The 119,606-nt window shown below is 35.2% G+C and overlaps 15 protein-coding genes across 15 annotated transcripts; 7 read left to right on the top strand and 8 right to left on the bottom strand.

Annotated features, from left to right (window-relative positions):
• Window positions 1-5,436: 5,436 nt before the first annotated feature.
• LOC145633172 (putative mitochondrial protein AtMg00310) lies at window positions 5,437-5,904 on the top strand. Its single transcript, XM_081685450.1, has one exon. It carries the CDS (start codon window positions 5,437-5,439, stop codon window positions 5,902-5,904), a length of 468 nt encoding a protein of 155 aa, XP_081541576.1.
• A 198-nt stretch (window positions 5,905-6,102) lies between these two features.
• Window positions 6,103-6,933, top strand: LOC145633171 (uncharacterized). Its single transcript, XM_081685449.1, has one exon. The coding sequence runs from the start codon at window positions 6,103-6,105 to the stop codon at window positions 6,931-6,933; it is 831 nt and encodes a 276-aa protein (XP_081541575.1).
• Window positions 6,934-11,608: 4,675 nt separating this feature from the next.
• LOC145631078 (uncharacterized) lies at window positions 11,609-15,056 on the bottom strand. The gene is made up of 5 exons (XM_081683178.1): window positions 14,652-15,056; window positions 14,392-14,515; window positions 14,001-14,300; window positions 13,780-13,896; window positions 11,609-12,364 (listed from the first exon to the last, which is right to left on the bottom strand). The coding sequence occupies exons 1-5, from the start codon at window positions 14,885-14,887 to the stop codon at window positions 11,948-11,950; spliced, it is 1,194 nt and encodes a 397-aa protein (XP_081539304.1). The 5' UTR covers window positions 14,888-15,056; the 3' UTR covers window positions 11,609-11,947.
• An 11,324-nt stretch (window positions 15,057-26,380) lies between these two features.
• Window positions 26,381-31,082, top strand: LOC145631077 (wall-associated receptor kinase 2-like). Its single transcript, XM_081683177.1, has 3 exons — window positions 26,381-27,416; window positions 28,562-28,732; window positions 29,767-31,082. Exons 1-3 carry the CDS (start codon window positions 26,489-26,491, stop codon window positions 30,960-30,962), a joined length of 2,295 nt encoding a protein of 764 aa, XP_081539303.1. The 5' UTR covers window positions 26,381-26,488; the 3' UTR covers window positions 30,963-31,082.
• A 14,176-nt stretch (window positions 31,083-45,258) lies between these two features.
• Window positions 45,259-48,702, bottom strand: LOC145633169 (putative disease resistance protein RGA1). The gene has a single exon (XM_081685448.1). The coding sequence runs from the start codon at window positions 48,700-48,702 to the stop codon at window positions 45,259-45,261; it is 3,444 nt and encodes a 1,147-aa protein (XP_081541574.1).
• A 5,000-nt stretch (window positions 48,703-53,702) lies between these two features.
• On the bottom strand, window positions 53,703-57,146 carry LOC145633168 (putative disease resistance protein RGA1). The gene has a single exon (XM_081685447.1). It carries the CDS (start codon window positions 57,144-57,146, stop codon window positions 53,703-53,705), a length of 3,444 nt encoding a protein of 1,147 aa, XP_081541573.1.
• Window positions 57,147-62,147: 5,001 nt separating this feature from the next.
• On the bottom strand, window positions 62,148-65,591 carry LOC145633167 (putative disease resistance protein RGA1). The gene has a single exon (XM_081685446.1). It carries the CDS (start codon window positions 65,589-65,591, stop codon window positions 62,148-62,150), a length of 3,444 nt encoding a protein of 1,147 aa, XP_081541572.1.
• A 5,003-nt stretch (window positions 65,592-70,594) lies between these two features.
• LOC145633166 (putative disease resistance protein RGA1) lies at window positions 70,595-74,038 on the bottom strand. The gene has a single exon (XM_081685445.1). The coding sequence runs from the start codon at window positions 74,036-74,038 to the stop codon at window positions 70,595-70,597; it is 3,444 nt and encodes a 1,147-aa protein (XP_081541571.1).
• Window positions 74,039-81,054: 7,016 nt separating this feature from the next.
• Window positions 81,055-84,378, top strand: LOC145631076 (acetylajmalan esterase 1-like). The gene is made up of 5 exons (XM_081683176.1): window positions 81,055-81,310; window positions 81,668-81,880; window positions 83,553-83,698; window positions 83,788-84,061; window positions 84,158-84,378. The coding sequence occupies exons 1-5, from the start codon at window positions 81,055-81,057 to the stop codon at window positions 84,376-84,378; spliced, it is 1,110 nt and encodes a 369-aa protein (XP_081539302.1).
• A 551-nt stretch (window positions 84,379-84,929) lies between these two features.
• LOC145631075 (mitochondrial fission 1 protein A-like) lies at window positions 84,930-87,813 on the bottom strand. Its single transcript, XM_081683175.1, has 5 exons — window positions 87,633-87,813; window positions 86,497-86,632; window positions 85,844-85,968; window positions 85,360-85,423; window positions 84,930-85,248 (listed from the first exon to the last, which is right to left on the bottom strand). Exons 1-5 carry the CDS (start codon window positions 87,723-87,725, stop codon window positions 85,163-85,165), a joined length of 504 nt encoding a protein of 167 aa, XP_081539301.1. The 5' UTR covers window positions 87,726-87,813; the 3' UTR covers window positions 84,930-85,162.
• A 1,525-nt stretch (window positions 87,814-89,338) lies between these two features.
• On the bottom strand, window positions 89,339-91,041 carry LOC145632306 (uncharacterized). The gene is made up of 2 exons (XM_081684645.1): window positions 90,797-91,041; window positions 89,339-90,205 (listed from the first exon to the last, which is right to left on the bottom strand). Exons 1-2 carry the CDS (start codon window positions 90,959-90,961, stop codon window positions 89,561-89,563), a joined length of 810 nt encoding a protein of 269 aa, XP_081540771.1. The 5' UTR covers window positions 90,962-91,041; the 3' UTR covers window positions 89,339-89,560.
• Window positions 91,042-95,162: 4,121 nt separating this feature from the next.
• On the top strand, window positions 95,163-97,099 carry LOC145632305 (sorbitol dehydrogenase-like). The gene is made up of 6 exons (XM_081684644.1): window positions 95,163-95,309; window positions 95,400-95,467; window positions 95,584-95,820; window positions 95,936-96,226; window positions 96,354-96,541; window positions 96,667-97,099. The coding sequence occupies exons 1-6, from the start codon at window positions 95,198-95,200 to the stop codon at window positions 96,857-96,859; spliced, it is 1,089 nt and encodes a 362-aa protein (XP_081540770.1). The 5' UTR covers window positions 95,163-95,197; the 3' UTR covers window positions 96,860-97,099.
• Window positions 97,100-97,264: 165 nt separating this feature from the next.
• LOC145632304 (uncharacterized) lies at window positions 97,265-98,756 on the bottom strand. Its single transcript, XM_081684643.1, has 2 exons — window positions 98,579-98,756; window positions 97,265-98,113 (listed from the first exon to the last, which is right to left on the bottom strand). The coding sequence occupies exons 1-2, from the start codon at window positions 98,726-98,728 to the stop codon at window positions 97,463-97,465; spliced, it is 801 nt and encodes a 266-aa protein (XP_081540769.1). The 5' UTR covers window positions 98,729-98,756; the 3' UTR covers window positions 97,265-97,462.
• A 2,797-nt stretch (window positions 98,757-101,553) lies between these two features.
• LOC145632303 (pyrroline-5-carboxylate reductase-like) lies at window positions 101,554-106,576 on the top strand. Its single transcript, XM_081684642.1, has 7 exons — window positions 101,554-101,926; window positions 102,293-102,341; window positions 102,702-102,793; window positions 103,090-103,162; window positions 104,924-105,044; window positions 105,201-105,306; window positions 106,173-106,576. The coding sequence occupies exons 1-7, from the start codon at window positions 101,729-101,731 to the stop codon at window positions 106,359-106,361; spliced, it is 828 nt and encodes a 275-aa protein (XP_081540768.1). The 5' UTR covers window positions 101,554-101,728; the 3' UTR covers window positions 106,362-106,576.
• A 3,529-nt stretch (window positions 106,577-110,105) lies between these two features.
• Window positions 110,106-112,129, top strand: LOC145632302 (lycopene beta cyclase, chloroplastic-like). The gene has a single exon (XM_081684641.1). The coding sequence runs from the start codon at window positions 110,454-110,456 to the stop codon at window positions 111,957-111,959; it is 1,506 nt and encodes a 501-aa protein (XP_081540767.1). The 5' UTR covers window positions 110,106-110,453; the 3' UTR covers window positions 111,960-112,129.
• Window positions 112,130-119,606: the final 7,477 nt, after the last annotated feature.

Below are 119,606 nucleotides of genomic sequence, written 5' to 3'. Positions count from 1 at the left end.
TTTCTCGCAAATTCTGGACTGTAATAATAGGTAATTTTTCACAAAATTTTCTAAAAAGCACAACCTTTAAATAAAAAAAGACATTGTATTTTAATTTACCCAAAAAAGATAAAAATAGTTATATTATGAGGGAAAAGGAGTACAATGCTATCCAAAAACATTAAAGAGTTTGTATTGTGAAAGCAATCTCTTCTCCAAAAATATTGCAGATTTTATAGTAAAAGTAATTTCACTTTCAAAAATATTAAAGATAATTGACTTTCTCAACTTTTCAAAAATAATTGATGTTACTTTAATCCTTTATCCCAAACCAGGCCACTATCTTTTTCTTTCTCATTTCCCCATGTTACGATTTCCCCATGCATGTTACGAACATCCGACCTTGAGGATTCGTATTCGATCCCCCGCAACAATAATCGGGAGGGGACTGAAACCTAACCACTCAAAACTGATCCCCGAATCCGGATTAGCCTAAAGGGTGAACCGGGTGGAACACCGAAAAAAACATCCCACCTTCATCTTTTCCTGATATAACTTTTGTATACATATGGAGTATAGTAATTTATTATACATCGAGGGTCACTTTAATTTTTATTAAATTTAGAGTCACTTTTATAATTTTTTGGTTACCTTTTATCAATAAAGTATAAATACTTTGTAACTTTTATTTATGTCAGGGTACCTTTCATTCATATCAGGTTAGTTTTTGCTCATTTTAGGTGTAACTTTATAACGGATGTACAATACTCCCTCCGTGTTTTTTTTTAAGTGTTACACTTTGACCGGAACATAGTTTTAGGCAATTTAATTGACTTCAATAAAATAAGAGGTAAGTGGGGTAGTTGGAGTATTAAAAAATGAAAATTGTATAGTACAACAGGGTGTACCATGCTCATGGGTCACCTAGTGTTAAATGATGCATTTTTAACATTTTATTTGCAAGCTGTCAGTTTGTTATTTAAAATAAAAAATAAAAAAAATTTAATCTCTTCCACAATTCATGGGATTCAACGTGATATTCTCCATTTTTATATAACTTTCAAAATTAAAATTTATTGAACTCCCTCGAAAGATAGGGTTTCCTCCTTCGAAAGAAAAGCCGACCTCCGTCTCGAACGACCTTGCTCCGGCCATGGCCGAAGATCTGGCAGAGAAGTGCTCTGCGCTTCGATTGGAAGATGATGAGAACGATGTGGTGGATTTAGGAGGACAGGACAACTCTGTTTCTGATGAAAAATTGGCGTTGATGCTGGTGGGAAAACTTTTGACAAAAAGACCATACAACATTGAAGCCTTTAAAAGAACAATGCTCAAGGTTTGGGCGCCTGCAAATAATATGCTAATTAGATCGATCGGACCTAATCTTTTCGCTTTCCAATTTTTCCACTGGAAGGATAAAGAGAAGGTTTTGAAGGGGAGGCCTTGGTGTTGGGAGAATAATCTCTTATTGCTGAAAGAGGTGTCGGGGGATGAACAAACTGATCAAATTCAACTTGACCACTCACCTTTCTGGGTGAGGGTTTGCAAATTACCTTTCAATTGTAGGTCGAATGAGGATGTTATTTCCCTCACTTCCAATTTGGGCAAATTTCTGGAATTGGAGGAGGATGTTTTGGGATTGGATAGATACTGTCGTGTGAGGGTTATGGTTGATGTTAGGAAACCTATTCGACGTTATCAATGGATGCGAGACAAGAGTGGCAACAAAGTGAAGGTAGAGTTCAAATACGAGCGTCTTCCATATTTTTGTTTTGCTTGTGGGGTTATGGGGCACTCCGAGAAGGATTGTGATGTTGTGCCGGAGGAAGAAAAACAGAGAAATTTGGGTTGGGGGATGTTTCTTCGAGCATCTCCTAGGAGGGGTTTTGCAAAGGAAGTAGAGGAAGTGGCAAACATTACCTCTGCTCGAAAACAACTATTTGTGACGAAGGAGAAGGACTATCTGACTGAGAATAAGAGGTCCGAATGCACTCGTGTTGAAGGAGATGAAACTGAAATTCCCCTGCTTTTGTGTGGTAATGAGATAGAAGATGAGCAGGTAAGTAACAGCACAGCTGCGGCTGGAACTTTAACAAAGAACACAGATGTTTGTGCGCCTGTCCAATCAGGGAGTTGTGAGGAGTTAGGGGGAAAAGTTAATCACGCTGAATTTTTTGTATTTGGGGCAGAACTCAACCGAACCAACAACAAGACCTGGAAGAGATTAATTAGACAAGATAAGGAGAAGGGGATGGACATTGACGATGATTTGGGTGAAGGGAGAATAGAAGGAAAAAAGAGAGGGATGGATTATGGTGAAATAAAACAGGATATGTCTGACTCGAGTTTTGCTAAGAAGCATAAGCTTACTTTGAATGTTCATAATGTAACTCCTTTTGAGACGGAGGTTGGCTCGACCCAACCCCGTCGATCATCATGAGCCTCTTGTGTTGGAACTGTCGGGGGTTGGGCAACCTCGAGACAGTTCGCAGGCTTCGTAAATGGAGCTCTCGTATTGCCCCTGATCTAGCCTTTATCTCGGAGACTATGATCAGTAAGAAAGCGGCGGAAAATATAAAAGATAGAGTGGGTTACACAAATGCTTTTGGGGTGGCAAGCCGGGGTAAATCGGGTGGTTTGTGTGTTTACTGGAATGAGGAGGAGATTTCGTTTTCGTTAATATCTTTTTCTCAACATCATATTTGTGGGGATGTGAAGAAGGGGGAAGAGGAGTGGCGGTTTGTGGGGATTTATGGGTGGCCGGAAGCGGGAAACAAACATCTTACTTGGAAGCTCATTGAAAATCTTTGTGTGGAAGCTACGGGACCAATTTTTTTTGGTGGAGACTTTAATGAGCTTCTTTCTTATGAAGAGAGGGAAGGAAGATCAGATAGGGAAATGAGCGAGATAGCAAAATTTAGAGAAATAGTGGATACTTGTGAGCTTCGGGATCTTGGGTTTGAAGGGAATTGGTGGACTTGGGAGAGGGGGAGGACCCTCCAAACTCGAGTAAGGGAGAGGTTGGACCGTTTTTTAGCCTCACCAACTTGGCTAAATATGTATCCTGATGCGTCTGTTGAGCACTTACTGAAATTTAGATCTGACCATTGCCCAATTGTTGTTCGAACCAAGAAGGAGAGAGCCATGAAGAAGCACAAACAGAAGAAGAGGTTCATGTTCGAGACCGCTTGGCTCCTAGATAGTTCCTGTGAGGAGAAGGTGCGCAATTCATGGAAGGCTGCTGAGATGTTTGACATGGTTGGGAGGCTTCGGGTACTGGGTAAGGATTTGATGGAGTGGAGTAAGAATGCTTTTGATGATTTGGGATGGAAAATTAAGGAGGCCGAGAGCAAACTTAAGGTTGTACAACAGCTAGGTGTGTCGAGTGTAAATTGCGAGAAGAGTTTGGAGTTAGAGAAACAGCTTGATGATTTACACTCAAAGCATGAGGCCTATTGGTTTTTGCGTTCAAGAGTGATAGAGGTCAGAGACGGAGATCGTAATACTTCTTATTTCCACCATAAAGCTTCCCAGAGGAAGAAGAAAAATAGGATTGAAGGCCTATTCGATGATGATGGAAATTGGCAGAAAAGTGAGCGCAAGTTAGAGAAAATTGTGTGTGATTTTTACTCTAACCTTTTCACCTCGACAGAGCCGAATGAGATGAGTATTCATGATGTGCTTAGGCATGTGAAACCGGTAATCACTGATGATGATAAAGCTGAGTTGTTGCGACCGTACTCCAAAGATGAAATTTTCTCGGCATTGCAACAAATGCACCCTTCTAAGGCTCAGGCCCCGATGGTATGCATGCGATCTTTTATCAAAAATTTTGGCATATAGTAGGTGACGATGTGACTAAATTTGTTAGTAGTATTTTGCATGGTTTAATTTCCCCGAACCCTGTGAATAATACTAATATTGCCCTGATTCCGAAAGTAAATAAGCCTACTTTGATGTCAGAATTTTAGACCAATAAGCCTCTGCAATGTATTGTATAAACTTGTTTCGAAGGCCATTGTGCTTAGATTAAAAAGAATTCTCCCTTCTGTTGTTACGGAGAGTCAAAGTGCCTTTGTCCCGGGACGATTGATAACTGACAATGCTCTTATTGCTCTTGAGTTGTTTCATACTATGAAAAATAGAAATCGGGGTACTATTGCGCTAAAATTGGATATGAGTAAAGCTTACGACCGGGTTGAGTGGGGTTTTCTAAAAAAACTCCTTCTTATTATGGGTTTTGATGGCCGATGGGTGAACTTAATTATGGACTGTGTGATGACGGTTTCATACTCTTTCATTGTCAATGGTAAGGTATGTGGGGATGTGACTCCTTCCCGGGGTCTTCGGCAGGGGGATCCACTTTCCCCCTACCTGTTTATTTTAGTCGCGGATGCTTTCTCTCATATGCTTCATAATAAAGTGCAGGGAAAAGAGCTTCATGGGGCTAAAGCGAGCAGAAGGGGTCCTGTTATTTCACATCTTTTGTTTGCCGATGACAGTTTGTTGTTTGCTAGAGCCAACCGACGAGGATGCGAAGTTATAGTTGATATACTCAACACTTATGAAGTAGCATCAGGGCAAAAAATTAATTATGAGAAATCGGAGGTATCTTTTAGCAAAGGTGTGAGCATCGAGCTGAGCAAAAGGGTGAGTTAATGGGCGTTTTGAATATGAGACAGGTGGACAGACATGAGAAGTACTTAGGGATTCCGACAGTTGCAGGAAGGTCCAAAAAAGCAATTTTCACAGCTGACACAGATAGAATTCGGAAGAAATTGCAGGGTTGGAAAGAGAAGTTGTTATCTAGAGCCGGGAAAGAAATTCTGTTGAAATCAGTGATTCAGGCAATTCCGATTTACCTAATGGGAGTGTATAAATTCCCTCTTTCTGTCATTCAGAGCATACGGTCAGTGATGGCAAGGTTCTTTTAGGGTCAAAAAGGAGCTCGTCGGAATATGCATCGGAAATCATGGGATAGTATGTGCAATCCGAAGTGCCTTGGAGGAATGGAGTTTAAGGACCTCGAAATCTTTAACGATGCTTTACTTGGAAAGCAAGCGTGGAGACTTGTTCACATGGATGGCTCTCTTTTGAGTCGGGTAATGAAAGAAAAATATTATCCAAATTCCTCTTTTCTTGATTCTTACTTGGGAGTTGGTGGAAGCTATCCATGGAGGAGTGTGTGGAGTAGCAAATCCCTAGTTAAAGAAGGAATTATATGGCGTGTTGGGAACGGTTCAAATGTGAATGTTTGGAGCGATCCTTGGCTCGCGGACTCTGAGGGGCGCTTTGTGACTAGTCCGGCAGTAGATGGCATATATATCTGTAATGATTTAGGAAGAAAATTTCGTGAAAAACTCTTATTTAAAAAAAATGTTGTAATTTACTACCTTACACCGGAATATGCATCGGAAATCATGGGATAGTATGTGCAATCCGAAGTGCCTTGGAGGAATGGAGTTTAAGGACCTCGAAATCTTTAACGATGCTTTACTTGGAAAGCAAGCGTGGAGACTTGTTCACATGGATGGCTCTCTTTTGAGTCGGGTAATGAAAGAAAAATATTATCCAAATTCCTCTTTTCTTGATTCTTACTTGGGAGTTGGTGGAAGCTATCCATGGAGGAGTGTGTGGAGTAGCAAATCCCTAGTTAAAGAAGGAATTATATGGCGTGTTGGGAACGGTTCAAATGTGAATGTTTGGAGCGATCCTTGGCTCGCGGACTCTGAGGGGCGCTTTGTGACTAGTCCGGCAGTAGATGGCATATCACTCGTGAGTGACTTGATTGATTTGGAGATCATGGAGTGGAATTATGAGACCTTAGCTACTGTTTTTAACGAGCGGGATCAACGATGTATACTATCAATTCCTCTGAGTTCTAGAGCTCCAAGAGACATCATTACCTGGGCTTTTTTCGAATGATGGCTGCTATTCTACTAAGACTGCCTATTTGTTGGGGAAGGGATGCAATCTAGACGAGTTTCATCAAGCTTGGGTTACAATCTGGGGTATGGAAGTTTCTCCTAAGGTCCGCCATTTCTTTTGGCGCCTTTGCTCAAACACTTTGCCTACGTAGGCCCTGCTTAAGCAAAGGAACCTGCTGGACGACGCTTCATGCCCATGGTGTGGGGGGAGGATGAAACAGCCTGCCACGCCATCTTTGATTGCGTAAGAGTGGAGGAATTATGGGAAGAGAATGGTTGTGAAAATATTGCTCAAGACAAAAGTGGTAGCTTTTGTGATATGGTGGTCAGGTGGTCTAAATCGGATGCGAAGAAAATGCAAACCGCAGCCTTCCTTGCGTGGATGATCTGGTCTGAGCGTAATAATAGAGTGTTTTCTGGTAGTGTAACCCCCAACAATGTTCTTTTGGGAAGATTGAAGAGGCTAGTAGAGGAGCATGGAGATTATGCTAAGAAGATATATGGGGTTGTAAGGCCTGCTAGCAGACGTAGCCCCTCGAAATGGGTGGCTCCTTCTAGGTTTGCAATTGAATTGAATGCTGATGCTAGCTTTGTGGAAGAAGGTTGGGTGGGAATGGGGGTCGTTGCCAGGAATAACAAGGGAGAGGTTTTGTTTTCGGCTGTCAGAAGAGTGCGTGCTCGGTGGCCAGTCGAAGTAGCAGAAGCAAAGGCATTGCTCACGGCTGTAAAACTTGCTAGGAAGTATGAGCTGAGTGATGTTGTGCTAGAATCGGATTGTGAGTCATTGATGAAGCGCCTTTCGAGAGCAGCGATCTACTTCTCTGATTTGGATGGAGTAATTGAAGACATTTTGTCTTTGAGTTGTAACTTTAATTCCTTTACTTGGTCACATGTTAGAAGTGGAGGGAATTGGGTTGCTCACCATCTTGCTAGGGTGAGACCTTTTGGGGTAGAACAAGTATGGATCAATCATTGTCCGTCGGAAATTACTCCCTATGTACTCTCGGACACTTTGTCCCTAGATTAATAAATTTCGCTCGATGTGTTTCCCTCAAAAAAAAAAAAATATAACTTTCAAAATTAAATTTCACCATATTTCAATTTCGAATTAAGAGAGAATAAAGTTTATAAAAAATTTTGTAGAGAGAAAAATACAGAGCAAATTATGATAACATTGTAATCGATGGATCGGAGAAGGTAATTTGATTTTATTTGTTATGATTTTAATTTCAGGATTTTGCTTATTAGGTTGATTATATTTCGTTATTATTTTGCACGATTATTGTAAAATATCGTTTTTTTTTTCCAATTTTGATATTTATGAATTTGAAATCCATATGACAAAGGTTGAAGATGATGTTCTTTTATTTTGTCAAAGGTTGAAGATGATGTTCTTTATATTTTGTCAAATGTTGAAGATGTATATTGTTCTTTATAAATTGTACTTATGTTTGTCATTATATTTATAGAACAATTATATGAATGCTCTTTATTTTTATCCTTTATGTTCTTTGCTTCGATGTTCTTTGATTTATTTTGTATTTTAAAATAATATATCATTTATTAATTCTATTTTTTAAAAATATTAATAATCACTAACTACGTATATATTATTTAAAAATCAGGATCGTGAAGGCTGATGACGATATTCTTTTGAGATCTCCTCTATTGATGATTGTTTTTCAAATCTAAAGAACATCCGTAATATTATTAAAGAACATGATAATATTATGTAATGAACATAACTTATATATATACCTACCTACCACAATCCAAAGACAAAATTCAAAGAACATTTCACAATAAGCAATGAACATTATGTGACGATAAAAGTACACTGCAATTACAATAAAAAACATGGACAATTAAAATACACTATCAAAAAATCTAATAAAAATCATTATATGATATAATTATGGACTTATGGAAAAAGATATAGTTTTAAAGAGTAATTGTACATTACAAACAACTATAAAGTACATCATGTTTTCTAATAGAGAACATTATTAAATCACATATAGAACATCACAAAAAATTTATATATATCATCCCTAAAATGAATATTGTAACTATATATATTAAAGGTGAAAAATATGAACGAAATAAAAAAAAATTGAAAACTAAAATTTTGAAAACGAAATTTATAAATTTAAAAACGAAATCTTAAGTTATTTTTAGGTGAAATAATTTTAGAGAATACGGAGTACAAATTATTTTTTTTATAAAGAACATTATATAGTCATATAAAGAGCCTCATAAAAAGTACACTAAACAATCATTAAAATACATATTATAATTAAATTTTTTTTAAAAAATTGGTGAAAAAATATGATTTTTTTTTTAAAAAAAGAAAGAGAACTAAATATAGTATTTTGGATAATAACATTTTGAAAATGAAATTAAAATTTTAAAATTTAAAATAAATTCAAAATTCAGGTGTACCATGTGCATGGTACACCTGGGTGAAGGAACCACACATTATAAAAAAAATTGTAAAAGAAAGATAGTGGACTTAATAGTTTATTGAAAAGTAATAAATGCGAGAGGAAATATATAATCAAAAAGTAGTAGTGGGCTTGGCCACTTGGGTGGGGACCATGAGAGGAGAGAGATATAATATTTTAATGTAGTTTGCCAAAAAAGGAAGTGTAATACTTAAAAAAAACGGCCGAAAATGAAAAGTGTAACACTTAAAAAACATAGAGGGAGTATTTAGTTTATGTAAATCCGATTTAATTAAAAGTTTGTCCTTTCCCTCGATCTCAAATCTTTACTCACACTGAAGAAAATGAAAACAACCTACTTGGGCACGTGTATGTGGTCCCCACATACATGATATGTCCATTTTATACAGTAATTTACCCCCGTCCCTTGGTCATAATTAGTAGTGTTTTTGGCTCTTTTGAGCCACTTTTATTACTAATTTGTGTTTTATAGTGTTTTCGTAGTTTTAGTTGTATTTTACAGGAAATTGCACTTTTGGAGCATTTTCCCGGGCTTTATGGATCAACTACGGAAGCTAGAAGGACACGACCACTTTTGAAGCCCAGGATCGGTGAGAGCCGATGATTAAGGGCTCGGTATGAGATACCGAGGCTATTGGATCGTTTAATCAAGACCCGATGAGGAAACTTAGATTGGGCCGAGGAATTGAGCCCAATCGGAATCCGAGCCTCGAAGAAGAAGACCGGGCCCGATCGGGCAAGCTTGCGCCCGATCGGGCGGGCGCGCATAAGAGAGCACCAGCAAGAAGGCGCGCCCGATCGGGTGAGCGTTAGCTCGATCGGGCGCGGCTGCCCAGATGGATCGTGAAGAAAAAGGCGGGCCCGATCGGGGGGCCCTTCGCCCGATCGGGCGCGTGTTTTCTCAAGACCTGATTAGTTAATTTTAATTTTTGTTTAATTTTAGGGAATGTTTAAGTACGAGATTTGTACGTAAATTTTGATTACCTTCTTTCTTAGACTTTCTCTCTCTACTTAGAATATTTTTCTCTCTTAAATTCTCTCTCAACTTTTGTTCTTAATTACTTCCATTAATCCAGATTTCTTTTGGTAACAATTTCTTCTCTTTTAATTTCAGCTATTTTACCTACTTCTTTGATTATGCTTTGCTTTATTTATTTGATTAGTTTAGTTATGATGATGCTTGAGTAGTTTTATTTCTAGGGTTTATGGGGATCTAATAAATGATATGAAGGGGTAAATTTGTGATTGTTAATTATCCATGCTTGGTTAATTTCCTATTGATTGATTTAATGCTATGCAATTAGGTTTGGCCAGATTTAATTGTATGAGTCTAGCAATATTAATTCGAGATTCGACAGATGAGAATTGATGTTTAGGCTTAGTTTCAATAGGCGGACTAATTTATAAATGGTTAAGTCGAGATTCGACAGATGAGATTTAATACCGGTAAATTAACTCTGTGATTATAATACGTAGCGAAAGCCCTTTGTAATCTGATTAACCAATGCTTGATGATTGCTTATTATGATTTGCCCTGGAATCTTGTTTATTAGTGAACATATGCCCTAGGTATTTTAATATTTGATTTTTCCCTACTTTATTTCTTTCGACCTTTTTCTCCGTAGTATAGATTTTATTCACAAAAATATTGGTTACTTAGATAATTTAGACTATAATAATTAATTAGGAGTAAAAAGACTTGTTTTCCTGTGGAGTTCGACCCTACTTCCCTATCTACTTTAGTTAGAGGACTTAGGTAATTATTTTTGATTAGGGGATACGACTTTACCTTGTCAAAATTTGGCGCCGTTGCCGGGGAAACGGTTTTATTTTTGTTTTCTGATTTTTTTTTGTAGTCTAGATTATCCCCTTTTGTCTCAGAGAACGTTAGTTCTTTGAGGCAATTCTCATATTTGTCTTTTAGTTCCTTGTTTATGCCCAGGTGTTCCAGATCAGGTTACATTCCATTCGATCCTGAGATCGAGCGCTCTTTTCATAGGCAAAGGAAAATCTATAGACAAATTCTGGCGGGTTCTGAGGAGGACAACAATCGAAGATATCCTCCCTCTGATTCTAGTGACACAGATATTCCTTCAGATTCAGAATCAGAGATGACGGCCCAGAAGAAACTCAGTGACTACTCGCAACCGAAGCTCACAGACTTCCCGCACCTTACTCCCACTCCGGCTCTAGATGGAGTTCAATTTGAGATCAAGCCTCAATTTATCACTATGATAGAGAGGAAGCAATTCAATGGAGCTAAGGGTGAAGATCCTAATCTTCACATCGCAGATTTCTGCCAATATTGTAACACCATTAGACAAGCCGGGGTCACGCAAGACCAAATCAGGGAGATTCTTTTTCCTTTTTCATTATGTGGCAAAGCTAAATTATGGTTTAATGGTTTGAATAGAACTGCACTTGGTATTACTAACTGGGAAACTCTTGCTTTGAACTTCTATAATAAATACTATCCTGCAGAGAGAACAGCAGTGCTAAGGAGTGCTATTCAGAACTTTGCTCAAGAGGCCGGCGAAACGCTATATGAGGCTTGGGAGAGGTTCAAGTATCTATAGAGAGAGTGCCCCCACCACAATCTAGCACAATGGCAATTGATCCAAGCATTCTATAATGGACTTGGAAATTCTTCTAGATCAGTGCTAGATTCTGCAGCTAGTGGGAGGTTCATGAATTTAAATGTGGACGATGCAGGACAGGTTATCGAAGACATGGCGATACACAATTCCCAATATGGGAACCCGAGAGGGTTCACTACTAGAAAACACCTTAATTGCGACGGAAAAATTTCGTCGTAAACTATGTAAATTCCGTCGTAAAGTTGGTTTACGACGGAATTCCGTCGTAAATGGTTGTCGGAAAACCCTTTGTAGGAAAATGGCCATTTTACGACGAAAATTCCGTCGTAAACCAAATTTACTTCGGAAATAATATCGTCGGACTTGGAATTGGCCTTTGATGAAGTTCCGTCGCAAATTTGCGACGGAAAAAGTTCCGTCGCACAGCTACATTACGACGGAATTTTCCCTCGCAAAATATAATTTGCGACGGAATTTTCCCTCGCAAAACACAATTTACGACGGAAAATTCCCTCGCAAAATATAATTTACGACGGAAAATTCCGTCGCAATGTATATTTGTATGATGGAAAATTCCGTCGCAATGTATATTTGTAAGATGGAAAATTCCGTTGTAAATCATATTTTGCGAGGGAAAATTCCGTCGCAAATTATATTTTGCGAGGGAAAATTCCGTCGCAAATATGTAAATTACGACGAAATATTCCGTCGCAAATTGTATTTCCAGCCCAAAACAAATTTTTGTAATTTTCTGCATTTTCAAACCTGAATTTTTTTAATGATAAATCGGCAAAAAAAAAAACTAAATATTGAGTCCTAAAATTGTTGTTTTAAAAAAATTAATTACCGACCAACGAAATTAGGGTTATGTACATATATATATAATAATTATGTCCTAGTACAAAAGATAGTTCACATTTTGGTATCTATACCAAACAAAAGCTAGGTTAGAGTGATTCTATGCTAGACTAAAGCTAAGCTACGCAATCGCCTGGAAACCCTGGCCTGCTCCACCACCACCCGGGTCGTTCCTAGGGTCTCGATGCTGAGGATGAATGGTGGAACATGAGTCGTTGTTGTTGAGACGACTCATCATCTCATCGAAACTCTCCTTGTATCTCCTCTCCATTTCAGCCATTCGGGCTTCCATTTGAGTTTGGAGAGTTTGCACCCTGTGTTCCATCTGGTCTTGCATTTGAGAAATGACAGACGGCGTGTATTGCTGTGAAGAATGGGAACCTCGACCCTGTTTTCCATAGTAGAGCTCTGCACTTTGGCCAAGTCCCTTCACACGCCCCTTCTTATTGCGCCCACCCACCGACTCCCAGTACAACTCATTGGGACTCTTCTGAATCCCCTGACTCATTGTTTCTTCGAGCTTCTTCTGGTAGGTGTCCTACAAAATATTGAAGATAAAATAAAATATTGTTAAAAAAAACAACCAACAATATGGAGTTATATCGCATACTTTTAGGTGCCTAAGGATAGAAATTAAGAAAATTAAGCACATAAGTAAATTTTCAACCCTCACTCATCCAAAATCATCCAAATTTGGGCTATATCGCTAAAACCATGCCTATTTTCTAAGTTTTCAAGCAAATGGACTCGTTCTTTCTTCTAACATTCCAATATCAATTGTTTTTAAGTGCCTAGGATAGAAATTAAGAGAAATAAGCACATATGTCAATTTTCAACCCTCACTCATCCAAAATCATCCAAATTTGGCCTATATGGCTAAAACCATGCTTATTTTCTAAGTTTTCAAGCAAATGTAAGGTTTATTTCTTCTAACATTCCAATATCAATTGCTTTTAAGTTCCTAAGGATAGAAATTAAGAGAAATAAGCACATATGTCAATTTTCAACCCTCACTCCTCCAAATTCATCCAAATTTGGCCTATATGGCTAAAACCATGCCTATTTTCTAAGTTTTCAAGCAAATGGACTCGTTCTTTCTTCTAACATTCCAATATCAATTGCTTTTAAGTGCCTAAGGATAGAAATTAAGAGAAATAAGCACATATGTCAATTTTCAACCCTCACTCCTCCAAAATCATCCAAATTTGGCCTATATGGCTAAAACCATGCCTATTTTCTAAGTTTTCAAGCAAATGGACTCGTTATTTCTTCTAACATTCCAATATCAATTGATTTTAAGTGCCTAAGGATAGAAATTAAGATAAATAAGCACATATGTCAATTTTCAACCCTCACTCCTCCAAAATCATCCAAATTTGGCCTATATGGCTAAAACCATGCCTATTTTCTAAGTTTTCAAGCAAATGTAAGGTTTGTTTCTTCTAACATTCCAATATCAATTGCTTTTAAGTGCCTAAGGATAGAAATTAAGAGAAATAAGCACATAAGTCAATTTTCAACCCTCACTCATCCAAAATCATCAAAATTTGGCCTATATGGCTAAAACCATGCCTATTTTCTAAGTTTTCAAGCAAATGGACTCGTTCTTTCTTATAACATTCCAATATCACATACTTTTAAGTTACTAAGGATAGAAATTAAGAGAAATAAGCACATATGTCAATTTTCAACCCCAACTCATCGAAAATTATCAAAATTTGGCCTATATGGCTAAAACCATGCCTATTTTCTAAGTTTTCAAGCAAATGGACTCATTCTTTCTTATAGCATTCCAATATCACATAATTTTAAGTGCCTAAGGATAGAAATTAAGAGAAATAAGCACATATGTCAATGTTCGACCCTAACTCATCCAAATTCATCCAAAATAAGCATATATTGAGTTCTACTTTGCTAATTTGCCATATTTCAACTCATATAATAAGTGTTTACCGCAATCCTTTTTGCTTTGTTTTTGGCAGCCACTTGGCCTTTACCAGGCACTTCCTTGAAGTGTGTCTTCAAGAAAAGATCATGGGCATTTGGTAATTGGCCTTGGTTTTTTGCAGCCTTTATATGTACATGCAGAAAATCAATGAAAACATGTTAGCCCACCAAAATTCATTAATAGACAAATGACATAATTGTTACTGGACATATTGTAGGAACCTTACCATCTTTTTAGCATGTTGTACAGATGACATTGAACCTTGAAAGTGGGTCGGTTCAACGACATTTTCCATGGATCCGCCTCTTCGGTTCTTCTTGTTTTGTTCCGACCGCTTCTGATATTTTGGATCGGTGGCAACAATTTTCATCATGCCTTCGTGGAAATCCTTATTAAGCCATCTTGGTTTGCGACCATTCAGCCTGTGTGTGATGTTGTAGAATGTGTCACGTAGGCGATTTGCAAACTTTTCTTCGAAAGTGTCCTTCACTTGGTTGTTTAACTCAGGTGCCCACTTGAATTTTTTCTGCAAATCAAGAAAATGTCTTTATTACAAAATTCAAATCCATCAATATAATTTATAAAACATGTATTATGTTAGGTTAAATTTATCATACGTTGAACAAGTTCCAAAAGTGCTCTCTCGAATCTTCATCAACCTCTCCATAATTCCTCCAAGGCTGAACATAGTAGCCGGTTAGCGAGTCGGAGAGCACATTCTTCACCGGCCTATCATCAAACCTATAATAAAGGATAGACATTCATGTAAGTAGATAATCAACAAAAAGTGAACAAAACATGGTTAAAGTAATACAAATTCACTTTATCAAAGTAAATACGAATTTAAGGATATTTCATTATACAAATACATACGCACCAAAGTGTGGAAGGGTCCAACTCTAGCAAGTCATTAGGATGCGGGTCCTGTAGCTCCTGTTCCTGAAGCTGCTGTTGCTCCTGTTGCCCTTGTACATTTCTGACGATTTCTTGAGAGGCCCTTAAATCATGTGCCTTCGCTTCCTCCATTGACTCATCCTCGTCAACACGTACAACCGGAGATTTCCCCTTAGACTTTCTCCTCTTGGACGTTTCTCCTTTATTTCCTCCTCCCATGATGACCACCTGAAAAAGTTATTAGTACCATAATCGCACATTGTAAATTCATAAATTAGATCCATAAGACATTAAAATAATAAAATGAGACCAAAAATGTAATGCAATATTACAAATCCGAGTAGTCATTAAAAACTAAACATTCGAAGACAATAGTAAAAGGAGTAACTACATATTCTCCTCTTCATTACTCTTATCACTACTACCACTATCATTATTACTATCACTAGTGTCATCTAAAAATACATCGATGTCCTCTTCTTCGTCACTGTCACTGGAGCCAATGCTTTCTTCTTCTTCTTTATCGCTTGAGATAATAAAGACATCGTCATCATCATCATCACTATCAAGTTCATAGTCTGGAATGTCATTTGGTGGACAAAGCGTTGCATGTACTTGTGGGGAAGGACCCTGCAAAAACTCTAAATCCACCGGAGCATCAATCACCAACCTTGCTTGAGTTCTAAATACAGCCCACCATTGAACCCGATCACGTTTAAGGCTAGGGTAAGATGCATAATACACTTGAGACACTTGGTAAGATAAGACAAATGGATCATACTTGGGATACTTCTTAGTATGATTTACTTTGACAAGCTTGTATTGTTCATGAATGTTCATTCCTTTACCACAATCCATCCAACTACAACTAAACAAAATAGTCTTGTACTCTTTTTCGGGACCGGTGTAGACAAGTTCAATTATGTCGTTTAAAATGCCAAAGTACTCTCCACCGTCCTCACTTGAGACACACACCCCGTAATTCATCGTAGATTTGTGTTTGCCATAGGACTGTGTGTGGAAATTAAAGCCACCGACAAATATCTGGTTCCAAGTTCGAACACGCTTGAAAGGCCTCATAGACAATGCTCGCAACACATCGGAACTTGGTTTTTGTTATCTCACCTATAACCGTTACGAATACAAGCGTCACACTAATTGAAATGAAATATATTATATTATATTATCACAAATTAATCGAGATGCAATGTTCGAAAGGTATTATCACCTTGTGATGAAACCAATCAGGGAATTCACTTTCGCATTTCTCCATGACATCTTCTCGATGCAAATAAGTTCGAGTACTAAGAATGTAGTCCTCAAACTGCCTAATAGATTAATGACACATGGTTAATCATTGCAGCAATTATATTAAATTTAAGGGATTTTCAAAAGTTTATCATAAACATATATACCTTTCGTATTCACCAAGAATGCCGGTATTTCTTAAAACGAACAAATGAGCACGTTCGAGTTCCTTGTCATCTAAATACCGAGTTTTACCCAAATTTGACACACGACCCTTATCCACCGTGAACAACTCTGGGATTTCATCGTTGTCAGCCGGGGATTCCACATCAGCATTCACATTTCGACCTAGATCTCGTGTTTTTGTGTCAATTGAGGGCTGAAAGTAATTGGAGCAGAAGTTTGATATCTCTTCAGTGAGATAAGCGTTGCATATGGAACCTTCAACACGAGCCTTATTACCAATTTTTTGTTTCAGGTGATTGAGGAACCTGTAATTATGTTTATGTAGCCGTAGAAGTATAAGTAACGGAAATCAATGAAAGAGATGAAAGTAAGAGTTGAGAAAGGACCTTTGATTTAACTTTCGAAAGGATACATCCACCGATATTGAACAGGTCCACATAACTTGCCCTCGTATGGAAAATGAATTGGTAAATGCTCCATGGAGTTGAAGAAAGATGGGGGGAAAACCTTCTCAAGCTTGCATAGGATCTCAGCTATGTTTTTTTCCAATCGCTCCATGTCGCTAACTGTAATTGTGTAGCAACATAAATCGCGAAAGAATTGGCTTATCTCTGTAATTGCATTCCATATATGGGTAGGGAGCAATTCTCTCAAAGCAGTGGGCAACAACCTCTCCATGAACACGTGACAATCATGACTTTTCATTCCATGTAACTTACCTGATTGCAAATCAACGCATCGGCTCAAATTGGAAGCGTAACCATCAGGAAACCGCAGCTGTTTGACCCACTCACACAAAACCTTTCTCTGAGCCTTGTCAAGAGCAAATGGAGCCTTTGACATGAATTCTTTTCCTCTATAATCCTCTTGAAGATGTAGCTGGGGCCGTTTACAGTATTTAGCAATGTCATTCCGAGCTGATGGGGTGTCACAAGATTGCTTTTTCACGTCCATTATAGTGTGAATCAACTGATCAAAAAAGTTTTTTTCAACGTGCATGACATCTAAGTTGTGACGAACAAGCAGATGTTTCCAATATGGAAGGTCCCATAGAGTGCTTTGCTTGAACCACCCTTTTTTTGCATTCTTGACACGTTTCAGTGCCTCGGGGCCATCTGTTGCTTTCGGGAGGTTTTTCACACATTCCCAAAGTTCCTCTCCTGACATGATGTGAGGTGGTGAACCTTTTTCGACTTTGTTTTTACAAAATGCATTTTTACTATTTCGAAAAGGATGATTTTTCGGAAGGAATTGACGATGGCAGTCAAACCAAGAAACCTTACCACAATTTTCGAGCCAAAATGCTTTGCTTTTCTCCATGCAATATGGAAAAGCCTTCTTACCGGCTGTGGTCCAACCAGATAACATACCATAAGCCGGGAAGTCACTAACGGTCCATAGGATGGCTGCTCGAAGATTGAAATTTTGTTTTCTCGAAATATCGTAAGTATTTGCCCCAACTTCCCACAACTGTTTCAACTCGTGTATGAGCGGCTGCATGTAAACATCCAAGTTGCCCTTAGGGTTTTTAGGACCAGGAACGAGTAACGAAAGAAACATGAACTGTCTTTTCATACACATTAACGGAGGCAAGTTATAAGGGGTCAAAATGACAGGCCAACATGAATACTGTCCCCCAAACTGACCATGTGGAGAAAATCCATCCGTACATAGGCCAAGTCGAACATTACGAGGTTCAGAGGCAAACTCAGGAAAGCAACTATCTAGGTGTTTCCACGCTTCACTATCGCTAGGGTGTGCCATTGTGCCTTGAACTCGAGGATTTTTAGCATGCCATGTCATTTCCTCAGAAATGTTTTTAGTTGCAAAAAGCCTTTGCAACCTAGGTGTGATAGGGAAATAAAATAGAACATTCAAAGGCACTAAGCTACCTTTAGAAGTCTTCTTGTATCGGTCGCTGCCACACACCCTACATGTAGATAATTGAGCATCATCTTTCCAAAACAACATACATCCTTTCGGGCATGCATGAATATTTTCATGGGGCAGCTCTAACCCCTTAACAATTTTCTTGACCTCATAGAATGTCTCGGCCATGTGGTTGTTGTTAGGAATCGCTTCATTAACCAAAGAAGCAAATCCATCAACACATCTGTGCGGCAAATTATACTCACACTTTAGGTTAGTGATTCTAGAAGCCATCTCTAACACAGACAATGAACTCCCTTCGTACAACGGTTGTTCAGAAGCCCTTAACAAATCAAAAAATGGCTTGGCTTGTGCATTAGGATCCTCCTCTAATGAAACAGGTGGCTCTTCGGAATGGCCTTGATCTTGAGACTGACCAAAGGCATCCAAAACCATTTCACGATATTCATTTGACTCCCTTCTACGAGTTCCTGGAAACCCTTCCCCATGACACATCCACTCGTAGTAATTAGGTAAAAAACCGCAGCGATACAGATGAAGTTTGACCGTATCTGGATCCCAGAGACGTTTGTTTTTGCATTTAAAACATGGACACCTAACTTCATTCGGGTTGCTACTCTCGGGATGATCTTCCACATATTTAAGGAATTCATCTACCCCCTTCAAGAACTCAGGATTAATAGAATTCCCAACCTTCCTTTCGTACATCCAGCTACGTTCTTTTCGTTTCATGATTACAAGTTCTACACAACTAACACATATGCCATTAATCACATTAGTCATAAAGCACAATATATATTCATTGTAGATCAAACTGTTATGGAAATGCAAATGAGAAGAGAAATGATTTCCAAGGGTCCTTATCACTCCAACCTAACCCATCCTTGTACGTTCAATCTCACTAGTGAATGTATGCCAGAATTTCAATTCTATGGAAAATCCGGCAGCATCTCCCTACAGTTCCCCGAGTACACAATATAGGCGATTAGAAACACCTATATATGTACCTAGAGAACATTGTAGAGAAATGACAAGCAAGGATCTTTCTTAGAATTAAAACAAAGGAATACATTCACCACCTAAGTGAGAATAAACGTACAAGGACAGTCCCAACCGGGGACTATTCAAGACATACCCCTAATGTGTATGCCTTGAACGGGTATCTAGGCATATGATTATGCAAATGATTTTTTTAAAAAATATATATACTTAACTAACATACATATTATTAAACAAATATATCAAGATTAAACTAAACAAGAGAAACAAATCAAACCAAACCAAAGTAAACTAATATATCATATTAAACTAAACCAAACCAAACTACCGTTTTTATATATTAAATTAAACTAACATATTTCTAAAAAAACTAAACTAAATTAAGATACTTTATATTAAAATAAATTAAACTACAACACATTATATTAACATAATATTATCTAAACTACATTATGTTAAACTAAACTAAACCAAACTAACATTGTTTATTTTAAAGATCAAGGGAGCAATTAATTAATTATAAGATTTATTTAAAAATATATATACTTAACTAACATACATAATATTAAACAAATATATCAAGATTAAACTAAACAAGAGAAACATATCATAACACCATACTATTAATATAAACAAAACTAATGTCTATTTTTAACCAAATAACCTAACATACATAATTAAAATAAACTAAACTAAACTAACAAAAATGTTAACATTATAAATTAACATGTATAATTAAACTTGATTTAACTAAGTTAATATTTTTATTCAAAATAAACAAAACTAATGCCTATTTTTAACCAAATAAACTAAACTAACATATTTCTATATACAATTAAATTTATATATTTCACTAACATGTCATTCATCAGCTAAACTAACAATTTTAAGTTTTATAATGTCATTAAACTCTAGATCTACCCTTTATATTGACAATTACACCAAAAAAATCCACACTTATAACAAATAAATTTAATTGACATATAATTTAGAGTGTGTAATGTGAGATTCAATTAATTAAAGTGTTTTACAAAATAAAAAAAATAATAAAAAAAAAAAACTGAAAACAACCACAAAACTTACCACCTACGCACAGTGGCCGGAGGTTGTGGTGGTGGTTGTGGTCGTCGACCCAAAGGTGGCGCCTGTCAACCCAAAACAGGTAAGGGTTAGTGTTTAAAAAAAAAAAATTTTATAAAAACCACAATTCACTTACCGTCGGCAGGCAAGCGGTGGTGGTAGAAGGGAAAGGGGCGGTGGCGGTGGCAGAGAAACCACAGGGGTCGGTGGCGGTGGCGGTGGCTGGACATAGTTAGGGTTAGGTTCTTCGAAAATTAAAAAAAAATAAAATAAAAAAAACAAAGTGCGGCACTTACCTCAGGGCGCACCGACGGTGGATGAAGGGGAGAAATTCCAGCGCCTCAGGGCGGTGGCGGTGGCTGGACATAGTTAGGGTTAGGAACCTTAGGGTTCTTCGAAAATTAAAAAAAAAAAAAAAAACCAAGGCACTTACCTGAGGTGCGCACCGACGGCGGACGAACGGGAGAAAGTCCGGCGGTGGCGCGGCGGTCTTCCTCTTTATCCCTTCTCTTCCCCTTTCTTTCTCTCTCTTCTCTTCCCCTTTCTTTCTCTCCCTTCTCTTCTGTTCTGTTGCTAAGGCACGAGTTTTGGTGCTTTGTGTTAAATATTTTCCGACGGAATTTAATTTCCACGGAAAATTTAAATTGCGACGGAAATTTCCGTCGGAAACCAATTTTCGACGGAAAATTCCGTCGCAATTTAATTTTTGCGAGGAAATTTTATTCCCTCGGAAAATTTGCGAGGGAGTTTCCGTCGGAAGATCTGTTTTCCGACGAAATAATACGAGGCACACATTTCCGTCGTAAATTTCAAACTTTCCGACGGAAATTAAGGTCCGTCGGAAGGAATCCGTCGGAAATAAGGTGTTTTCTAGTAGTGGTTTGCAAATAAAGGAAAACATAATGTCGATTCCGTATCCTTTTTGCAAGCTCAATTAATGTCTATTTGTCAAAAATTAGATAATCTTACTGTTGCTCCTAACTCTGTAGCTAATGTTTCTGTTGTTGCTAATAATGAAGCTTTTTGTGAAAATTGTGGAATTGTAGGTCATTGGGAGCAAGATTGTAGGAGCTCTATGGAACAAGTTAATGCCTTTCAAACCTATAGGCAGAATAACCCATATTCCAATTCCTACAATGGCGGTTATAAGAACCATCCATATCTTTCGTACCGGAGCACCAATGTACAAAACCCTCCACCTCCACAACAACCACAACAGCAAACCCCACCACAGCAAAAATATTATCATCCTAATTCCGGCCAGAAAAAGCCAAGCATCACCCTCATCATCTTCCGACCCTGCCATGACAGAAATTAGAGCAATACTTGCCAATATGCAAAAGCATATGGAGAGTAGGGATGCGCAAATTTATTCTATCCTAGCCCATAATAAAATCATGGACAATCAAATTGCACAACTTTCATCTACCCTACAATCCCGTCAGCAGGGAGCTCTACCAGCGCAACCTATCCATCCTACAGATCACGCCAATACAATCACTCTAAGGAGTGGTTCACATTATGATGGACCTCCTATGCCAAAGGAAGATAGACCAGTTCCTGATCTAGATTCCTCTATAACAAACGCTAATCCTGCTAGCCCTGCAGGGCTACAAATAGATACTAACTCTACTAATGTTTCTGTGCAGGGTAAATCGCAGGATAAGGGAGGAGATGTGCAGAGCCCGGTTATCAAACTTCCATTCCCTAATAGACAACTGAAGAGTAAGTTTGATAAACAATTCGGTAAGTTTTTAGAGGTTGTGAAAAACCTGCAGGTAACAGTTCCTTTTACTGACTTAATCACTCAAGTTCCTGCTTATGCTAAATTTATGAAAGACATTCTGACTAGGAAAAGGGCCTTTGATGAAGTAGAAACTGTATCTTTCACAGAGGAGTGTAGCGCTGTATTGCAAAACAAATCCCCTCCTAAATTAAAGGACCCCGGTAAATTAACTCTGTGATTATAATATGTAGCGAAAGCCCTTTGTAATATGATTAACCAATGCTTCATGATTGCTTATTATGATTTGCCCTGGAATATTGTTTATTAGTGAACCTATGCCCTAGGTCTTTTAATATTTGATTTTTCCCTACTTTATTTATTTCGACCTTTTTCTCCGTAGTATAGATTTTATTCACAAAAATATTGGTTACTTAGATAATTTAGACTATAATAATTAATTAGGAGTAAAAAGACTTGTTTCCCTATGGAGTTCGACCCTAATTCCCTATCTACTTTAGTTAGAGGACTTAGGTAATTATTTTTTATTAGGGGATACGACTTTACCCTGTCAATACAACCTTACTTTGTCATGTTTTTATTGGCTACAATAATGGACCCATGTTCCATTAGAATTCAATTTATATTTGACTCCTAATTTTCTCCCCTTTTTGACGATGTGTAAAATTTCTAGTGGTGTTGTATGTAAAGACAACATACAATGATTGTATGTGTATCAGCTCTCGACACTTTCCTCTCTTCAAAAAAAGCCCCTACTCCTCGCTACTCCTCGTTCTCACACACCCACATCAAGGTTTTTGACTTCCAAAATATTATTCCATCTAGTTATTTTGAAATGTTTGTCCCATTTAATATCTACACGTTTTTCAATACAATAAATTAAATATCTCAAACTATGTAATTGATAGGCCGTCGTCGAGCCTACCAAAGATAAAAACCTAACTTGGTCTCTCCAATGGGTAGAAAGGGAAATTAAGGGTCGATCCCACAAGGACTAAGGGGAGCACTAACAAGTATCGATTTGTGATAAGCTAAGTAAAGTCTTTTTGGGTTTTGAATTATAAAGAAAAACTACAAACATTAATAAAAATGATCTTGGGAAGGTATCCACCAATTAAGTCATTCACAAACTACAATTTAACATACAAAACATAGCAATTTGGGGATAAATTAGGGGAAGTCATCTAAGGCACCCAACTACTCTCTCAAGCTATAGGGATTACTTGAATCATGAATACAACCTACTCTCATGGTTACAAAGCATGAAGCAAGTGTTAAATCATAATCACGATGACATAAACATTCCCTTGACTGGAAATTCCTATTCTCATGGCATTTCAAGTCAATTAAGCATAAGGGAGCTAACTCAAGTTCATCTCTCGATCCTTCGTTGAGAAAGCTTAGATAAATAGTTCTAGCAATGGCTACTTACAATAACTAACAATGAAACCACTTAAGCTCAACTAATTAACTTCCCATATTAGCTAAATCAACACATGCAAACAAGTATTTGTGAATTCATCAATGGTTTTAACCATCCCAAGTAAAAAAACTACTCACAAATCATTATAAATTGCAAAACTAAAGTAGTTAGCTACTAAGAACATGAATCCAAACACTAATTTAACATAAAAAAGTAATAAAACTAGAAAAGATACAAAAATAAGTAATTAAAGCAATAAAATAAGAGAGAGAGTAAGAAATTCTCATTGATAATGCAAGAAATAATCAAATCTTCAAGTCTCCTTCCTTCAATTCTTCATATTCCAAGCTTTCAACAAGTTTTTCACACTTTCTCTCTCTAGAAAATGAGAGTTTCTCTCTCTAAAAATCCTAACCTAAGCTAAAACTACTGTAAGAAGATCCCCCTTTGAAAATGAAGCCAAAGAGGTATTATATAACCCATAAGTAAAAGGACGGAGATCACGAGGAAACGACCCGTCTACAGGTCGGCACGGACGTGCCAAAGGTTGCACGGACGTGCAGACCTGTTAAAATATGACCATTAGCTACTTCTTGACCTTGCACAGACGTGCTTCATTTGGCACGGACGTGCAGTAACTTGCACGGACGTGCCACTTATTGGCACGGACGTGCAGCTCTTTTCAGGCGAAACAACTTATTTTCAGAAGGTCATAACTTGTTCGTTACCCATTAGAATAAGGCATGTGACCAGTCGTTGGAAAGATCTTGAGATGAAATTTAATCTCCAATTTGAATCACTTCAAAATGTTCAGTGAAACAAAAGTTATGGTCAGTTGAATTTGACCTTAGTGCAAAAATCCTCCCAAAACTTTCCAAAAGCTTTTCATTTCTCTTTAAGGCACTCATCATTCTTCCTTAATTGCTCTATCAACCAAGCTTTCCCTTCTCCTTGTTCACTCATGATTGATCACGTCCATATATAGTGCTAAAAATAGCTACATTACATAAAAAACACAAACAACCCGTGAAGCATGGATGGTACAAAATTTGTATAAAAATAGGATAAGTAATGAACTTTGATGTCGAATAGTCACGAAAACAAGGTTCAAAAGTACCCTAAAATCATATCAAATAACAAGTTATCAGTAATACTCCGTACAAAATATTCTAACAGTTGCATAATATTTGAAAATTAAACTTGAAGACTAATCTAACAAGATCTCAAATAGCTATATTTTGAATTATGTAAAACCGTTAAAAGTACAATATTCTATTTTCATTTGGAATTCCCTTATAAATTTCACATAGGACAAACGAAATAAGATAGAGGATAGAAGTTGTATAATAATAAAGATTAATAAAGATTTTTTTATATATATATACAAGCTAATAGACGCACACGATGCGTGCGTGTGCAAAATATTACAAAATTGTTGAAAAAAAAAATGTTAATGAAAAAAAAATAATTGTAGTTTTTTTTTAAAAAAAAAAAAAATAGGATTGTAGTTTTTTTTTTTTTTGAAGGATGGTAGTTTTTTTTAAAAAAGATGGTAAATTTAAAAAAAAATTGAAATAGTGAATTTGGAAATGGAGAAGGGCATTTTGGGAAAAGTCAAATTTATCAACCAAGATGCCCTTTCTCTTTATATAGTACTATAGATATAAATATTCATAACTATTGATTATTCTTGAATAATCATCCCAACTTAAGTAGGTATCATCCTAAAAAAAAAGGTAGGTATCATCCTAAAATAATCCAAAGTGTTATTTTTTTTGCTTTTGTTGATCTTGTTTGAGACTATTAATTATATATAATAAAAGGCAAAAGTTAACGAACGTCCCGAGGGCGTTGGATAAGATAACTAAAATAGAGATAATAAATTAAAATGAACAATTTATTGCACCGATCGACATGTAAGTTTGGCATACATTCCTAAATTAATACCATTTTAAGAATTATTTTACAAGTAAATGTTTATCTAACACCCGAAGGGCGTTCGTAAACAAGATCCATAATAAAAATAGAAATTTGAGTTTTATTAAGAAAATACCTATATAAGTTGAGATTATATTATTACATATAATTTAAAAAAAAAAAAAAAAAAAAGGAGCTACGGAGTAGATTATTATTTTGTGTTCACTAAAAGTAGGGACAATTTATGTCAAATTTTCCTAATAATAATTGAATAAATGGTGCCTTTTCTTTTTTGAATTCCATTATTGTACTGTCTGTCTTTCGCACAACCCAACATTTTAAAGAAAATGAAACATTGGTCAAAGTTGCCCTATGGATATTGTAGGGAGCGAGCTTGAATACCACCTTCAATTTATACTCCCTGTGTCCCTAATTGTTTGCCCCACTTTGCTTTTAAGGTGTCCCCAAAAGATTGCCCCATACTACCTTTGGCATGTTTTCCCACTTGCACTATCTCTATCTCTCTCTTCATTGATATTTGTGTCAACCCATGTGCACCATTTTTTGCCCAAAGCCTTAATAAAGTAGATTTATAGTTTGGGGCAAACAATTGGGGAAAGAGGGAGTATTGGAAACTAATGATATACAATGGGCTCTACTAGCTTTACAATTTTTTTTTTTTTTTTTTTTTTTTTTTTTTTTTTTTTTTTTTTTTTTTGTTGACACCAGCTTTACAAATTTTAAAGTAAAGTAAATTACTTTAATTCACTGGTGTAAATTTAATTCGTACATTTTATCAAAGTTGGAAATGCTATACCCCGCACAAAACACGTTTTTGTTAGAGGATCAATTCAACCAAAAGTTTAGTCTGATGGTTGAGGCCCAAAAATATGTTTTAATACTGTATCACGCGTCTTCATATGAGGACCTTTAGGCTTAAATGTGGATGCTGGCGGTGGAAGAGATTCGAACCTGTGATCTTTGTGTCACGCTGGCTCTGATATAATATTAGAGGACCAACTCAACTAAAAACTTAAGCTGATGATTGAAACTTAGGAATATATATATTTTAATACTCTTATCATTTTTTTTTCTAAAGTGCCCTCTCCTCTTTAAATATCATAGTGGCTCTTTTGATATTTTGCGCTCAATGCAATTCTCTGCCCTTTAAATTGTTAAACTAGCTCCTATAATATTCTAATACCTTTACAAAAAAAACATTCCCTCTTTTCTACCCTTTAAATTGATTAAACTAGCTCCTCTAATATTTTGAAAACCTTTACAAAAAAAAACTCTTTTCTACCTTTTAAATTGATAAAACTAGCTCCTTTACATGATAATACCCTTATATGTAGGCATGGCTTATTCAAGTTATGCTCTTCTACTAACAGTTTGGGTGTTGGTGACATTGACACCAGTGATCAGCGGAGACAAAGTAGTGTCAACCCTCGTAATCGCCCCAAAATGTTCAGAGAAATGTGGAAATATGAGCATTCCTTACCCCTTCGGTATTGAAGATGGTTGTTACTATAAACCACCAAATAACGATACATCCTTCCGAATTACATGTAATAATACTAAGATCCCCCCTACACCAATTTTAGGTATCAACTTTGAGGTACTTAACATTTCAGTAATAGAGGGAGAACTCCGCACTCAACTTCATCATGTTTCTTACGATTGTTACAACCATACCGACAGGCTTCAACACCATCAAGTCGGGTTCCACTTGTCAACAACATTTACACTGTCAAGCAACAAAAACATGTTAGTTGCTATAGGCTGTGACACCTCTGCCTGGTTTACGGGAGATCGAGGTGGTAAGAAATATGAAACGGGATGTATGACTAAATGTGTGGAGCTAGAAGATGCGATCGGTGATGAATGTTCTGGCATCGGGTGCTGTCAAGCCTCCATACCCAGTGGAATAAGAAACACTCAAGTTGTATTAATAAGCTTTAACAACCATGTATCTGTTTATACTTTTAACCCATGTAGTGTTGCATTTCCGGTGGCTAAAGATGCTTTTACATTTAACTATCGAAATTTAACTCAAACTGTGGAGTACTACGAAAACTTGCATTTTCCAGTAGTATTCAGTTGGACTATTGGACGAAACAATTGTGCAGCGGCGATAAAAGATGGGAGTTGCCTTTGTAAGGAAAACGCAGTTTGTTATGATCCTGTACATGAAACTGGGTATCGTTGCAACTGCACAGATGGTTATTCAGGCAACCCTTACCTTCCTAATGGATGCACAGGTATAAGATTAACTTATTGTTTACCAAAATTTGTTTTAACTACTATCTCCGTTTCTTATTATTTTACAACAATATAATATTTTATGTCTCACAAATAATAAGAAGCGAAGACAGTGGCTAAGAGCAAGATTAGCCCTGTCTGGTCTTAAGATTTTAATTAATTTCCACATCAGATTTTATATTAAATTTAATTATTTATTTTAATTTTAATTATGTTAAGACTTCTTAAGACTTAATCAGATTTATCTCTTCAATCCTAAGACTAGGTACATACATGATAAATATTGGAAACCAACAAACAATAACAAAAAAAACAAAAAAATAGGATAATTAAAATACAAGATAATTTAAATTGATAATTATTGTTAAATCATGATTGGTATGTTTTTTTTTTGGCAACAAGATAAGTACATACTTTCTCCGTTCTTTTTTACTTGACCCGCTTTGACTTTTACACTATTCACCACCCCTCATTTGACCGTGTTTTGTGAATAATATGTAAGGAAAAACATATTTATGTTGGATCATTTTGAATTCATCTCAATAAGTACTATCATAATATATAACTTTTATATTTTTTAATTATGGAGAATTAAAGTTATTGACCGTTAAATTTTTACATTGGCAAGCGTGATAAAAGAAACAGGTCAAGTAAAAAAGAACAGAGGAAGTAATTAAGATAAAATAAAACAAATAATATTATTTTATATAAAAAATTAAAAACAACGTACATATCTATATTTTTTTTTTGAAACAACATACACACGTTTTTTATTTAAAAAAACAAGGTACATAGATTTTTTTTTATTGTACATAGATTTTAATGTATTTAAGAAATAAAAAAAAGTTTTTTTTTTTTTTTAATCAAAACACTAAGTTTTGATGTATATATAGGGAAAACACTGTGTATAGTGTGTAGAGTTGAGTCTTGAAAACTGAGTCTGAATTTTCAAGACTCCATGGCCACTTCAGATTTTGTTAAGACTTAGCTTCTTTAATGCATTAAAAAAACAAAGTCTTGTCTTAAGATCACAAAATCTAAAAATGATGATGTCACTTAAAGTCTTAAGACTTAGGGCTAATCTTGCTCTAACAACAGTAATGTTACTTAAGATTTTGAGGTTGATTGTTTTTTGTTTTATTAGACATCGACGAGTGCAAGGGAGAGAATGATTGTGAGAAAGCAGAGTATTGTAGCAACACAGTTGGAAGTTATAATTGCAAATGTCCAAGGGATTACCATGGGGATGGAACCAAAACTCATGGTTGCATTTCTAGTATAAAGCCTTGGCTTATACCGGTCTTGACAACTGCTGGTAAGAAACAAATTATATAACTGCTTATACAAATTTATGGCCTAAATTAATTCCGTATTATTATTATTATTATTATTATTATTATTATTATTATTATTATTTACTGCGATTATTTATACTGCCTTTGTCAAGCACATATATATGTGATTGGTTATATTTGTGTGTGTGAGTGTGAAGTATTAGCTTAATACTCTTATTATAGCTTTTTAATTGAGTTTATTACCAGAAAATACCAGTTAATAACAAAATTTGTTTATTAAATGACAAAATTGTAAACAAATTAACAATTTTGTATTAAATTTGGGTCCCATTGTGGTTGATTTATCTACGAAAATGCCACGATGATTGGACATATATGTTGTGTTATTTACCATTTTGCCATTTGATAAACAAATTTTGTTTATCAAATTGATTAACTAATTTTGTTTATCAAATTGATTAAATAAGACTACCTCGTTTATTATTATATTTTACATGAGTATATTAGATCCCATTAGATCTACTATGTTTAATTGGGAGTCTAATAAACTATATCCCTAGCAAATTGAGTAGGCACTATTCTGTAATGTGTATAATCAAACTAAAAGGGTTTTTTTTTTTTTTTTTTTTTTTTTTTTTTTTTTTTTTTTTTTTGGTCAACCAATTAGTTTGTTGCAGTATTATTTTTGATGTTAAATTGCTAATTTTATGAGTTTGATTTTTGTTTTCTGTATGATGCCAAATTAGTAGATTGCAAATTTGTAATTTTAATTAATTTGTTTTTTTAAAAAATATTATGCTATTAAAACTTGAGGGCCTAAATTTTATAATCTGTATAAAACCTCCATATTATTTAAGACGGACATAGAAAGCATAATTATTTAAGGTTTTTGTTATTGGTACAAAGATATAGTGTGGAGTCTGTGGACGTATAGTTGGGTCCTAGCCTTCTAGGATGGCAACAGGCAAGTAGGGGCATATACCCCTGCCCGGCCCCTGTTTCAAGTTTCAAATTACTCTAAATTTGTTGCTACTGACATTTTTTTATCTCCTAGGCATTGGTGGTGGCATAATAATTTTGCTTCTCTTTGGATTTATTTTGCACAATAAACATGGGAAAAGCCGAATTAGAAAAATGCGAGAAAGTTTTTTTCGACAAAATGGTGGCGTGCTTTTACATGAAAAACTCTCTGGACGACATGTTGATACATTAAAAATCTTTACTACGCAAGATCTTGAAACTGCCTCCAACAATTATAGTGACAAAAACATAATTGGAAGAGGGGGTTTCGGAGTTGTTTATAAGGGAATTTTGCCAAATAATAATGTTGTGGCAATAAAAAAATCTCTCAAGGTGGATCCAAACCAAGTAGAACAATTCATCAATGAAATTCTTATTCTATCACAAATCAACAATAGAAATGTGGTGAGGTTACTAGGTTGTTGTCTTGAGACCGAAGTACCACTATTGGTGTACGAGTTCATCAACAATGGGACGTTATATGACCACTTAAATGATGCAACCAAAGCATCCATAATGAAATGGCATATGCGCTTAAATATAGCATCCGATGTTGCCAATGTGCTATCGTATCTACACACCACTATCTCAACACCAATAATTCATAGAGATATCAAATCGATGAACATACTTTTGGATGAAAGTTACACTGCTAAGGTAATTGACTTTGGAGCTTCAAGATTGATTCCATCCGACCAAAATCAATTTGCTACAATGATGATTGGAACACGAGGGTATTTGGATCCCGAATGTATGCAGACAGGTGAGCTAACTGAAAAAAGCGATGTTTATAGTTTTGGCGTCGTCTTGCTGGAGCTATTGACAAGGGAAAAGGTAATTTCTAACATTAGGTCTGAAGATGATAAATGTCTTGCTATTTACTTCCTCCTCAGGATGAAAGAAGGCCGGTTATTGGACATTCTTGATGTAAACATAGTAAGCAAGAATACGCTTGAAGAAATACAACAAATGGCTAATTTAGCTAAATGGTGCTTGATGTTAAAAGGAGATGAAAGGCCTACCATGAAGGAAGTTGCAATGGAATTGGAGACTATAAAAAGAAAGGGATCCCGTGATTCCCATCCATGGAATGATGATGGATCAATCCAAGAAGATAGTGAATCTTTTATTGCTACAGAAATAACATCAAACTACGTTGGTTGTAGCAGTGGCGTTGAATCTATTTTGTGCGATTCATACTTGCCCTCCTCTTTAGAAAGTGGCAGGTAATTAAGTCTTGTGTATACCAATTATAGTCGGATAAGGTGTTGGGGGTTGTGCTAGGGATTGTCGTATGTCTTCCACTCTTCAGGCTAAAATGCAAGCTTATCCGTGGGGTCTTCAAGCTGCACCTCATGTTCTCATTTACACTGATTGTGCTAATGTGGTTTATTTGCTTTCTCGCACCTAGCCGAATGATGTTTCTTGTATTTGGCGTCTTCAATATATCAGGGGTTTGCTTTTGCTATTTTTCGCTTGTCGGATCTGTCGGGTTTCCCGTTCATGGGTCACACCAGCTCACTGGTTGATTATCTAGGCTCGTCAGCACCAGTTTCTTTTTCGGTCTTTTTAAGTTTTCATGTTGCTTATTTTTAGGATTTTCTTGTCAAAAAAATAAAATAAAATAGTGATGGATAGAATAATTCATATATATACTTTTTGTTTATATTTTCGTATTTAATTTTATTATTGTAGCACACTAGTGTTTAATGGACTGTATTGTTTTAATTTGCTAAAGTTAATCGAACCTTCATTTTTTTTTAACTCCGCTCTTAACCACTCTTTTAAAACTTTCTTGTATTTTATTCTAGGTTCTCTTTTAAAACTACCTTAATTTTTTCTTGAATGTTCTACTTTTGTTTTCTTACTATACTCACCTTTTTTAAACTCTTTCAAATGATTATTTTGTTATGTCATATCACGATTCACGATTCCTTATTCATGTTAGCCAACCCCAAATCATTTTGGGACTAAAGCTTTGTTGTTGTTGTATGTATTGAAACATATGTAAGCCCATGCGGTTCAAAACCGCTTACCACTAGGCGTTTTAACTGCTTGTCATTACGTTTTTTCTACTAGTGTGATGTTGAGTGGACCCTTAAAAAGTTGTTCTACTACACGCACCTTTGTCATAGTTGGTGTTGTTGCGGCCAATTTTTCCAATTTATAATTGTGCTAACCATTATACTTGGTTATTTTTGACTTATATAATTCAAATATATAACAACTAACAGTTTTAATCTCATAATATGAACAAGGATATGGTCTAGGCCAAAAGCTAGTTATCTATTACACAGTAGCTTTCTTTTAGGTCTAGTATTGCTTAATTTTTACACTTGCTTTTTTATAATTACAAATAAACATATACTCAGTCTACTCTTTCCTTATCAATCTTCTTTCATTTAGAAGAGAGGGAATAAAAAACTTGACTGAGGGTCTGTTCACATTTACTTAATTTCAGTTCAATTCAGCTCCAATCAGTTCAGGTCAGTTCAATTTAGCTCCTGATTTTCCTCTCTCATAAATTATTCATTTCATCTCACTTCAGTTCAGATCAGCTCCTAATTTCCCTCTCTCATAAAATATTCATTTCAGCTCAGTTCAGTTCTGTTCAGCTTCAATCGGTTCAGTTCAGTTCAATTCAGTAAATGTGAACATACCCTAGTTCCCATTACATTTACTTTTTTTAATTTAATAAAAAATTTATTACTTATAACTATTACTTATTGAAAATTGGATTAGTCGTGGGCTGGTCTCGTTAATTTTGTTTGTTGGCAAACATCAACTAAACAAATGAAGCATTATATAATAAAGATTTTCCTTTTTTCTTTTTCTCTTCTCTCTCTCGTCTCTTCTAGGGTTTTAGTTTTCTTAGCCGTTTAGGCTGGAAATAGTCTAATTTCTTTAGACTATTTTTTTTTTTTACCCTTTTTCTTTAATTCAATCTTTTTTTTTTTTTTTTTTTGCTTTACGATTTTTTTTTTGTTTTGTTTTGTTCTTTCTATCCGTGAGAGTCTATCCTAATTTTTAGGGTTTTTCCCAAATTTCTGGGATTTTGATTCTCTATGGATGGGATTTTTATTTTTAGGGTTCTTATACTTGATTTGGATTCCTATGGGTATAGGATTTGTCATCAACTGGTCAATCAAAACATCAGTGCGGATTGCGGAGGTCTCCATTTGGAAAGATGTAAAGATATCGAAAATCATTGCTCGCGTCAAGCTTGAAGCGGTGGAGTATGAGCTATGCCAAATATGCAAATTAGTTATGATTTTGATTGTAAAAGTTATGATATTTTCTCTAAATCTGTGATTTACATATCTTTATTATTGTAGATGCCGTATGGCTATTATTTAATGATATTATTACTTCTCGTTCAAAAAAAAAAAAAACTATGTGCAACGAACAATGTCCCCGTCAAAAAAAAAACGAACAATATTAGTTTGAACTAATGTGGAATAATGGAACCATGGAGGTAGTTGTACAATTGTTAACTCCCTCCGTGTTTTAATAAGTGTTACAGTTTAACCAAACACGCATATCGAGACACGACTTTGACCATTAATTTATCTAATTATATGTTATAGTAAAGTTATACTACCTCCATTTCATGTTTTTTGCAACTTTGGGGTATTATTTGTGAGACATAAAATATTCGAAAGTTGCAAAAAAATGAAACGGGGGTAGTAGGAAAATTTATATTATGAAAGTATACATTATAAAGAATCCAACAATGTATTGTACAATAACATTTGTTTCTTATAAATTAGTATATTAATCAAGTCAAAACCATTATATTATGTGAATAGTGTAAAAAGTCAAAGTATAACACTTATTAAAACACGAAGAGAGTTGCATTATTCAAGGTTTACCCCTGAATGAAAGGAAGGCAGTGTACGGTTCTTCATTTTTTTTTTTTTTTGAATCATGGTTCTTCATAATGTTCATATAGCATATTACGGAGTAAGTAGTAACATCAATAGTAAAATTTTAAAGTTGATTCTTTCCCATTCATTACTTATACAACGTGTTTCTGGTGCGGCTGGCCACACGGTGCGGCAAGGTGCCATATCAGTAACCCTTCTAATAACCCCTTAAGTAACCCCTGACTGACTTAGTAACCCCTGACCAAGTAACCCTGACTAACCTGGTAACCCCTGACTGACCTGGTATAACCCCTGACTAACCCCTGACTAACCTGGTAACCCTTGACCGACCTAGTAACCCCTAGTAACTCCTGACCGACCTAGTAACCCCTAACCGACCTAGTAACCCCTAGTAACCCTAAGTAACCCCTAACCAACCTAATAACCCCTAACCTAGTAACCCCAAGTAACCCCTAACCGACCTAATAACCCTTAGTAACCCCCTACCTAGTAACCCCTAATCGACCTAGTAACCTCGACCTAGTAACCCCTAGTAGCCCCCGACCTAGTAACCATTAACCCACACCCAAACCCACCGTAACTACCACCAACACCAACCTTTCTCAACCGCCGTCCTCAAAGCCTTAAACTCCACCACACCACCACCAACTCCCGTACCAATAACAACCATTAAAATTGTTAAAAAAAAAATTAATCAAAAATCGCCCAAAAAATCATCAAATTCTTCAAAAATTTTGGAGTATAACTTACCTTTGCATTTGAGAACAAATTTCTGTACGAGTTTATTGTTCTTTACCTCATTCCATTCAAATTTTCTTCAATTTGTTCTTTTGTCATAATAGGGTTTGTAGTTGCAAAAGTTCTAATCAAATTGGTCACTTCAACTTGTTTATATGTAAGTTTGACTAAAATTTGTTGAATTTGAGAAAAAGTAGAACAAAATTGCTTGAATTTTGGAGCAGTTACAATGGATTTTAGAGAAAAATTGATGGTTTTAAGAGAGAGAAGATGATGGGAGTGTGAAAAGTGTTTAAGGAGAGAGAAAATCAAGATGTCTTTTTTTTTTCTTTTTTTCTGAGCTTGGAGAAGAAGAAAAGAGGAGAGAGAAAAAGAATTAAAAAAAATTGTGGCTGACCGCACGGTGTGGCCAGCCACATATGAAACTTTGTGTTACTTATATTGTTTGTTTGTGATTATTAGGATATTCAAACTAAATTACATCATTCAAATTCAACATTTTTACGACAACCCCATGGATTGAAGAAGAAAAAACAAATAAGTAAATAACGCTAGTTTGTGGAACCACTGGGATTAATCTTTTGATTTTCTTACTTTGCAAATAGGATAATGGTGTGAGAGTGAGGGATAGCTCAAGTGTTTAGAGCTTCCCTCTAGATTCCAGAAGATCATGAAATCGATTCTCACCCTGTAGAGAATAATTTCAGATCAAGCCTTTAATCCCACTAGCTTGAACCCCACTGTGATCATACACTAAAGTACGGTGGCGTCCAAAAGGGAAGAAGATAGAGCAAAAGAGTCGCCAACAAGTTTTTTAGGAACTTGTAAACCGTTCACGAGGTGAATGTTACACCCCTTAACGATCCAAGAGATCGTCAACTCCATAAGGTCAAGAACCAAATAAGGGTTCGGGGATGATGGTACAAATCCAACCTAAAAGAGATTGAACCTGCCCTAATAATAGGCCTCTACTTTATTCTGATCGTATTCATGTGCGCTTTCTAATTAACATGCAATCAATAGGTTAACCCTAAACCTGTTTATCTATGTTGGTTGAATATTAATGCACAAATAAACTATTATTGGCGATCACTTGAATTATAATCACATTAACCCTAAACAAGATTATTAATATCTTATTAAGTGTGATTACAAGTACCAATTCCCTTTAAACATGCATAAAGGTGTGATCAAGCAATAAAAATAAATATCAAGCAACATAATGATAATCAACATCACAACAATAAAATTATAATCATCATCAAGATAATAATAATCATAAAAATAATAATCATAATAATAATCATCATAAATAAAATAATGATCATCAAAATAACAATATTCATAATAACAATCATAACCATGTTCATGTTAATATTAAAGCATAAAAAAAATAGCAAGATCCTAGGCATGATACTAACAAGATTAATAACAAACCCTAGCATGTCACTAAGCAATAAAAATCAAATCTTTAACCCTAACATGATACTAACAATCATAAATATTAGGAAGAGAATAAAAGGCATCACAACAATCATATTTAATATTAAAATTACCCTAGACACGATACTAGGAATCAAAATAACAATGTAAACATGATGTCTACATCATAATATCAATTAAAACCATAAAGTACTTACTTTGATGCCTCATACCTCTTTCTAAAAACAAAATACACACGTTAGTAACTTCAAGGAAAATAATAATCAAAACAATTAAATTAAATAATTGAAAGAGAGATTTGGGACCAAACCCTCAGAAATTAAAACCTTTCACGTCTAGGGCGAAGGCAACTTCGAATATGGCTAGGTGTATCTAGATCTTGCGAATGCGGAATTTTGTAGGAGAAAGCAAAGTTTGAGAAGAGAGAATTGAAGAATACTAATTAAAACTGATTGTAGAACTTGTGGATGATGAGAATTGGTGAATGAATGAATGTCGAAGAATTGATGATTGTTGATGAAAACTTGTGAATGAGGAGAATTCGTGAATGATTAGAGAGAATAGGTGATGAATGAAATCAATTGGTGAATCAAAACGGAGTTTTTAATACGATATTTATAAAGAAAATCAGCCAAAAAGATAAATTAAACAAAACAGAGTCTGACGCTCAGAAAACAGGGCTGGCACCAACCCTGGCTAGCTGGCGCCAGGCACCAACACTAGCGCCAGGCGCCAGTGGCTAGCGCCAGGCGCCAAGGCCTGGGGTCAGACGCCAAGCTCAAATTTAACGCGTTTTCGAAAATCCGATAAGTTTACCGTACTGGAGGATAAAATAATATAATTTCTTCGAAAATGCTATTTGATTTTGATTAAAACTCTGAAAAGTCAACAAAGGTCAATTTATCAATGCTAATTGAATTAGGAATGAAAAGAACCTTCTAGAAGAATCTAGAAGACTAAAACCATTCCTAATTGCATTAGGAATGATAAATCATATTAGGCCCTCCCCTAGATCATTGGGCCGTACATAAAGCTCAAACCGGGCCCAGTTTAGTAAATTGGCCATAATTTCCTCAATATTCATCGGAATTGGGCTTATAATATATCGTTGGAAAGGTCTTTGCAAGCCCCATCCAACTACACTACTATTGGACCCATATCATGGACCAACCAAACTGGATTGGCTGTTTTCTTAAAATAAGTTTTCAAAAACAAAGAGAAGAGAAAAGAAAATAAAACTTTCCGCAACACTAGACCTTTCCACACTTTCGTTTCATTCGATTATGATTCGACGTGAAAGGTACTCATCACTGGGTTTGGTTTTGGGGAGACACAAATGGGTGTCTACAGAAGCCCCCACTTTGACTGAGTTTGGAGAAACGCAAGTTTCGAATACAAAAGTCAAAGTATCGATAGGGATGGAGAATGATTCAGAACGTTCTGCGATCCTAAATCAATCTTGCAACGCCGATACCTACAAAACTATCGTTAGTTAAACAGATAAAAGAGTTAAGAAACGCGTATCTTGCACCGTCGAGCACACGTCTCTGAAAGTAACCGATTGTTGATGTATCCTTGTTTTGATGACCTCCTGCAAGCTAGAGAATGCCTTCCCGCTTGAAAACCGCTACGCCTGTAACCGCTTCCAATTTAGAAGATTGCTTCGCCTGAAACGATCCTCCTCCGCATTGATAATATTCCACATCCTAGGGAATACCATCGAAGATTATTTCTCTTGAAACAATCCTCATCCGCATTGATAATATTCCACATCCTAGGGAAAACTATCGAAGATTATTTCTCTAGAAACAATCTCCATCCGCATTATGATCATCTTCCATGCTTAAGGGAATATGATCAGAGACAACTTCGCCCGAAATTACCTCCAGTTGTTTGTGACAACTCTCCGCAAGCTAGGGAATGCACCTTGTTGCTTCGATGTTCACTCGTCTCTGCACAAAGAGCTTCTTTTTCCGCTGTGATAGTCTTCGAAAAGATCACTGCTTTTAAATGTTTTCTATGCCAGTACGTCGGCGCTTTGCTGCTTGTGAACCAGTATGTCGGTGCTTTTGCTGTGATGACAATCCTCTTTTCCTTGGGAATAGTTGCCAACACAACTCTTGTATGATGTATGACAATCCGATTTAGGGAAAGTTGTCAATGCTTCGTAACAATCCATCCCTAGAAATGTTGCCACGATAAAGCGACAATCCGTATCTCAGAAAATTTGTCAAAATCCAATCTTTGGAGAAGTTGCCAATGCTTCGTAACAATCTTTCATAAGAATTTTGCTACGATCGACAATCCACATCTTGGAATATAACTCTTGAAAGCAATCCACCTCGGAAATTTGCCAATGCTATGCGACAATCCTTTTGGGAAAATATTGCCACTATTGACAATCCGCGTCTTGGAACATTTGCAAAAAAGAGTCGATCGACAATCCACTTCGGGAAAATTTGCCATTTGCTGAAGACAATCCACGTTGAGGAACTTTTGCCGAAATTTATGATGAGTAGAGACCTACGACAATCCTTTGGGAAATTTTGCCATAGGGAACTGGGTGTATGACAATCCAATCTCGGAAAACTTGCCAACGAGCCGATGAATGTATGACAATCCGAACTTGGAAAAACTTGCCAAACGAAGAAGGAGCACGACAATCCACGCTTGGAAACTTTGCCAGAGATGACAATCCAATCTTGGAAAAATTGTCGTTGAAGAAGATGCACGAAAATCCATATTTGGAAATATTGTCGTTTAAGTGCTTGCTTTTGAACCGATGCTTTGGTGCTTGTAATGAGCCAATACTTAGGCGCTTAAGCTAAGTGAGACGATCTTTCGTCAGGTCGATCACTTAGACTGTAATCAAATCGACTACTCAATCATGTCAAATTGCTTATAGGGGCTAACTGGCGTACCAAGGAACCCGAAATTGCTGCATGAGGTCGAAATCACCTTTCTGAGAGGCTTCGAGCTCTGTCGTTGCTGAGATATCTCTGGCGCCAGGCGCTGGAGTAGGGTCTTCCCTGTTCTGCTGCACCTGTATTTATTTTTTACTATAGAACTTTGCCAATTTCTTTTTAATCATCTTAGGGTTGACCTAAGGTTTAATGTTGCTTGACTCATCGACTTGACACGACTCAAGGTATAAACTTGACTCTTTGTGATTGATTACTCGAGGTTGACTCGACTCGAAGTGAAACGACACGTGTGACTCGTGACCCGTGTGTGCATCGTATTACGATTTGTGCGACTCGAAAATGCAAAAAGCAAAAATTTCCGTCATTTTTATGGAGGGTACCGACTTTCTCCCGAAAAAGAAAGACGCGAAAAAAGAATCGAAGTGAAGGTGGATGTTGAATGAGCTTAGTCAAATGTCGTTTGATTGATACTATCTCTCAAGGTGCAAGGATTAATCCATCCTAGGCTATCTCAATTGTTGACTCCATGATGAAAGTATTTGGGTAACTTAGGCACGGAGGCTAAGTACTTCATACTTCGATGCAATGATGATTATGATTGATGAGTGATGTTGATATGACAAGGCATGCTTCAATGTTGTGTTAAGATTTCATGACAAAGGGTTCCTAAGGGAAGTATATTTGGTCATGTATCTGTGATGTGTGTGAAAGTGACACTAAAGTTAGGCCGCAAGGGCTAAGTGTGTGGGAAAATATTATTTTTTAAAAGAGTCAAATGGTGGTGACTCTTAGGCTAGGTAAGCTAATGATATAAGGATCAAGCCCCCAAGTCTAGCTCTAAGTAAATAGGGATGAGCGTAGGATTTCCTTTGATATGATCATGGTGCATGTGTGTGAATGTGAATATGAATGCATGTTTATTATGGCCGCACCTCGATGTGAGGTTGCCTATGTATCCGCTAGGAATCAGGCCGAACGTAGCTCTAGCCGAACCTCGCACAAGTGTGTACACCTCAAAAAGGTCTTTTAAGGGTTGTAACGTGGTTAGGCTAAAGGTTTGAAGAAGAAGGGGATAAAGGCTCAAGACCCTAGATAAGCCCCCAAGGTGTGTAACCTTGCTTTTGAATCTTTATATTTTTATGCTCGAGTTTCTACTCTTTTTTTTTTTAGCTCTCTTTTTGCATTAGCATTTATCTTTATTTTCATAAGTGTGGGCAATCTCGATCATGCGGTCTATCACTCACTTGGCATTCATGTTTCTCAGGCACGGTACCGAGCACTCGATAAGAGACGCAATCTGAGACGTGTTCTTATCGAATATACCTTCATATCAAAGACATTGGAACACTTGCCCTTTTGTACACTTTTATTTATATTTTTGCTTTTGCTTATTTTTATTTTGATCTTTTGAATTACTCAAGCTTTTTTTTTAGAATTGCATAAGTTACACACCATCCCATCCCAAGGTTAGGTAGATGTAGGTTGAAAAAAGAAAGGTCTATCGTTAGACGAGGCTCAAAGTGGTTTATGAAGAAAGGATTGTATAATTGAAGGGTGAAATGTGATATGATGCGGATACAAGGGGTGCCTTAAATCATTGTTATATCTTGTGCTTAATTCGACATGGATTTTTTTTTTTTTTTTTTTTTTTTGCAATGCAACGAAATGATCATATAAGGAAATGAATGCTCATTTTTATTAAAAGAAAAGGGGAAAGAAAGAATCTACAAAATTAATCTAAGGGAAAAGAAAGGTGCCTATGCTAGACTTATTGGGGAAAGAAAAAAAAAAGAAAAAGAAATAGAAAATAGAGGTCACGAAATCTTGTCGTTGAAGCTCGCCTCTTGTCTTGTGTTGTTTCATCATCACCCAGTCTTCTCGCTAGCGAGGCAATGGGACCTTGTTTGCTTCTATGAGGTCTTGAATGAGATTTTGAAACCTGTAGCATTCATCAGTGGTATGACCGTTTCCTCGATGGTACTTGCAATAGGAGTTTGGATTCCATCTCGAAGATCGATTTTCTGGTGTTGGATCCTCGGTAGGGCCAATAGGTTTGATTAATCCTCGATCATAGAGACGATCGAAAGCAGCATCGTAGGTCATTCCAATGGGTGTGAACCCTCACCTGGGTTTCCTTTTAGATCCTTGATTGTTTATGGCTAAGACATCATTATGGTCAAAGGTACTAACATTATTACTAGAGTGGGCGTTTTCGGAAGAAGAAGGATTGTCGCTCTTCTTTCCTTTCCAGCCACCGTGGTTACTATTGTTAGTAGCTTTTTGCTTTGCGAGGTCGTCTTCGATTTCAATTCCGATGTCATAAACGGCCTTGAAGGTATTCAAGTTGTGTTGATATTTTAAGTGCTTTGAATACTTTTCTTGGAGATTCTTGACAAACATCCTCACAGACTCCTTTTCGGTGGGGACCTCAATCATCTTAGCGGAAGTTTCCCTCCATTTATTAAAGAAATAAGTAAAACCTTCATTCTCTTTTTTTCTTAGCATCTCAAGTTGTCTATGATCGGTTTCAACTTGAATATTGCACTTGTATCTATCAACGAAAGCGTTTACTATCGATTCCCAGGTAGAGGTTTTCTTCTTGTCAAGGGAGAAGTACCATTGTTGGCAAACGGTTTCAAGAGATAGTGAGAACAGAGAAGGGAAGACCTTCTTATCGATACTCTTAATGTTCATTATAGTTTCGAAAGCTCTTAGATGAAAATAAGGATTATCTGTTGCCTTGAATTTAGGGATGTCAGTGGCGTTGAACTTATGTGGAAGAAGTTCCTTGTCCAGCGAGACCCCTTGTGAACTCATGCCCTGAAATTTATAGTCATTAGATAGCTTCCTCAAACTTTCTTGCATGAGGTTCATTTGTTGTTGCTTCACGGGATCATCAACCTTAAGTGCGAGAAGTTTCAGTGTCTCAGTCACGGTAGCCAATTGGTTCTTAAGATCATTGACTTCTTCTTGAGTTGCCATTATCTTCTTAGCCTTCCTCTTTCGACGAATCGGTTTATCAAAAAGCGAGACCTGAATAAAGAGGTTGTCCTTGATTAATCGCCCTTCTCTCCTCGACCAAGTACTGTGGAAAAGGAATTTGGGGATATTCATTGTTAATTATTTGACTCAAACTTTATTCAACATGCAATGGATGGAGGAAGTGAAGAAAGATGGAATGGAATGTGAAGAAAAATGATGTAGATGGAGGGATATGAAGAATTAGGAATAGAATGTACCCCCCAACTCAAATGACGGAAAGACCGACTCATGCATGGACCTAAGACATGGTCATGGTGACATATAAGCAAAGTGTGTGCTAAGACTAGTGAGTGTAGGTGACATGTTGAAACTCGTGTCATGACCATGTGGCTAGACTATGTGACTGAGACTCGATTGATGACTCGACAAGGTGTTATTGACAGCGAAAATTAACCGAATTAAACAGAGGACTGATTAATTAGACCTTAGGTGATGACTCGACAAATAATCCGAACTGTCGGCCAAGCGACAGGACTAGCGTCACACTGTTGACTTTAGACTTGGACTAATAAAAAAAAAGATAAGTAAAGAAAGATTTAGTCAAAGATAACTAATCAACCCCACCCCCCAAATCACGAAGTACTGATTTATTTATTTATATGTACTAGATGAAAGCCCGTGCGATGCACGGATATTTTATTATTTTTTTATTATTTTTTTTTAGTACTTAAATCTCATAAATAGGTAATATTCTTAATTAAACCATTTAATATTTTGATTAAATTTCTTGTTAGAAAAAGATAAATTTAATTATATAGTTTTTATTATTTATATTATGAAAAGATAATATTCTTAATTATACCATATAATATTTTGATTAATTTTCTTGTTAGAAAAGAATAGTTTATATTAATTCATTGGTGTTTCTTTTTTTAAATTGCTACCCACCTATTGTAAGTGAATTATTATTCATTAGTGTTAATTATGTGAAAATTGTATTTAAATTACTAAATCGATGATAAATATGGTATCTCATTCGTCAAAATATATCACCCATAAATATTCTCTTTTTAAAGAAATAAAAAGATCTGAGTAACTTGAAGGTTATATAACAAAGCTTGAGTTGGCAAATCAAAATAGTTAATCACCATATCATTTGATCCAATCAATATTAAAGATATGCATTTTCTATAGTCCAATTCGTTTTCTCCAGACCCACATTTCTCTCCATTTTTCCTAAAGCCTCTCTAAAGTAACTCACCTGAGCTGTTAGATCAAGGGCATGAGTAATCCCAATCGTTAGATCATCTAAACCGGATTTATATATATATATATATATATATATACATATATATATATATATATATATATATATATATATATATATAAATTATCCTATATGGTTTTTTTTTTCTAATTTATCATGTTTCATTTTGATAATTACACCATAAAAATCTATATAATCATACGTTTTTTTTAAGAAAATTATCATTTTTGTGTGTGTGTGTGTGTGTGTAAGTTATCATATACAATTTTTTTAAAAAAATTCAAATATTATTTTTTTTTATAAATTTTGTAACTTAAATTTTATTTTAATATCTAAATATAATCATAATTCTAAAAAGAGGATAATTTTTAGTTTTTTAAATAATTTAAATCCTAATAAATCACTATTCGTTGTTTTTACGTTTGTGGCAAAATTCTCAAATCTAATTCGTCACTTTTGCTTAGGTGGCGAGTGGATTTTTTAATTCTAAAATAAATTATTAATATAGTTTTTCATTGGTCAAAATAACATCTTTTCTTATGTGGCGCGCCAGATGTTCTCCAAAAATGCCTACTTTATTTATATATATTAGATTTTGACAAGCATTTTTTTTTCAATGAAGGTACAGGGCTAATTAATTTTTTATAAACGAATATTTATTTTCTTTTTTTTTTAAAATAACACCATTTTCTCTTTTTCCTAAATTATGGTTGTATGGTTTTAGCTAAAATATTTAGATTGATTATATAATCTCAAAAAAGATTTTTTTTTCGTATAAAACCTTTTGATATTTTTTCAAAAAAAATATCCTTTCTATACAAAATGCGAAATGCTAAAATCATGGAAGTTTTCAACTTAAAATAAAAAATATAAAATAAAATAAATTCATCTTCAATATAAACAGACACCCATCTTAAACAATGGCATTGTAGATTCAAGCTTTAATAATGGGGTTACTAAAAACTCATATGAAAAATTAAAATTTAACATGAAATCATATGACAAATAAAATTAAACACAATATTATAAAATATTACGCTATTGCTTTAATCAAATTGTGTATACATATACTTACATTGATTTCAATCTTATAAATTAATTTTATATTGACGCATAAATATGATGATTACATTAATCTTATTGATATCATATATACGAATGAATTTTGGATGAAAAATAAGGTTAAAAATTAATGATGAAGTACGCCATTAAAGAAGGTTGAAACTATTAATATGAGTTCTCATCTAAAAATAATTGTTAACTATTTTATAATTGACTTGGATGGTTTTTTATAATATTGTAAATTGGGGAACAAAATTAACCTTCTAAAAGTATGAAAACAAACAACACTTTGCTGATTGGTTGCTGACTGGTCATGACTTAAATGATGTGTAAATTAAATTTTTATTTTTTTTTTGAAAATGTAATATTCAAAGGCTAAGATTAAGCAAAAAAACATAATAAACGGCTCAGATTTAATTTCTTATCATAGTCGTCCATTGAATTATTAATTTTGTCAAAGCTCGTTTTCATAATTTCATTATATTATGTCCATAAATTTATGGGTTTTACCAATTTGTTGAACTTGAATGCAACACTTTGAGCCCCTGGGTATTTTATTGCCTATGTTGGATTTTAGGATATGTTCTGGTATGTTTTCGAAGAGATTTGGGTTGATAGGAATAAGTTAAATTCGATCCATTTTCGTGTTTTTGTTTATGAGACATGTAAGTAGTTTGCACTTTGTAGTTACATTTACTTTGATGTCTAAGGTTGCTATCTTATGCAATTCGATCCATTAGTATTGTAATGTAATTGCTTACATTAATATGTACTTTTTTTAATTCCCTTTTATATTAACTAATTTGCCTTAGCGCATTTTGAACTTAGTGTCATAGTGTACGTTTTCGGTTGTGCTACCCCTCCCCCAAAATCCTGGATCCGCCACTGCATGTTACTACTTATGTTTGCTTTCAACTCTAATTTATTATTGCCCACTTTAACTTATGTAGTTATTATGGTATAACATAACATGATATCCAAATGTTTTATTTCGCTACAAAAGACAAACATTAGAGTATTAGACTTGAATTAAAAAAAAATGTGGTAACTGGAATGGTCAAATTAACTTTTCAATTAATAATACCAAAGTGTTGCTTCTCGTGCAGTAATTCACTTGAAAATGTTTACCAAGTTCAACATGGGCACAAAGAATTCTATAAATAATGTTAAAAGAGCATAATAGAAATTATTCTACAAAAAATTTACATACATAAAAAGGCATCTCATAAATCTAGTGGTAAGAATAAAAAGGAAGCATTATTGGAGGTGATTTCCTTGGAGGAGATGTGTTGAATGTTAAGCCAGTCTTCTCCGGTTGGATTTTGGCATCTTCTCTCTAGCTGTGTGGAGCAATACGAAATCTTAAGGTTCCTGAGAGAAGTGAGTTTTGGCATCCAATTCGGCATTGATTCTAGCTGATTGCAGCTTACTATAGACAAGGTTCGAAGGGCTTTCAAGAACTGCATCCAATTTGGCAACCTTTGTAGTTGTGGGAGATCAATCAGTTGTATGTAGGTTAGCGAATGATAGAGGGATTTCCATGGCGTGCCATCTTCTCCGTCTTCTAAAAGACTCAAATTATGGGTGTAGTATATGTCTAACATCTCCAAAGCAGTGAGATGTTCAATTCCTCCAGAAATACTCCTTAGTTTGGAGCAACCTATAATATACAAGGAACGCAATGAAGATGAGCAACTACGAAACACCTCCTCAACTACTTCCAAAGTCTCTACCTTGCTCTTTTTTATGGTCATAAATTCGAGACACCTAAAAACCTCCATGGGTAGTGAATTTAGCCACGCCACATCGTCAATGTCAACCTCCTTCAATATGGGAATTGAAATACTCCTCGAATTTCTAAGATCACAACAAAATGAACATGATGGAGAATTACAAGCATTCTCGATCTCACCCCTTTCGGTATTCATTATTTGGAGTCTATTGTTGAATGCGACTAAATGCAATCTTTCCAATTTAGGACACCATGGAGTACATGTCAAAAGCGGGCATCGTTCTATTCTTAATGACTTCAATTGAGGAAAAAGTATCCCACTGGTGCTGCTATCAACAAGGAGTTGATCTCCTGCCTCTACCCTTCTCATCCACCCTTTCAACTTTTGCAAATTCTTTAGCTCAAAGCGTTCAAGGGATGGAAAGAGTAGTGTGTTATCTTCTTCAATATTAATGTGCTCCAATTTGTCTAACTTTGAAAGTGTTAGGACTCTTAGATTACTCAAGTTTCCCAAACATGGTAGGTAGTCCAGTTCCCCGCAATTGATAAGACAAAGATTTACAAGATTTGGTAGAAGGGTTACCCAACTAGGCATCCTTGCACCATGATATCCTCGCACAACTAACTCTGTTAGATTAGAATGTGGCTGCAACTCCTCCATCAATCTTCTTTCTACATCGTTATTTATTCTTCCAATACATTCATCGAGTTTGAAATCAACTTTGATGCGATTGAGATGTTCCTTGTGCCTCAAGTATAATCCTCCCCTTATATTGCTCTCTTGAACACTTGTAGCATTATTAGGCCACCTAATGTCGATTTCAAGATGACCCTTCAAATTGTTAAGAGCCGTTAGGTATTCTAGTCTATCAAACCATTGCTTCCAACTTGAACAACTCCCATCTCCACCCACAATAAACTTATTCAAAGTGCGAAGGCAACTCAGCTTATCTATGCCTTTAGGCATAAAAGATAGACTAGAGCAACCATCTAAATCCAACGTCTCAAGCTTAACCAAGCTACTCAAATCTTTTGGCAACTCTTTTAGTTTATTACACCCTTTTAGTAGCAAGGTTTTCAGATTATATAATTTCGCTACAGACTTGGACAGCATTTCCAAATCTTTATTAAATGAGAGATCTACGTACCTCAAATGTAATAGCCCTCCAATAGAGTTTGGTAAACTCTTAATCATAGACCTAGCTAGGTCCAATGTCCTTAAGCATCTGCAGTTTGTAACGATTGCTTCTAGTGTGACTCTGTCCATATCAGCATCTTGACGCCAGTGGCCAGCATAAAAATATGAGCGAATATGAGTCTTACCAAAGGAGTATTTTGCAAATGAGCTTCTAGCGAGAGACAGATGACGAACCTTTTTATCTAGGTTGCCACTAGCCGTTTTCATTGTACAAAGCTCCTTCCCTATGACACTTTGAGCAACATCGTGCATGAGATCATGTATCATAAATGACTCTATTTCTCCATTTCTACTTTTTGATCGTACATTATGGAAAAAACATCTCCGCACCAATATAGATATATATTCCTCGCCTGCATCTTCTATGCTTTGACCTTCGTCTATTGGAACAATATACCCCTGTGCCATCCAAAGGCGTATCAACATCTGCTTGTCTATAATATAATTCTTCGGAAACACTGCACAATAACTAAAGCAACACTTTAACGGAGATTCAAGATGATGGTAGCTAAATTTTAACACCGGCATGATATCATTGTGGCTCTCTCTAATGTTGCCCAATCCGGCGATATCCCGAAACGATAGCCACTTACTCTTGTCTTGACCATACAAAATACCTCCTGCCACTTTTATAGCAAGAGGTATTTGAGCACATTTGTGAACAATCTCGCCCCCAATCTTAACCAAGTCATTATGAGGGTTTGATTGCTCCGATCCAAAGGCCGATCTTTCAAATAAGCGCCATGAATTCTCATGTGACAAGCCCTGGAGGTTGTGCATCGTGCCATTTCCTATGATTCTTGCCGTTGACTCGGAACGTGTAGTTGCCACAATCCAACTTCCCCTCTGATCTCCAATCAAGAACTTTGCTAGCTCATTCCATTGTGTACGATTCTCAGTCCATACATCATCTAACACGAGTAAGAATCTTTTGCCTGCTAGTTTTTCTCGAAGTTTGAGTTGTAGTAGATCCATGGTGGAATCCTCATGATTCTTCTCTCCCAAAATCTTACCAACAATTTCTTTCACGTCTAGTTGATTCTGATCATGATCAGAGACACAAGCCCACAACCTTAACGGAAACACACTTTTGACCCTTTCATCAACATACACAAGTTGGGCAAGAGCAGTTTTGCCCAACCCTCCCATTCCCACAATTGTGAGATACGACACATTTTGTTGAACATTAGAATCAAGCAACATACCAATGATGTTCTCCAAGTCATTTTCCCTCCCTATAATATCTGTTGCATCCACATAAGAACAGGTCTCAGGCCTTCTCTTCCTGATAGGCTCGTGATCAAGCTTAAAGCGAAATTGATCATCGTAAGCAATTGCATCCAACTTTTTCTTGATCTGTTTAACCCCTCGAGACATCTTGAATGCAATTCCACGTGGGTTGAAATTAGAAAAGAAGTGGCACGCCTTTCTGGAAAGACTAACACCATCCTCCTTTAGGAGTTGCTTTTGCTCGGCGAGTGTGACAAACTCATCAACTAGATCATCTGCTTCATAAACAGCATCCTTGAGATCTTGAAGCCAACCTTGTGCTTCATGGGAGAGCTCTTGCTTGGATTCCGCATCGAGCAACACGGCCTTGACAACCTCAACAGTACGTTGAAGATCATCAAGGTGAGATTTGTAGCCAAAGAGTGAGAGGGTCTCATTGACCTCCGAACATTGCAAGGCTGCAAACAAAGTTTGGGCAACAGAGAGCGTTGTGCCTACAATGTCCATTTCTAGGCAAAATAATGATGAGAAAAGATGGTACGAGTTTTGAGTTTGATCAAAAAGATTCATGCTTGGTTCAACATAAATAGAAGTAAAATACTATTAGTCCGTACTACAATATGACCCCTTAATTAATTCAATCATTTCGTTGAAATACTGTAACACTAGCACTTGCTAATATGATTAAAGTATCATCATTATTTAGCCTACTCGTTAACAATAATTATTTAAGAACAATTTGCTATTTAAAGTATCATCAGCATTATTATTAAGCTTACTCATCATTTCACTAACAACAATTATTTAAGACCAATTTGCTTAATTGTAATCGACATTATTATCTTTCTTTTCTTTAATAATCTAGAGCAGTTCGGCCATAGAATACGTATACATATTAGGTGGAGTCATGGTGGGTCCCACTAACTAATTTTCCTTCGAATTTCACCTTTCTTCTTCCTTAATTACCCTAATTAACCAATTATACTTTCGATTTCGCATTATTGTTTAGCTTGAAGAACAAATTAGCGAATAAAAACCCTAAATAACGCCTAATTGATTTGCAAGTTGATATTAAAATTAGACAAAGAGGAAGAGAAGGAAGAACATAGGTGAGAATCAAGGAATTGAAAAGAGAAGAACAATTGGTAGTGGGACCCACTGTGACATTGTATAGGGGAGTCGGGCAAAAATAGTGGTAGTTTTTAGTGTTTTAGATTAAACTAGGTGGTAAAATACAATAAAAAAAAAAAGTAATAATTTACGGTGGTATTGTACAAAATGACAACAATAGCCGGTGGCATTTTTCAAATTTTCCTTAAAAAATTGTATTTTATTCGTTTATTTAATATTGCAAGATTTGCAACCGTTATTAATTTAGAAAGTTGTAGTACAAATATTGCAATATAAAAGTATTTAATTTCACCTTGAATTCAATAATATCCATTATATACATAGCAAGTTGATTAAAGAAGAAAATCATATATAAAAAGAGAAATTTAGGAAGTAGGTGAACATCAATATCAGCTAATTTCAAAGCAAAACAATTAAAAGATTAATCCTAGTGGTTCCGCCTTCCACGAACTTGCGTTATTTGTTTGTTCTTCTTCAATTGATCGGTTGGTTGTAGAAATGTAGAATTTAAAATTTAAAATTAATGATGAAACTTTACTATAGAACCTAATAATCACAAACAAATAGTAATAAAAGTTAAAAGTAATTAATAAATGGGAAAGAATTAACTTTAAATAATAATGTAAAAACTATTCCCTTTATTCCCAAAGAAGGTTGCAATTGGTGATTTTATATAGCTAATAAGGAAATAAGATAGTGAAAAACAATGATTAGATATCATATATATGAAGTATGAAGTTTTGTATGTGGCTAGCCACACGGTGTGACCACATTAATTTATAAGAGTAATCTTCATTTATATGTATGAGTAACTTCAATTTTTCATTAGAGTAACCTCATGTTGTCCATAAAAGTAACCTAAATTTATTATATGAGTGAATTCAAGTAATTTAGAAATAAGTAACTTCATTTGTTCATTCGAGTATTTTCACTTATTTAAGAGAGTAACCCTAGTTCTCATTTAAATAACCTACATACACGTTAAGGTAACCTCATTTGCTTATCAATGTAACCCCCTATTACTTAATTAATTGTCTTGTATGTGATTATGTAAGGTTGACACCATGTGACTAGCCATATATAAGACTTTGTGATCAAGCATTAATATATTAAATTAACTTTAAAATAGAGATATTTGTATCGGGAGTATGCAGATATTTTTGTATATAAGAATAATTACACTGGAAGTATTATATTATAAGTCAAAATAAAATAATAGGTGTTACTCGAATGACCAAATGAGGTTAATTTTCTTTATTTTTTTTTTATTTTTTACTAGGTCGGCTAAAGTGTGTGACAACCATGTCTGAGGTTCTCTTACGGTTTGGCCTTATGTCACAACTTTAGTGGTTGGTAGCATTAATGCGAGGAAATACGTAAACAAATATTTTAAGGGTTATAAATGTCCACACACTATTCTTAAAAGCTAAAAAAAGAGACAATAAACATTAATGAGAGCAAAGAAGTAAATAAACATTTTAAAGGGTATAATCATCTTAACACTATTCATAAGAATTATTTCAAAAAAAATTCAAAGATAGGATAGGTATAAATGTGCACACAATATTCTTAAGAGTTAAAAAATAGAGACAATTAACATTAATAAGAACAAATAAATAAACAAACATTTTAAAGGGTATAATTGTCCAAACACTATTCATAAGAGTTACTTCTTCCATTTTTTTAGTTGACATACTTTAACATTTTTACACAATTAACAAATTTTGATTTGCATTGACTAGCTTTTGTGATTTATATATAGATACAATAAATCATTGTCATGTGGGATCAAGTTTGAATTGTATCAATGTAAATTTTATTAATATCTACTTTTAATAAATTTACAACGATGAATAGTCAGGGAAATAACTGATATTATTCGTATAGTCGATTTAGGTTACATTAATGGACAAATGGGGTTACTCAGATCATAAAATTAAATAAAATGACTCTTATAAATCAACATGGCCCACACGACTTACTGTATTTTTTTTGTTTTTGTTTATCCAAATTCAATTACCCTTATTACTCCGAATTGAAGTCATGTATTCCATGTTGGTGTCCTAGGATGGGAAAATTGTATTTTGTCACAATCAACAAGAGACTCCAAATAATGAATACTTGATCCTGGAATTCTATTTTTTTTTAAGCATAATTTTAGCCATGCTTTGTCTTCCGCGGAATAAACGAGATGCTTGTTCCAGATTTATGATTATGAAACACAATAAAACAGAATAGTCAATGACTTGTTCATGAAATATGAAATCCATTCCCTCGTTATAATCTCTAATCCAAGAATATCTATCATTCTTGTGTACAATTTATAATAGCATATTAATGCCATTAGTCAATGTCTAATTTTAAGGGAATTGATATTTACAGTCTTAAAAATGCGTATGAGAAGCTAAAAGTGATTTGATTCACACATAATTTGTCGTGGTTTGTAATTTACAATTTCAAGCAATTTGTAAAGTATTTTAAAATAACTTTTTTGTACATTTGCTATTGTTATGAATGTATGATACTCCCTGTGTATTTTTTTAAAAAAAAAAATTAAAACGTTTTGACTTTTACACCGCTCACCTAATCCAACTACTTTGATTAATGTTTGTGATTTATGCATAATAAATTATTTAATAAATACTCGTAGTTTATTAGTATTTTAATTGTTATAATTTTAATTAATAAAATTTAAGGATATCATTAGTCAAAGTTTTGTATAAACATAAGTGCAAAACATAAATTAAACATTTCACTTATGAAAATACGAAGAGAATAGATAATCATTACAATTTAAAAGTCAAAATAATTGGGTCTTTTTGCGTCGGTTTAAAAACTTATTCCCACAATATTGTCCACTTAGGTTTGTTTTTTTTTTTTTTTTTTTTTTTTTTTTTTTTTTTTTTTGCAAAGAACCGCTAACGGTGATAGCGGTTCTATACTTATAAAACCGCTAATGTCGTTAGCGGTTCTTGTATTATGTTCTTGTATAAGAAAACTTCACAAGTTAAAACTTAATATAAGAACCGCTAACGGCGTTAGCGGTTTTATAACAAGTATAGAACCGCTATCACCGTTAGCGATTCTTTGTTAAAAATAAAAATAAAAAATAAAAAAACCTTTTTCCAATCCTACGTGGACAATATTGTAGGAATAAGTTTTTAAACCTACGTAAATAGGGAATTAATTTACAATTCAACAATTTTTATGAAAATCGTTCGCATAGTAAATTTAATTGTGTTAATTTTATTGTTTAATGTACATTTTAATTAATTAAGGATGGTTTTAAATTGTTTCAAAAAAAAAAGGCTTTTAATAAATTGTAAAACGTTTATCTAAGGCCCTATTATTTTGACTTTTAAATTGTAATGATTATCTAAGTACATTAGGATATGATTTGAAATTGTTTTTTTTTAAAAAAAAAAAGGTAATATGATTACCATGATTTCAATACATGATTAGAAATCCTAAGAGAAGATCTATAATAAAACAAATATTTTTTTTTAATGAAATTTAATTACTTATAATTTTAGAATTTGGCACAACTCGTTAATTTAGGAAACTTTAATCCTAATGCAATAGCAATAACTTTAATTTCTTTTCTTCTGTTGCAAGTTAGTAAAACCTAATCTTCTAAGACTTACCCTTAACCGAATTAAATAACCGACTAAGACATCGATTTTTCTAACCTTAGATCCTATAAATACATACTCTTCCCCTCACTTTTTTAATCACAACACAACCCAAAAAAAAGTAGCAAGAAAATATGGCTAGCATGAAACTAGTATTCTTTATTGTTGTTGCTCTTTGCTCTTCCTTTCCTCTTCGTGCACTCTCTCAACAAATACCGAAAGTAGATGCGATCTATCAATTTGGCGATTCGATATATTAACTTATGTAATGTAATTGCTTACATTAATATGTACTTTTTTTAATTCCCTTTTATATTAACTAATTTGCCTTAGCGCATTTTGAACTTAGTGTCATAGTGTACGTTTTCGGTTGTGCTACCCCTCCCCCAAAATCCTGGATCCGCCACTGCATGTTACTACTTATGTTTGCTTTCAACTCTAATTTATTATTGCCCACTTTAACTTATGTAGTTATTATGGTATAACATAACATGATATCCAAATGTTTTATTTCGCTACAAAAGACAAACATTAGAGTATTAGACTTGAATTAAAAAAAAATGTGGTAACTGGAATGGTCAAATTAACTTTTCAATTAATAATACCAAAGTGTTGCTTCTCGTGCAGTAATTCACTTGAAAATGTTTACCAAGTTCAACATGGGCACAAAGAATTCTATAAATAATGTTAAAAGAGCATAATAGAAATTATTCTACAAAAAATTTACATACATAAAAAGGCATCTCATAAATCTAGTGGTAAGAATAAAAAGGAAGCATTATTGGAGGTGATTTCCTTGGAGGAGATGTGTTGAATGTTAAGCCAGTCTTCTCCGGTTGGATTTTGGCATCTTCTCTCTAGCTGTGTGGAGCAATACGAAATCTTAAGGTTCCTGAGAGAAGTGAGTTTTGGCATCCAATTCGGCATTGATTCTAGCTGATTGCAGCTTACTATAGACAAGGTTCGAAGGGCTTTCAAGAACTGCATCCAATTTGGCAACCTTTGTAGTTGTGGGAGATCAATCAGTTGTATGTAGGTTAGCGAATGATAGAGGGATTTCCATGGCGTGCCATCTTCTCCGTCTTCTAAAAGACTCAAATTATGGGTGTAGTATATGTCTAACATCTCCAAAGCAGTGAGATGTTCAATTCCTCCAGAAATACTCCTTAGTTTGGAGCAACCTATAATATACAAGGAACGCAATGAAGATGAGCAACTACGAAACACCTCCTCAACTACTTCCAAAGTCTCTACCTTGCTCTTTTTTATGGTCATAAATTCGAGACACCTAAAAACCTCCATGGGTAGTGAATTTAGCCACGCCACATCGTCAATGTCAACCTCCTTCAATATGGGAATTGAAATACTCCTCGAATTTCTAAGATCACAACAAAATGAACATGATGGAGAATTACAAGCATTCTCGATCTCACCCCTTTCGGTATTCATTATTTGGAGTCTATTGTTGAATGCGACTAAATGCAATCTTTCCAATTTAGGACACCATGGAGTACATGTCAAAAGCGGGCATCGTTCTATTCTTAATGACTTCAATTGAGGAAAAAGTATCCCACTGGTGCTGCTATCAACAAGGAGTTGATCTCCTGCCTCTACCCTTCTCATCCACCCTTTCAACTTTTGCAAATTCTTTAGCTCAAAGCGTTCAAGGGATGGAAAGAGTAGTGTGTTATCTTCTTCAATATTAATGTGCTCCAATTTGTCTAACTTTGAAAGTGTTAGGACTCTTAGATTACTCAAGTTTCCCAAACATGGTAGGTAGTCCAGTTCCCCGCAATTGATAAGACAAAGATTTACAAGATTTGGTAGAAGGGTTACCCAACTAGGCATCCTTGCACCATGATATCCTCGCACAACTAACTCTGTTAGATTAGAATGTGGCTGCAACTCCTCCATCAATCTTCTTTCTACATCGTTATTTATTCTTCCAATACATTCATCGAGTTTGAAATCAACTTTGATGCGATTGAGATGTTCCTTGTGCCTCAAGTATAATCCTCCCCTTATATTGCTCTCTTGAACACTTGTAGCATTATTAGGCCACCTAATGTCGATTTCAAGATGACCCTTCAAATTGTTAAGAGCCGTTAGGTATTCTAGTCTATCAAACCATTGCTTCCAACTTGAACAACTCCCATCTCCACCCACAATAAACTTATTCAAAGTGCGAAGGCAACTCAGCTTATCTATGCCTTTAGGCATAAAAGATAGACTAGAGCAACCATCTAAATCCAACGTCTCAAGCTTAACCAAGCTACTCAAATCTTTTGGCAACTCTTTTAGTTTATTACACCCTTTTAGTAGCAAGGTTTTCAGATTATATAATTTCGCTACAGACTTGGACAGCATTTCCAAATCTTTATTAAATGAGAGATCTACGTACCTCAAATGTAATAGCCCTCCAATAGAGTTTGGTAAACTCTTAATCATAGACCTAGCTAGGTCCAATGTCCTTAAGCATCTGCAGTTTGTAACGATTGCTTCTAGTGTGACTCTGTCCATATCAGCATCTTGACGCCAGTGGCCAGCATAAAAATATGAGCGAATATGAGTCTTACCAAAGGAGTATTTTGCAAATGAGCTTCTAGCGAGAGACAGATGACGAACCTTTTTATCTAGGTTGCCACTAGCCGTTTTCATTGTACAAAGCTCCTTCCCTATGACACTTTGAGCAACATCGTGCATGAGATCATGTATCATAAATGACTCTATTTCTCCATTTCTACTTTTTGATCGTACATTATGGAAAAAACATCTCCGCACCAATATAGATATATATTCCTCGCCTGCATCTTCTATGCTTTGACCTTCGTCTATTGGAACAATATACCCCTGTGCCATCCAAAGGCGTATCAACATCTGCTTGTCTATAATATAATTCTTCGGAAACACTGCACAATAACTAAAGCAACACTTTAACGGAGATTCAAGATGATGGTAGCTAAATTTTAACACCGGCATGATATCATTGTGGCTCTCTCTAATGTTGCCCAATCCGGCGATATCCCGAAACGATAGCCACTTACTCTTGTCTTGACCATACAAAATACCTCCTGCCACTTTTATAGCAAGAGGTATTTGAGCACATTTGTGAACAATCTCGCCCCCAATCTTAACCAAGTCATTATGAGGGTTTGATTGCTCCGATCCAAAGGCCGATCTTTCAAATAAGCGCCATGAATTCTCATGTGACAAGCCCTGGAGGTTGTGCATCGTGCCATTTCCTATGATTCTTGCCGTTGACTCGGAACGTGTAGTTGCCACAATCCAACTTCCCCTCTGATCTCCAATCAAGAACTTTGCTAGCTCATTCCATTGTGTACGATTCTCAGTCCATACATCATCTAACACGAGTAAGAATCTTTTGCCTGCTAGTTTTTCTCGAAGTTTGAGTTGTAGTAGATCCATGGTGGAATCCTCATGATTCTTCTCTCCCAAAATCTTACCAACAATTTCTTTCACGTCTAGTTGATTCTGATCATGATCAGAGACACAAGCCCACAACCTTAACGGAAACACACTTTTGACCCTTTCATCAACATACACAAGTTGGGCAAGAGCAGTTTTGCCCAACCCTCCCATTCCCACAATTGTGAGATACGACACATTTTGTTGAACATTAGAATCAAGCAACATACCAATGATGTTCTCCAAGTCATTTTCCCTCCCTATAATATCTGTTGCATCCACATAAGAACAGGTCTCAGGCCTTCTCTTCCTGATAGGCTCGTGATCAAGCTTAAAGCGAAATTGATCATCGTAAGCAATTGCATCCAACTTTTTCTTGATCTGTTTAACCCCTCGAGACATCTTGAATGCAATTCCACGTGGGTTGAAATTAGAAAAGAAGTGGCACGCCTTTCTGGAAAGACTAACACCATCCTCCTTTAGGAGTTGCTTTTGCTCGGCGAGTGTGACAAACTCATCAACTAGATCATCTGCTTCATAAACAGCATCCTTGAGATCTTGAAGCCAACCTTGTGCTTCATGGGAGAGCTCTTGCTTGGATTCCGCATCGAGCAACACGGCCTTGACAACCTCAACAGTACGTTGAAGATCATCAAGGTGAGATTTGTAGCCAAAGAGTGAGAGGGTCTCATTGACCTCCGAACATTGCATGGCTGCAAACAAAGTTTGGGCAACAGAGAGCGTTGTGCCTACAATGTCCATTTCTAGGCAAAATAATGATGAGAAAAGATGGTACGAGTTTTGAGTTTGATCAAAAAGATTCATGCTTGGTTCAACATAAATAGAAGTAAAATACTATTAGTCCGTACTACAATATGACCCCTTAATTAATTCAATCATTTCGTTGAAATACTGTAACACTAGCACTTGCTAATATGATTAAAGTATCATCATTATTTAGCCTACTCGTTAACAATAATTATTTAAGAACAATTTGCTATTTAAAGTATCATCAGCATTATTATTAAGCTTACTCATCATTTCACTAACAACAATTATTTAAGACCAATTTGCTTAATTGTAATCGACATTATTATCTTTCTTTTCTTTAATAATCTAGAGCAGTTCGGCCATAGAATACGTATACATATTAGGTGGAGTCATGGTGGGTCCCACTAACTAATTTTCCTTCGAATTTCACCTTTCTTCTTCCTTAATTACCCTAATTAACCAATTATACTTTCGATTTCGCATTATTGTTTAGCTTGAAGAACAAATTAGCGAATAAAAACCCTAAATAACGCCTAATTGATTTGCAAGTTGATATTAAAATTAGACAAAGAGGAAGAGAAGGAAGAACATAGGTGAGAATCAAGGAATTGAAAAGAGAAGAACAATTGGTAGTGGGACCCACTGTGACATTGTATAGGGGAGTCGGGCAAAAATAGTGGTAGTTTTTAGTGTTTTAGATTAAACTAGGTGGTAAAATACAATAAAAAAAAAAAAGTAATAATTTACGGTGGTATTGTACAAAATGACAACAATAGCCGGTGGCATTTTTCAAATTTTCCTTAAAAAATTGTATTTTATTCGTTTATTTAATATTGCAAGATTTGCAACCGTTATTAATTTAGAAAGTTGTAGTACAAATATTGCAATATAAAAGTATTTAATTTCACCTTGAATTCAATAATATCCATTATATACATAGCAAGTTGATTAAAGAAGAAAATCATATATAAAAAGAGAAATTTAGGAAGTAGGTGAACATCAATATCAGCTAATTTCAAAGCAAAACAATTAAAAGATTAATCCTAGTGGTTCCGCCTTCCACGAACTTGCGTTATTTGTTTGTTCTTCTTCAATTGATCGGTTGGTTGTAGAAATGTAGAATTTAAAATTTAAAATTAATGATGAAACTTTACTATAGAACCTAATAATCACAAACAAATAGTAATAAAAGTTAAAAGTAATTAATAAATGGGAAAGAATTAACTTTAAATAATAATGTAAAAACTATTCCCTTTATTCCCAAAGAAGGTTGCAATTGGTGATTTTATATAGCTAATAAGGAAATAAGATAGTGAAAAACAATGATTAGATATCATATATATGAAGTATGAAGTTTTGTATGTGGCTAGCCACACGGTGTGACCACATTAATTTATAAGAGTAATCTTCATTTATATGTATGAGTAACTTCAATTTTTCATTAGAGTAACCTCATGTTGTCCATAAAAGTAACCTAAATTTATTATATGAGTGAATTCAAGTAATTTAGAAATAAGTAACTTCATTTGTTCATTCGAGTATTTTCACTTATTTAAGAGAGTAACCCTAGTTCTCATTTAAATAACCTACATACACGTTAAGGTAACCTCATTTGCTTATCAATGTAACCCCCTATTACTTAATTAATTGTCTTGTATGTGATTATGTAAGGTTGACACCATGTGACTAGCCATATATAAGACTTTGTGATCAAGCATTAATATATTAAATTAACTTTAAAATAGAGATATTTGTATCGGGAGTATGCAGATATTTTTGTATATAAGAATAATTACACTGGAAGTATTATATTATAAGTCAAAATAAAATAATAGGTGTTACTCGAATGACCAAATGAGGTTAATTTTCTTTATTTTTTTTTTATTTTTTACTAGGTCGGCTAAAGTGTGTGACAACCATGTCTGAGGTTCTCTTACGGTTTGGCCTTATGTCACAACTTTAGTGGTTGGTAGCATTAATGCGAGGAAATACGTAAACAAATATTTTAAGGGTTATAAATGTCCACACACTATTCTTAAAAGCTAAAAAAAGAGACAATAAACATTAATGAGAGCAAAGAAGTAAATAAACATTTTAAAGGGTATAATCATCTTAACACTATTCATAAGAATTATTTCAAAAAAAATTCAAAGATAGGATAGGTATAAATGTGCACACAATATTCTTAAGAGTTAAAAAATAGAGACAATTAACATTAATAAGAACAAATAAATAAACAAACATTTTAAAGGGTATAATTGTCCAAACACTATTCATAAGAGTTACTTCTTCCATTTTTTTAGTTGACATACTTTAACATTTTTACACAATTAACAAATTTTGATTTGCATTGACTAGCTTTTGTGATTTATATATAGATACAATAAATCATTGTCATGTGGGATCAAGTTTGAATTGTATCAATGTAAATTTTATTAATATCTACTTTTAATAAATTTACAACGATGAATAGTCAGGGAAATAACTGATATTATTCGTATAGTCGATTTAGGTTACATTAATGGACAAATGGGGTTACTCAGATCATAAAATTAAATAAAATGACTCTTATAAATCAACATGGCCCACACGACTTACTGTATTTTTTTTGTTTTTGTTTATCCAAATTCAATTACCCTTATTACTCCGAATTGAAGTCATGTATTCCATGTTGGTGTCCTAGGATGGGAAAATTGTATTTTGTCACAATCAACAAGAGACTCCAAATAATGAATACTTGATCCTGGAATTCTATTTTTTTTTAAGCATAATTTTAGCCATGCTTTGTCTTCCGCGGAATAAACGAGATGCTTGTTCCAGATTTATGATTATGAAACACAATAAAACAGAATAGTCAATGACTTGTTCATGAAATATGAAATCCATTCCCTCGTTATAATCTCTAATCCAAGAATATCTATCATTCTTGTGTACAATTTATAATAGCATATTAATGCCATTAGTCAATGTCTAATTTTAAGGGAATTGATATTTACAGTCTTAAAAATGCGTATGAGAAGCTAAAAGTGATTTGATTCACACATAATTTGTCGTGGTTTGTAATTTACAATTTCAAGCAATTTGTAAAGTATTTTAAAATAACTTTTTTGTACATTTGCTATTGTTATGAATGTATGATACTCCCTGTGTATTTTTTTAAAAAAAAAAATTAAAACGTTTTGACTTTTACACCGCTCACCTAATCCAACTACTTTGATTAATGTTTGTGATTTATGCATAATAAATTATTTAATAAATACTCGTAGTTTATTAGTATTTTAATTGTTATAATTTTAATTAATAAAATTTAAGGATATCATTAGTCAAAGTTTTGTATAAACATAAGTGCAAAACATAAATTAAACATTTCACTTATGAAAATACGAAGAGAATAGATAATCATTACAATTTAAAAGTCAAAATAATTGGGTCTTTTTGCGTCGGTTTAAAAACTTATTCCCACAATATTGTCCACTTAGGTTTGTTTTTTTTTTTTTTTTTTTTTTTTTTTTTTTTTTTTTTTGCAAAGAACCGCTAACGGTGATAGCGGTTCTATACTTATAAAACCGCTAATGTCGTTAGCGGTTCTTGTATTATGTTCTTGTATAAGAAAACTTCACAAGTTAAAACTTAATATAAGAACCGCTAACGGCGTTAGCGGTTTTATAACAAGTATAGAACCGCTATCACCGTTAGCGATTCTTTGTTAAAAATAAAAATAAAAAATAAAAAAACCTTTTTCCAATCCTACGTGGACAATATTGTAGGAATAAGTTTTTAAACCTACGTAAATAGGGAATTAATTTACAATTCAACAATTTTTATGAAAATCGTTCGCATAGTAAATTTAATTGTGTTAATTTTATTGTTTAATGTACATTTTAATTAATTAAGGATGGTTTTAAATTGTTTCAAAAAAAAAAGGCTTTTAATAAATTGTAAAACGTTTATCTAAGGCCCTATTATTTTGACTTTTAAATTGTAATGATTATCTAAGTACATTAGGATATGATTTGAAATTGTTTTTTTTTAAAAAAAAAAAGGTAATATGATTACCATGATTTCAATACATGATTAGAAATCCTAAGAGAAGATCTATAATAAAACAAATATTTTTTTTTAATGAAATTTAATTACTTATAATTTTAGAATTTAGCACAACTCGTTAATTTAGGAAACTTTAATCCTAATGCAATAGCAATAACTTTAATTTCTTTTCTTCTGTTGCAAGTTAGTAAAACCTAATCTTCTAAGACTTACCCTTAACCGAATTAAATAACCGACTAAGACATCGATTTTTCTAACCTTAGATCCTATAAATACATACTCTTCCCCTCACTTTTTTAATCACAACACAACCCAAAAAAAAGTAGCAAGAAAATATGGCTAGCATGAAACTAGTATTCTTTATTGTTGTTGCTCTTTGCTCTTCCTTTCCTCTTCGTGCACTCTCTCAACAAATACCGAAAGTAGATGCGATCTATCAATTTGGCGATTCGATATATTAACTTATGTAATGTAATTGCTTACATTAATATGTACTTTTTTTAATTCCCTTTTATATTAACTAATTTGCCTTAGCGCATTTTGAACTTAGTGTCATAGTGTACGTTTTCGGTTGTGCTACCCCTCCCCCAAAATCCTGGATCCGCCACTGCATGTTACTACTTATGTTTGCTTTCAACTCTAATTTATTATTGCCCACTTTAACTTATGTAGTTATTATGGTATAACATAACATGATATCCAAATGTTTTATTTCGCTACAAAAGACAAACATTAGAGTATTAGACTTGAATTAAAAAAAAATGTGGTAACTGGAATGGTCAAATTAACTTTTCAATTAATAATACCAAAGTGTTGCTTCTCGTGCAGTAATTCACTTGAAAATGTTTACCAAGTTCAACATGGGCACAAAGAATTCTATAAATAATGTTAAAAGAGCATAATAGAAATTATTCTACAAAAAATTTACATACATAAAAAGGCATCTCATAAATCTAGTGGTAAGAATAAAAAGGAAGCATTATTGGAGGTGATTTCCTTGGAGGAGATGTGTTGAATGTTAAGCCAGTCTTCTCCGGTTGGATTTTGGCATCTTCTCTCTAGCTGTGTGGAGCAATACGAAATCTTAAGGTTCCTGAGAGAAGTGAGTTTTGGCATCCAATTCGGCATTGATTCTAGCTGATTGCAGCTTACTATAGACAAGGTTCGAAGGGCTTTCAAGAACTGCATCCAATTTGGCAACCTTTGTAGTTGTGGGAGATCAATCAGTTGTATGTAGGTTAGCGAATGATAGAGGGATTTCCATGGCGTGCCATCTTCTCCGTCTTCTAAAAGACTCAAATTATGGGTGTAGTATATGTCTAACATCTCCAAAGCAGTGAGATGTTCAATTCCTCCAGAAATACTCCTTAGTTTGGAGCAACCTATAATATACAAGGAACGCAATGAAGATGAGCAACTACGAAACACCTCCTCAACTACTTCCAAAGTCTCTACCTTGCTCTTTTTTATGGTCATAAATTCGAGACACCTAAAAACCTCCATGGGTAGTGAATTTAGCCACGCCACATCGTCAATGTCAACCTCCTTCAATATGGGAATTGAAATACTCCTCGAATTTCTAAGATCACAACAAAATGAACATGATGGAGAATTACAAGCATTCTCGATCTCACCCCTTTCGGTATTCATTATTTGGAGTCTATTGTTGAATGCGACTAAATGCAATCTTTCCAATTTAGGACACCATGGAGTACATGTCAAAAGCGGGCATCGTTCTATTCTTAATGACTTCAATTGAGGAAAAAGTATCCCACTGGTGCTGCTATCAACAAGGAGTTGATCTCCTGCCTCTACCCTTCTCATCCACCCTTTCAACTTTTGCAAATTCTTTAGCTCAAAGCGTTCAAGGGATGGAAAGAGTAGTGTGTTATCTTCTTCAATATTAATGTGCTCCAATTTGTCTAACTTTGAAAGTGTTAGGACTCTTAGATTACTCAAGTTTCCCAAACATGGTAGGTAGTCCAGTTCCCCGCAATTGATAAGACAAAGATTTACAAGATTTGGTAGAAGGGTTACCCAACTAGGCATCCTTGCACCATGATATCCTCGCACAACTAACTCTGTTAGATTAGAATGTGGCTGCAACTCCTCCATCAATCTTCTTTCTACATCGTTATTTATTCTTCCAATACATTCATCGAGTTTGAAATCAACTTTGATGCGATTGAGATGTTCCTTGTGCCTCAAGTATAATCCTCCCCTTATATTGCTCTCTTGAACACTTGTAGCATTATTAGGCCACCTAATGTCGATTTCAAGATGACCCTTCAAATTGTTAAGAGCCGTTAGGTATTCTAGTCTATCAAACCATTGCTTCCAACTTGAACAACTCCCATCTCCACCCACAATAAACTTATTCAAAGTGCGAAGGCAACTCAGCTTATCTATGCCTTTAGGCATAAAAGATAGACTAGAGCAACCATCTAAATCCAACGTCTCAAGCTTAACCAAGCTACTCAAATCTTTTGGCAACTCTTTTAGTTTATTACACCCTTTTAGTAGCAAGGTTTTCAGATTATATAATTTCGCTACAGACTTGGACAGCATTTCCAAATCTTTATTAAATGAGAGATCTACGTACCTCAAATGTAATAGCCCTCCAATAGAGTTTGGTAAACTCTTAATCATAGACCTAGCTAGGTCCAATGTCCTTAAGCATCTGCAGTTTGTAACGATTGCTTCTAGTGTGACTCTGTCCATATCAGCATCTTGACGCCAGTGGCCAGCATAAAAATATGAGCGAATATGAGTCTTACCAAAGGAGTATTTTGCAAATGAGCTTCTAGCGAGAGACAGATGACGAACCTTTTTATCTAGGTTGCCACTAGCCGTTTTCATTGTACAAAGCTCCTTCCCTATGACACTTTGAGCAACATCGTGCATGAGATCATGTATCATAAATGACTCTATTTCTCCATTTCTACTTTTTGATCGTACATTATGGAAAAAACATCTCCGCACCAATATAGATATATATTCCTCGCCTGCATCTTCTATGCTTTGACCTTCGTCTATTGGAACAATATACCCCTGTGCCATCCAAAGGCGTATCAACATCTGCTTGTCTATAATATAATTCTTCGGAAACACTGCACAATAACTAAAGCAACACTTTAACGGAGATTCAAGATGATGGTAGCTAAATTTTAACACCGGCATGATATCATTGTGGCTCTCTCTAATGTTGCCCAATCCGGCGATATCCCGAAACGATAGCCACTTACTCTTGTCTTGACCATACAAAATACCTCCTGCCACTTTTATAGCAAGAGGTATTTGAGCACATTTGTGAACAATCTCGCCCCCAATCTTAACCAAGTCATTATGAGGGTTTGATTGCTCCGATCCAAAGGCCGATCTTTCAAATAAGCGCCATGAATTCTCATGTGACAAGCCCTGGAGGTTGTGCATCGTGCCATTTCCTATGATTCTTGCCGTTGACTCGGAACGTGTAGTTGCCACAATCCAACTTCCCCTCTGATCTCCAATCAAGAACTTTGCTAGCTCATTCCATTGTGTACGATTCTCAGTCCATACATCATCTAACACGAGTAAGAATCTTTTGCCTGCTAGTTTTTCTCGAAGTTTGAGTTGTAGTAGATCCATGGTGGAATCCTCATGATTCTTCTCTCCCAAAATCTTACCAACAATTTCTTTCACGTCTAGTTGATTCTGATCATGATCAGAGACACAAGCCCACAACCTTAACGGAAACACACTTTTGACCCTTTCATCAACATACACAAGTTGGGCAAGAGCAGTTTTGCCCAACCCTCCCATTCCCACAATTGTGAGATACGACACATTTTGTTGAACATTAGAATCAAGCAACATACCAATGATGTTCTCCAAGTCATTTTCCCTCCCTATAATATCTGTTGCATCCACATAAGAACAGGTCTCAGGCCTTCTCTTCCTGATAGGCTCGTGATCAAGCTTAAAGCGAAATTGATCATCGTAAGCAATTGCATCCAACTTTTTCTTGATCTGTTTAACCCCTCGAGACATCTTGAATGCAATTCCACGTGGGTTGAAATTAGAAAAGAAGTGGCACGCCTTTCTGGAAAGACTAACACCATCCTCCTTTAGGAGTTGCTTTTGCTCGGCGAGTGTGACAAACTCATCAACTAGATCATCTGCTTCATAAACAGCATCCTTGAGATCTTGAAGCCAACCTTGTGCTTCATGGGAGAGCTCTTGCTTGGATTCCGCATCGAGCAACACGGCCTTGACAACCTCAACAGTACGTTGAAGATCATCAAGGTGAGATTTGTAGCCAAAGAGTGAGAGGGTCTCATTGACCTCCGAACATTGCAAGGCTGCAAACAAAGTTTGGGCAACAGAGAGCGTTGTGCCTACAATGTCCATTTCTAGGCAAAATAATGATGAGAAAAGATGGTACGAGTTTTGAGTTTGATCAAAAAGATTCATGCTTGGTTCAACATAAATAGAAGTAAAATACTATTAGTCCGTACTACAATATGACCCCTTAATTAATTCAATCATTTCGTTGAAATACTGTAACACTAGCACTTGCTAATATGATTAAAGTATCATCATTATTTAGCCTACTCGTTAACAATAATTATTTAAGAACAATTTGCTATTTAAAGTATCATCAGCATTATTATTAAGCTTACTCATCATTTCACTAACAACAATTATTTAAGACCAATTTGCTTAATTGTAATCGACATTATTATCTTTCTTTTCTTTAATAATCTAGAGCAGTTCGGCCATAGAATACGTATACATATTAGGTGGAGTCATGGTGGGTCCCACTAACTAATTTTCCTTCGAATTTCACCTTTCTTCTTCCTTAATTACCCTAATTAACCAATTATACTTTCGATTTCGCATTATTGTTTAGCTTGAAGAACAAATTAGCGAATAAAAACCCTAAATAACGCCTAATTGATTTGCAAGTTGATATTAAAATTAGACAAAGAGGAAGAGAAGGAAGAACATAGGTGAGAATCAAGGAATTGAAAAGAGAAGAACAATTGGTAGTGGGACCCACTGTGACATTGTATAGGGGAGTCGGGCAAAAATAGTGGTAGTTTTTAGTGTTTTAGATTAAACTAGGTGGTAAAATACAATAAAAAAAAAAAAGTAATAATTTACGGTGGTATTGTACAAAATGACAACAATAGCCGGTGGCATTTTTCAAATTTTCCTTAAAAAATTGTATTTTATTCGTTTATTTAATATTGCAAGATTTGCAACCGTTATTAATTTAGAAAGTTGTAGTACAAATATTGCAATATAAAAGTATTTAATTTCACCTTGAATTCAATAATATCCATTATATACATAGCAAGTTGATTAAAGAAGAAAATCATATATAAAAAGAGAAATTTAGGAAGTAGGTGAACATCAATATCAGCTAATTTCAAAGCAAAACAATTAAAAGATTAATCCTAGTGGTTCCGCCTTCCACGAACTTGCGTTATTTGTTTGTTCTTCTTCAATTGATCGGTTGGTTGTAGAAATGTAGAATTTAAAATTTAAAATTAATGATGAAACTTTACTATAGAACCTAATAATCACAAACAAATAGTAATAAAAGTTAAAAGTAATTAATAAATGGGAAAGAATTAACTTTAAATAATAATGTAAAAACTATTCCCTTTATTCCCAAAGAAGGTTGCAATTGGTGATTTTATATAGCTAATAAGGAAATAAGATAGTGAAAAACAATGATTAGATATCATATATATGAAGTATGAAGTTTTGTATGTGGCTAGCCACACGGTGTGACCACATTAATTTATAAGAGTAATCTTCATTTATATGTATGAGTAACTTCAATTTTTCATTAGAGTAACCTCATGTTGTCCATAAAAGTAACCTAAATTTATTATATGAGTGAATTCAAGTAATTTAGAAATAAGTAACTTCATTTGTTCATTCGAGTATTTTCACTTATTTAAGAGAGTAACCCTAGTTCTCATTTAAATAACCTACATACACGTTAAGGTAACCTCATTTGCTTATCAATGTAACCCCCTATTACTTAATTAATTGTCTTGTATGTGATTATGTAAGGTTGACACCATGTGACTAGCCATATATAAGACTTTGTGATCAAGCATTAATATATTAAATTAACTTTAAAATAGAGATATTTGTATCGGGAGTATGCAGATATTTTTGTATATAAGAATAATTACACTGGAAGTATTATATTATAAGTCAAAATAAAATAATAGGTGTTACTCGAATGACCAAATGAGGTTAATTTTCTTTATTTTTTTTTTATTTTTTACTAGGTCGGCTAAAGTGTGTGACAACCATGTCTGAGGTTCTCTTACGGTTTGGCCTTATGTCACAACTTTAGTGGTTGGTAGCATTAATGCGAGGAAATACGTAAACAAATATTTTAAGGGTTATAAATGTCCACACACTATTCTTAAAAGCTAAAAAAAGAGACAATAAACATTAATGAGAGCAAAGAAGTAAATAAACATTTTAAAGGGTATAATCATCTTAACACTATTCATAAGAATTATTTCAAAAAAAATTCAAAGATAGGATAGGTATAAATGTGCACACAATATTCTTAAGAGTTAAAAAATAGAGACAATTAACATTAATAAGAACAAATAAATAAACAAACATTTTAAAGGGTATAATTGTCCAAACACTATTCATAAGAGTTACTTCTTCCATTTTTTTAGTTGACATACTTTAACATTTTTACACAATTAACAAATTTTGATTTGCATTGACTAGCTTTTGTGATTTATATATAGATACAATAAATCATTGTCATGTGGGATCAAGTTTGAATTGTATCAATGTAAATTTTATTAATATCTACTTTTAATAAATTTACAACGATGAATAGTCAGGGAAATAACTGATATTATTCGTATAGTCGATTTAGGTTACATTAATGGACAAATGGGGTTACTCAGATCATAAAATTAAATAAAATGACTCTTATAAATCAACATGGCCCACACGACTTACTGTATTTTTTTTGTTTTTGTTTATCCAAATTCAATTACCCTTATTACTCCGAATTGAAGTCATGTATTCCATGTTGGTGTCCTAGGATGGGAAAATTGTATTTTGTCACAATCAACAAGAGACTCCAAATAATGAATACTTGATCCTGGAATTCTATTTTTTTTTAAGCATAATTTTAGCCATGCTTTGTCTTCCGCGGAATAAACGAGATGCTTGTTCCAGATTTATGATTATGAAACACAATAAAACAGAATAGTCAATGACTTGTTCATGAAATATGAAATCCATTCCCTCGTTATAATCTCTAATCCAAGAATATCTATCATTCTTGTGTACAATTTATAATAGCATATTAATGCCATTAGTCAATGTCTAATTTTAAGGGAATTGATATTTACAGTCTTAAAAATGCGTATGAGAAGCTAAAAGTGATTTGATTCACACATAATTTGTCGTGGTTTGTAATTTACAATTTCAAGCAATTTGTAAAGTATTTTAAAATAACTTTTTTGTACATTTGCTATTGTTATGAATGTATGATACTCCCTGTGTATTTTTTTAAAAAAAAAAATTAAAACGTTTTGACTTTTACACCGCTCACCTAATCCAACTACTTTGATTAATGTTTGTGATTTATGCATAATAAATTATTTAATAAATACTCGTAGTTTATTAGTATTTTAATTGTTATAATTTTAATTAATAAAATTTAAGGATATCATTAGTCAAAGTTTTGTATAAACATAAGTGCAAAACATAAATTAAACATTTCACTTATGAAAATACGAAGAGAATAGATAATCATTACAATTTAAAAGTCAAAATAATTGGGTCTTTTTGCGTCGGTTTAAAAACTTATTCCCACAATATTGTCCACTTAGGTTTGTTTTTTTTTTTTTTTTTTTTTTTTTTTTTTTTTTTTTTTTTGCAAAGAACCGCTAACGGTGATAGCGGTTCTATACTTATAAAACCGCTAATGTCGTTAGCGGTTCTTGTATTATGTTCTTGTATAAGAAAACTTCACAAGTTAAAACTTAATATAAGAACCGCTAACGGCGTTAGCGGTTTTATAACAAGTATAGAACCGCTATCACCGTTAGCGATTCTTTGTTAAAAATAAAAATAAAAAATAAAAAAACCTTTTTCCAATCCTACGTGGACAATATTGTAGGAATAAGTTTTTAAACCTACGTAAATAGGGAATTAATTTACAATTCAACAATTTTTATGAAAATCGTTCGCATAGTAAATTTAATTGTGTTAATTTTATTGTTTAATGTACATTTTAATTAATTAAGGATGGTTTTAAATTGTTTCAAAAAAAAAAGGCTTTTAATAAATTGTAAAACGTTTATCTAAGGCCCTATTATTTTGACTTTTAAATTGTAATGATTATCTAAGTACATTAGGATATGATTTGAAATTGTTTTTTTTTAAAAAAAAAAAGGTAATATGATTACCATGATTTCAATACATGATTAGAAATCCTAAGAGAAGATCTATAATAAAACAAATATTTTTTTTTAATGAAATTTAATTACTTATAATTTTAGAATTTAGCACAACTCGTTAATTTAGGAAACTTTAATCCTAATGCAATAGCAATAACTTTAATTTCTTTTCTTCTGTTGCAAGTTAGTAAAACCTAATCTTCTAAGACTTACCCTTAACCGAATTAAATAACCGACTAAGACATCGATTTTTCTAACCTTAGATCCTATAAATACATACTCTTCCCCTCACTTTTTTAATCACAACACAACCCAAAAAAAAGTAGCAAGAAAATATGGCTAGCATGAAACTAGTATTCTTTATTGTTGTTGCTCTTTGCTCTTCCTTTCCTCTTCGTGCACTCTCTCAACAAATACCGAAAGTAGATGCGATCTATCAATTTGGCGATTCGATATATTAACTTATGTAATGTAATTGCTTACATTAATATGTACTTTTTTTAATTCCCTTTTATATTAACTAATTTGCCTTAGCGCATTTTGAACTTAGTGTCATAGTGTACGTTTTCGGTTGTGCTACCCCTCCCCCAAAATCCTGGATCCGCCACTGCATGTTACTACTTATGTTTGCTTTCAACTCTAATTTATTATTGCCCACTTTAACTTATGTAGTTATTATGGTATAACATAACATGATATCCAAATGTTTTATTTCGCTACAAAAGACAAACATTAGAGTATTAGACTTGAATTAAAAAAAAATGTGGTAACTGGAATGGTCAAATTAACTTTTCAATTAATAATACCAAAGTGTTGCTTCTCGTGCAGTAATTCACTTGAAAATGTTTACCAAGTTCAACATGGGCACAAAGAATTCTATAAATAATGTTAAAAGAGCATAATAGAAATTATTCTACAAAAAATTTACATACATAAAAAGGCATCTCATAAATCTAGTGGTAAGAATAAAAAGGAAGCATTATTGGAGGTGATTTCCTTGGAGGAGATGTGTTGAATGTTAAGCCAGTCTTCTCCGGTTGGATTTTGGCATCTTCTCTCTAGCTGTGTGGAGCAATACGAAATCTTAAGGTTCCTGAGAGAAGTGAGTTTTGGCATCCAATTCGGCATTGATTCTAGCTGATTGCAGCTTACTATAGACAAGGTTCGAAGGGCTTTCAAGAACTGCATCCAATTTGGCAACCTTTGTAGTTGTGGGAGATCAATCAGTTGTATGTAGGTTAGCGAATGATAGAGGGATTTCCATGGCGTGCCATCTTCTCCGTCTTCTAAAAGACTCAAATTATGGGTGTAGTATATGTCTAACATCTCCAAAGCAGTGAGATGTTCAATTCCTCCAGAAATACTCCTTAGTTTGGAGCAACCTATAATATACAAGGAACGCAATGAAGATGAGCAACTACGAAACACCTCCTCAACTACTTCCAAAGTCTCTACCTTGCTCTTTTTTATGGTCATAAATTCGAGACACCTAAAAACCTCCATGGGTAGTGAATTTAGCCACGCCACATCGTCAATGTCAACCTCCTTCAATATGGGAATTGAAATACTCCTCGAATTTCTAAGATCACAACAAAATGAACATGATGGAGAATTACAAGCATTCTCGATCTCACCCCTTTCGGTATTCATTATTTGGAGTCTATTGTTGAATGCGACTAAATGCAATCTTTCCAATTTAGGACACCATGGAGTACATGTCAAAAGCGGGCATCGTTCTATTCTTAATGACTTCAATTGAGGAAAAAGTATCCCACTGGTGCTGCTATCAACAAGGAGTTGATCTCCTGCCTCTACCCTTCTCATCCACCCTTTCAACTTTTGCAAATTCTTTAGCTCAAAGCGTTCAAGGGATGGAAAGAGTAGTGTGTTATCTTCTTCAATATTAATGTGCTCCAATTTGTCTAACTTTGAAAGTGTTAGGACTCTTAGATTACTCAAGTTTCCCAAACATGGTAGGTAGTCCAGTTCCCCGCAATTGATAAGACAAAGATTTACAAGATTTGGTAGAAGGGTTACCCAACTAGGCATCCTTGCACCATGATATCCTCGCACAACTAACTCTGTTAGATTAGAATGTGGCTGCAACTCCTCCATCAATCTTCTTTCTACATCGTTATTTATTCTTCCAATACATTCATCGAGTTTGAAATCAACTTTGATGCGATTGAGATGTTCCTTGTGCCTCAAGTATAATCCTCCCCTTATATTGCTCTCTTGAACACTTGTAGCATTATTAGGCCACCTAATGTCGATTTCAAGATGACCCTTCAAATTGTTAAGAGCCGTTAGGTATTCTAGTCTATCAAACCATTGCTTCCAACTTGAACAACTCCCATCTCCACCCACAATAAACTTATTCAAAGTGCGAAGGCAACTCAGCTTATCTATGCCTTTAGGCATAAAAGATAGACTAGAGCAACCATCTAAATCCAACGTCTCAAGCTTAACCAAGCTACTCAAATCTTTTGGCAACTCTTTTAGTTTATTACACCCTTTTAGTAGCAAGGTTTTCAGATTATATAATTTCGCTACAGACTTGGACAGCATTTCCAAATCTTTATTAAATGAGAGATCTACGTACCTCAAATGTAATAGCCCTCCAATAGAGTTTGGTAAACTCTTAATCATAGACCTAGCTAGGTCCAATGTCCTTAAGCATCTGCAGTTTGTAACGATTGCTTCTAGTGTGACTCTGTCCATATCAGCATCTTGACGCCAGTGGCCAGCATAAAAATATGAGCGAATATGAGTCTTACCAAAGGAGTATTTTGCAAATGAGCTTCTAGCGAGAGACAGATGACGAACCTTTTTATCTAGGTTGCCACTAGCCGTTTTCATTGTACAAAGCTCCTTCCCTATGACACTTTGAGCAACATCGTGCATGAGATCATGTATCATAAATGACTCTATTTCTCCATTTCTACTTTTTGATCGTACATTATGGAAAAAACATCTCCGCACCAATATAGATATATATTCCTCGCCTGCATCTTCTATGCTTTGACCTTCGTCTATTGGAACAATATACCCCTGTGCCATCCAAAGGCGTATCAACATCTGCTTGTCTATAATATAATTCTTCGGAAACACTGCACAATAACTAAAGCAACACTTTAACGGAGATTCAAGATGATGGTAGCTAAATTTTAACACCGGCATGATATCATTGTGGCTCTCTCTAATGTTGCCCAATCCGGCGATATCCCGAAACGATAGCCACTTACTCTTGTCTTGACCATACAAAATACCTCCTGCCACTTTTATAGCAAGAGGTATTTGAGCACATTTGTGAACAATCTCGCCCCCAATCTTAACCAAGTCATTATGAGGGTTTGATTGCTCCGATCCAAAGGCCGATCTTTCAAATAAGCGCCATGAATTCTCATGTGACAAGCCCTGGAGGTTGTGCATCGTGCCATTTCCTATGATTCTTGCCGTTGACTCGGAACGTGTAGTTGCCACAATCCAACTTCCCCTCTGATCTCCAATCAAGAACTTTGCTAGCTCATTCCATTGTGTACGATTCTCAGTCCATACATCATCTAACACGAGTAAGAATCTTTTGCCTGCTAGTTTTTCTCGAAGTTTGAGTTGTAGTAGATCCATGGTGGAATCCTCATGATTCTTCTCTCCCAAAATCTTACCAACAATTTCTTTCACGTCTAGTTGATTCTGATCATGATCAGAGACACAAGCCCACAACCTTAACGGAAACACACTTTTGACCCTTTCATCAACATACACAAGTTGGGCAAGAGCAGTTTTGCCCAACCCTCCCATTCCCACAATTGTGAGATACGACACATTTTGTTGAACATTAGAATCAAGCAACATACCAATGATGTTCTCCAAGTCATTTTCCCTCCCTATAATATCTGTTGCATCCACATAAGAACAGGTCTCAGGCCTTCTCTTCCTGATAGGCTCGTGATCAAGCTTAAAGCGAAATTGATCATCGTAAGCAATTGCATCCAACTTTTTCTTGATCTGTTTAACCCCTCGAGACATCTTGAATGCAATTCCACGTGGGTTGAAATTAGAAAAGAAGTGGCACGCCTTTCTGGAAAGACTAACACCATCCTCCTTTAGGAGTTGCTTTTGCTCGGCGAGTGTGACAAACTCATCAACTAGATCATCTGCTTCATAAACAGCATCCTTGAGATCTTGAAGCCAACCTTGTGCTTCATGGGAGAGCTCTTGCTTGGATTCCGCATCGAGCAACACGGCCTTGACAACCTCAACAGTACGTTGAAGATCATCAAGGTGAGATTTGTAGCCAAAGAGTGAGAGGGTCTCATTGACCTCCGAACATTGCAAGGCTGCAAACAAAGTTTGGGCAACAGAGAGCGTTGTGCCTACAATGTCCATTTCTAGGCAAAATAATGATGAGAAAAGATGGTACGAGTTTTGAGTTTGATCAAAAAGATTCATGCTTGGTTCAACATAAATAGAAGTAAAATACTATTAGTCCGTACTACAATATGACCCCTTAATTAATTCAATCATTTCGTTGAAATACTGTAACACTAGCACTTGCTAATATGATTAAAGTATCATCATTATTTAGCCTACTCGTTAACAATAATTATTTAAGAACAATTTGCTATTTAAAGTATCATCAGCATTATTATTAAGCTTACTCATCATTTCACTAACAACAATTATTTAAGACCAATTTGCTTAATTGTAATCGACATTATTATCTTTCTTTTCTTTAATAATCTAGAGCAGTTCGGCCATAGAATACGTATACATATTAGGTGGAGTCATGGTGGGTCCCACTAACTAATTTTCCTTCGAATTTCACCTTTCTTCTTCCTTAATTACCCTAATTAACCAATTATACTTTCGATTTCGCATTATTGTTTAGCTTGAAGAACAAATTAGCGAATAAAAACCCTAAATAACGCCTAATTGATTTGCAAGTTGATATTAAAATTAGACAAAGAGGAAGAGAAGGAAGAACATAGGTGAGAATCAAGGAATTGAAAAGAGAAGAACAATTGGTAGTGGGACCCACTGTGACATTGTATAGGGGAGTCGGGCAAAAATAGTGGTAGTTTTTAGTGTTTTAGATTAAACTAGGTGGTAAAATACAATAAAAAAAAAAAAGTAATAATTTACGGTGGTATTGTACAAAATGACAACAATAGCCGGTGGCATTTTTCAAATTTTCCTTAAAAAATTGTATTTTATTCGTTTATTTAATATTGCAAGATTTGCAACCGTTATTAATTTAGAAAGTTGTAGTACAAATATTGCAATATAAAAGTATTTAATTTCACCTTGAATTCAATAATATCCATTATATACATAGCAAGTTGATTAAAGAAGAAAATCATATATAAAAAGAGAAATTTAGGAAGTAGGTGAACATCAATATCAGCTAATTTCAAAGCAAAACAATTAAAAGATTAATCCTAGTGGTTCCGCCTTCCACGAACTTGCGTTATTTGTTTGTTCTTCTTCAATTGATCGGTTGGTTGTAGAAATGTAGAATTTAAAATTTAAAATTAATGATGAAACTTTACTATAGAACCTAATAATCACAAACAAATAGTAATAAAAGTTAAAAGTAATTAATAAATGGGAAAGAATTAACTTTAAATAATAATGTAAAAACTATTCCCTTTATTCCCAAAGAAGGTTGCAATTGGTGATTTTATATAGCTAATAAGGAAATAAGATAGTGAAAAACAATGATTAGATATCATATATATGAAGTATGAAGTTTTGTATGTGGCTAGCCACACGGTGTGACCACATTAATTTATAAGAGTAATCTTCATTTATATGTATGAGTAACTTCAATTTTTCATTAGAGTAACCTCATGTTGTCCATAAAAGTAACCTAAATTTATTATATGAGTGAATTCAAGTAATTTAGAAATAAGTAACTTCATTTGTTCATTCGAGTATTTTCACTTATTTAAGAGAGTAACCCTAGTTCTCATTTAAATAACCTACATACACGTTAAGGTAACCTCATTTGCTTATCAATGTAACCCCCTATTACTTAATTAATTGTCTTGTATGTGATTATGTAAGGTTGACACCATGTGACTAGCCATATATAAGACTTTGTGATCAAGCATTAATATATTAAATTAACTTTAAAATAGAGATATTTGTATCGGGAGTATGCAGATATTTTTGTATATAAGAATAATTACACTGGAAGTATTATATTATAAGTCAAAATAAAATAATAGGTGTTACTCGAATGACCAAATGAGGTTAATTTTCTTTATTTTTTTTTTATTTTTTACTAGGTCGGCTAAAGTGTGTGACAACCATGTCTGAGGTTCTCTTACGGTTTGGCCTTATGTCACAACTTTAGTGGTTGGTATCATTAATGCGAGGAAATACGTAAACAAATATTTTAAGGGTTATAAATGTCCACACACTATTCTTAAAAGCTAAAAAAAGAGACAATAAACATTAATGAGAGCAAAGAAGTAAATAAACATTTTAAAGGGTATAATCATCTTAACACTATTCATAAGAATTATTTCAAAAAAAATTCAAAGATAGGATAGGTATAAATGTGCACACAATATTCTTAAGAGTTAAAAAATAGAGACAATTAACATTAATAAGAACAAATAAATAAACAAACATTTTAAAGGGTATAATTGTCCAAACACTATTCATAAGAGTTACTTCTTCCATTTTTTTAGTTGACATACTTTAACATTTTTACACAATTAACAAATTTTGATTTGCATTGACTAGCTTTTGTGATTTATATATAGATACAATAAATCATTGTCATGTGGGATCAAGTTTGAATTGTATCAATGTAAATTTTATTAATATCTACTTTTAATAAATTTACAACGATGAATAGTCAGGGAAATAACTGATATTATTCGTATAGTCGATTTAGGTTACATTAATGGACAAATGGGGTTACTCAGATCATAAAATTAAATAAAATGACTCTTATAAATCAACATGGCCCACACGACTTACTGTATTTTTTTTGTTTTTGTTTATCCAAATTCAATTACCCTTATTACTCCGAATTGAAGTCATGTATTCCATGTTGGTGTCCTAGGATGGGAAAATTGTATTTTGTCACAATCAACAAGAGACTCCAAATAATGAATACTTGATCCTGGAATTCTATTTTTTTTTAAGCATAATTTTAGCCATGCTTTGTCTTCCGCGGAATAAACGAGATGCTTGTTCCAGATTTATGATTATGAAACACAATAAAACAGAATAGTCAATGACTTGTTCATGAAATATGAAATCCATTCCCTCGTTATAATCTCTAATCCAAGAATATCTATCATTCTTGTGTACAATTTATAATAGCATATTAATGCCATTAGTCAATGTCTAATTTTAAGGGAATTGATATTTACAGTCTTATGCTCCCCAAGTGGGTTTAGATGCAGAAGAGAAACGACAATTTTGGGAGGACCTAGACGAGGTGGTGCAGGGTGTCCACCACTCAGAGAAGTTATATATTGGAGGGGATCTAAATGGGCACGTTGGGGCGAGCCGAGATGGCTATGAGAGTGTCCATGGAGGCTTTGGGTATGGGCAGAGGGACGCCGGTGGTGAAGCTATTATGGATTTTGCCCAATCATATGATTTAATTTTGGCTAATACTTGGTTTAAGAAGAGGGATTCACACTTGATAACTTTTCGGAATGGAGCAAATGCAACTCAAATAGACTTCCTGCTCACAAGGAGCATAGATAGACAAAGTTGCATAAACTGTAAGGTTATCCCAGGGGAGAGTGTGGTCACCCAACACCGGCTATTGGTAATGACTATTCGTCTGAAAGAGAAGGCGAAGAAAAAAGTTAGACAAGAAGAACCAAGGATAAGATGGTGGACCCTAAGGGATGCAAAAGCTAAGGTTTTTACAGAAAAGGTAATTGAAGAAGCGGATTGGGATGGAGAGGTGGATCCGGACATGACTTGGTTACGAATGAAGAACTGTTTCCTAAGAGTGGCCAAAGAGGTCTTAGGGGAAGTAAGGGGAAGAACTTCGGTACAGAGAGATACTTCGTGGTGGAATGAAGAGGTGAAAGCAGTAATTAAGCAAAAAAGGGAATGCTATCAAGCCTTAGGAAAATGTAGGAGTGATGAAACCTTTGCAGCGTATAAGGAGGCTAAGAGTAAGGCAAAGGCAGCTGTTCGCCAAGCAAAAGAAAAGGCATATCAGGAGGTTTATGAAAAGCTTGATTCCAAGGAGGGAGAAAGGATCATTTATAAGATGGCAAAGAGAAGACAAGAGGCAAGGAAGGATATTGGCATGGTGAAGTGTGTCAAAGATAAGAACCAAATGGTCCTAGTGCAAGAGGAGGGCATCAAGGACAGGTGGAAGGGGTACTTCGATGAATTATTTAATGGAAGTAATGGAGTTGTGATAGGAGATACCTCTATGAGTGATGAAGAAATCAACATGGAGTATGTGCGAAGGATTAGGAGAGTAGAGGTGGAGATTGCACTGAGGAAGATGAAACCTAAGAAGGCGGTTGGCCCTGATGGGGTACCGATAGAGGTGTGGAGGTGTTTGGGTAAGATTGGTATTGATTGGTTAACAAACCTTTTCAACAAGATATGGACGGCTACAAGGATCCCACAAGATTGGAGGAAGAGCACCTTGGTCCCGGTTTATAAAAACAAAGGAGACGCTCAAGATTGTTCTAACTATCGAGGAATTAAGCTTATGAGCCATACTATGAAGTTGTGGGAAAGGGTGATTGAACAAAGGTTGAGGGCATGCACAAGCATTTCAGATAACCAATTTGGTTTTATGCCTGGGAGATCTACTATGGAGGCAATCCATTTGATAAGACAAATGATGGAGTTTTATAGGGTAAAGAAGAAAGATCTTCATATGGTCTTTATTGATTTAGAGAAGGCATATGACAAGGTGCCAAGAGAGATACTTTGGTGGGCAATGTTGAAGAAAGGTATCCCACGAAGGTATGTAGACCTAGTTAAGGATATGTATCGGGATGTGTCAACAAATGTGAGGACATGCGGAGGGTTGACAAAAGATTTCCCTATTACAATCGGATTGCATCAAGGGTCTGCATTAAGCCCTTTTCTTTTTGCAACGGTTCTAGATGAAGTAACTAGACCAATTCAAGATGAGGTTCCATGGTGTATGTTGTTCGCAGATGATATCGTTTTGGTGGATGAGACTAAGGATGGGGTTAATGTCAAGTTGGAGCAATGGAGGCAAAGGTTGGAATCTAGAGGGTTTAAGCTAAGTCGGAGTAAGACTGAATATTTGGTATGTCGTTTTGGCACTCAGAGGGGGACAAGCAATGAAGTGGTGAGTTTGGATGGAAAGGATTTGACCATGAGTGAATGTTTTAAGTACCTAGGGTCGATCATCCAGAAGAATGGTGACATTGATCAAGACGTGACCCACAGGATTAAGTCAGGGTGGCTTAAATGGAGAGCGGCCACGGGAGTGTTATGCGACCGCAGCATTCCCTTAAAGTTGAAGGGAAAATTCTACAGGACTGCCATAAGACCAGTGTTGCTCTATGGTACAGAATGTTGGGCTTCTAAGAAAGAGCATATTAAAAAGATGGAGGTTACGGAAATGCGCATGTTAAGGTGGATGTGTGGAAACACTTTAAGAGATAGAATCAGAAATGAGGTTATTCGCAAGAAAGTAGGTGTGGCGGGCATTGTAGATAAATTAAGGGAAAATCGTCTGCGTTGGTTTGGACATGTAAGACGGAGACCCGAGGGTGCACCGGTGCGAAGAGTGGAAGAGTGGGACCATGGAGGGATTAAACGAGGAAGAGGGAGACCAAAGATGACTTGGTTGGAAGGAGTGAGGAAGGATATGAAGTGCATGGATTTACGTGAGGATGAAGTTTTGGATCGTAAGGGATGGAGGAGAAAGATTTATGTTGATGACTACACGGAATAATCAAATTTGGTTCATGTTAGCCGACCCCACTTTTGGGATTAAGGCTTTGATTGATTGATTGATTGATTGATTGATATTTACAGTCTTAAAAATGCGTATGAGAAGCTAAAAGTGATTTGATTCACACATAATTTGTCGTGGTTTGTAATTTACAATTTCAAGCAATTTGTAAAGTATTTTAAAATAACTTTTTTGTACATTTGCTATTGTTATGAATGTATGATACTCCCTGTGTATTTTTTTAAAAAAAAAAATTAAAACGTTTTGACTTTTACACCGCTCACCTAATCCAACTACTTTGATTAATGTTTGTGATTTATGCATAATAAATTATTTAATAAATACTCGTAGTTTATTAGTATTTTAATTGTTATAATTTTAATTAATAAAATTTAAGGATATCATTAGTCAAAGTTTTGTATAAACATAAGTGCAAAACATAAATTAAACATTTCACTTATGAAAATACGAAGAGAATAGATAATCATTACAATTTAAAAGTCAAAATAATTGGGTCTTTTTGCGTCGGTTTAAAAACTTATTCCCACAATATTGTCCACTTAGGTTTGTTTTTTTTTTTTTTTTTTTTTTTTTTTTTTTTTTTTTGCAAAGAACCGCTAACGGTGATAGCGGTTCTATACTTATAAAACCGCTAATGTCGTTAGCGGTTCTTGTATTATGTTCTTGTATAAGAAAACTTCACAAGTTAAAACTTAATATAAGAACCGCTAACGGCGTTAGCGGTTTTATAACAAGTATAGAACCGCTATCACCGTTAGCGATTCTTTGTTAAAAATAAAAATAAAAAATAAAAAAACCTTTTTCCAATCCTACGTGGACAATATTGTAGGAATAAGTTTTTAAACCTACGTAAATAGGGAATTAATTTACAATTCAACAATTTTTATGAAAATCGTTCGCATAGTAAATTTAATTGTGTTAATTTTATTGTTTAATGTACATTTTAATTAATTAAGGATGGTTTTAAATTGTTTCAAAAAAAAAAGGCTTTTAATAAATTGTAAAACGTTTATCTAAGGCCCTATTATTTTGACTTTTAAATTGTAATGATTATCTAAGTACATTAGGATATGATTTGAAATTGTTTTTTTTTAAAAAAAAAAAGGTAATATGATTACCATGATTTCAATACATGATTAGAAATCCTAAGAGAAGATCTATAATAAAACAAATATTTTTTTTTAATGAAATTTAATTACTTATAATTTTAGAATTTAGCACAACTCGTTAATTTAGGAAACTTTAATCCTAATGCAATAGCAATAACTTTAATTTCTTTTCTTCTGTTGCAAGTTAGTAAAACCTAATCTTCTAAGACTTACCCTTAACCGAATTAAATAACCGACTAAGACATCGATTTTTCTAACCTTAGATCCTATAAATACATACTCTTCCCCTCACTTTTTTAATCACAACACAACCCAAAAAAAAGTAGCAAGAAAATATGGCTAGCATGAAACTAGTATTCTTTATTGTTGTTGCTCTTTGCTCTTCCTTTCCTCTTCGTGCACTCTCTCAACAAATACCGAAAGTAGATGCGATCTATCAATTTGGCGATTCGATATCGGACACCGGTAACTTGATACGTGAATCCCCCATCGGAGAACATACAACCTTTGCAAGACTTCCTTATGGACAAACTTACTTCCATAAGCCTACTGGTCGTTGCTCCAATGGTCTTCTCATGATCGATTTTTTTGGTATGTCACCTTGCATTGTTAATAGAGTCACTAATCACCTTTTATGTTTATTTAGTTTTTTTTTTTTTTTTTTTTTTGGGTCTAATATAATTGCACCAATTTAATTTTTGCATTATTCATATTAATTGACAACATATTTTAAAGAAAATATACAAACAAATCAAATATTATTAAATTTATAAATGGTCAAAATTATGCGTTCATTTAACACGTATACAAATGCAATAGTAGTGTATAATTAAATCGAATTGATTGGAGTGACAAAATATTACAAAGAATCTATTATCTATAAATCACTAAAACCAATTTATAAATATTTGTATGACTAATAAATTTTGTTTATTGTATAAATTGCAGCAAGATACTTGAATTTGCCCTTGCTTGATGCATATCTTAATGAAGCCGGTAACTTCACTCATGGCGTGAACTTTGCTGTCGCGGGATCGACGGCTCTCGACACTTCAACCTTAGCTGCTAAAAACATTACATCGCCGGTTACCAACAGTTCATTATCTGTTCAAATGGCTTGGTTTAAGTCTCACCTTAATTCACTCTGCCCTAATCCTAAAGGTAATTAAACTTCTCGTCCCATCCTAAATATTATTTTTTAATGATATCCCTACTTTTTAAAAAGTTTGAGATAACTCTTTTGTATTAAATAATCTAAATATATATATATACTTTGTATTTAAAAACACAAACCATTATCCCTATATTCCCATATGTAAATTTTATTTTTTCCCAATGCCACATGTCCCCTCATTTAGTCTTTCTTTTTTTTAATCCCCTTTCTCATATTAAAAAAAAAAAAAATAAAAAAAAAAATACATGTATGAATGTTGTTTTGTTCACTTTCCCCCAATTTAATTTCTTTTATAATCAATAATAATCTATTAACCTATACTAAAAGCGAACCTATAATGACACTTGACATAATGTCATTCATTTTTTCCTATCAATTTCATTATTTCCTTAATTATTATATTATATTTTTATTTTATTATATAATTATTTCCTCATTTAATTATTATATTTTATTATATTCTTATCATATAATATTTATGTATACATAGTAAATATATATACCGTATCAACCATATCGTTCACAAAATAGAAATAATGTGAAAAGTAGTACGTATAAAATCTTTTCAAATTTCCAATATTATTTTTATACTCCACAATACTATCTACATATAGTTTTCATTCACCATTAAATATCACATTTATGCATGATTAACAATGGATATGAGTAAAAAAAATTAATTTTACATATTTATATAAAAAAAATTCTCCAACTTTTATCATGTGATAAAAAAATTATTTTAATTAAAAAAGAAAATTCATTTTGGTAGCATATATTCTTTGTATAAATTTTAAAATTATACATAAGGTTTATAAAAACAAAATCATTTTATTATATTATGCTTCGTACAAACATACATAACATATATTGGAAAATTAAATCTAATTATTTGATAGAGTATAAAACATATTTTTTTGGGCCTCAACCAAAACCTTAAAATGATGGTTTCTAAGGATAATTTGACCTAAATTTCATATTTCATAATTATATTAAGTTTTACACTATTTTTGATAGTTTCTAAGCATAACCCGTAATCAAACCGAAATTTGACTCGAACTCGACCTGCTGACCCAAATTGCCACCCCTAATTGGTTTAAACTAAAATTCAAGTTATTTTATTACAAATAATTTTTTTGGATAAACTTTTATTGAATTAACACCACTATTTATTATTTATTTGTTTTAAAATTTAATTATGACCGTGCATGGCACGGGACTTAAACTAGTATATACTAAAAGACACGCCAGCAATGACACGTGTCATCTCCTGATGAATCTCTTAGTTTTGATTTTTTATTTTTTTTGGTTAAAATTTATTTAATGTAAATTTTTAATAAAGTAAATATAGATTGGCTAAAACGTAAATTGCCTTAATTGTACAAAACTATATAGCAAGAGTTTATTTTATAATAATATGAAATATATTGGAACTTTAACAACCGTGCATTATTGCACGGGACCTAACCTAGTTACATTTAATTTTCATCTCTTCTTCTCCTCTATAAATTATTCTTTTTCCAATATACATATATTAAAAAATAATTATTTATATTGTATACTTATAAACAAACCGTGCATTGCACGGGACAGAAGGCTAGTTAAAGATAATAGTGATGATCGAGGAAATAATTACTAATTTTTTTAATCAAATGTATGCAGATTGTAAGGCCAAACTCGCAAATGCATTATTTATTATCGAAACCGGAGGCAACGACTTTAACTACGCGTTTTTTGGACGAAAATCAATGGAAGAAGTGCAACAAATGGTAGATGAAGTCATTCAAGCCATTATTAGTGCCGTGAAGGTTGGTATCTTTTCTAAATTATAATGTCTATCGATTTTAATTATTCACAATATAACATAATTAACGATTTTATATGAATGCTAATGCAGGAAGTGATTAATTTAGGTGGTACTAAAGTTGTAATTCCTGGTAACTTTGCAATCGGTTGCATGCCTATTTATCTAAGTGCTTTCGAGACAAATGACCCGAATATGTACGATGAGCTACAATGTCTAAAGGGTTTGAATGGATTCGCAACGTACCAAAATGTTCGATTACAAGAAGCTATCAAGGACCTTCAAACACAGTATCCAAATGTTGCAATTGTCTATGCTGATTATTTCAATGCATTGAAGGGACTCCTTCAAAATGCTGCTTCAAATGGTTAGTTTATTGCCAATTTATAATGTATGATTTTGAAATCAATATTTTATCCGTTTGTTTTAATATGGTACTAATACGTAATAATTAATTATACAGGTTTTGCGAAGGGTGAAGTGCAAAAGACATGCTGTGGCATTGGTGATAATAAGTACAATTTTAACATAACTCGAATGTGTGGCAACAATGGAGTTCCTGTTTGCCACGATCCATCTAAGCTAGTGAGTTGGGATGGAGTCCATATGACTCAGCACGCGTACAGAGTTATGGCTAAGGGGTTATTCAAGCAGATTGTTCAAGGCATCTCCAATAAAGTTTAATTTCTTTTCGTGCGAGTTAATTATACTACCTTGCAGCAATATTTCTATGTACTGTAGATTCATTTTAACTTTGATAAACATAAGGAGTATATTGTTGAAGTATTTCTAGTTCCTGAATTTTTTAAATGACAGTTTTTAAGGCAATTCAGAGTAAATTTGTTTATTTAAAAGTTTTTTCATTAAATTAATATTCCCTTATCATGGAAAAAAAAAAGGTACCAATAATAGCGGGTCATTAGAGATTTTAATAACTTAACGGCATCATTAATTAAAAAAAATAGCCTAAAAATTACTTTTTATTTGATAAAAAAGGGCTACATTGTACAGTTTGTACTCCTCGTTTGTGGTCTGAGTACCTCATTGTTGTAATATCATATCTAAAGACATTTGAATAAACACCAACATTACCCTCATATACCTGAGAGATTGTTGGATTATCTTTCCAACGGTCAGCTTTGGATCATAACAATTAGCTTTGGCTTCCTGGGCAGCCAAGTCTAGAAAAGGTTGATACATTCAATAAAAACATCAACTGACGAAACAAGTAAATTCACGTAAAAATCTTATACAGCATTTGATAGCAAAGTAAAATCAAAACTGCCTGATGGCGATACATCAAGTCTGGTTATGTATGAAGAACGAAAAACTCCTAATTACGTTGAAAAGATTATTTATCAAATTCATCCATGCACAGAGTATATATAGGCATCGCGTCTACACAGGAAAGAAGAGTCAAGATATGATAGTTGCAGTTGTCACTTGACTTGAACAAAATTTAACTTTCTCACTTCTTACGAGCCACAGCAGCAGCAATTCCTCCAACAAGAAGACCCACTGCAGTAGCTGTTATGCCAATCCCAATAACACCATCTGTATTTGATAGCGAAAGACAGCAATAAGAAAATAGCTTCATGTGAGTTCAGGCTTATGAAAAGCAACTCTTCTGAAATTGAATAGAGAATTAGAATTCGCATTTCTTACCTCTGGCAATTCGATCTTCCACATTTTTCTTCAGGGTTAATGCTTGCCTCCAGTCAGGTGCAATCTGCAAAGTCAAAATATCAATTTATGCCATTAATAGGACACAGTTGCAAGCAGATAGTATCCATTTTTATTAATTTATACAAATCTATGTCTTTTTTTTTTAATCATAATAAATAATAAAATAAATAATAAAAAATCATTTTTGAAGTGTTTTCCAAATAATATACACCATAAATAAGCAATTTCTAACCGGAAACATCACAGTTAAGCAAACACAGACAACATCAGCCAGATTAGAGGATATGGGATGCAATGAAATCACAAATGAAATAAGCTCATCATTGTTTGAAATTGTTCTGTCATCCTACACAGCTATCAAAAGACCTTTCCCAGAAAAGGAATTATGGCCTTGAGAACACCCACAACAACCAGTTTGCCAATTCTATCAAACCACTCTACAATACAGAACCAGAAAGGTTACCTCAAGACACTGTTCCACAAGTTGCCTGCTTCTTGCAAAATCACCACTTCTGTAGTATCCCACACCGAGCAGATAAATCTTCTCTCTCCTTTCAAGTGGACCGCTGCTTGTATTAGCAAGTGATGCTGCCAAAAGCCAGGACACAATTTTTATTTCTACGTAGCAGTTCAATTTGGGAGATAGGGGAACGGAGCCTTAATACTAAGGAATGAAATTTTCATATCAGCCGATCTTTAGACCCTAACTTGTGACACTAGTGACAGACCAGAAGATAAGTCTCATTAAGTTATATGTTCAGGGGGGTTTGCTAATGCATTCACAAAAGAGAAAGATGTATGAAAACAACCAGTGTGCAAAAAATAAATATGAGAGATATGTTAACGTTTGATAAACTGATACATGAAATAGCCTACAGTTCAGAGTACAGTCTAGATGCAAGAGCATATTACCAAAATAACAGCAGTTTCAGTAAATTAGGGTGGGTAAGGTAGAGCATAGATAAAAGCAATGCAACCTTAGGCATATTATTAGAAAGCTAACCTAAGAACTGCTACAAAATTATCAATGAAAAGATTTTAAATACAAAAATTATCAAACATTAAAAGCATGACATAAGAAGAACCATCCATAGTTGAAAAGGTGACCAAATTTACCTTCAACCATAGCTATCCCTCGCTGCACATCCTCAGCACGTCTAGAATGGACAAGAGCCCATGATAGCCTCATCAGACATTCGCTTCTCTGTTCATCACTGGAATTGGCAGCTTCTGCAACCTCTCGCTCAAGTCCCTAAAAGTTATATAAAATAATTATCAGCTATCATATCCAACTGCTCTGTCTCTGTTTGGGGAAGGAGGGATCAGTTCAAAGAAAAATGATATGCATTATAAATATGAGGAATAGGAACCAAGCCACACAAAAGGGGAAAATGAGAGTATGAGAATCGGACAAAAAAAGGCGCACAAAAGGAAAGGAAAAGACAAATAAGGTTCAACGAAACAGAACACACACAAAATAACATAACCATACATTGTATCACTGTAACGCTAAGGATTCAATAATCCTACTCAAGATTACATATCGCAATGCTCCATCAATATAGACATAATCACATACAGGTGAGCAAAACCTCCAATCTCAAGCGAATCATTGGAGCATGAGCATAACTGGACAAACCAAACATCGATCCAATTTCATCATAGTTTTCCACATTATCACTGAAGCAGGCAGATGTCTCTTCCCAATCCGAAATCACACAACAATAACCACAAACAGTCATTGGCTAATCAAAGTGGAATTGGACAGAAATGCTAACAATAATTTCATACAACATGCAATAGCTTAAAATTACTAAAAACAAATACAGGATATCCTAACAATCCCAAAATCAAGGCGTGGTAGCGAACATTTTCAAGATTTTCCACTTCCTGTCACAGAAATTTCATCTTAATTCCAGACATATATTAAGAAATCCTTCTGATATTAATAAGCAGTAATAACTATATGAAAGATATTGAAAAAATCAATCATGGCAAGAACAAGCTCATCAAATCTCAACATTCAGATGAACAATTGCAATTTCCAAAAATCAACCATATCACATAAAAACAACAACGAAAATAACGAATTCTTCCAAATAACAATCAAAATTGTGTTGAATCATTAAACAAAGCAACAAAAATGGAAAAATTGCAAAACAGAATTACATAAATCAAAATCAAACAAAAAAAATTGAAACAAACAGAACCCTAAAGTAATCAAACCACAAATGAAAGAAAAGAAAGCTTACAGAAATAGTATCAGGATCACACCAAGGAATTTGATCGCCGCCACCGAAGAAATTTCCGACGGATTCAAAGAATTTTCCGATTTTCGCATCCATTTTTTGCCCTAAAATTTGAAATTTGTTGCGTTTTGATGAGAGAGAAAGGGGAAAAATTGTTAAGGAGTGAATTAATACGTTGAAATGACAAAATAACAAAATGGCAAGGCTTTTATATTGGTTTTTTAATTTCGTTTTGATTTTAATTTAGTATGACGTATACGCTTTTGGGGGTATTTGCTCGCTTTAAAGATGGTATAGTGGAAATAAAAGACGCGATTAAGTTATTGACTCATTTGTTTTTGTATTAACAAGTAATTGACTTTTGCCATTATACTGTAGTTTATACTTTATAGGCTCATGACCTTATTCTAATTAGAGGTTTCTATTGAATGAATCTTGTGAAAATAGTCTAAAACTAATTCAATTTGGGATTAATCTAACTGAATTGTTAGAAATATGAAAAGGCTTAAATTTGAAGCTCATCTATTTAAAACTTTAAGCACATTGATTTGACACGACCTTATTATGTTATTACTCAACTAGTAGGTTTCCATTCACGCACTAATTTGTTTCTCATTAGTTACTCGTTTCATTTTTTGTTTTTTATACTTCCTCCATTTCTATTTACTTCATTACTTGACTCATAGCTTTGGGCACAATATTTTAGGAGAAGAGAAGGAAATTGTAGTTTTGTGGCCCTTGTTGTACATGGCTTACCTTATTACCCTTAAAAGTTGTCCCCATATGCATTTTATAAGGGTAATTTAGAGAATTTTCTACGCTTACTAAATATAGTTGTAAACCATAAAAATTCAAACCTGCAATATATAATTAAAGAGGTAGAAAAATATACGGGAACAATTATTTCATTAATAATTTGTGGGGTTACAACTCTCGTAGATCTCTTGTTTATTGTACAGGGCTTTGTCGGCTTATCTGACACCTAATAATTAACAAAATTTCGGTGTCAACAATAGTATGGGTCAAAATATGACATTTTCATTATAAGAATGTTAGTCAAGTAAATAGAAACAAAATAAGTATTACGTCTGTAAAACTTAAAAAGTATTACTCGTTTAGCAATTAGTAATAATAACACAAGTTTTTAGGTCTAACTTTCAAAGTAGCATACAAAAATGTGACATAACAACTAATTACTAATGTTAAGTCTTTCTTATTTTGGCCTAATTTGGTAATTAGTTGGTAGTATTAATTGATTTGACTAGCTCATTGAATTATAGGCGGTTAACACAATTGGTTCAATCTATCTTATTGAACTCAGAACTCTGATAATCATGCTGTTATGGTATCAGAAAATATCTACCGGACCATTTCAATACATAAATTGATACACAGGCATGATATAGTGATATGTGTTATACCATTGCAGTACCTTTTAACAAGGATCATTCAATCATATTCTATTTCAAGTTGAACCACCTAGACTATTGTAGTAATGTCTTTTACTCTGTTAATCCATAAACAGAAGCTAGATCAATGAATAGGAATCAAGACTAGCATCAACATATGACGGAAACCATCTCATATTCTTACACCAATTCTCCCCAGGATGAATATGAGCCAACGAATGAGCAACACGAATGTGCAAGAAATGTATGATCTAGTATCTACCATTATATATGCAGAGCTTATCATCAAGATCCAATAAATTGACAAAGAAAAAACCATAATCTGATCTTTTATTCTGAGAACTGTCAAAACGTCAACTTCAACATTCTACCTTAAACATTATAATCATTGATATTTGATACTAATATTCATATAATCTACTCTGTCTAATACAGGAAAGGCGTAAGCAGAAACTCTTTATTGTTGGTTATATGCATATAATGAAGTTGAAGAACATAGCATCATCAGTTGCATCACCAATTTCATTTCGAAACCCCAACTTTTCCCATCCTTAAATAAACAGGAAACTTCACAACCTTCTCGTTCTTCCCATCATTCATCCAAGCATGCTTAAATCGCTCCACCTGCTCATCCGGCAGCATCTCTACCCCTTTCTCCTTAGCAGCATTGTAAGCCGACCATGACCTTATGTATGCAAAATAGTCCTCCAGGCTCATCACCTTCTCATTCTTGAACTCAAACGGACCAGTATCTGCCAACCCATCAACAGGCTCGAATGGGAAATCAATGCTCCGGTACTTGTCATCCACAGCCCTTGTCGTCTCCTCCCATCCAGGACCGGAAAATCCCTTGTAAAAAGGCCAGAAGACAGCATCCACCTCCTCATTCACCAAAGGTGTAGTGTAGCACCAGGCTGCAATGATCCCATTAGGCTTCTTTAGAGCCCATCTCACCACCTCATAGAACTTGGTGAGATCGAACCAGTGCATTGCTTGGGCTACGGTAATTAAGTCAATGCTGGATTCGGGTGCTATCATTTGCTCAACATCAGTTACGGATAGAACCTGAGGCGTCTGAATGTACTTGACATTAAGCAGTTTTGGCGCACACTCTAGCTGTGTCGCGCTAATATCTGTTCCCACCACATTCTTATAGAGTTCAGCTAGCTGAAAATCAACAAATATGGTAAAGAGTAAAAAATATGTTATAGAACTTTTATTTTGTTAAACTTGAGAAACATGTTTATATGATATAATGATACAATTCTTGGTTTGTACTTTGAAACATAACTTTTGAAGAGAAATTACTAAAATTGGTTAGTAAAATGTGGTGATCGTTGGAGTCTAATTTAGAAATTCTTGGGGGCAATTCAATATCACAAATTAATTACAGAAATTAATGACAAGATCGATTGAACAAATCTAAACTTGTTAGAAACTAATCCCAAAATCAATCTGATTAAAAGTATGGATCTCACTTAATACCCAAAGATATAAGATCAAAACTCGTCTAGAGAAATTAATGTCCCAAATTACTCTGTATTAATCACATTAATTACAGAAAATAATCACAAAATCAAGAGAATAAATATAAGCTTGGTTAAAAGTAGTCCCAAAGCCAATCCACAATAAACAATAAATAAATAATCAAAAGTGTGGATCCCAATAACTTCGCTGGTTAATAACAAAAATACCAAGACATAAGATCAAATCCCGTCTATAAAATAAAATACGAGAAAGGAAAGGGAAAGAACGTACGGAAGGAATGGCCTGGCCAGTGCCAGTACCGACATCCCAAGCAAGAAGATGGGAAGGAGTGTGGGATGCGATGAAATGAAAGAGTTGAGGTGGGTAAGAAGGTCTACCACCTGAATATAGCTTTGCATTGTAGGTTGGCTTTGCCAATTCTCCACTCCCTGCCATTTATTTCTTCTATTCTTTCTTCTCTTTCTCTATCTTCTAATTTTATTCAATTTTGGTTTAACGTTGTTTGATTGTAAATTAAAGTACGAAGTGCTCATTATATATGATGATATTTGTCATCATGCCCGTGATGAGCCGCCGCCTACTTTTACCAAAATTTGTGGCTCACCTTCAATTTTTGTTTTTAATGTTGTAAATTGTAGTTTTTGGGTGTAGTAAGAGTGTTTCGTTTTTTCTTTTTAGTAACGTATAAAATACAAATTTTATCAATTAACTTTGACCATCACTTTTTTTTTTTTTTTTTTTTTTTTTTTTTTTTTAAGTGTATAAAAAATAAATTTTATTAATTTAAATCATGTTTGGTAAATGACTTTTTTTGTTAGCTTTTTGACTTTTGATTTTTTTTACGTGATTAAACCGCCAAAAAAAAAAGTTTTTTTGTTAGCCTTTGACTTTTGGTTTTTTTATATTACGTGAACAAACAGCCAAAAAAAGTTTTTGACAAATGCCTTTTCATTCAGCGAAAAAACAGGCTTTAAAATAAAAATGAAAAAGTTGCTTTGAATAACTTTCTTTGTTGGCCTACAAATTATCAAATAAATAGCCAACAGCCACCGACTAAATTTACAAATACTTTTATAAAAAATAATTTCAAAAGCCATTTTTGCCAAACATTCTAGCTGGTCAAACAAGCCAAGTGAACCAGCCAACAACCATATTCTAAACAAGGTCTTAATCATGAAATATATTGTTAAAAAAATATTGAAATAAAGTTTTATGATATCAACATTTTACTACCATATATTACATATTATTTACTAACATATAATTTTATAAATCTAAAGTCAAACTTGTGCATTGACATATGTGCCACTTTGATTGTGTCAATTATTTAGGAACAAATGGAGTAAAACTTTATAGATTTCAAATCAATCATTCATCTCTATTTTTCATTAAACACCATCACATATTTATAAGCTAAATAATTAGCCTAAAAATAGTGTATAACAAACTATTTTTGCCTAAATATCACATATAACAAAACTATTTTCCCCGCATGTTGAAACACATATATTGTACCCCATTTGTGAATGTTCTATATTGGAGAAAGAGGAAATATGCTTCCACTTTATAAGGTTGAAGAGTTACTCCTACAATTGCAAATTAGTTTTAGTATGGAAGCTCATAAGCCTTGTTTGTTGACCAAACTCTCCTCTTCCTTATTTCGGGTTTCCCAGACCCATTTTATATTGTCTTAAAAATTTAACACCGCATTTAAATATCTAATTTTATCAATTTTATTTATGTGGCGATTGATTGCATTTTTTAATTATAAAAAATTTCAAATCAATTTTTTCATTGACTTAAGCTCTTTATACATAAATAATGTTAGGACTCGTCACAACATTCTTGTAGATACTTAGGGCTTGTTCTCTTACGTTGAAATTCAGTTCAGTTCAGTTCAGTTCAGTTCAGCTCAGTTCAGCTCAGTTCAGTTCAGCTCAGCTCCTAATTTCCTTCTCTTATAAAATATTCATTTCAGTTCATTTCAGTTCAATTCAGCTCAGTTCTGTTCAGTTCAGTTTAGCTCAATTCAGTTCAGTTCAGTTCAGTTCGGTTCAGTTCAGTCAATGAGAACAGACCCTTAGTAGATTTGAAGCAAGTAAAAAAAAACTACACTACACGTGGTAAAAAATGAAAAAAAAAATAATAAAAAAAATACACACCTATAGTTTGCATACATATATGGGGGTATATAAATTAATAAACATTTTTAGGGATATAATATAATTGACATACTTTCACCGTGTGTTTTTTAAGTGTTACAGTTTGATCGGCACATAGTTTTAAGCAATTTAATTGACTTAAATAAAATAAGAGGTAAGTGGAGTAGTTTGAATATTAAAAAATTGTAAAAGAAAGATAGTGGGGTTAATAGTTTATTGAAAAGTAATGAATGTGAGAGGAAGGATATAATAATTAAAAAAAAAAAATAGTAGTGGGTTTGGTGGAGACCATGAGAGGGGAGAGATATATTTCCTCCGTTTCTATTTAGTTGACGCATTTGATTTAGTCACATATATTAATGAGAGGAGAGAGATTGAGAGAATGAAAAGGCAAGTGATGTATCTTGTAAATGTACGGTAAAAATTTTACCTCAAAAGGAAACGTGTCAACTAAAAAAAAAAAAATCCTAAAAAGGAATACTTGTCAACTAAAAAGAAACGGAGATAGTAATATTTTAATGTAGCTTTTTGCCAAAAAAAGGAAGTATAATACTTATTACAACACGGCCGGATTTGATAAGTATAACACTTAAAAAAAAATACGGAGAAAGTAGCACTATTTATAAGCATTTGGTTAAACTTTTAAAAAGAGATAGAGAGATAAATTTTGGCCTTTCAACCTATGTAGACCTAATTAAAATTTGGGATTTAAAGTTTTAAACCATCCAAAGTGTAAATTTGGTGCAAATTTTAGCGTGACACGAAAATTTCACTACTCCCTAATGATATGGGCCTTATTTGGTATTGTCTGGCCCAGTTCAAGATGACATCCATTTTAAGTATTGTATTATCTTTGTAAAAATTTCAAATCATTGCAAATAAATACTACACATACTTTGTATGAAACAGATGTAGTATTAAAGTTTTTAATAAAATTTGATGGATCCATTCAGTGAATTGCTAAACACCTCCCATCATTCCATCAATTATCTAATAAGAAGGAGAAATTATTTTTCTCACGATCCAATAATAGTATAAGGTTAATTCTTTCTTTATAAAAACATTTCAATGGCTTACGCCACAATCAATTAACTATATAGGATCTCAACTTAGAAGGTGAAATGAATCTGGATAAGTTCATATAACTTTAGATAAAATAGTAAAAATAAGCCTAACAAGTTTTTATGAAATATTGAATTTTAAATTGTCTTAGTATATGTATATTTAGATAAGGTTGTATTAATTAGAATGTGATAAAATCACCACCTATATCCTTTTACATTTCAGATAAGAATTCGTAAGAATTCCTAATTACTCGTATTATGCAAAAATAGATTAGGTTTTTATACATACATATTATATTTGTCACAATATAAAATTTTAGAAGAGTTAAAATTGATTTTTATTTTATTTTTATTTTTATTTTTTTAAAACACTTGCAAATAAAAGGATTTTTTTTTTTTTTTTTTGGCATCATAGAGTAGGGTTTTATTTTTGAGAAATAATAGATTTTAAGTATGTACAAATTACAACTAAAAATTGTTTTTTAAAAAAATTATAACTAAAATTTATGAAAACTAATATTTTGAAAAAAAAAAAATTTAAATAAAAATTTGTTTTGTGTCTGGGCGATATTCGGATTATATTGTTGATAAAACTTTAGGAGGAACTTTTTTGGCTTCAATGTTAAACACTGTCCACTTCTTTGGAATGAATGTTAAACACCGTCATATGATCTCTTAATTCAAAATATTTAGACATATGATATCGTATCACTTTTTATATAATAGTGTATTTCTGTAGTTTTTGTTTGTTGATAGTTTTTCATGTTATTATTAACTCAAATTATTTTTAATGAAATTAAAATATTTTAACTGAACTAAAGTATTCTACCATATTAAAATTATTTTTACTATTTAAAACTTATTTTTAATGATTCTCTATAATTTTTTAAATACATTAAAAAAATATTATAAATTGTTCTTATTTTAAAGAACTTTTTAAAATGAATTTTAGTATGGAAATAAAACCGAGTTATGGTATGTTTATTAAAAATTACGATTAATTTTGTGTATACGAAATATTAGAAGTTTATCGATAATAAGAGTCTATGACATAAGCGTGGCTACCGGATTGACTTTATTTATATTAGTGATTTGTTTATATTAGTGATTTGTGTGATATGATATAATTATGGCAATAGCAAAGTATAAGTAGATATCCATCGTTGTATACGAAGTATCATCTACTAAGGTAACTTTTAGTTTTTGGAAAAAGATGAATTTTAAACCAATTTATCCACCGGTCAAATATTCTCTTAAAAGGGTAAATTTCTAGATAGAATAATATCCTACACATCTAATTTATCCAATTTTTTTTTTAAGAATTATACATACCGATCTTGTATATAAACAACGTACATCTCCCCTTCTCAACCATCACAAAAATTTCGAAGCATTCATATTAATATTCTCGAGTTTTTTCATAAGCTAGAAAAAAAAAAATAACAATGGGAAAAGGTGGAAACGCTAATGATGTTGCTGATTCTTCTGAAAACATGGCAGCATGGCTTCTTGGAGTAAACAATCTCAAGATTCAACCTTTCAAACTTCCTAATCTTGGTAAATTTTCGAGTTTTTGTGTATTTTTCGAAAACTTTTGATTGAATTCCATAGATTAGATGCTAATAAAAGTCGTGTAATCTTGTTTAGGGCCTAATGATGTAAGGGTTCGGATGAAGGCAGTTGGAATTTGTGGTAGTGATGTTCACTACTTGAAGGTAATTTATTGTACAGTAATCTCGATCTGTCTCGATTTAGTTGTCACGTAAATATTTGTTATTGTATGTATGTAAACTTAAAATTAAACATGTTATGTATTGTTGTGGTATATTAGACAATGAGTTGTGGAGATTACCAAGTCAAAGAACCGATGGTAATCGGCCATGAATGTGCTGGTATCATTGAAGAAGTCGGTAGCGAGGTGACTGACCTAGCTCCCGGTGATCGGGTAGCACTCGAGCCGGGGATCGGTTGTTGGAGGTGTAATCGCTGCAAGGAAGGAAGCTACAACCTTTGCCCTGATATGAAGTTTTTTGCAACTCCTCCTATTCATGGTTCTCTTGCAAATCAGGTAATTTATCAACTTTAATTCAATTTCCTAAAATAGTTTGTATATTGTTACATAATCATACCTTATATATTATACTATAAGGTTTAATGTGTTTTAATTATTTTGTTACATGTAGATTGTGCACCCTGCAACTTTATGCTTTAAACTACCTGATAATGTAAGTTTGGAAGAAGGAGCAATGTGTGAGCCTCTAAGTGTTGGTGTTTACGGTTGTCGTCGCGCTAAGGTTGGGGCTGAGACTACAGTTTTGATCATTGGAGCAGGACCTATTGGTCTTGTTACTCTGCTTTCAGCCAAGGCTTTTGGAGCCCCTAGGATTGTGGTGGCTGATGTTGATGAACATCGTCTCTCTGTTGCTAAGAGTCTTGGTGCTTATGATGTTGTCCAAGTTTCTACTAACAAGGAGGTTTGTTAGTTTTCAATTTCCAAGATTGTATATCTTTGACAATTAATATCTTTAAATTACAAGTATTATTATATACTGGACGTACTTGAATTTTAGTAAAAATTGTGTGTTGTGTATTATTTTGTAGGATGTGGCCGTAGAAGTTGAGAAAATTAAGAAAGCTATGGGAAAAGACGTAGATGTTACCCTTGATTGTGCCGGTTTTGATAAAACCGTATCAACTGCTTTGGGTGCTACTCGAAACGGAGGCAAAGTTTGCCTAATTGGGATGGGTCATTGTATCATGACCGTTCCTTTAACCCCGGCTGCCTCAAGGTAAACATTCTTAGGAGATTTTTTTTTTCACACATATTGTACGAAGTAATAAACATCATATTGACATAGTTACGAAATATATTGTCATCCGTGTTTACTAATTGATTTTGTTTGTAACATTACAGGGAGGTAGATGTGTTGGGAGTTTTTCGGTACAAGAACACTTGGCCACAATGTTTAGAGTTTTTGAGTAGCGGAAAAATTGATGTGAAGCCTCTAATAACTCATAGGTTTGGATTCACCGAAGAGGAGGTGGTAGAAGCATTTGAGACCAGTGCTCGTGGTGGTAATGCAATCAAAGTCATGTTCAATCTTTAAGGAATTTGATTTGATTATGAAGATTTGAAGACACTTTCAAGCTTAAATATAATTATGTCTTAGGTTATTAGGCGTAGACATTTTTAATAATTAACCTTATTATAAGGTTATATACTTATATTGCACATTACCTATTCTTAGAATTAATTAGTTTTTAATACAGTATTACTTATGAGTTTATTTAAGTTTATCTCTTTTGTCAAGCTTTCTGTTGAATGATCTATGCACCTAATCACTGACAGAAACATGGTGATCAATCTGAATATCTGATCATCTATTTGTAAGTGTGGTAGTTGCAACTAACACCACTAAGATTGTTTATACTTATGTACTAACACTATAGTTATGTTCACTTCTATTTCTATAGATTTGTGATGCGGAAAAAGTAATCAAACCTAAGCCAACTAAAGAAAAATTGACGCTTCATTACTTATTAAAAAACTCGTAGGTACAAGTCTATTTTGAAGACTTCCAAGACACGGTGAATACATATCCACTTGTTGAGCTCACTTCATCGCTCTCAACTCTTATATGTGAAGTTTAGTTTTTATTAGAATACATCATAATATATTACTCCCTCCGATCATTTTTCCAAATCATTTTTTAGTGATCAAGATTCCCGACTTTACCAATCCTCAAATAAATTGGAAATTTCAGAACTTTTTCGTTCGCTCCATCGCCTTTACTCCAAGCATGCTTGAATTTCTCTATGACTTCATCTGTTAACAATTCAACACCTTTCTCCTTAGCAGTATTATAGGCAGACCAAGACCTAATATACATCAAAAAATCTTCCAAAGTCATAACCTTCTCAGCCTTGAACTCAAATGGACCCGTATGATCCAGCCCATTAACCGGCTCAAACGGGAAATAAATATCCATATACTTATTATCCACGAGCTTTCGGGCCTCCTCCCAATGTGGACCTGAATTATCTTTGTAAAATGGCCCAAATACTGCGTCCACTTCATCGTTGATCTCAGGAACAGTGTAGCACCAGGCCGCAATGACCCCATTGGGCTTTTTTAAGGCCCATTTCACCAAGTCAAAGAATTTGGGGAGGTCAAACCAATGCATTGCTTGTGCTATTGTGACTAAGTCTAAGGTTGATTGAGATGCAACTTTTTGTTGGAGCTCCTCAATAGACATAGTAGGGGAAGTATGTTGGTACTTGACATTAGGAAGTTTTGGTGCAAACTCTAGCTGTTTTTGGCTTGTGTCTGTGCCTATCACATTCTTGTAGATCTTTGCTAGCTGGAAAAAAAAAAAGTGTATAGATCATTAAGCATTAATTTTCTTCGGAATAAAAGTTACCTCGAAACATAGGAAATAATCGGAATTTCTTAGAAAATGATCGGAATGAGGTAACACACTAGAAAAGATTAAATTATGAATTAAGTACAATTTCCCAAGATTTGAATTTTTACAAACTATCTTTAGTAATCAACAACTCAACATGCCATACAAATTACCACACAAATCGATTAGGTTCTTCCACAAAGTATGTGTACAACAAGTCGATAAGTCATATCTCGATTCTCTTCACCCCGAATTGTAATTTGTATTGACTTTATAAAAATCAATTTTAATCAATGAATCCAGATATTTATAATAAAAAAAACTATTGAATGTTAATTTGAATGAATAAATTGGTCCAATAAATTAAATTAACAAATGATTTAAAATTGAAGCATGTAATAAAAGAGGAAAAGAACTAACAGGGGGAATGGCTTGACCGCTACCAGTGCCAACATCCCAAACAAGATAATGAGATGGAGTTTTGGAGGCAATGAACTCAAAGAGATCCGTTGAATATGTTGGCCTCGCATTTGCATATTGTTCAGCCTGCTTTATAAACAAATCCGCCATACTTTTGTTTTATGCTCTCTTATTTTAATGCTTTTGATTAGTTTTATATGATGGAAATTAATAGGGATTGAGATATTATTAAGATAGTGGAAGAAAAAGCGTTTCCAACTCTTTCTTTCTAAACTTGGCCGTCAAACGTCATCCATGATGTTTTTTTTTTTTTAATCAAGTTTAGTCTTGTACATGTTAGCAAAAATAGACACGTCTTGGAGGATTGGTGAATCCGTAATACTCACGAGATAAGATGCTAGTTTTTGGACTTACCTGATGCTCTTCTTCTTAGTATTCTTACAATCTCATGTAGTCTTTTCTTTTTTCTTTTGACAAAGAGAATCTCATGTAGTCATGTGAACAATAATTGTCATCTTACCAATGGTTAATCTAATTGTACCCGTAGTTATTTTCATTTGAAGTTTGTTGTAAATTATAGGAAATTTTGATAATTACCACATTCTATTATGTCCATTTTAGCAATTATCACCTTGTATTTTTTTTTTTCGAAAGTTACCACCTTTTATTTTCAAAAACATTAAGGGGCCGTTTGGTTGGGGGTATTCAGGAAAGGGAAAGGGAATCAACTGCCCCGATTCTCTTTGTTGTTGTTTGTTAAGCACTTTTAATCATTCCCTTTACCCTCTCCATTACCCCAAATCCTTCCAACTTCATTCCCCACCCCTCCCTAGACTTTTCCATTCCCTTTCCCTACCCACCTTCACACCACCACATCACCACCTTTACACCTACCAACACCACCGGAAAACCAGCCCTAACCACCGCCGCCCCTCCCCCGACCACCGCCGACCCTCCCCCGAGCCTCGCCGCCCTCCCCTCCCCCGATAAAATTCCGGCGAACCTGTTCAGTTCAGCCCCTCCGTTGACAAATTGCAAGGATTCCTTCACTCCAATTCCACTGGTAACCCTCAATATCTAAATTCATCTACAAATTCATATTCAATTTATTAGTTTAATTTCCTGCCATTATTGTTTGAATTCAGAGGCATTTTTAGTTTAATTTTTCGAAAAACTAATCAATTTAATTGATTGACCAATTAACTTAATATCACGAAAAGTTGGAAAATCAACTTGGAATTAAAATGTATAATTGATGAATTAATTGATTTAATCCAAGAAATTGTTAGGCTATGAATTGGATTGATGTGTAAGCTTTTATTGTGTGAAGGAGTGAGGTGGTGTTGGGCGGCGATTTTCTGGGTCAAGGGAGATCGGGGCTATGGGTGGTTTTTACGGGGGAGGGGAGGGCGGCGAGGCTCGGGGGAGGGTTGGCGGTGGTCGGGGAGGGGCGGCGGTGTTCTGGGCTGGTTTTCAGGTGGTGTTGGTAGGTGTGAAGGTGGTGGTGTGGTAGTGTGAAGGTGGTTGGATGGGTGACCTTTCATTCATTCCATTCCTTTGTTATTCAAAACAAACAACACCCCAAAATTGGGGGATTTTCATTCCATTCCTTGTCATTCTCTTTGTTCATTCCATTCCGATTCCCCCGTGCGAACCAAACGGCCCCTAAAAGTTACCACCTTCTCCACCACATGACGTCATGTATGTGGGCCCCACCCTTTATCTTTCCTTCCTATTTCCCCTTCCTCACTTCGATTCTCATCTCCCCTGTCTCTCTTCTCTTTCCTTCACTATTAATGGCAATCAATTCTTCCTCACCTACCTAATACTTTCTGAAAATTTACTCCCTATATATTGTCACATCCTCTCTCTCCCTCATAATTCTTGGTCAAAATAGTTGCTAAATTGCCCAAAATTGTACCTTGTTCCAGGCGCAGTATCATATTACAATTGGGTTGGAAACGTCATTGTTGAAGGGGGGACCAAGCTAGGATATCTCAATTAGTTCACCAATTGAACACCCTCACCCCTAATTTGATTCGCAAAACCCTAATTTCAACCCTAATTTGTTGTTAATTTGATTCGCAAAATTACAACCATTAACCCTAAAATGCATTGAAAACCCCTAAATTAAGAAATTAAGATGAACAACATACCTTTCTTTTGGGAATCATTGTCATGTTGCAGCAACCACCAATAATTATTCGTCAATTTGGATTTAGAGGAGTAAATTGAAGTGTTTTGATTTTTTTGGGGGGAAAAAGTGAGAGGAGAAATGAGAATCGAAGAAATGGGAGGGAAAGGTAAAGGGTGGGGCCCACATGACGTCATGTGGTGGAGAAGGTGGTAACTTTTGATATATTTGAAAATAGAAGGTAGTAATTTAAAAAAAAAAATACAAGGTGATAATTGCTAAAATGGACATAATAGAAGGTGGTAATTGTCAAAATTTCCTAAATTATAGTATTTTGTAACTATTGCCAAACAAAGTTTGGTGGAGTTGGTGGGGAACTCACCTTGTGAGTTGTGACTTTGATGTCACGAATTCGAGCCCCACCAACTACAAAATGCTTGGAAGTAGGGAGTTGGAGATTTCCTCCCCCCCCCCCCCCCTCTACTCTCAAGTGATAACTAGCGCAGTTGGGCTGGCTAAACCAGTGAGAGGTGCCGTCTCAATAGGGTCCTTATTGGGTGAGGTTCCCTTTAATAGTAATATTAAGAATGTAACCCTAGGATTATGAATATGATTGTGTAATGATTAATGTAAGTGTTGGCCTTGTTAATCCTCCGTAATGTGTATCACTCCGTAGTATGAATCCATTAATAATGCGCTTTATATACATGTATTTAAAAGGTGTCAAAAACTAATCCGATAAATTTAATCTGATCCAACCCAAATAATCCAATTCAAATTTAACATGATTAAACTTTAAAATAAAACCCTGACCCAAATTCATCAAACCCGACCTTGTTAGAAAAATTGACCTCTCTACGAAACAGAATCCGTATGTTGCAATCAGGATTTAAGAGTACTCCTTAGTTATTTTGCGTGAGTAATCCAGTATTCAGTGGAAGTTGTTGAACCCTACTACTCTACTACTATAACCAGAACCAGAAACCAAAGACGAGAGACAGTAGAAAGGATCAACAATGGCGACAACACCAATTCCAAGTGACACATTCAAGCTAGGTTTCATCGGAGCTGGAAAAATGGCGGAAAGCATTGCCAGAGGTGTCGTCAACTCCGGCGTTTTGCCTCCTTCCCGGATTTTTACCGCCCACCTTGGCGCCCAACGACGCGAAGCTTTTCAATCTTTCGGCGTTTCCGTCGTCGATCACAATCACCAGGTTTCTTCCTTTTATTCACGATTAACTGCTTTTTTTTTTTTTTTTTTTTTTTTTTTTTTTTTTTTATAAATATTATTATCAATTTCTGTATTTTTTGTATGAATTGATTTTGAATTTCATTGCATTTGTGCTTGAATTTGTAGAATATTTCCATTTTATATGCTTGATTATTATAATATACTATGTTTATTGATTAATTTGGATTGATTATGCTAGCGAATTTGAGTTGTACAAGATGAGAATTGATGAATTTTGTTGGAAATTTCTAATACGATTGGTTTTGGAGTATGTTGACGTAGTGTTTTGAGTTATACGAATCGATTCTGATCATTATTATTGAGAGGAGTAAATGTGTGGTATCTACAGGTTGTTGAAGAATGTGACGTGGTTATTTTCTCTGTAAAACCTCAAATTGGTACTCTTACTACATTCTCTAATGAATCATATTTTTAAGTTTTATTTTTGTTGAAGATTGTAGATTGTTCGTTTGATTTTAATACTTCCTCCGTCCTCATCGAATTCGACAACATTTGGAAGTAATACATTTGGGATTTGGCTTGTCTAACATGGTTGAAGAAACTTTGATTTGATAGCGTAATGTGACTTTGAAAAAAAAAAAAAAAAAAAGGATATTTTTGTTTTACTATAAAATGGGACGGAGGGAGTAGTATGTAATCGGCAGATTTTGTATTGCATTGCTGAGTTATGCATAATACCATTTATTTGAAGAACAACTTTGTAATTTAACCTCGTTATCTTTTGTTACGTGGTGCAGTCAAGGATGTGGTGTTACAGTTGAGACCAAAGCTTACAGAGAAGCAGCTGCTAGTATCAGTGGTCGCTGGAACAAAATTGAAGGATTTACAGGTATTCGGAGTATTTGGCAGTGGGAAAAATGGATATGTTAGGCTCTTTAGTCTTTATTGGTTAAGTGATAAGTATCCTTTCTTTTGACTGTTGTTAATTGATTTCTTTACATAGCATATTTTGCTATTAGTGATCTTATACAATTTCAATCTCAAACGTACAACTAAATAATCAAGAAGTGGGGAAGTAGAAGAAAACATGCAGTCTGTTTCTTAATTATTTCTGGTCGTTATCTGTTAAACCATTGCATTGAGCTTTGACACTTGTTAATCTGTTTGCTGTTGTGTCATTGCTAGGAATGGGCTGGACAGAGCCGTTTTATTAGGGTAATGCCTAATACTCCTGCTGCTGTGGGAATGGCAGCATCAGGTTTGTTTCCATCTTTTAATAGTATTATTCTGCTACATTTGAAACTCGTGATTACTTTTTCAATAATTTCCAGAGTGATGGTAAGACTTTATTAGATTTTATGCCCTGTGGGGTTGTGGCCTTCATGCTCATTTGCTCAATGCATCAACATCATACAATCGTTTTTTTACTGATTGCTGAATAGTACATTGTGAACCTTTCTTTTTTTTTTTTTTTATTTTTTTTTATTTTTTTTTTTATTATTCTCACAGACTAAGGGGTTGTTTGGTTCACTATGTTGGAATGGGTTGGAATGGATTTAGAATCCATTCCATGGTTTTATTTGTTTGGTTGGGCTATTTAAGTATGGAATCTCATACCTCGGGGATTCTAACTCCACCCCATTCTATTGGAATCTCATACCCACCTCCCCCCTAAGGATTCATAATCCATACTACCACTCAAGTATGAGAATCCATTCCATTGTTAATCCAAACAACTTTAGGTTGGACTTGGTATGGGATATATAATCCATACCACCCAAGTATGAGAATCCATACCAATCCATTCCACATTAGTGAACCAAACGACCCTTAAGAAATTGTTGATTATTGCATCATTGTTAAATGGCAAGTAGTATTGCATTTGTATTTTGTACTATAAGTAATGTTGCATGATATTAAGTGACAAATCATATTCAAGTTTAACAGACACTTACTTTAAAACCTAGTCTACTGATTAGGGGAGGACCTGCTTTAAATTAGTAAATTAGACTGCTTGTATCTAATTTATTTGTGGCCATGTTGGATTCATAATATCAAGGAAAGGTAAACTATCTAGGACAGATACGAAGTAAAATGGGTAAGGTGACTCATCTAAGTTCAGTAGCTGATTGGCGCCTGCACATTGTGTTTTTTTTTTTTTTACGCACTGCACATTGTAAAGTGTTAACAACATTATTAATTTGTTGACTTAATATTCCTTGCTAAAACTTCCAAGGTACAATAGTTGCTTTCTTTCAAGTAAAAAGTTGATGGGCTGATGAACCTCCTTAAGTGTCCTGGAAACAGTAAATGGGATCCACACCTCAGCTCTGTAGTCTTGAGACTGAACCTATTGATCCTTGATGGTTGATCTACTGAGCACTTCTCAATTGCTGTTGTGACAATCTTTTCATATAAAGGATAGTTCAGGGATGTGTATTTTCCTATCTTCGGGGTTTTTTTTTTTTTTTTTTTTTTGGGTGTGGGTTGAACCCCTAAATATAGACAGCTAGGCATTATAAATTAAGTCCAATCATATTTCATTAATAATGCAAGGAAAAAAAATTGTGATTTGATCTGTCAAGCAATCTGAATCTTTCACCACCTACCAAATTGACCTAACGAACCCAGCTAAATGGTTTTTTTTTCTCCAATGGTAAATCTGATTCTGTTGGATCAAAAGTGGGTCTGGACCACTGATATTAAGGGCCTAAGGAGAAGAGCTAATCACTTATTTGCCCAATATCCATCTAAAATCAGTGAGCCATAAGTAAGTTGCTGTGTTTTTTTAATTGTCATTGTCTCTCCTTTCCTCTAATGTGGGGTAACTGGCTTGTGGGTGAGCTCAAACAGATCCTGTTTGAGCTCTTTGCTTTTGTTTGCAAATTTGGAAAGTCCAATCTTATAAAAGTAGTCTGATTCCTGAGACCATCTTTGGTTTGTTTTCTCTTGCCCCATACTATTGTGCATGATTGCATCTGATCTTTTTTTTTTTGTATATATGCTGACAATTTTGTAGTGATAAGTTTGGGAGGGACAGCAACTGAAGAGGATGGCGAGCTTATAGAAAAATTATTTGGAGCAATTGGCAAGGCTTGGAGAGCCAATGAAAAGTTGTTTGACGCAATTACTGGCCTCAGGTATGTAAGAAGTAATTGATCCTTGTGACTTACCATTACCAATGCATCCCATTAATATCATGACGGCTTGAGTTAATGTTTTTATATCTGTAATAGATAAAGGTGCATCAGATCAAATCTCTACTAATTGAACTTAATTGTTCCTGATATGTGTAGTGGAAGTGGGCCAGCATATATATTCTTGGCTATTGAAGCCTTGGCTGATGGAGGAGTTGCTGCAGGTCTGCCACGAGAACTTGCCAAGGGTTTAGCTGCTCAAACTGTAAGTTTCATTCCTTTTTTCTGCAATATCTTGACCTTGTTATTGGTGTCAATGTTTCATTAACAGTGTCTGCATTAGCATGTGATTTTACTGAATCTTGTGTAGTTTTCAATTCTATATGTACCAGAAAACTACGAGTAATGTTTTTGTTTTAGTCACTGCGCTGTTCCTTTATATTTCTTTCTAAAAAGTAAGTATCATAACCCCAAATTGTATGTTTCTGGTTTAGTTACTGTTCTCTTGTGCTCTTTTCATAGTAGTAAGGTATCTCCATTCATTGCTTTGTTCCACTTTGGATAGTTATATGTGAACACTGGACTGTCCATTTTCCCTTAGATTGCAAGCTGCACCTTTTAATATCCACTCTCATTGTAGTGAACTGAGTAATATTGTTACATATGGATGATATCTACCATAAACCTTATTACGATGGATGGAAATGCTGTGCATCATTCTTTAGATGCAGGTAGAAGGTGCTACAAGCACAAAAGCGAGACTGATTGGCACCTCAGGTGTAATTGAAAGTCAAAAAAAAAAAAAAGGTGTAATTGAAAGTCTACTCATCAAGGGATTCCCATAAAGCCCATCCACACATCTGTGATTTTCCTATACTGGGATAAGTTTGTGCTTTGGCATCAAATAGGCTTCAAAAATATCAAAACAAAGAAATCAGCAGTGATTGACAACTGATGGAACCTCAGGCTAGCTGACAAAATAATCACTGAACAAAATCCCATAAAATACCTTTGGGGTAGGAAAAGGAATGGGGAGGATCACCAGGAATAGCAAGATTCTTTATTTTTCACTCTTGCATTTTCTTATAATTTCTGTTATATATGTGACCAGGTTTGGTGGTTATCTTGCAGGTTCTCGGAGCAGCATCCATGGCTGTTAACAGTGGGAAACATCCTGCTCAGCTCAAAGACGATGTTGCATCACCTGGAGGCACTACAATTGCTGGTATTCATGAGTTGGAGAAAGGTGGATTTCGTGGCACCTTGATTAATGCTGTGGTGGCAGCTGCAAAACGTGGTCACGAACTTTCACAGAGTTAACTTCATCATGAAACATCTATAATATTCTTTAGAGATGCAGCTAGTGTATCTAGGGACTCCAACAATGTTATAGAAATTTTCTTACTGTCTCTTTAGTAGAGGTCTACATTCTGGAAGTTCATATAATCTCTTAGAAAGTTGCAAGGAGAAGCAAATTATATTGCGTTTTGAAATGTGAATCTAATAATATGAGTTGGTGAAAAAAGTTCTACAGAGTACAGCAGAACCAAATGCTACATTTGATGATTGTTCTATAATGTTGCATTGTGCACCAATCTATAATCGGATTGGAACCACAATGGATTGGGACTGGAATTCTTGATCCTTGTGGATTTGAGACTGACCAGAATAACCTGTTTTGCGATTTTGTACAATAATAAAGACGAGAGAATTACTTTCCTCCTCCTCAAAATACTTCCTTTCATCATCATTAACCAAATTCAAATTCAAGTTAAAATGAAAAATGAATAACGAACATCATATTATAAACTTATTTGCCACCGAAACACTGGTGTCAGATACGCATTCTGTACTCTTCATTCTATTATCTGCGGAACTATCGACGTATGCAGAGTGATTTAGGATCACATAACGTCTTAAATCATTCTCCGTCTCAATCTAAAAATGTCTCCCAAAACCAAACCCGATGATGAACAACCTTTCACCACCATTATTAGTCGAGTTGAGTATTTAATCTTTGGAGTGCTTAAATCCATATTCAATCTCAATACATTTCAGATCAACTCAATTCTTAGCCCATTTTCCCAAACTATAACTTATTTTCCTCTTTTCGTGTCCACAACACACAAACCGAGCTAATTTGATTTTATGGCCTTAAAAGTTTTGATCAAAATATTCGTTGGATAGGCCTTTCAATAAGCTTTCTAAAAATATATCATAAGCCCAATTCTGATTTAATACGAAGAAGATATAAGCAAAACACTAAACTCGGCCCAAAACCGACACCCTTTCACTAAAATGGCCATATCTTAAAATCTACAAAATATTTTGACCTGATTCTAAATTGGGATGGAAATTAGACTTGATAGACTTTCCAAGGTATATTATATGGCTTATTCCGAGTTATGGATCAAAAGTTATCATAGTTTTAAAAACGCGTGAAAACAGGGAAATATCACGCCACGGTATGCACATCGCGTGATGGTGATGTGCACCGTGTCACGCAAACACGCCATCACGCGGCGTTCAATTAGGGTTTTTTCGCGGCACCTTTTCAATTCTAGGGTTACGTGCTTCACCCTACTTTTTTTTTCTCTATAAATACGAACCTGATTTCTTCCAGTTTCGGGGCACCAAAAATCATTCTCTTTCTTCCTACACCAACAATCATTCTCTTCTCTCTTCAGCCTAAATACTAGCCTCCCTATTCTTCCACAACATATCCCTTAAGCACTCCAAGGAGTCCATATTTGACCCGAAGTTCTATACTTAAACCAAGGCGTGAAAGGTAGAATTAACTAAGGGTTTAGACCAAATCAATTCTTTTTTATTTTATTTAATTTAATCGTTTCAATTTGATTTATATTTTTATTGAATTTCCTAACAGTTTATTCAAAAAAACGCGGAAAGTGAGTCATTAATCACTTAATTACTCTTATTGCTAGTATCATGATTATGGTTATTTTTATGATTTGATTTGACTAACGACATTATTGTTAAATTGCTTCTAATATTAATATTGTACCTATTGTTTATTGTTGATCACATATTGAATGTTAAAGGGAATATGTAATTGAAAATCACGCCTAATAAAATAATTTAGAAAACCGGGTTAGGTTCTCTAATCTTGTTGTTTAATCAAGTGATCACGATATTTTATAATTATATGTTGCATTAATATACAACCAATTTTAATTATAGTTCGGAGCAAATTGAATCGTTGTTTGCGTGACTTTGAGATCGCAGGAATATTTTTCACTATAAGAATCGAATACAGGCGAATGTGACTCAATGACCCACTTCGTACCATCATCTCCGATCCTTATTTCGGGATTCCGAACCATATGGAGTTAGTAATCTCATGGATTATGAATGGGGTGTAACCTTCACGGTTCAATCATTGTTGCCTATAGTTATCCCTTATTCGTGGTTGCCTTAAATGATACGTGAACGGTTTACAAGTTCCTTAAAAACTTGTTGGCGGATCCCTACTTTCTTTGTCCCTAATCGTTGTCTCTAATTATATATGTCAATTCCCACTTCCGATAAGTGTCAAGCATATTTACAACATGCTTATGTAGGTGTGCTTCAAACGAAGCCTACAACCACACGTTACTCTGTCACTTTATTTTTTCCCTATTTGAGTTTACGCGGTTTCTAAGACACGTATTATATCATTTATATTTTAATTTCTATATGCACTAAAATTATCAAAAGTAGATATTATTTTCGGAAATTTCACCAAATGCCCCTGAGTTATTTTTTTATTCACCATATACCCATGCAAATTTTCAAATTCACCATATACACTTGAGTTTAAAAAAAATGTCACCAAACGCCCTTAATAACTAACGGAATTAGGCCACGTGGCATGCTGCAATTGGTTCCCTTTTAATTAGTTAATCAATTAATTACTTAATTAATAAAAAAAAAATTAAACCCACCCCCAGCCACCCCCTCCCCTATCATCCCCGTGCCAGCGGCCCACCACCAGCCACCACGCCAGATCCCACCCCTCCCCCTGCGCCGATGGTCCATAATCGCCGGCGAGGCCAGCCCCCCACCCTCCGACACCCCCTCCCCTACCCCCAGCCCCCTTCTCCCTCCGTTCCCCCCCCCTTAAACTCCTCCCCAACTTCGAAAAACCCCCCTTCTTCACGGCCGGCGTCCAAACCCCCTCCCCGGCGCCGGCGAACCTCTTTCGCCCCACCCCCCGCCATCCCCACCCCCTTTCCCCCCTAAACCACCACCCAAAAAAACCAAAACCCCCTAAATCGAAACCCTAGATTTCGATTTGGGGTTTTTTCGATTAAGGGGTTTTTCGGGTTTTTTTGGGTGGTGGTTTAGGGGGGAAAGGGGGTGGGGATGGCGGGGGGTGGGGCGAAAGAGGTTCGCCGGCGTCGGGGAGGGGGTTTGGACGCCGGCCGCGAAGGAGGGGGGGATTTTCGAGGTTGGGGAGGGGTTTAAGGGGAGGGGAAAAGGAGGGAGAAGGGGCTGGGGGTAGGGGAAGGGGTGTCGGAGGGGTGGGGGGTTGGCCTCGCCGGCGATTTAGGACCACCGGCGCAGGGGGAGGGGTGGGATCTGGCGTGGTGGCAGTGGTGGCTGGTGGTGGGGTTTTTTTTTTTAAAATTTTTTTATTTATTTTTAAAATTTTTTTTATTTTTAAATTTTTTTTAATAATTAATTAACTAATATTCCAACAACCAATTAGAGGCTGCCACGTCGCATATTAGTCATTAAAGGCATTTGGTGACATTTTCTTAAACGTAGGAGTATTTGATGAATTTAAATATTTTAATGGGTATTTGGTGAATAAAAAAATAACTCATGGGCATTTGGTGAAATTTCCGTATTATTTTAATTTATAATGAGACGAATCAAACAAGATTTAACATGATTATATTTTCTTTGGTAGAAAGCCAAAGTTATCAAAATTTGACCCATATTTTGACAATGAGGCAATCAAATAAGGACAAAGGGGTATTTTTTTTATTGGTCCTAAGGCCATCCGCCCTCGTACATTTTTAAGTTTTCAATAACAAAATAAATTTGGAGACATCATAAAATCCACTTGTTTTGCCACACAATGTACAGAGTCACCCACTTCCTCACACTACTCCTTCATTGCCTTCTCATGGTGGAAAACTGCGCAATTCCTCAACCGCCCAAATTCCACTTATAAAAAGGATAATTTAATGCTCTAATCTTCATTAGCTGGTAATTATTCTTCATAATTGCACTTTTATTCCTATTTTTGCTTCAATTATCTGTTTGCATGTAATAGGGATCTGTTTATATATGATTGGTAATTGTTGAATTTTCTTTTATGCAATTTTTGGAGAATTTTAAAGCAACTTTGTGAGATTTGGAGATACCCAATTGGGAATTAATTTCAATTTTATTGGAGAATAAATGGGTTCTTTGCTTAAGATTCATACCAAGCTTGAACTTTGGAACCCAGTAATTTATGGGTTTTCTGAAAAATGGTCTAATTTGACTGTTTCAAAAGGAAATCAGCATTTTAATAGAAAACCCCATAAAAATTGGTGCAAAACTGGGTTTGTTAGAGCAGGTAGTAGTGCCCTTTTGGAGCTTGTCCCTGAGACTAAGAAGGAAAACCTTGAATTTGAGTTACCCTTGTATGATACATCAAAGGGCATGGTGGTAGACCTTGTAGTTGTAGGAGGTGGCCCTGCTGGGCTTGCTGTTGCTCAGCAAGTTTCCGAGGCGGGTCTCTCGGTGTGCTCGATTGATCCATCCCCTAGGTTGATATGGCCTAATAACTATGGTGTTTGGGTGGATGAGTTTGAAGTCATGGATTTGCTTGATTGCCTTGATACTACTTGGTCGGGCGCTGTTGTTTACATTGATGAGGGTTTGAAGAAGAATCTTGATAGGCCGTATGGAAGGGTAAATAGAAAGCTATTGAAGTCGAAAATGATGCAGAAATGTATAACAAATGGGGTGAAATTCCATCAAGCAAAAGTTACAAAAGTCATACATGAAGAATCTAAATCTCTAATTATATGCAATGATGGTGTCAAAATTCAAGCTTCTGTGGTTTTGGATGCAACAGGGTTTGCTCGATGTCTTGTTGAGTATGATAAACCATACAACCCTGGTTACCAAGTTGCTTATGGCATTGTGGCTGAAGTTGAAGGGCACCCTTTTGATTTGGATAAGATGTTATTCATGGATTGGAGAGACTCGCACTTGGATGGTAATAAGGAATTAAAAGAAAGAAATAGCAAGATTCCAACCTTCCTGTATGCCATGCCTTTTTCTTCAAACAGGATATTCTTGGAGGAAACCTCACTTGTTGCTCGGCCTGGACTTCCTATGGAAGACATTCAACAAAGAATGGAAGCTCGATTAAGGCACCTTGGCATAAGAGTGACACGCATTGAGGAGGATGAACGTTGTGTGATCCCTATGGGTGGCCCTCTTCCTGTAATCCCTCAAAGAGTTGTGGGAATTGGTGGAACTGCTGGTATGGTGCATCCTTCGACTGGGTATATGGTAGCAAGGACTTTGGCAGCCGCTCCAATCGTGGCCAATGCAATTGTTCAGTATCTTGGTTCAGGAAGCAATCATGCTGGAAGTGAGCTGTCTGCAGGAGTGTGGAAAGACTTATGGCCAATAGAGAGGAGGCGGCAAAGGGAGTTCTTTTGCTTTGGCATGGATATTCTGCTCAAACTTGATTTGCCAGGCACAAGAAAATTTTTTGATGCATTTTTCGATCTTGAACCACGTTATTGGCATGGATTCTTGTCTTCTCGGCTATATCTTCCAGAGCTTTTTGTTTTCGGGTTGTCTCTTTTTGCTCATGCCTCTAACTCATCTAGGCTAGAAATAATGACAAAAGGCACTCTTCCTTTAATAAATATGGTCAACAACTTAGTTAAAGATAGGGATTAATATGTAATAGGCATTGTTAAGTCTTCTATGATTATACACCTACAGGTTGCTTGTAGATGTATAATATGAATTGTGAATTACTTTCAATGCACTCTTCTGGATGTATAGCCTTCTTGATACATGTATGCCTTTTGTGAAGTTTTCAAGTTATTTGTTTGTTATGTTGTTCATATTGGATTTGACCTGATGAGAAAGTTTGATTCTAAACTTCCTTTTCACCAAGAAAAGACTGTTTGTGCAAAAGGATAGAGTTTATTATGCTCTTTCCGGCCTCCAGATAGCTTTTTTCTCATTACTTATTGCAGAACCAGAACTTGTTACCTTCTTCATCCTTTTTTTTTTCAAAAAGAAAGTTGATATCTTTTGCTGATGCATGAGTAAGCGCCCCTCAATGCAGCTAGCCAGCTATGCCTTTCGGGTTTCCCAGAAAATTTTGGTCCTTTTGCCTAGAAGCTTATATCGACGTGTTGAGCTCGTGATAATATTTTGATCATCATGATCTCAGTTTCAAGTTCTCCTTTTATCGTGTAGCTGCAGTGCCAAATCTGCAAGTTTGTTATTCTGTTCCTGGAAATTGTTGAAACTTTGCTAAGTGGTATTATAGATTGCTCTGTATTGTCTATAGGAGACTGCTAATTTAGAATTCAGAATTCAGAATTTACTGATGTAGTGAGGTCTTACCCTCAAGGTGTATAATGTATAAATTGAGATGCAAGGTGAGTGTTAATATTGAATCCATTTCTTCCTATCATAACCTTTGTTTATGCCTATAGTTACATGTAAATATGTAATTGATGCAAACCTCGTAAAATCAAACAAATTTTATGTGCCAAAGAAACATCAAACATCGATCTTTTTCCTAGTTTTCACATAGCTGGGTTGAATATTCTGGGTTACAAAGGGCTATACTTTCTTTGACAGAAGTTATTTAGGCTTTATTTATCACAATTTCTCAACTTTCTCTTATGGATAGAGATCGTATATGCATCATTGCCATCTCAATCAAATGTACGTGAACTACTTTTTAGCCACTAAGTTTTCTAATGGTTACCAATAACACATTATAGCTTGTGTAGATAAAAGTAAGTTGCAACCAAAGCTTTCAAGAAAGCAACTGTTGGTATCAGTTGCTGGAACAAAATTGAAGGATTTAAAGTTATGGTGGAAAAAATAATGAAATTATTGGGCTAATTGTTGACAAAGTATTATTTCTTTGGACTTGTAAGTAGAATAAAAATGATTACTTTAAGTGCGTTCTTTTCATTTTATTTTTTTTATTTTTTTATTTTTATTTTATTTTTTTGAAAACAAAGTGCATTCTTTTCAATTTTTTTTTTTTTTTAAAAACATAGTGCGTTCTTTTCACTTGATTAGAACTAAATTTATTTGAGTTAAGTATAAAACAGGGGACTCAATTGTTGCAAAATATGGGGAAAGGGGACTCAATTTATTTTATAGAGGAAAAGAGGACTGGGCTAGAAAGGGCTTGGGTTATCGGTGGGTTTTAATTAATTAAGGGAAAGAATTGAGTCCCCTTGGTTAAATAATTGAGTCCCCTTAGTTAACCAATAATAAAAAAGTATATTTTTTATTTTTTTTTATAATATTTTACTTTGCAAAGAATTGAGTCCCTGCCTCTTTTTGGGAATAAAAGCAGAGCATCGTCACTTTCATTGCTCTCCTTTTGTCCTTAATGGTTTGGATGAAAGCCAAATTTGAAAATTTTGCAACGAAATTGCGGCAAAGAGCAGCAAAAGGTACGTATTTCTTCTAATCAATTGTTTTATTTGTTTGGATTTACATAATTGAGGTATATTTTTAGGTTGTTCGTTTGCCAGCATAATTGGTAGGGTTTATGTACTTAGTGAAATTCATGCATTAGTACTCTTTAAAAGTTTGATTATGTCTTAAATGGGGATGAATTATGGTTTTTGTTTTTTAATTCTTGTTATGTACGATTTGGTGATGTATCTTTTGCTTGTTTTGGGGTTTTAAATTTTTAAATTTTATTTTTTATCATTGTTATTAGAAACATTGGGTATCTTTCCGAAAAAAAAATAAGCAGAATCATTGAGTGATAATGTTTGGGGATGGAAATGGATGCAAGTAGGATGCTCATGATCTATAATGGGCTAATATGCTAATGTGTGCTGCTGTATATATCAACTTATTTTGTACTTATAATGTCAATGTTTATAATGACAAAGTGGTTTTGAAGTATTTGGATGGGAACTTCAAGTATGGTGTAAGGGAAGGGGGAACACAAGTCAGGTATGTTGTGAGCCTACTAGATAGGACATGTAGCTGCAATGTGTGGCAATTGAGGGGTTATCCATGTAGACATGCAGTGACATCAATATGGAAGGCTATGGAACACCCCGAACACTATGTTCATGAGTGGCTTACCAAGGATAAGTACTTACAAGCATATCAATTTCCATTAGAGCCGTTAAATGGCCCTAATGAATGGCCAGAATGCTCCCATAACCTACAAATATTTGCCCCTCCTGTAAAAATTGTCAAGCACAGGAGAACTTATAAGAGGAAGGCTTCTGCTGGCGAGCTCACAGGGGGGATCAAGATGTCAAAGAAGGGTGTTTTGGGGTGTTTTTGTCCCTTGGGAGAGTTACGTCACGAAGTCTGATCCGGCTGAGCTATACCTGCAAAATAACGGAGACTCCGGGTGGTCGGAGCTCCGCCTCCGACGGTCAAGTTAGTAACTTGAAACGGAATAAAGAGAACGGAAATTTAGGTGGGTATCTGCTCGGATTCCAAGCTTAGGTCTTTCTCTGATGTAAGAGAATAAGGGTGTAATAAATGATTGAATGTGTCCCCAAAATGGGGAAATATCTCCCTATTTATAGGGTCGTTGGAGAATGTGCCCCTACCTAGGTCACTTGACCTAGATTTTAGTGGGCTGCGCCGTTTTATGGCGCTCCTAGGAATTTGGCCCTTGAAGGCCGCCATTTCAGAGGCATATCTGAGGGCGCCAAGTGTCAAGAGGATGTTGAGCCACATGGGTCATCCTGAGCTCGACACGTGGCGACCTCTCATTGGTCCACGTGTCTAGGGTAAAAATACCCTAAACATTTTCCCCTCACAGGTCGCACGTGCATATCACGTGGAGCCTGTGACACGTGTCCACCTTTCATAGGTAAAATTTTGAATTTCAAATCAAAATTTTCTCCCCACTTTTACTTTCTATAAATAGAAAGTTACCCCCCTCCTTTTCACACCTTACGTTCACATTGACTTTTTAGAGAGAGAAAAAGAGAGATTCTAGAGAGAGGTTTCTCTGCTCCCGTCTGCATAACAGCAAGTTTCAAGCTTCCGAGTGTTAGCAGTACATCCCCGGTTCACCGGCTGTAGCGGTTTTCAGATTTTTCAGAGTTAAAGCAAGGTAATCGCCTATACCATTTTAGCTTTTCTCCCTTTCAATTTGCATACCATTTTTTCCGCCTGTATACCCGGCTTTCTTAAGAGAATATAAATGAGTTCCCAATCCACCCACTCGGCACTGCCTAGGACACTCAGCCGATCCCCCGGAACGGCTGAGTCTAGAAGAGGGGGTGCCTCTTCTGGACTGTCGGAACCAATATGCTCATCTCCGAATTCCTCCTTCTCTGTGTCTGTGCAGGACACAATGGCCAGAACGAAACGGACGGCCAGGCGGTCTAAGAGCCGGCGCACTATGAGAGTGCCAGCCGACGAGGTTTTCCCAGAAGGGGAACAGAGGGATTGGGAGCAGAGCGGATCTGACGAAGAGGCTCCCTCTACCTCCGGGAGCTCAGGGGTAAGAGAGGTAGACGGCGAGGAAGCCGCCTCCTCTAATGAAGCCGGCGAAGCTGAGGCCGGCCAAGGATCAAGAGCCGAATCCTCCATCTCCGACCAGGGTGATTTTGCGGCTGACTATCAGCAGCCACCCAAGGTTGTTGATAATCCCAACCCCAAAAGGACCCGGATGCTGCCGAGTAACATTGCCCTTCTTAATAGCGGGTTCAGGGCCTTTAAAGAGAAACATCCATTTGGAAGGGGTTGGGAAGTTATTGTCCCTCCAGCTGATGCTGTGATGGCCTGGGGGGACGACATTGACCATGCAGATGATTACTTCATCTGCTATGAGGCGGTTATCGAAGCCGGCCTCCGGTTCCCCCTCCACCCCGGGATTAGGAAAATCCTCAAGGGGTATGATCTGGGGGTTTGGCAGCTCACCCCTAACTCGTGGGTGAATATATTAAGTTACATCGCCGCCTGCGAGTTTCAGAACTTGAACCCCAGTTTCTCTGCCTTCGCTCACATGCACTATTTGAGCAAGGCTCCAGGCGGCCATGGGGCATGGCATACGCTGACTACCTTGCCCCAATACTTAATGACTTTGGACAAAGTGTCCAAATGGTCCGGGTGGAAGGACAAGTTTTATTTGATTTCCTCCCCCACCCTAAGACACAACCGGACACTGCGCCGGTACAATACTGAACCGGCTCTCCTTGGACGTAAATGTCCTCTCCCGGCACTATCTACTAAGGCCCGGGAGCAAATCATGGAGCCGGGATTCTTTGAAACAACAACTGAGTCCATGGGGGATGGGACTCACATTATTGTACCCAAGAACTGGATCCTCCATCCGGACTTCTTCAAGGACGAGTGCTTCTTGTCCGCCTGCGGGCTAAGTACCATGTTTCCAAGGGGTAGAATTCTTCTTCATCCGGAATGATTGTTATTTTATTTTAATTGCGTACTTGCCTTAATTCTCTCTAACTTTAAATTCTTGTTTTTGCAGACAAAGCCTTGAGGATGGTTGACCAGGAGAAAACTCCGGCTAAGTCCGCGGCGCTGTTGCGCAAGGAGGCGACACTCGCCAAAAAGGCAGCCGTCGAGGCTAAGGACTCGAAGAAAGGTGGGGTAAGACCGCCTGACTTAATGTGTTTGTTTTTTTTTATTTTTATATATACCGGTTGGGTATACTTACATTTTGCTTATTTCTCAGGAGTCCGTCAAGAGGATTCCACGATCATTCTCCAAGCTGCTCAAAAGGCAAGGAGATGATCTGGAGAAGGCTCCGGCTGCCAAAGCCGCCAGGAAGGATCCCCCCCAGAAACAAACATCTGCCCAATCCGGTCGTCCAACGACTGGGGGCAAATCCCCTGCTGTTCTGAAAAAACTCAGCGAAAGCTCAGAACAGCAGAAAGCGCCGGATGTCTCAACGGCATCGAAGGGTGGCGAGCCACCTAAGGTTGCAGGCGGTGCAGCAACCACTGGGGAGGAGAATAAGCCGGAGACCCATCCGGAAGCTCAAGGTAAGGAACGAACTGAAATACCTTGGCCACTTGATTTTATGAGAATCAAGACCAAGGTTGATCCTTCAAAAGGGTCAGTCAGCAGCCGGCAACGGATGAATGCCGACTACGCTGCTTCTATCTCACAAAGCACTACTTTTGATGCAGATCTGACTTCTGACCAGCCGGATCTTGCAAGCTTCGCAAAGCGGATGGTGAGGACCCTTACCCAGTCTGAGAAGGCCTCCATACCTGATCTGTAGGTCGTGGACTTCGACCGGATAATGGGTTCTCTGGCTGAGGTAAATGATCCCTCTACCTTTATATCTTTAATCTTTTATTTGGCTAACTCATAAACCGGCTGTTATTGTCTCAGGCCATGGTGAGAGTGGACAGTCTCCGGGTCCCCTTCAGGCGGAAGCAAGAAGAGGTAAATGATGCCAAACGGAGGGCCCTAGGAAACCTCAACTTTGCTGAACATTCTGATTATATGTGTAATTTAAAGATTAAAGCAGTAGAGTTGAAACAGGAGGAGCTGATCCGGAGTTTGACGGCTGCAAACAATGAAGCTAACAGCCGGGCTGATGACCTTGACAAGAAGCTGAAAGATGCCAAATCAGATCTCAAGGCATTGGAAGATGCTGACAAGGAGAATGCCCAACTCCGGATAGACAATGACCGCCTGAAGGTGGAGCTCATGAATCTGCGCAACAAGCAGTCGGATGAACTGGCCCAGGAGCAGACCCGACTGACTGAGGAGAATGAACGGGACAACTTGGCCCGGCTGAAGATCACCTGGGGCCTCCTCTACCCAAAAATAGACTTTGAGGTCTATAAGCTGAGGTATGATTACGCCACTGCGGTGTATGATGCCCAACAACTGGGTGATGCTCCACCGCCTCGCTTCAAGGACTGGGCTGCTGAGCAGGGCTATGAAGTCTTTGATGATGAGGAGCTAGAGGCGGATGATCATCACGAGGGCCAAGCCAGCCAAACTCAGCTGGAGAAGACTCCACCTCAACATTAGGCGGGCCTCCCCAATCTCTGCGGCAGTATGCCAACCATATTATTTACCGGCTTGTATGCCGTGTTTTGTTGTATCTTTTACCAACCATGGGGTTGGATTAACATTTTATCTCTTTCTTTATTCACCGGATGTGTTCGGTTAACACTTATTCTGGCCTTTGTGCCATTTTAAATATAAATGAAGTATTCCGACTCAGTCGGTGTTTATATATGTCTGTGTTTTGAGTTTTAGTAATTTGAATTTTGCATCTTTTTGCAATTCCTTAGTATTTTGCCTAACTTAAAAAAGTATGCAGCAATTTGCGATCCGGGTGCTCTTGCCCCTGGGCGGCTATGTGGTTGGTTTAATGTCAAGCTGATTGATTGGCTTGAAAACACTTGATACTTGGAGAAGTATGGAGTGTTTTTAGGCCAATCAATCACAATGGTGATTGCCCCAAACCAAGTGCACAGCCGCCCATAAAAGCGGGTGCTTTGAGCTTCTTACCCAGGCGGTTATATTCCGTCTGGGGTTAACGCGTATCCGTTACACAATCTTTTGCCCCAATAGGGGAAGTGAGTGCAACTTTGGAATAAATAACCCAAGTAAGAATTTCAACCAATGACCGACTGATGCCTTAGGGCATCCGGTACTTGGTTACTTAATTGTTCTTCATAGATTAATCTGGCCAGACAACTATGAGTTGACCAATTTGGTCGTTCAATTTTTGCAGTCTGCATGGATACGTAGAACCGACAAATAGTCTGTTCTCTGCGACGATTGCACCCGGAGGGGTGTCGCCGGACGCCCTTGTCCATGTTGGGACAGGCAATTTTATAAAATAAGCAACCATCCGGCCATATTGGCCTTTGGTCTTGTTTGAGACCGGTTGTATAGCTACTAAGCATTTTTGTGCTTAGTTTTTAATCGGATCATTTGGCCGAGCATAATTACAACATTGAATTTATACTAAATATCAAACTTAGTTTGTTGAACGAATAGTCCGTCTGAGTATTACCCAGGCGGTCCAACAATTATTGAATTACATTATCAAACGTAGTTAAATAAATAAAGAGTCCGTCTGGGCTTTACCCAGGCGGTCAGGCAGTTATACTATCAAACCAAACTAAGTATCAAACTTAGTAGGTTAAACACAGGGTCCGTCTGGGCATTGCCCTGGCGGACGAACAATAAAAATGGCAAAATAATTCTGCAAACAAAGCCTGAATTTTCATTAATTGACTTACTGTTTACAAAAATTACACATTCTCAGAAGTAGTACTTTTTTAGATTGTCTACATTCCAAGTTCTAGGCAGGCGGCATCCGTCCGGAGTTTCCAGACGGTAGGTGTCGTTCCTGACTTC

This window comes from Chenopodium album, chromosome 5, assembly GCF_948465745.1.
Source record: "Chenopodium album chromosome 5, dcCheAlbu1.1, whole genome shotgun sequence".
NCBI classification, from domain to species: domain Eukaryota; kingdom Viridiplantae; phylum Streptophyta; class Magnoliopsida; order Caryophyllales; family Amaranthaceae; genus Chenopodium; species Chenopodium album.
Note: the sequence above shows the minus strand (reverse complement) of the source record. Positions and strands in the feature narration are given on the sequence as shown.

What these genes read in the sequence shown, in the direction of transcription:
- LOC145633172 (XM_081685450.1), top strand. Translation starts at nt 5,437, where the DNA reads ATGGAGTTTAAGGACCTCGAAATCTTTAACGATGCTTTACTTGGAAAG.
- LOC145633171 (XM_081685449.1), top strand. Translation starts at nt 6,103, where the DNA reads ATGGTGTGGGGGGAGGATGAAACAGCCTGCCACGCCATCTTTGATTGC.
- LOC145631078 (XM_081683178.1), bottom strand. Translation starts at nt 14,887, where the DNA reads ATGGGAGGAGGAAATAAAGGAGAAACGTCCAAGAGGAGAAAGTCTAAG. An exon ending in TACAACATGCTAAAAAGATG is followed by an intron (nt 13,897 to 14,000) that starts GTAAGGTTCCTA and finishes GTACATATAAAG; the next exon opens with GCTGCAAAAAACCAAGGCCA. An exon ending in ACAAAGCAAAAAGGATTGCG is followed by an intron (nt 12,365 to 13,779) that starts GTAAACACTTAT and finishes AATATTTTGTAG; the next exon opens with GACACCTACCAGAAGAAGCT.
- LOC145631077 (XM_081683177.1), top strand. Translation starts at nt 26,489, where the DNA reads ATGATAATACCCTTATATGTAGGCATGGCTTATTCAAGTTATGCTCTT. An exon ending in CCTTCCTAATGGATGCACAG is followed by an intron (nt 27,417 to 28,561) that starts GTATAAGATTAA and finishes TTGTTTTATTAG; the next exon opens with ACATCGACGAGTGCAAGGGA. An exon ending in ACCGGTCTTGACAACTGCTG is followed by an intron (nt 28,733 to 29,766) that starts GTAAGAAACAAA and finishes TTTATCTCCTAG; the next exon opens with GCATTGGTGGTGGCATAATA.
- LOC145633169 (XM_081685448.1), bottom strand. Translation starts at nt 48,702, where the DNA reads ATGGACATTGTAGGCACAACGCTCTCTGTTGCCCAAACTTTGTTTGCA.
- LOC145633168 (XM_081685447.1), bottom strand. Translation starts at nt 57,146, where the DNA reads ATGGACATTGTAGGCACAACGCTCTCTGTTGCCCAAACTTTGTTTGCA.
- LOC145633167 (XM_081685446.1), bottom strand. Translation starts at nt 65,591, where the DNA reads ATGGACATTGTAGGCACAACGCTCTCTGTTGCCCAAACTTTGTTTGCA.
- LOC145633166 (XM_081685445.1), bottom strand. Translation starts at nt 74,038, where the DNA reads ATGGACATTGTAGGCACAACGCTCTCTGTTGCCCAAACTTTGTTTGCA.
- LOC145631076 (XM_081683176.1), top strand. Translation starts at nt 81,055, where the DNA reads ATGGCTAGCATGAAACTAGTATTCTTTATTGTTGTTGCTCTTTGCTCT. An exon ending in TCTCATGATCGATTTTTTTG is followed by an intron (nt 81,311 to 81,667) that starts GTATGTCACCTT and finishes TATAAATTGCAG; the next exon opens with CAAGATACTTGAATTTGCCC. An exon ending in TCAAAATGCTGCTTCAAATG is followed by an intron (nt 84,062 to 84,157) that starts GTTAGTTTATTG and finishes TTAATTATACAG; the next exon opens with GTTTTGCGAAGGGTGAAGTG.
- LOC145631075 (XM_081683175.1), bottom strand. Translation starts at nt 87,725, where the DNA reads ATGGATGCGAAAATCGGAAAATTCTTTGAATCCGTCGGAAATTTCTTC. An exon ending in GTGATCCTGATACTATTTCT is followed by an intron (nt 86,633 to 87,632) that starts GTAAGCTTTCTT and finishes TATAACTTTTAG; the next exon opens with GGACTTGAGCGAGAGGTTGC. An exon ending in TTGTGGAACAGTGTCTTGAG is followed by an intron (nt 85,424 to 85,843) that starts GTAACCTTTCTG and finishes TTGACTTTGCAG; the next exon opens with ATTGCACCTGACTGGAGGCA.
- LOC145632306 (XM_081684645.1), bottom strand. Translation starts at nt 90,961, where the DNA reads ATGGCAGGGAGTGGAGAATTGGCAAAGCCAACCTACAATGCAAAGCTA. An exon ending in CTGGCCAGGCCATTCCTTCC is followed by an intron (nt 90,206 to 90,796) that starts GTACGTTCTTTC and finishes GTTGATTTTCAG; the next exon opens with CTAGCTGAACTCTATAAGAA.
- LOC145632305 (XM_081684644.1), top strand. Translation starts at nt 95,198, where the DNA reads ATGGGAAAAGGTGGAAACGCTAATGATGTTGCTGATTCTTCTGAAAAC. An exon ending in TTTCAAACTTCCTAATCTTG is followed by an intron (nt 95,310 to 95,399) that starts GTAAATTTTCGA and finishes AATCTTGTTTAG; the next exon opens with GGCCTAATGATGTAAGGGTT. An exon ending in GTGATGTTCACTACTTGAAG is followed by an intron (nt 95,468 to 95,583) that starts GTAATTTATTGT and finishes GTGGTATATTAG; the next exon opens with ACAATGAGTTGTGGAGATTA.
- LOC145632304 (XM_081684643.1), bottom strand. Translation starts at nt 98,728, where the DNA reads ATGGCGGATTTGTTTATAAAGCAGGCTGAACAATATGCAAATGCGAGG. An exon ending in GCGGTCAAGCCATTCCCCCT is followed by an intron (nt 98,114 to 98,578) that starts GTTAGTTCTTTT and finishes TTTTTTTTCCAG; the next exon opens with CTAGCAAAGATCTACAAGAA.
- LOC145632303 (XM_081684642.1), top strand. Translation starts at nt 101,729, where the DNA reads ATGGCGACAACACCAATTCCAAGTGACACATTCAAGCTAGGTTTCATC. An exon ending in CTCTGTAAAACCTCAAATTG is followed by an intron (nt 102,342 to 102,701) that starts GTACTCTTACTA and finishes TACGTGGTGCAG; the next exon opens with TCAAGGATGTGGTGTTACAG. An exon ending in TGTGGGAATGGCAGCATCAG is followed by an intron (nt 103,163 to 104,923) that starts GTTTGTTTCCAT and finishes ACAATTTTGTAG; the next exon opens with TGATAAGTTTGGGAGGGACA.
- LOC145632302 (XM_081684641.1), top strand. Translation starts at nt 110,454, where the DNA reads ATGGGTTCTTTGCTTAAGATTCATACCAAGCTTGAACTTTGGAACCCA.